This window comes from Camelus dromedarius, chromosome 1 (assembly GCF_036321535.1).
Source record: "Camelus dromedarius isolate mCamDro1 chromosome 1, mCamDro1.pat, whole genome shotgun sequence".
Classification (NCBI taxonomy): domain Eukaryota; kingdom Metazoa; phylum Chordata; class Mammalia; order Artiodactyla; family Camelidae; genus Camelus; species Camelus dromedarius.
This window is the reverse complement of record NC_087436.1, coordinates 68,407,255-68,536,101: the sequence shown is the minus strand read 5'-3', so window position 1 is coordinate 68,536,101 and position 128,847 is coordinate 68,407,255. Positions and strand designations below refer to the sequence as shown.

General features: G+C 36.4%; 1 protein-coding gene across 10 annotated transcripts; it reads left to right on the top strand.

The window, feature by feature from the left end:
- Positions 1 to 7,164: 7,164 nt before the first annotated feature.
- Positions 7,165 to 69,891, top strand: CENPC (centromere protein C). 10 transcript variants are annotated; one of them, XM_010994691.3, is made up of 19 exons: positions 7,165 to 7,416; positions 12,359 to 12,405; positions 13,552 to 13,622; positions 14,308 to 14,402; positions 20,089 to 20,194; positions 26,954 to 27,239; positions 28,057 to 28,272; positions 31,266 to 31,876; positions 40,447 to 40,638; positions 46,873 to 47,164; positions 52,492 to 52,635; positions 53,795 to 53,877; positions 55,004 to 55,063; positions 58,803 to 58,907; positions 59,691 to 59,819; positions 60,401 to 60,496; positions 62,134 to 62,288; positions 68,046 to 68,136; positions 69,662 to 69,891. In XM_010994691.3, the coding sequence occupies exons 1-19, from the start codon at positions 7,399 to 7,401 to the stop codon at positions 69,730 to 69,732; spliced, it is 2,868 nt and encodes a 955-aa protein (XP_010992993.3). In that variant the 5' UTR covers positions 7,165 to 7,398; the 3' UTR covers positions 69,733 to 69,891. The 10 variants fall into 10 exon arrangements, 9 of the variants coding, with proteins under 9 accessions (XP_010992993.3, XP_064341068.1, XP_064341071.1 ...); XR_010380645.1 differs by lacking the exons at positions 7,165 to 7,416; positions 69,662 to 69,891 and adding exons at positions 62,633 to 62,716; positions 67,821 to 67,950 and having other exon boundaries at positions 11,407 to 12,405; XM_064484998.1 differs by lacking the exons at positions 7,165 to 7,416; positions 68,046 to 68,136 and adding an exon at positions 62,633 to 62,716 and having other exon boundaries at positions 11,407 to 12,405.
- The last annotated feature ends 58,956 nt before the right edge of the window (positions 69,892 to 128,847 follow it).

Sequence of the window (128,847 nt, the reverse complement as noted above, 5' to 3'; positions counted from 1 at the left end):
GAAGACCTAGATTGAATATATTCTTATCCGTGAAGATTTCCTGAAGCCTTCCCCATCCCCAAGGGGAACGTTTATCTCTCTCACCCTGCATTCCAGTAGTATTTTGCACATTTTTATTGCAATATTTGTACCATTATATTTTAGTTACAGGTATAGCTTCTATATCAACAGAAAATTGAGTTTTTCAAATACAGGGATTATGTTGAAATCACAGTTGATAAGAAGTAGATTGCAGTAACTATTTATTAAATAGCTGAAAAATATGATTCTATTTTGAAGAGTTAGCCTCCACCGAGACAGGAGATTTTTTCTGACAAGTGTGAACATTGTTTAACATATGATTCTTCTGTTGCCATGTAGAACAATTATGCTACTATGAAACTTTTGAAAATACACCAAAGTCCAACTATTATAGTCATCATCAGTATCTGTGTCACAGGAATTTGCTATAAATCAAGATATATGGCAAATACAACTCAACAACTTTGAGTGGAGTATAATGGAGTAACTCAAATAAAACCAAAATTTTAATGCTCTGAGTCATCTATGTTATAATACTATTCAAGTGAATGAATGCACATCTTTACAATATCTAAGGCCTCTCTAAAATACTATCCAGTGATGGGAATTGATTCAATCAATAAATCTGGACCCAGTCTCCCTCCGGTACTTCTAATTTTTGATTTTTGTTTTACTTAATGTTTATTGATGATTTAGTACCATTGGCATCACAATTAATTGTAGTAAATTTTGAAGATAGGTGAGCTGAATACATTTACGTTTACAATCTGTAACTGAAAAACACAGCTTTAATTTTAATGATTATATGAAAACTTTGTGCCACAGTCATTATTACTCAGAAAATGTTTCTTCTAGGTCTTTTGGGAGAAAAAAAGACAAGGTAGCTCTGTCAGAGTGATTTAATTTGTTAACCATATTAATCGCAGGTTGGTGCCTTCCATCTGTTCCAACCCTTTCTAGTGTGCCATTCTTTACTGCAGAGGCTGAAAAGCTGAAAATTACATTTCCCAGACCTCTTTGCAGCTAGAGTGGTCATGCATTTAATGCTGGGAAGGCAGAACAGACAGAATTCATTCTATCACTGCCTTTGGTTTTTCTAGGGGCCAGCATGGTTAGGCATCTGACTTTTTGATAGCAATGTTATCAGAAGTCTCAGTGTCTGATCACTAGTTTCATGAGTGTTGATAGTCAAGGCATGGAACATTGGTTTTCTGATAACAATTAGATATGGTATGGTATGGTGTGTTTCTGAAGCCAGGAGTGGTAAGGATGCTTCCTGCTCGTAGAGGCTTCTTATTTGTGGTGGCTTCCTTGAAATGGCAGTTTTGTAATTATGGTCATTTTCTGCTTACGCAGTATCAGCATGGCTCTGGAGACTCCAGCATTGGCATCAGCTTCCCAGTTTCCAGATTGCTTCTTGACTGTACATGTAGCGGCTGGCTCTTGGTGGTTCAGTTCTGCTGTGTATCTTTGGAAATTATTTCTGAAAGCCCAAAATTTGTTATTTCCCCATCCCTCCCAACAATTCCGCAAGCTGATAAATGCTTAAATTAGCTATCATAAACTTATGTAACTGACCTCAGATCAATACAGTTCCTTAATGTCTATAGGAACAAGTGCAAAGTTATCCTAACATTGGAGGTACTCCACCATTTAGTTGCATTTTGCAAACATGAACAGTTTTTCAATATCTGACAAATTTTCTTTATGTCAACAGCACATCATTTCTACCTCATGTCTTTGCAGTTTACCTACCTATTTCATTTACCTCATAAATCTCTTACTGGTAGGGGTTGCCAATAAGCTCTAGTTTTGGCATTTTATTGTTTACAAATTTCTGTAGGCACTTGAATTTACAAACATCTTACATATCATGTCCTATACACAATTAACTTAAATAATGTCTTATTTTTTATTATAAGTAGAAAAATTATATAAGTTTAAGCAAAAGAAAAGCATAAAGAAGGGAATGAAAATCATATATTTAAAAAAAATCACATCTTATTCTACTATCCATACCATTAGCACTGTTTGGATATGTATCATCACTTTTTTGGCACTTTTCCGGCACTTTTTCTCTACTTGTATATATTTATGTAATCAGGTAAATAATGTACATGCTGTTTGATAAACTGCATTTTTCAAATAATGTATCCAGAGCACATTTCCATGTCAAAAATATGAATGTACATTATTTAAATTTTTGCTTAGTACCAGCAAAGTAATTTGTCTTTGCAAGGTTAAAATTATAACGCAGAACTACATTATTAAAGTGTTGAAAGTTGAAGTGTGTTTTAAACGACAAAAGCTCCTTTGTATGAGGTAAGAATTACACTGAAGAGAAGTAAACTATTGGCTACAGGATAGAGATTTGTTGTGTTCTTGTTAAGAGAAACAGTGTATATATAATAAAATATAATTGCAACTAAGACTCAAACAGTTGACACAAAAGTAATTTAGGAAACATAAAGCTCAGTCAGTTTGTAATACAGCACTTTAAACGTACGGACTCCACGCAGACCTCTAAGATCCAGTGCATAATATTGTTCTTTGTTTTGGGGGGTTTTGTTTTGCTTTGTTTTGCTTTTGGTGAACGCTGCTGCCACCTATTGTGTGCATATTACAAGCACACTTTATTAACTCGGCAATTACAGTCCTGTAGAGCCTTTGTATCTGAGGATAATTTTGTCAGAAAAGGCTACTAAAGTGAATGTATGTAGATGGGAAAAGAATATGAAAGAGTAAGGACATTCTCTTCCAGCAGCAAGATAGCATTATACTATCTTAAAAAAATGTACAATTCCCTGTCATTCAATAATCAATACTTTAGTTTTCTACTGTTGCTTAATGCTCTGTATAGCTTCTTTGTTCTCAACCAGACTTGGATCAAAATTCACACATTTGGTGAGTAGGGTATAGTTCAGTGATAGAGTGTGTGCTTAGCCTGCATGAGGTCCTGGGTTCAATCACCAGTACCTCCACTAAAAAAATTAGTAAAACTGAAATTCACACATTGCATTTGGTTGATATGCTTTTTTTTTTCTCTCTCTCATGTTCTTAATTTTTCAAGTAAAGTTTATTGAGATATAATTTACAGCAAAAGTCATCTTTTTTTTTTCTAGAAGCACAGTTACAGGAGTTTTGACAAATATGTATAGTCATGTAACTACCACCATAATCAAGACTTGAATTATTTTCACCACCATAAAAAGTTCCTTCCTGGCTCCTTCCCCCTGACCTCATCCCCTGACAATCACTGATCTCATTTCTGTTCCTATAGTTTTTTTTTTTTTTTTAACATTTTTTATTGATTTATAATCATTTTACAATGTTGTGTCAAATTCCAGTGTTCAGCACAATTTTTCAGTCATTCATGGACATATACACACTCATTGTCACATTTTTTTCTCTGTGAGTTATCATAACATTTTGTGTATATTTCCCTATGCTATACAGTGTAGTCTATTCTACAATTTTGAAATCCCAGTCTATCCCTTCCCACCCTCCACCCCCCTGGTAACCACAAGTCTGTATTCTCTGTCTGTGAGTCTATTTCTGTCCTTTATTTACGCTTTGTTTTTGTTTGTTTGTTTGTTTTTGTTTTTTAGATTCCACATATGAGCGATCTCATATGGTATTTTTCTTTCTCTTTCTGGCTTACTTCACTTAGAATGACATTCTCCAGGAGCATCCATGTTGCTGCAAATGGTGTTCCTCTAGTTTTATGTAGTCACCTACATGGACTCATACAGTGGATAGACTTTGATGTCTGGCTTTTTTCACTTAGTACAGCATTTTGAGATTCATCTATGTTATTGCCTGTCTCATTAGTTTATTTTTATTGCTGATTCCTCAGAATGGATGCACTACAATTTGCTTATTCATTCACCAGTTGATGGGAAGATTGCCAGTTGAGTCTATTATGAATAAAGTGAATTTCAAGTTGTAATTGAAACTATGTCATAATTTCTAGAAAAATTGATTTTTGGAGTGTCATTTTTAAGGTTAAAATATTCTCTAAAATAGTTTTAACAATTATAAATTTGAAATTATCTACAACATAAGATCATAAGTAACTAAAAGTTTCTACTTCTCTTTCAAGTTAAATTTCTGTACACCTTTTTCTCTATATACGTATTTAATACACATAGTTCCACAGACAGATACATAAATACACACACATATACCACTTACCCAGGTAAGTAGTTGTGGTGGAAAACCTCAAGATTTTAGTCAGTTGTCATAGAAGTTCATAAGGACTGATCTTAATTTTTTTTTTGGTAGGGGGACGTTTGTAATGACAGATCTGGGTTTTATAAACATTACTCCATCAACTAGCAGCCCTATTTTAGGATGCTCAAACTGTGCTGAGGCGATTAAATACTAGGACACATGCAGAGGGAACCGAAAAGTTTGGGAACTGTGGTGTCTCCATAACTTTTTGTTTTCATAAGGATACTGTTCCATTTACTTTCTAGAACAGACCGGTTCCTTGCCAACAACCCCTGCATTCTACACGAGTATGTCATTACATTTCAGGTTCCTCAAAATACCTCTGAGAGTTAGTTTCCAGTGGAAGCTAGAGGATATAATTTTACATGTGAAATGTATATCTATCATTGTGCTTGCTAAAATTTCTCACTGAAGGTAAAAAGAGTATAGTAACTAAGTGCCAAGTTCTGGAGTCAGAATACTAATGTTTATCCCCAGCTCTGCCTTTAATGGTAGTGTGATCTTGAGAAAGTTACTTAAAGTGTGTCTCAGTTCTGTTGTTTATAAAATATGCTTATTAATTATCTTTTCTCATAGAAATGTTCTAAGAATTAAATAAGTTACTGCATGGAAAGCATTTGGGATAGAACTTGCCATACAGTGTGCACTCAATAAATGGTAGTGTACATTGTTATCTATTCCAAATGTGAGGGTCAAGGGATAGCTCAGTGGTAGAGTGTATGCTTGGCATTCATGAGGTCCTGGGTTCAATCCCCGGTGCCTTTGTTAAGGGAAAAAAATTACCAAATGTGAGACAGAATTATATAATGTAGTCTTGTTGGCAAAATTTCTGCTAGACCAAGTTAAAAAAGCTCTATAATAATTTCAATAGCATGATCGATTGAAATCTTGGTATGTTCAAGGCATTTCAACTAGATCTAAAAAGGAATTAATCCATATCTCAACAGCTTTAACATTATTCCCATTTCACAGACAAGAGAATTGAGAAATATATAGTTTAATTAACTTGCGCATGATGGCAGAATTAGTGGATTAGAGTGGAACCCGGACTTATCTGATTTCAGAGTTAATTTTTAACCCCTCTTCCCTACCAAAAAAGGGTCTTAGCAGGTGATAACATTTATTAAAGCATTACAAGTTTTAAACATTTATTAGCTCAACTCTTGATTAATGAATGTATTCAATAAGTAATGTATTTTTTATTACATAGTTATTGACTATACTCCCCACACTGTGTATTTCATACCTGTGACTGATTTATTTTGCAACTGGAAGTTTGTAACTCTTAATCTCCCTCACCTATTTCTCTCCTCCTCTCATACCCCTACCCTCTGGCAACCACCTGTTTGTTCTCTGTATCTATAACCATCTCTGTTTTGTTAAGTTTGTTCATTTTTTTTTTAGATTTCACATATAAGTAAAATCATGTAGTATTTGTCTTTCTCTGTCTGACTTATTTCATGTAGTGAATACTCTCTAGGTTCCTCCATGTTGTCACAAACAGCAGGATTTCATTCTTTTTATGGTAGAATAATACTTTATTGTATATATATATATCCCACATCTTCATTCTTCTGTCAATAGGCACTTAAGTTGCTTCTATATCTTGGCCATTGTAAATATACTACTCTGAATATTGGGGAGCGTGAATCTTTTTGAATTAGTGTTTTTGTTTTCCTTGGATAAATACCCAGGCGTGGAATTGATGGATCATATGGTAGTTTTATTTTTAATTTTTTTGTGGAATCTCCATACTGTTTTCCATGGTGGCTGCACCAGTTTACATTCCCACCAACAGTACACAAGGGTTCCCTTTTCTCCACATCTTTGCCAACACTTGTTATTTGTTGGTGACATCTGCTTGTGGTTTTGATTTACATTTACCTGTTGATTAATGATGTTGAACATATTTTCATGTGCCTGTTAGCCATCTGTATATCTTCTTTGGAAAAATGTCTATTCAGATCCTCTACTCATTTTTTAACTGGGTTGTTTGCCTTTTGGAAGTTGCATTGTGTGAGTTCTTCGTACATTTTGGATATTTACCCCTTATCACATATATCACTTCTATTCAGCAGGTGGCCTTTTCATCTAGATGATAATTTCCTTCACTGTGCAAAAGCTTTTTAGCTTGACATAGTCCCATTTGTTTATTTTTGCTTTTGTTTCCTTTGTCTGAGATGGTAATGTATTTTCTGATGAAAATTCCCTTGCAATTTTTCATTAAATCATTAAAAAAATAGGACATAGTTTCACAGAATCATAAAATGGTGAGGTCAAGTCTTCAGAGCCTCTAACTTAACTTTCCCATTATGTCATTAAGGAAACAGCCAGAAGCGTGCCACAGCTTGTCCTAGATGACATAGCTAGTCCAGTGAGCAGGTTTCAAAACTCCCGATTTACGACTCCTTTCAGGACATCATACTTAATTGGTTACTTACATAGAATAATTTTGTTGCCAATACCTCAAGAAAATATTATCCACATATTTGAAAAAAGAATACATCATCCATCTTCATTATTATTATTATTATACCATTATTGCTTTCAGAGATGATACATAAAAGGGCTGGGTGTGACTGACAAGGCTTCACAGTGAAATATTTCTCTTCAAACGACTTCTGCAATTTGTACCTCTTAGCCTTCCAAGTTTGACTTTTCACTATATGATAGAATTGTCGAGAAGTTTTACACCTCCACATGAAGGGCAGAGTCCGAGTGGAAAAGGGGAAGGGGGAAGAGGAGGAGGTGACGAAGGCGCGACAGGAGGATGAGGGTAGGACTACGAGATGATGGGCGGGGCTACTGGAAGAATGAAGGGCGGAGTTACGTAAGGCCGTCCTGAGGGAGAGTACAAGTGAGGGGGAGGGCCCGTAACGGCTTTCTCCGTCTGGAGGCGTACGACCCGCTTTGCGCATGTGCAGCTGGTTTTAAATTGCGTAGGGCGCGGTGCGCGGGTCGGCGCGCTCGCCGCGTCGTAGCTCCCGAGTTCCCGGTACCTCCCGCCCGCTCTCGCCTCAGGGCGCTGCTGGGCTCCCACTTTGGCTGCTACCCGAGTGGCTGGGTCCTTACCGGGCTGCTTGGAGCTACGGACCGTGTGGACTTCCGCCCCAACCACCTCCGCGGGCACTGCCGGGCCCGAACATGGCTGCCTGGGGTCTGGTAAGTGCAGGCCCGGCGCCCGCGCTGAGGCGGGGAAGAATGAAGCGTTAACAGGTGTTGTGGCTTGTGGGGGGTTTCACTGGGACAGCCGCGCCAATTATTTGAAGTGGGAGTGATCGTGTGCGGATTGCCAGAGTTAATTTACTTGTATTGTTTCCTCAAGGCGTCTTGTAGTCCCGGGTGTGACGGCATCTTTCTCTTGTGGTTTCTACTTTTTTGCCTAACTCTATTTCCCAGTCCTCCATAGAAGTTTCTGGCCAGAGAAGTATTGAAACGCCTTGAAAATGTGCCTTTGCTTCAGACTTGTTGGTCTGGAGAGGCGGACATCTGCTATTGACAGATAAAGTTTTCTGAAAGGCAGCTGCAACTTAAAAGTGCCAGCTGTGAATGGCTGAAGGGGGCGGGAACTCATTTTTTGTTTGCATGTTTCTGGACTCCCTTGGTACTCACTATTCTGTATTTCAGACTTCGTTTGTAGTTACTGTATTTTATACAACTGATTAACTTGTATTTTCTACTTTATCATTCCTTTTAAGAAAATTCAGTATCGATTAACTCGCATTTGTAATAGAGATATGTATGTGTGCTTGTATGCATAGAGGCCTGTATTATGGACTAAGAATATTGCCTGCCATTTCGGTAAACATTTCGTAGTGCCCACCTTCAAACCACCCGCAACTGCAGCTGCCCGCCTCGGTGTCATGTGCCTGAGGGGAAGTCAGAACAGAGAAAAACAGGATAATGGACCTAGATAGATAAGATACTTATTTGAGGAATAATTTCAATGAGTCCAGACTCTTGCAGCTTCCCATATTAGGGAAACACTAAAATAATGAACTTGAGGTGTCCGTTTTTTATAATCAGCAGTAATCTTTTGATGTTTGACTATCTGTCCCCCCACCCCCGTCCCCCAAAAAACTCCTGTATGTCCTGACTCCTCCCTTACCTCTTTGGAACCATTCCTCAGTTATCTGAGAGACCTTAGATACGGCCTATAGTTCTCAGTAAGGTCCCCAAGTAAAACTTAACTTGCAGATATTAACTTGTGCATTTTTTTTTTCAGTTAACCATTATATATAATGTAAACAATGTACGTGCTTATGGTAAAAAGTATTCTCTATACCACCCTTTGATACTGTTGATTGAGGAAAAAAATGATGGATCATATGGTAAGAGTATGTTTACTTTTGTGATAAGCCATGAAAGTGTCTTCCAAAGTGGCTGTGCCATTTTGCATTGCAATATGAGTGAGAATTTCCATTGTTCCACATTTGGAGTTGTTCTTCTAGATTTTGGTCATTTTTATAGGTGTGTAATGGTATCTCATTTTAATTTGCATTTCCCTTTGACATGTGTGGAACATCTTTTCAAATGCTTATTTGCCATCTGTACATCTTCTTAGGTGAGGTGTCTGTTAAGGTCTTATTTTTTAATTGGGTTGTTTTCTTATTATTGAGTTTTAAGAGTTCTCTGTATATTTTGGATAACAGTCCTTATCAGATTTGCCTTTTGTAAATGTTTTCTCCCAGCCTGTGTTCTGTGGCTTGTCTTCTCATTCTTTCTCTCTTTCTTTAATACCATGATCAGTATTTTATTTGTATCAGTGTTGACATTCATTTAAAATCTGTGATCAATAATCATAATATCAATGATATTATTAACAGTTTATTTTCTCACTGTGGTCTCTGCCTTTCTGTTAACGAATTTCTCCTACTTCTAGGATGATGTCCTTCAGAATGTGGGAAGCTTAGACTGGTTGAAGCTTGTCGTAGTTCTCGCGCTAAACTGCTTTTCCTGCTTTCCATGCCTCCCGTCAGCCTTCTGTAATCATTGCCCTTGTCTCCCTCTTTCAAAGTTCTCTTTCCTTCTCTGTGTAATGGGCTTCCTAGGGGACTGCACTTAGATTCTGAGACTGAGGAAGAAAGAGATAGACAAAACGGAACTTGGAAGAGCAGCTGCTGGTCCATCCTGCTGTCTTCTCATTCTTTTGACCATAGGTTTGCTTTTAAAATGTCTATCATAAACTTAGAACTGCTTTGAGCCTTTTAGTTCTAATATCTGACTTTGTGTCATAATTCGTTTAAAAGATGAGGGGAGAGAGGAGTTGAGAGATTATCCTCACTCAGTCCTGGACTTCGGTGGTTTCTAACCTGGTGTGATTTTGTCCTGTAGGAGACATTTGGAGATGTCTGCAAAAATTTCTGGTTGTCTTGAGAGGGCATAGATGAGGGGGTGCTAAGAGCACCTAATGAGTGGAGGCCAGGGATGCCGCTAAACATTCTAAAATGCACAGGGCAGGCCCTCACAACAAAAGTTATCCAGCCCAAAATGTCAGTGGTGCTGGGATTAAGAAGCTCTGCTGTGTTGTGTATTACTTTCTTTGAGAAACATAATCTCACAGTGAATGGAAGAAACTAAAATTGAAATTGAATGAAAAATGAGTTGAAGTAGAAGTTTTTGAATGTGTATTTTGAAAATTAAAATTTTCTCTATTCTAACTTTTAATTTAGAATTAAGAGACCTCGTTTGTCTTGTTCTCCACTTGTTTTCTAGCAAGCCTAAATAACATTTAGCGGTGCTCGATTTGTATTTGCTGAATGAATGAGCTATCTTAGCCTTAAAATTTTTCTATTTAAAAGAGGAACAGAATACTTTACAGGGGTTATTTAATATTCAGAAACATTCATTGTACAAATTTGATTCTTTCAATTTATTGTGTGAAAATAGAAGGGAGACCTTAAATTAGCCCTTGGAAGGTAGTTAACCAACATTCTCAGGGGTTTACTTAAGTATTTCAGAACGCTGAGTACTGATGAGAGACCTTAGTGCTTCAGTTAAGTTTCCATCAAATGACTTGTGATGAAAAGCAATCTTGTTAGATGTTTTTGTTCCTTAGTTTGCTACCTATAAAATAGACGTAATCTTTTGCTCCTTAGATACCTCCTGAAGATAGAGGCTATGTGAAACACTCTCACCTTCTTTAAAGAAAGACATTTTTATCTCAAAAGTTTTTGGTCTTATGTATTTGGCATGTCAAAAAGATAACAAAAAATGGTGTTTATGTGATATACAATGCACTAGGCAAGGCTCTGGGAAGACTGTAAACTAGCTTAAGACACAATCTCTGCTCTCGAAATTTCTTAAAATGTAGTAGAGGTCTTCAGCTTCCAGGATAATTCAATCCAAAAACCGTTAGGTGGGGCCAAGCAAGGTAGCAGTCCCTATGGATGGGAAGCTACTGTGACCCAGAGGAGTGTGTAGGAGCCTTAGTTGAGTCAGAAGGGTGGACCAGCTCAGGATGTTAGAGCATGAGTAGGGTAAAGAGAATGTCTACATGAGATGGGGTCATTTATATTCCATTGGGCCAAGTAAAAGTGAAGCTTACTAAGCATTTTGTGATAATAATATACTTACTTTTAAAAGCATACTATTCATCTATTACTGTCCAATTTTCAAATAGAAAATTTAACTTTGTAGATTTTACAATTAGACTATAGGACCCAGAGTATCACAGTATTACTCTCCATCTGTAATTTCAGCATGTCTGTGTTTTTTATTTTTCCTGTTGTTTCCATTGATGGGGACTGCTTCTTTACTGGCGTTACCTATTTTCTCTTTTTTGAAACATTCTAGCATCTTTTTATACTCAATTTTTCTAATATTTCACTCATATTCCTAAGTATGGATCTTCTTGAATTTTCATTATACTGACCACTTATGTCCTACAGATTTGGGGAATTTGATTGTATATCTTTTAGATTTTTATCTCTTGCCTTTTTGTTCTGTCTGGAATAACTATTGGTCAGAAGTTGGACTCTCTGATTTCTTAGATCTTTGTTTTATTTTCCTCCCATTTTCCATCTCTTTGACTTTTGTTCTGTTTTTTTTTTCTCTCTAGAAGTATCCTTAGCTGTTTCATAATTACTGCATTATTTTAGGTAATCATGTTTTTAATTATTAAGAATTTTTCTCACTCTCTGTCTTGTGCTTATAGTATACCATTTCTGATTTGTGAGCCCATTATTACCTCAAATCTCTCTTGAAGGTGCTAATTAGCATTTTCTTTTTTGTGTGTGTTTTCTTTTTTTTTTTTTTGGAATTATCTTCCTCATCCTTGCTATTAGTTTCCTCTTGGGCCTTTTTCTTTTTCATTTTTTAAAATTTATATCTTGATCTTCCTCTTTTATTTTAGAAACTTAGTGTCTGGTTATCCATAGATGCTGGTAATGTTTAAAACTGCGACAATGGAATACTGTTTTTGAGCTCTGCATTTATGGGGATAGGGAAAGTGGGGGGAGGGCATCTACTGTTCTCAGAAAATATAAATTTTCTTTGAATTGCTCTGTTTTTATTTCCTGTCTCTTTAGCTCCTTCAGATCTCGAGTTTCCTAGTTCTGCATAGTTAGGGCTTTCTCCTGGCATAACAGCTTCACTCCTCATCCAGGACAGTATCTTGTGAGCTTACTTTAGGCCGCTTCTGCTTTTACTCTGTTTCATCAGTTACCACGTTTTCATTTGTTTTCCATCTTCCAGAAGTTAAATTTGTGTGTCCACAGATAGTCCTCTCTTCCATTCTCTTTCTCATTGTCATTTTATGTCAGTTTATTATTTTACTACTTCAGAGGGATCTCCCTGTAGGGAAAGGTGGTAAGTAGATATTATTAGTTAACCAACTTGAATTATTGGAAGCCCAGATAATATGATTTTAATGGAAAAGGTATGGGAGGAGGGGGAGGAAGTGGAAGAGAATGTAATAAATCCCAGGGTAAGGAAATAGTGTAAACAAAGTTTTGGAAACAGTAGATATGAGGCAAGTTCTTTTTCACTTGATCCAGAAGAATTCCTCTTTATAGTATTATAATACACAATCACTAAATACTTGCTGAATGAATAAATGAAGAACTTAAATTTTCACCAGATTGATGATTTACTTTTCTTTCAGGATCATCTTAAAAATGACTATAGGAGAAGATTCTGCCGATCTTCCAGGTGATTTATATACTTAAGCTTTTAAGATGATTTTTATTGCCATCTTCAGAAAGTAGAATTTTTAAATGAAGAAAGGAAAAACTGTTATCTCTAACTAAAATAATAATTTCTATGCCCACTGATTGTGTAGTCATCTTAGTTATTTTATATTAACAGAAGACTATTAATGCAAGCAGTGCAGTGACTTAATGGAAGTGAGAAAAGAAATTCACCTGTTAAATGGTGGACCAGGAAGAAGCAGTTTCAGTTCTGACTAAATGACAGCTATGGGGAAACACTCTAAAGTCGATTGAATGGTAATAATAGAAAGATGTAGTTTATTCCATGGAGCTAAAAGAAAAGGTGGATGTGGTTCTAAAAGGGCAATAGAAGGATCTTTGTGGTGATGGAACTGCTCAGTATCTTAACTGTGGTGGCCATATCTGAACCTTCAAATGTGATAAACTACACAGAACTAAATACACACACAAACATAAACACACAAATGAGTACATGTAGAACTGGAGAAATCTAAATAAAATTGGTAGATTCTATCAATATCAGTATCCTGATTGTGACAGTAAACTATAGTTTTGTAAAATGTTACCTTTGCAGGAAACTGGATAAAGTCAAAGAGGGATCTCTTCTATGTTATTTCTTACAATTGTACTTGAATCTACAATTGTGTCAATACAACTTCTAAGTAAAAATGTATACTGATTCATAAGCTCCTGTTAAGAGTAAAGATACTGAATCAAAAGTGCATTTGAAATCTTGTGGGGAAAACTGTGTTACTTGGAGCTGTTAGGACTTCTGACCATAGAGAATTAAAGAAGCATTTCAGGGTTGTTTGAATTTGCTCAAAAGAGTTTATGTTCTTGTTTAGGTATAGCAGTGGTCTAAAACAGCTTTAGTCATGGCTATTCAGTCAAGTAATTTTATTGTTAATGTAGACAATGATGTATTACTAAACATCCTTTTCTAGGAACTCTTGGACTCCCAAATACTTGTTTTGTCCTCAGATAGTAATGGTGATATTTTTCCTATTAAGTAAATTAACATTTTATAGTAAGCAGATAAGGGATTGTCAAAGTAGATGTTAATAGGTAGCAAATATCTTTTGGAAATGATACGTTGACATTTTCCCTTCTTTCCTGCTTTTTTTAGGGCACCTGACATTAATACGGAGCAAGGCCAGAATATACTGAAAACCTTACTAGACTGTTTTGAAGAAAAAAGTAAGGTTTCATTTCTACATGGACTTTGAGGGTTGGGTTGGATGAAAATATAAATTTTTCCTATTAATATCAAATTCAGCAACTATAGTATTTAAATATATGTAAAATATTTTCCTAGGAATTTTGAGTACACGTACAGTTCTTGTACCTTCTGGTCCACTGAAGACAATACTGGCAAAAATGAGAATAATTTATTATTCCCTTCAGTCGTACTAGATTCCTATAGTCTAGAAGTCATAAATTTAATTATCATACACAGGAGAAAGTATTTCATGTAATGGAAATAAATGTGCAGAATTCTTGGGCTCACTGGAGAGCTTGAGATACTGTTTGGTGATTTCCTAAAGAAAAGATGAATTATGGCAAAAACTTTTCCAAGTGTGGGTCAGCATTAGAAGGTATTGGAATAAAAGAATAGGCCAACCAGAGAAAAACAGATGCATCTTTTTATAAGCTCTGAAAGAAGAACTGGCACATGTTTTTCCAGGAACCTTGTTTGTCTTTTTTAGTTCCAGATGCCTTTTAGGAACTATCGAATTTTGACTTTTGACTATCGAATTGATGCCTGTACTTCAGTTAAACTAATTGCATTTAAAAGAATCAACAGAATTCTTCAGACTTCTTTTAATTGTAACCGAAAGATTTTATACATATTTTGTTTTTAAAAATTTTTAACTTTTTTTAGGTCTTGCCAATGATTTTAGCACAAATTCTACAAAATCAGTGCTTTATTCAACACCTAAAATAAAAGACATTTGTATTCAGTCACCAAGCAAAGAGGTAAGTGAAAAAAGAGAACTGGTATAGGTTTAATATTTTAATGAATGAAGCAGTACACAATATATATAGTTAGATACATTTTGGTTGTTTGTCTTATTCTTATTCTTATTCTTATTCTTAAAAGGAAATCCTATATTCCCATTGAGTTTATATAAAATGTAGAGGTATTTTTTGAAAATTTTGGCCTGACATTTCCTGTGTTTGAAATTGGAGGTCTGGGAGTTAGAATTATCAAATGTAATACAATCACTTTTCACTCTTCCTAAAATAATGCTTAAATTAGGTTTTTAGGAAAGTGGGCAACTATTAAAGTTCCTAATCCAGGTTGTCAAGTTTGGTTGTTTTCTGAAAACGGAAGGCAATTTATTGCTATACAGGGGACTCAATCTTTTATTGATTATATATATCTTAAGAGGATAGGTTGACGTAACTCTGTAAAATAGCACTTTGGAATAGAGTTTTTGAAGCTTATAATTGAAGACCAGTTATTCAAAAGAACAACACTAATTGGAGAGAAGAATTGGATATAGACAAACCTTGTTTTATTTGCTTTATTGCCCTTCACAGATAGTGCATTATTTACAAATTGGAGGTTAGTGGCAACCCTATGTCAAGCAAGTCTGTCAGTACCATTTTTCTGACAGTATTTGCTCACTTCGTGTCTCTTTGTCATATTTTGGTAATTCTCACAATATTTCAGATGTTGTCATTATAATCATATTTGTTAATGATGATTTGTGATCAGCGATCTTTGATGTTACTGTTGCAAAAAATTGATATTTAGAAGGCTTAGATGATCAGCATTTTTTAGCAATAAATATTTTAAAATTAAGGTATGTACTTTTTTTAGACAATGCTATTGCTTTTTTAGATAATATGGTATATTAATATTAATATACTACAGTATAGTGTAAACATAACTTTTGTATGCACTGGGAAATTAAAAAATTCATGTGACTTGCTTTATTGCAATACTCATTTTATTGAGGTGGTCTGGAACTGAACTCACAGTATCTCCCAGGTATGCCTCTAGTGCTGGAAATAACATTCATTAAAAACTTGTGTAAACAAATAATTAAACATATATAGCCTTTTGGTTACAAGGAATGAAGACAGATCCATCCTGTCAGAATTGAGAGACCTTTAATGTGATAAATTGATTTTTGAAAGTTAAATCAGCTAAATTTCCTGGGATAATCATGACTTGGTCATAAAGTAATAACCTTATTTGATTTGGTTTGCTAATATTTAAGATGCTTGCATCTATGTTCATGAACAATATTGTCTTTTTTCTCAAAATGTTCTTGTAGGGCTTTGGTATCAAGGTATCAAGGTTATGCTAGAGGTTCCACTTTTAGGTGGGATGTAATAGATTGCAAGATTGCAGTAGGTCAACACCCTTGGTGCAATTGCTAGTTAAAAAAGAGAATGAAATGCAAACATAATATTTTTAGAGACATTGGGAGTTGTGGAAGCAATAAGGGCTAGTTGAACTAAAATTCCAAAGAGAGAAGAATCCTTAGAAGATGAGTTGATGTTGTTAATCATTTTCTTCCCTGAGAGTATTTACTAATTTTGGGCAAAAGCTGAGGGTTTTGGATTGGCCCAGGCAGAGGGAGTCTACTGTGGGAAAGTAGGGCTTTTGTTACTAGTACAGGGATGGCATGACAAATTGAAATCCTGGAGGCACCCCAGGTGGATAGTCACTTTTCCTTAAAGAACATTTGTAAGTTCTGAGGTAGTCAGGAACCTTGGGCCGGAAAGGTAGAGTGAAACATGTAGTCTTGGTATGCTAACAAGGCAAAATCCTGTTGCAGGAAAGGAGCCCACTACAAATAGACATTTGCCACATTTTGAAGCAGTCTGGGACAGAGGCTAAAAACATGTTAAACAAAAACCTCCAAAGGACTGAACTGAATACATTGCAATCTTTAAGGGCTAAACAGGCTCACCAGGTTCTCAGTCACCCAGAAGAACTCATTCTGAAGGACACAGGGCAGGTTACAAGTGGCCTGGGTCTTACTAAAATTTTATGTCAGATCCAGCTCAATCCTTGAGAGTGAGGACCTAATCATTTCAATCCAGTCTGCTTAAAAGTAGAAAAGGAGAACCTACTATATAGAAAGATATTATTGGGCACTTCTACTTTTTTTAAATAAAACCTTTTGCTTTGAGATAATTGTAGATTTACAAGCAGCTATAAGAAATAGTAGACTGGAAGACCCTGTAGGCTTTACCTAGTTTCCTGTAAAGGTACCTTCTTGCAAAAACTATAGTACAACATCACAAGTAGCGTACTGACACTGATGCAGACAGGATATAGAACAATTCCACCACTACAGGATCCCTTTTATCCTTTTATAGCAGTACTTACTTCTCTCTCACCCTCACCCACTCAGCTCCTGAAACCCCTAATCTGTTCTCCATTTCTACAATTTTGTTATTTCAAGAATGTTATTTAAATGGAGTCATATAGTATATAACTTTTTGGACTTGTCTTTTTCACTTAGTATAATTCTTTGGTGATTCATCCAGGATTTTGTGTATATCAATAATTCATTTCTTTTTATTGCTAAGTGGTATCTCATGATATAGATACACCACAGTTTGCTTAGCCACTCCCTTATCTCTTAGTTTTCTCGATTTAATTATCATGGTTTTAAAATTTGTTGATTTTCTGTGCACCTCTGACTAATTTGTCACCAGTTTTTCTGACAGAATGGTGAATGTATTCTCAGTGTATGTAGACCCATCAAGTAATTTATCATTTTCAATTTTTTTCTGGAGATATCCTTTGTAGATTTCTCTACTCTGATTTTTGCTTCTGTCCACCCATAGGCTTGTCACATAGGTGTTGCTGTGTGACTTCCCTTTATCATCCAGGGAAGTTCCTTGTCTTTTCTCCTGTACTGCAGCTCATATTTCTTGGATCCCAAATCTTTTCTTTTTTTTGTTTGGTGGACTGATCCTTTAGTAGCTTCCTGAGAATTTAAGACCTTAAATGTTTGAAAATAGCATAACTTTACCCTCATGATGGATAATTACAGGTATAAAATTCTAGGTTGGAAATGATTTTCCGTCAGATTCCTTAAAGACGTGCTCTTTTTTTTTTAATAAAGCTTCTCGTGTTGTTGAGAATGCTGTTTTGACTCCTTGATCCTTTGTGAGTCACTATTTTTTCACATTTATAAGCTTTTAGAATCTTTTCATCTGTCTTTAGTGATCTGAAATTTCATGATATTTCTTGTTGTTAGGTTCTTCTAACTTTTTGTATTAGGATTTTTTGGTACAGTTCTATTTCCTGCAGGTAACTTTTTTGCTTACTTTGCTCATTGCCTTTTACACTAGAGCCTTTGGTCAGATGTACAGTGATCCTTAGTGGTCTCCTCACTTTTAAGAGTGTAAAACTAAAATGGTGATTGGAAACTCTACTTTCATAGTTAGAATTTTACATTGGTAGATTTTGCTGTGGTGTGATCTGTCTGGATCATGTCATTGTGGATGTCCAGATGCTAATATCTATAGGTTTTTTTTTCTTTTGGCTTGATAAGTTTCTCTGACAAAAAAATCTCTCCTGCTTGGGGGATCTGATTCTAACTACAGGTGTTCTCAGCCAGATGGGGCAAGAGGAAAGAGGTGCAATTTGAATACTTCCACTTAATATCTCTGTTTTCAGTGTGTTCTTATCTTCAACTGTGTCTCATGTCACTGAGCTCAGAGTCTCTCTGATTTGAAACTCAAGACAGTAAACATCTAATCTTCTGTTAGAGTTGGGAGAGGAGGGACTCCGTGACTGACTGCTTCGTATACATATTTTTAACAACTCTTCTCTTTGCAGGCCATACCTGGACCCCCTCTTTTAGAGGTGCCTTGTACCTTGATCTTACGGGTTTTTTCCATAAACATAAATCTGTGTGCTTCTGGGCTTTCTCCATTGCTAGCATATTTCTGCTCTTTCTGGGCTGGTTAGTTGCTGCTGATCTGCTTTCCAACCTCAAAAAGTTTATTGACATCTCTCATCTACACTTTTTTTTCTCTTCATCCTTCTGGGTTTACACATGTTAAAAAATCCTTAGTGATGTCTCAGGAAGGAGCAGAATATTGTGAAAACTTACTTTTGTTACTTTTGTCATTGAGTTCCATAGTGTATCCACTGCTAGCAGTGTAGTGGCTCCATTATTTATGTATTCCCCTGTTGGCAGATTTTTAAGTTGTTTTCCCTCTATATCACAGTGATATAGTGAACACTTTTGTTTATACCTCCTTGTATACATGTTGTAAACTGAATTTCTCTAGGATATGCACATTTGAACTGCACTTGTTAAATATTGTCAATTTTTTCTGCAAAATTGTTCACTTGTTTTTTTTTCCTGCCTGCTGTGTATTGAGATTTCTCTTTTCTATATTTTTAAAATTTATAACTATGTATTTCAGATTTTCAAAAGAAAAAATATATGTACATAAGGTATTAAAAATAACAAATGAAAACCCATGTGACCATTCCTCAGTGTAAAAAATAACCAAAACCTTTGAAGCATCTATGTGCCCCTTTTTGATCCTATTCTTTTGCCTCTCCTCCCTGTGTAGAGGTAACCACTGTCTTAAATTTCATGTTCATCATTCTCATCCTTTGTTTTATAGTTTTACCACATATGGATGTGTGCTGACATTTATGTCAGCATTTCTTCCACTACTTATGACAGAGGTCCTACTGCCATCCATCCACATGTTGTGTGCTTCACTAGATAGGACTCATGAGTCTCTGCATGTAGTTAGGTGTACTCATGACTAAGATGTATTATAGGCATACAGTCAGGATACAAAGCCACTTCAGTTAGAGAAAAAGATGCATCAGGCAGAGTCTGGAGGAATCCATACCAGGCTTCCTATGTTCTCTAGAGGGGCCACAAAGAATACACTCATTGCATCCACCAGTGAAATGCCATAAAACATGTACAGTCTTTCTACTCTGGGAAGCCTTTTGAGACTTGGCCCATTTTATTGGGGGCTGGTTAAATATAACCCTCTGCTCACCAAAGTTCTGTATTCCCTGAGGGGAAAAAAAAGCAGGTGTTTACCATAAATCACATTGTTTATACAGACAGGCTGGCATAGCAGGTACAACCTTACCAGTTGGTAATGGAGGAAATATTTTGAAAGCCAGGTCCCTAGGTGCCAGCCAAAGACTAGTCCTGTAAGCAGGTTTTTAAGTGATCAGGCCTGCTACATTGACACTTCTTCTGCATAGAATGAATCTCTAAATACTATATATGTGTGTATATATATAGTTTTTCATGTTTTTGTGTCTGTTCTGAGCTTTACATAAATGAGATTATATACTTCTGCAACTTGTTTGTTGTTTAGCTAAATCATTCATATTGCTGTAGTTTATTCATTTCACTGTTGTATTTGTAATTTTATGTTATATGACTATATCATAATTTATCCAATCTTCTGTCAGAATAGGTTTTTAAAAGCTATTAGAATAATGTTTTTATGATAGCTTATATGAAATTTCAGTGTTACTAAACAATGTGAAATTGTTTTCTAAGTAGTTATTTAAGCTTGCATCTTTAACAGCTGATCTGTTGTTTTTAAATACTGTTTTTTTTCAGTTTAAAAGCAAATGTGTTTTATCAGAATTGGTAATTTAATAGAGCAGATCTAATGTTGTATCTCTTTTTAGACTCAGTGCCAGAAATCACATTCAAAGTCAGACCCAGTTTCTTCAAGAAAGAATGAAGCTTCCCTACAGTTAATTATAGAACCAAGTGAAGTTGTCAACAAATCAGGTTTGTAGCACCTCCATGGGTGATATTTGCCTACATATATTTAGAAAGGTAGAAATGCTGAAGGTAACATGTATGCTCGCTTAAATGACAAGGTCAGGGTCAGCCTGGGCAGAATTGTGAATGGATGAAGTTATTTTTGATTCCCTTTCACATCCATGGTCAGTGTTTTTTTTGTTTTTTTTTGTTTTTTTAGACATGAGAAATAAGTTTTATCTATTATCTCTTTCTTTGTTTTAGTGGTAGGAATGTTGCTTATTAGGATGTAGTGAGAGACATTAACTAATAATTATTACAGAGATCATAACTTCAAGAGTTTTAAAATAGATTTCTTTTTTCTGTTTTTTTTTTTTTTTTTCCAGAACAACAATAAATATTTATTGTCTCACACAGTTTCTGTGGGTCAGGAATTTAGAAGCAGCTTTAGTTAGATGGTTCTGGCTTGTAATCTCTTAAGAGGTGGTAGTCAAGATGTTGGCCAGGGTTGCAGTCATCCGAAGGCTTGACTGGGCCTAAGGCTATATTTCCAGGATGTCTCACTCATGTGGGGCTGGTTGCTGGCAGGAAGCCTTTCTTCCCTCCCAGGTGGGCCTCTCCAGTGGCTTCTTGAGCAGTTTTTTGTTTTTTTTTAACTGAGGTATAATTGATATAACATTATATTAGTTTCAGTAATACAACATAAATGATTTGATAGTTGCATATATGTGGTCAGTATTCTTTTTCTCTCTTCTCCATTTTGTTCAGTTTCTTTTAGTCAGTTATATGTGCTGCTCCTTTTTAAAGTTTTATTTGCATTTTTTTCAAATTAGAAAAGTCCTTCATTTGAGGTAAGAGTCAAAGATTTAAAAGAAAAAGATACTTATCGTTACTGTCCTCATCCTGCTGAGATAGCTTTTGAATCCTTCCATATCTTCATTGGTTCTCCTGAGTGAAAACATATATATATATAAATAAATATAAATGTGTATGTACATGTGCACGCTTTCAGAAGAGGCTTTCCCAATTTTCTTTTATATCAGCAGTGTAAGAATCTTACCTACTAGGCTATTTATGATTCTACTTTTTTGCCAGTTTGATCAGTATTAAATGATCTCATTGTTACTTTAGTGTCTGTTTCTGTGATTATAACTGAGTTTGAACACCTTTTTATAAGTTTACTTTAATTGTCAAATATGTGGCTTTTTTCTTTTACAGCTTTTGAGTTTACTGTTTTGGTTAAAAGATCTTTTTTATCCTAAGTGTATATGTAATATCTTAGATTTTCATCTTAACATCTTTTTTTCTTTTTAATTTAAATTTTTAATCCATCTGGAATGTGTTTTGGTATATAATGTGACATAATATTATAATTTAATTTTTTTCCCAGGTGGTCAGTTGTGCCAGGTCTATTTATTAATTAAATAATTCATTCTCTTTGAATGTGCTACTTTCATCATGTATTAAATCTCACATATCATTCAATATACTTTCGAATTTTGTTTTATTTCTTTATTCTTGATGTCAACACAGTACTGCTTTACTAGTAGTTTTATAATATGTGCTGATATAAAGGTATTGATATTCACTATTCTTTCATTCTCAGACCTTTTTTCTTCTTATAAACTTTCAGTTTTATCTAATTTCTGATAAAATTTTATTGGGTTTTTAACTAAAAAATTACATTTAATTTGTATAGTAATTTTGTGAAAATTGATCTTTTTGTGTTATTTAAGTTTTCTACATAAGAACATATACATAGGTATTTATGTCCTTCAAAAGTGTATGAAGGGCACTATCAATAGCATGAAAGGATAACCCACAGAATGGGGGAAAATATTTGCATATAGTATACCTAATAAGAGCTTTATATCCAGAATATATAAAAAATTCCGGCAATTCAACAACAACAAAAGTAAACAACCCAGTTAAAAAGGGGACAAAGGACTTGAATAGACATTTCTCCAATTGGCCAATGAATGTGAAACAGTGGGTTAAATCCATTTTATTTGCATTGACTAATTGAGGTCATTTAAGTCCTCCAAGTGACATGTAGCCTGAATAACAAGATGTTTGCCTGAGTTGTTTTTTAGGAAGGTGAGATCAGCTGCATTTAGTTTGAGCTGAGCTGGTTAAGACTATATAGGACCACTGGCCCTTCAGCTGGATGGGCTTGAAGGTCCACTTGGTGACCATTTGACCGTTTATTAGAGTCCTGCGCAGAATGACGATTATTGCAACTTCTTTTTAATTACCTTTCCCCAAGCTCCCACACTTTAGTCTCCCAGCTTGGCTGTCTTGTTAGTAAATCTCTTTGCTGCAAAACTCGGTGTCTCAGCATTTTGACTTGCTATGTGACTGACAAGTGGTTAGCAACTGCATGAAGAGTTGTTTAGCATATTAGTCAACAGAGAGAGTGCAAGAGAAGTGCAAATCAAAACCCCGGTGAGATAATGCTTTGTACATATTAGGATGGCTGTTATTTTTTTTAAAAATGAAAATAACAAATGTTGACAAGGATGTGAATAAATTGTGCATTGCTGAATGTGCAGCCACAGTGGAAACAGTTTGGTGGTTCCTCAGGAAACTAAATATGAAGTAATATTTCTACTTCTAGGTGTATATTCAAAAAAATTGAAAATAGGGACTCAAACAGACACTTGTACCCTAGTGTTTGTAACAGTATTATTCACAATACTTGAAAGGTGGAAACAACCAAAGTGTACCATTTACCAGTGAATGGACAAGCAATGTGGTACATGTGTGGAGTGGAATATTATTCAGCCATGAAAGAATGAAATTCTGATGTATGCTGCAACATGGAAGAACCTTAGAATCATTGTGCTTGAGAAATATATTCATTTAGTGACATAAATTTCCCTACCTACTGCTGTAGCTGCATCCCACAGACTTTGATATGTTGTGTGTTCTGTTCATTTTTATTTCTGTGTATTTTTTAAAAATCCTTTGAGACTTTCTCTATAACCCATTGATTATTTAGGAGTGTGTTAATCAAAGTGTTTAAGGTTTTTCCCTTAGTGATTTCTTGATTTCTTTATGGCATAGCATATGCTATGTGATTTCAATTCTTTTAAATTTGTGAAGGTTTATTTTATCTTTATGAATATTTCATGGGCACTTAAAAATATGTATTTTGTTGTTGAGTGTAGTTGACCATAAATATCAATTATGGTGTATTACTAATTTTTACATTGTTAGATGTAATTTGCTAAACTTTTGTTGAGAATTTTTTTCATCTAAGTTAATGAGAGAGAGTGATTTGTAGTTTTCTTTCTTATGCTCTATTTGTGTGGTTTTAGTATTAAGGTAATGCTCATCAACCTTATAAAATGAGTTAGATTTTATTCCCCCTTCTAATTTCTGAAAGGGATTATATAAAATTGGTTTTAATTCTTTAAATTTTTGGTATAATGTTTCTCAGTGATATCATCTGGTCTGTGGGATTTCTTTTTCAAGAACTTTTAAGTTACAAATTCAATTCTTTAATAGTTATATAGGACTGTTTAGGTTATTTATTTAATCTTGGCACAATTTTGATAGTCTATGGTTTTTGAAGAATTGATCCATTTCTTCTAAGTTGTTGAGTTTATGAACTTAAAGTTGCAGCAGTATTACCCTGTTATTTTTTTAATGGCTGCAGGATCTGTCGTGATATACCATTTTATTCCGGATATTGGTGGTTTGTGTCTTGTCTTTTTATCTTTGCTAATTTTGTTAGAGGTTTATCATTTTTATTCACTTTTTAAAAAGAGCTAGCTTCTTGTTTCAGTAGTTTTCTGTATTGTGTTCCTGTTTTCATTGATTTCTGCTCTTATTTTTTCTATTCTTGTCATTGGTTTAGTTTTATTTTGTTCTTTTTTTAAAATTTTTGAGGTAGAATTTTTTATTTTTATACTTTGGTTTATAATCCAGTAGTATTTTATTAATTTTGTTATTCAGATTGTTCCAGCTTTGGCTATTAGAAGCTCTTTGGCTCCTATGCCCCTTTGACAGAACCCATTTTTGTTGTTTTATTGCTATTGTTCTTGAATACTTCCTTCCCATCTGGAACTACAGGATGGTCCAGGCTCATCTTACATATTTCCTGCCCCTATCATTGAATCAGCCATTTCTCCAAGGACCCAATGGTTCTTCTTACTGAAGAATGGTATTAGGAACCAAGATCTTGTTGCTAGGTGTGTTGTCACTCGTGGGGTGTTACTGCTTTAGGACAGTCTTAACTGAGAGAGCAAGAAATATTTGTGTTTATCCTAACTGGTATGTATATACATATTTATAAATATTTTTCCGTGTAACTGTATCTGTATTAAGTTAAACATGAATTTAATTTTTAAAAATTATAGTAAAATAGTATAACATAAAACTTATCACTTTAAACATTTTTAAGTGTACAGTTCTTTGGCACTAAGGACATTCACATTATTTTCTGTCACCACTAAGCATCCACAGAACTTTTTCATCTTGCAAAGTTGACCTCTTTAAACTTCCACCCCCACTCTCCCAGCTTCTCGTAACTGTCATTCTACTTTCTGTCTCTGAATTTGACTGCTCTAAATACCTCATGCCAGTAGAACTGTGTAAATTTTGTCTTTTTGCAACTGGCTTATTTCACTTAGCATAATGTCCTCAAGTTTCAGCCATGTTGTAGCATGTGTCAGTATTTCCTTCCTTTTTTGTGTTTTGCTTTTGTTTTTTAATGTCGTATGGTTTATTTTATCATCTTTTAAAATTTTTAGGTCAAAAATTTTTTAATTGAGGTATAGTTAGTTTACTACATTGTGTCAGTTTCCTTCTTTTTTTAAAGCTGAATAATATTTCACTCTATATCATATTTTGTTTTATCCATTTATCCATTGATGGACATTTAGGTAGTTTCCACCTCTTGTCTTTTGTGAATAATGCTGCTATGAACACGGGTGTACAAATACTTCTTTGCTTTTAGTTCTTTTGGATATATATGCAAAAAAAGATCATATAGTAATTGTAGTTTTAATTTTTTGAGGAACCACCAAATGTCGTCCATACTGGCTGCATCATTTTACATTCCTACTAGCAATGCACAAGGATTCCAATTTTTCTGCATCTTCACCAGTACTTGTTATTTTCTTTCTTCTTTCCTTCCATCCTTCCTTCCTCCTTCCCTTGTTCCCTCCTTCCTTCCTTCCTTCCCTCCTTCCTTCCTTTGTAATAGCCTTTGTAATAGCCAATCTAATGAGTGCAAAGTAGTATCTTCCTGTGGTTTTTATTTGCTCGTCCTTATTGTTATTAGGGAATTTTAAAATTAAAGCAGTTAGATACCACTACACAACTTTAAGAATGGCTAAAATCCAAAAAACTGGCTCTCTTTTGTAGCTCCTATTTCTTTGAGAGTGTCTGTGTTTTTATTTGTTTCAAGATAATTGAATGTTAAGATATTTTTATGGTGGTTACTTTAAATAAATTTTTGTTAAATAATTCCAGCAACTGATTCATCTTGTCTGTTTTGGCTTCCATTGATCATGTATTCTTGTTCAGGTTCTGTTTTTTTTTCGGTTTTTGGTATGTGAGTCATTTTGATTACAGCTTCAACATTTAGCTTATAATGTTAAGGGACTATTGTATTTCAGTCTTTTGTTATAGCACATAGTAGTCCTGTTTTGGTTTAATGTGTAGGTTCTTGCCTACTTTTGTCCTAACAGTGGTATTTTGGTTTGTTTCATTTTCTGATGCTACAGGGAATTCACCAATATTGTCTGTTGTTGCTTAAGGCTTCAGGTTAGCAAATGTACCTTCTTCCTTCCAGCTTTCAGAATTCTATTGCTGTTGTTTGTTTTAGTTGTATTTAAAGGGAAAAGCAGGAAGAAGTGAGTCTATATCATTTTGTTCCAGAACCAAAAGCCCTTTTTTGGCTGTATTTTAAATTTTTGATCTTTGCTTTTTAAGAGTATGAATCAGTATGAGAATGAGTTACTACTCAGCCATTCTACTTTTTCTTTCATATTTGAAGGTTGAGGGTTAAAAAATATATATATTCTCTTTATATAGCTATAAGGATATATCTATCTATATATTCTCTTTATATGTATATATAAAGATATATCTATATATGCATCTGTTCTGTGTATGTGTAAGTATAAAATTGTGCTCATCTAGCTGCCCTAGTTACCTGACTCTTAACCTAAAGATTGAATCTCATAATTTCTCTAGGATTACTTCATTATTTTAGCGTATATAGATTGATTCAAATCTTAAAAATTTTTTTTTTTACTTTATTGTGGTAAGAACATTTCACATGAGATTTACCCTCTCAACAAATTTTTAAGTGTACAATAGAGTTTCATCATCTATAGGCACAACATTGTACAGTAGATCACAAAAACTTAATCTTGTATAACTGAAACTTTATAGCTGTTAATTAGCAACTCCTTATTTCTCCCTCCTTCCAGCCTTTGGCAGCCACTATTCTAGTCTTTCCTTCCATGAGTTTGACTATATTAAAATCTTGAATAAATTTACTATGTTAATGAAATTGTGAATTTTCTATGTTTGAGGATTTTAGTCATTTCAAAACTATGGAACATGCACCAAATACACCTTCCAGTTAATTAATTCCATTAATTATAACTTCTAAAGTACTTATGGATTTTAATCATAGATCTTTGATTATAAATTTAATGACCTGTGGTCTTTGGGAAACTTTCTAATTGTTGCTGAATTTTAAAAAGCACATTCGGTTCTAGTATTATTATTTACAGAGTTTTTAATATCTTCATAATTTTCTTCTAGTTCAGGCCCATGAGGTTCATCAGAAAATTTTGGCAACTGATGTTCATCCTAAAACTACATCTGACTCAAGAAAAATGTCAAATAAAAAACTAAAAGATCATCACAATGAAGCTGATGAGGAATTTTACTTATCTATTGGTTCACCTTCTGGTCTTTTGGATGCAAAAGCACCTTTATTGCAAGAGGCTGTTCCGTCTGCTGCCCAAAAGAGAGAGACCTACACTTCTGAAAATTCAGTAAATATGCTGCCTTCAAGCACAGAGATTTCTCATAAAACCAAAAAAAGGTGAATTTTTATTTATTTAAAAAGTATCAATCTTACTGTAAAAATTTTACCTTTTATATTAAAAAGTGAGTAATTTAGGTTTATATATATGTGTGTGTGTGTGTGTGTGTATTTTTTTTTTTTTTCTTTTTAGTGGAGGTACTGGGTATTGAACCCAGGACCTTGTGCATGCTAAATATGCACTCTACCACTGAGCTGTACCCTCCCCTCTTAAGATTTTGCTACTCAAGGTGTGATCCGTGGCTTAGAATCAAGAGCAATGGCATTATCTAGATGCCAGTTAGACATCTTTAATTCTTTTTTCTTCTTTTTTATTTTAATCTATTTATTTAGTGAAAGTATTGGGAATTGAACCCAGGACCTTGTGCAGCTTTACCATTGAGCTATGCCTGTTTGAAATGTGGAATCTCAAATCCTATGCTAGACCTACTGAATCAGAATCTACATTTTAATAAGATTCTCCATATGATTCAAATTCATATTAAATGATTCAAATTCATATTAAATGATTCAAATTCATATTAAATGTTTGAGAACTAGTGCTCTAAGTTTTATATATATATATATATCTTTGTTACATGATTTAACCATTCTTTTTCTCTTATTTTTTTCTATTGACAAATACAAAATTTATTTTTTCTGAGCAATTTGCAGTGTGTATTTTGTATAAGAGAAACACATCAGCATTTACAAATTTTAAATAACGGCCTGTTGGAAAATTCTTTAAATGGTTGTAGTCACTGTAAGGGAATTCAGGAAAACTCTTAACTCAGCAAGTGGTGGGAACATTCAGCATGTCTTCTTTTTAACCTTTTAGGTTAAACTTTGAAGATAAGGATGTTTTGAAGAAAGTAGACATAGCAAATACAGTATCAGAGATAGAGGATAAAATACCAGAAGGATCACAAGAGAGTAAACAGTCAGGAACATCTCAAAAAAGAATACAAGATTCAAAATATGAAAATCAACCACAAGCTAGAAAGAGTTTTTCAACAATGTTTTTAGAAACTGTAAAAAAAAAAAGTGAATCCAGGTGAGTTATTAAGATACTGTGCACATTTTTCTTTCACATTGCATGAACAATATCTAATGTTTTTAATGCTGTTTAACTAGAAGTTAATCATAATTGACACAGTTTTTAACTGAAATTGTGCCTAACCCATAAGGAGAGTGTAGTTTCATACCAGTAAATTAATCCTAAAGCCATCATCTAATGGATACTAAATCAGATGTGAAAGATAATAAGTTTATTCAGCTTTCATTGCTTCTGCTCATCAGCAATTTCTAATATGTATGGTATCAAAGAATAAAGGCAGTATTTGGAAACAGAATTATGTCAGGGTGCCTGTATTTCACTATAAGGGTTTTAACTATTTTTTTCTATTTCTTTTGATTGTGTCAGTAAAAGGATAGTCCTAAAGTAAGTTTTAATCTGTTCCCTACTTAAAAACCTTCAGTGGTTCCACAGTGTCCATATGGTGATTATTAACTGTGGCTGCACATTAGAGTTAACTAGAATTCATGGCAGCTAAGGTTGAGAACCGCTGGTCTATAGTATAAACATCAGACTTGTCAGCTGGTATTTAAGGCCTTCACTGTCACTACTGAACTGTTTCTACCAACTTGGTTACGTACTTGGAGTTGTCCCGGCTTTGGCACACCTTTTTCCCTTGTATGCCAATCTGCATTTTCTTCCAAGGGCCATGGTAGGCTTCTGAATTTTTCCAAGTCCCACTCCAGTGTTTCTTAAAATAATTTCTTGCCTGTATTATAGTTTACCTCTTTTATGTATGTCTTTCTTAGTAGGTTAAGATACAAGCCCTTCTTTCCAGGAGTTTGGTTTCTTTTTTGTGATATCTGAAAGAATGCTAGTGAATATATTAGAAAGGTTTTATAAAAACATGATGAATGAAAATTCCTCTTTTGTTCAATCTCTTTTCCCATAGTTGACTCCTCCTCCCAACCCCCATTTCCCTCCCTCCTATCCTCCCTGTCCCTGTATGTGTGTGTGTATAAATTCTGTGTATATATATATACACACACATATATGTGTGTGTGTGTGTGTGTATATACATAAACATCTTTTACTCCTTTTATGGATGTTGTCCCCACCATCTGATACAAATAGATTACACTTATGGGCTAATTATATCTATGTCCAAAAAAGTAAGTATTTAAAAAAATTTTTTTTTTTTCAAATGAGCTAGTGCATAAGTGTTTAATTTCTATAACCAGATGTAACTACTCACTATTCCTGGTACTTTTTTGCTTCTTTGCTTTTACTTACGCTCTTTTACTGCCTTTCTTGCATTTCCTCATGACCAAATCATAGCCATCCTTTAACATCCAACTCAAATACCACAGTCTTTCTTGATTTTTCCATCTAGCCAGAAGTCATCTTTCTGTATTCTGAATTTTAATAGTGTTGTCTTGGTCCATTTGGGCTGCTATAACAGACCAACATAGTCTGGGTGTCTTACTAACAATAGAAACTTATTTCTCACAGTGCTGGAGGCTGGGAAGTCCAAGATCAAGGCTCAAGTAGATTCAGTGTCTGGTGAGGCCTGCTTCCTGGTTCAGAGATGGCTGTCTTCTTGCTGTAACCTCAGATGGCAGAAGGCAGCCAGGGGGCTCTCTGGGGTCTCTTTTAGAAAGGTAGTAATTCCATTAATGAATATTCCACCCTCATGACCTAATCACTTCCTAAAGGCCCCACCCTCAAATACCATCACTTTGGGGATTAGGTTTCAGTTTATGAATTTTGGAGGTATGTAAACATTTGATCTGTAGTGTCAAGATTGTTTCCTAAGAATATCTATGGTTTGAATAACTTTGAAATTATAGAAGTCTCTTGAAGTAGAATAGAGGAGTGGATTTGGACAGTTCTTGTTGGCTGGTTTGGGAAGGCTTTATTTTTAAATACTTAATATTACTTCTTTAATATATGGAATTTATAGATATTACAAATAATATACAATAAAACAAGTATATTTATAACATTTCTTTATATTGCTTTCTTTTAGATTTTCTAGTTTTCTAAGTATATAAACTTGTAAGACTCTACCTATTAGAAGACTATATTTCTTAGCATATATGTATATGCATACATACTTACATTATAAAATTTACCAGGGGTTTGAGATTAGAGAAGTAGAGAACATATTTTTATTTAATCTTTTTTTTGTATCTTAAAAAAGAGAAAAAAAAACTAGACATGGTAATCTAATTCTTCCTTTCTAGCATTTTTTCCGTTGTGTCTAAAAATAGTTATACATCCTTACTCAAGTGAAAAAGGCAGAAACAGGAGTACATATTCTAGCTTGTAATTGGGATGTGTTTATTTTTGCATATTCCACTCCAGTATGTGGTTTGCTCAAGGCTGTTGTCATAAAAAGGAAGGAAATACAAAATGAGTTCATCAGATTACCAACTTTTGAATAATTCCTTCCTTCTCTAGAAAGCTTTTCCAACTAATTGGAAGAGGTGCTATGTAATCCCAGTGTTTACCTTTCTAGATACACTCCGTTTATTGCTATACTCTGATTACAGTATTAAAACACATATGAAAATTTCTGTGATTTATCAAACTTAAAATGAATTTTTACATAAAATAATCTATAATTTAGCAGTGTTTTCTTGGAATATTAGACTTTATGATGTCTCAGAAATAATCTTATTTTGGATGTGAAGAAATTCAAGCCTCAAGAAATATCTATACAAACACAAATGGCATACATTTTTGTACTGTCAGTCAGTGTATCTGGGCTATCTCTGGGTTTCATCTGTTTAATATATGTAATGAGTGGAGGAACATCAAATTAGTTGATACCTAGGCTTCCTTCTAGCTCTAAATTCCTGTGATCACATTAGTGTTATAAATGAGTGTGCTCAGATATTATAGAAATGTAAAAGGATGGAGTGATTTTAAAAGATAACGAAAAATGAGGAAATATGAACTGCTCTTTAAAGCAAAGGTAAAAGCTTTACTTTTTTTGAGCTATTATTTATTATAACATTTTGTTTTAGTTCTGTTGTTAGGCATATAGCAACTGCTCCACCTCACTTATCTCCTACAAATAATACGAAGTTATTAGAAGATGAATTTATAATTGATGAATCAGATAAAAGTTTTGCCAATGAGTCTTGGATTACTATACCAAGAAAGGCTGGGCCTCTGAAACAACACACAGTATCCCCTGCTGAGAGCACTGCACCCCTTCAAAGGAAGAAGTCAAGAGAAAAACATGACAATGTATCATCTGCAACTTTCACAAGTAACAAACATTCTGGCAAAGCTCACTCAGTAGAGAAATCTCAGCCCTCTGAACAAAAAATACTGGGTAAGAGTTGTGCTTTGATGGATGAAATGGAAAATAATTGCAAATCTACAAAATATGAAATGTATCCTGAGAATGCAAAAAAATCATCTGGAAACAAAAGGACTGTAAAACAAAAACAGGGAAGAAAATTTAAGGCCAGTGTAGTTGAAGAACAAGTTGTTATGGAACAGTCTAAAGATAAAAATATAAATAAATCACGTGTTGCTCAAGACAAGTTACAAAGAAATTCAGACCGAAATACAGAAGAGTGTGGAGAGAGAAATGTTCAAATTTCCCCAAAACAGTTGCTACCTGTGGGTAAGTGTTTATATTAGATAAAGCTATGAATATTATTCCACCACTTTGTGTTTTTGTAATATTCCTATTTTGCTTTGGGAAGTAGGCAGAGTAAACTTAATTCTATAAAGAGCCTCAAATGCCTACAGACTCTTCTCTAGAATCTCTTTATTTTACATTGTAATTCCAATTTACAATTCCAGGTCACTTGATTTTTTTGCGTAGCTTTTAAGATAGCAGCATATATAAGGGGAGAAGTGAAAGGCAAAAGCTTAGTAAACCAGGTAGTTACCAGAACACATCATATATTCTTGAGGGTTATTAAAATATAAATTGGGAAAAAGTCTCAGTTGGTGGGGCTAGTTCTTGCAGATGAAAATTCATACTCTTCTATTCCATTATTACTCATTTATCTAATAGTCATTAAATGTCAGGCACTGTAGTAGCCTGTGAAATTACAAAGATTACTAATGCACATTTTCATCATTGAAAAAGATCAATCTGGTGGGGTCTGTAACAGGACCAGCATATAAATATACATCCACAGGATGATAACAGAAGCATGGAGAATAATCATATAATTAATATCTTAATAAATCTTTTTATCTTGGGTTATTATGTCATTTATCATCCCAACTGGGACACATGAGAATAGGGGAGGATGTCAGGACAGTAAGCATAAACTAGGATTGTCCCAGATGTACGTGAAGTATGGCCTCCCTCCTTATGTCATCACTGTATAAGTGATTGAGGTTTGTAATGATGACACTATCATGAAGAAAAGATCAATTTGTGCTGTTTGTATCACTTTCTAAGTAACAGAGAGAAAAGAGAGTTTTTACAAAAAGAATCTTCTCCAGAATAGTTAATGGAATATAAAACACTCATTTTGTTTACTTTATTATTACCTTATATGTGTGTAATATAATTTAATCCTTCTTAACAATACTATAAGGTAGGAGATAACACTCAAAAGAAATTAAATATTGGTCGAGGATCTGTCCCAACGTAGAGCTCATATTTTTTCAGTTCTATCAAGAAGTTTTGAAATAAGTGAAAATATTGTTGATTCTCAAATGGAAAAATGTTAGCTAATGGGAAAACTTTCTTGGCCAGAATTATATATTTGCCTGAAGGTTCTAAATGACTATACTCTATTGCTAATATAGAGGGGAGAGAGAGTATATTAAAGCACAATACCTAAGCTAGCTTTTATAAAATTAAATTCCTCTTTAATATAGGTTATCATTTACTCAATTATTTTAGCTTTCATTTTATATAGTAACATAGACTTTATATCACCTGAAATAATAATAGTTTTCGCACTCCACATTTTCAGACTTTGTATGTGTCTTTGTGTGTTTGATAAATTCTACTTAGAATAGAAGGAAAAATGATCTATTTTGTAGTCTTCTTTTGTAAATGTCAGATATGTCCCACATTTTTTTTTATTAGAATTGTTCTTTTTTCTTTTGCTTTCTTTTTCTTTTTGCTTCATTCTGTTTCTAATTAGCTGTTGGTTATTTTAAGAAGATACAGCATAAATAATCTAACTGAATGGAGAATGATAGTTAACATTACAAGAACGCTATTTTCTTACTAGTTCCTTAAGTAGAATATGAATTCACAAAGTTTGAAGGTACAAAATTTTGGTTTATCCGTAATTTCTTAGGAAAAACATTATATCAAGGAAGTATCTTAAGTTATGAAGTTATATATATTACGTATTAAAGTTATAAAGTGTCTTAAATTATAAATGTTAAACATTTATTAAGTACCTGCTATATTTTGCACACTAATTTTTGTGTATATTAAAATTTTCTTCATCTAGATTGGTTAGTGAATATAGCATTCTAATTAGTTAACATACCAATTGTATTAATTTTCTTTTGCTGTCTTAACAACTTACTACATACTCAGTGACTTAAAACAACACACATTTATTATCTTATATTTCCGTGAGTCAGGAGTCTTAAATGGATCTTACTGGGTTAAAATCAAGGTGTTGACAAGGTTTTTGTTCCTTTTAGGAGAGAATCTGTTTCCCTGCTTTTTCCAGCTTCTTGAAGTCACCTATGTTCCTTAAATCCTGGTTCCCCTCAAAACCAGCAGTGCCAGCCTTCTCTCATCTTTCAAATTTCTCCTGCCTCTTTTTCCGTCATCCTATCTCTCTCCCTCTGACCACAGCTTTTAGGGACACATGTAATTGTATTGGGCCATCCTGGATAATCCAGGATAATCTCCCTGTTTTAAGGGTTATAGCCTTAATCATATCTCTGAAGTCTCTTCCCATCTAAGATAGTATTTTCACATATTTTGTGATTAGGGTGAATACATCTTTGGGAGGCCATTACTGACAACGGTATCAGTTGTCAAAGACTAAAGATGGAGATAAGTTAATTTCAAAGAAATTTTTTTACTCTGAAGATAATTTTCCTTTAATTAACAGGGCACTTGACATACTTGTAATGCCTAAACTGATGACTTAGATTGAGCAAATAGACTTTTCCACTTTTGTTGTCTCACAGACTTCTCAAACTGATCATATTGGAAACTAAATTCCTCCAAACTTGTTCCTCCTCTAGTTTTCAGTATCTTCATAAATGGAGCCATAATGAATCTATTAGCTCAAGAAAGAAATCTAATTCATCCTTAACTCCTGTTTCCTTTACCTAGCAACCCATATAAAATCAATAAGTCTTTTGACTTCTCCCTAAGTAGCTTTCAAATATATTACTTTTCTCCATTCCTCCTGCTACTCCCCTTAGCCAACTATAGAGTAATTTATTTCTTGGATTATTGTAGCAGTTTATGCACATACCCTCTTACTTTTGTCTCCCTCTGCAGATGTATCTTCTGGGTTGCTTTGTAATGAATTTTTTCCAGTTCCATAAACAGACCACTTTCTCAACTGTGGGCCTTTTAATATGCACTTCCTTTTGCTTAGAAAATTTTTCCTAAATTCCCTGGGTTCCCTACCAAGCTTTATACTCAGTATAAATAGCACTTTTCTTGATTAATATCCCTCAACCCTGTATGTTCCTGTGTATGCTTCAATAGCACTTTTCATTTTACCATATAATTACTTGCTGAATATGTCTTGTATTCTAGAGTCTAGACTGAAATCTGTATGAGAATAGGGACTGTATCTATGCTATTCCTAAAGTAGTCCCCAGATCTTAGCCTTAGTAGTTTTGTGGGTCACTAAAATATATTATCAACAGTGACAGAAGTATTACTCTATTTTTGATAAATACTTTTTTGTGTTTATTAAAACATGCCTCATCTTCAGAATCCTACTCCTTTACATGTAAATACACAAAATTTTCTACAGTAATCACTTATTTTTTTTTCTAACTATTGCCGTGCTTATGACATATATCCCCTCAGTTTTAACTCTCTTCACATAACCAGCTGTTTCATGTATCAGTTTTGTCTTCTATATATGTTCCTGTTTATTAGTTTTCTAAGTTCATTGTCATTCAGTTTCTAACCTTTCCTGATCTAGAACTAGATTCTGAAATGGTGTTCTTAATTGTTCTGTTTTTCACTTTGTATGATTTTTTTTTTTCTGTAACATGGTCCAAATCTTTGATAATAGCATTTTTCCCTTGAATTCTTTTGCCCTAAATCATTGTTCAGATTGTTTTTTTTCTGTTTTTTTTTTTAAATCGATTCATGAACATGGATAGTAATCTCTGTCATCCTGAGTCCATTTCATTTGTTAGAGCAGTTTCTGAGGATATTTTTGACAAACATAAGGGAAGAAAAAAAGGGAACAAACAGAAGAAAAGGAGTTGGAGAAGAGAGATGAGGGTGGAGATGTAGGGGGCAGAAAAATGCTACTTGTCAGTGAAGATTCTTGCTGTTGTACAGGTACTTACTTAAACTACTGCTCAGTGGCAGACACGTTCAAAGTTCTTATCCTTGCTTTAGTGTTTTATAAATTTGACTCTTTATTATTTTCTATATCCATTCCCTAAAAGATCTTACTTACTGTCAGATTTATGCTTTGTGGTGACTATTTAAGTGTCTCCCATTCTCACCACTTCCAAAATATTGGTTGATACTGTTATTAAGCACAATATTGGTAAAGTAGATTATATTCTCTTTTTCTCAAGATTTTTGTACCTGGCTCAGTATAATTAAGGCTAATATTCTTCTTTTACTCTTTTTATCAGCATGAATCAGTTCTCTTTGTCCCAAATTTTAAGTATTGACAAATCCTATAACTTATTCTCAAAATAGAGTCAGAGAGTGATACTGCTTTATGGGATCTTGACAGAATTTGCTTCATTTCATTCTCTGTCCCTTTACTCCCCAATCAAATTTAACTGGGAGAATGACTAAGCACTTAGAACAGTGCTTTTCATACTTGCATGTGCTTTTGGATTCTCTCGAGAGTCTTGTTAAAATACTGATAAATAAGTTGATTAAGTATGTCTGGAGTGAGATCCAAAATCTGTATTTCTAAACATTCTATCCCAGGTGATGCTGATATAACTGGTTTGTGAACCACATTTTGGGTGTCACAATTTAGATGAGCATCTAAAATAGCTTATGCTAGGTAGCAATTTTGCTGTTATCATTGCCTAGTGAAATACAGGCTTCACCCTAAATTCATTATTTTGATGACTTTTTATTGTGCACCATACACAATATTATATGCTGTAGGTAATAAAGATGACTAAGGTGCAGTTTTCATTCTAGCCTAATTAAACACTGGTTAATACATGATGCTGTAATATTCTGGTTCTCTGCCATGTTTCTTTGTTTGATTTACTTTTGTGTCTTCTTGATTACTTTTCCTCATTTCATCTATAAATTTTGGTGACTATCTCCATATTCCCCAAGTTGATTTTCTGTCTGGATGATCTATCCATTGATTTAAATGGGATGCAAAGTTCCCTATATTGCTGTTACTGTCAGTTTCTCCCTTTATATCCATTAATATTTGCTTTACATATTTAGGTGCACCTGTGTTGGATGCATATATATTTACAGTTGGTATGTCTTCTTGGATTGACCTCTTGATCATTATATAATGTTCTTTGTTTCTTGTTATAGTTTTTGTTTTAGAGTCTATTTTGTCTGAAATAAGTATTGCTACCCCAGCTTTCTTTTGATTTCCATTTGCATGGAATACCTTTTTTCTGTCCCCTCACTTTCAGTCTGTGTCTGTCTTTAGATCTGAAGTGTGAGTCTCTTGTAGGTAGCATCTGCATGGGTCTTGTTTTTATATCTATTTAGTAACTCTGTTTCTTTTGATTGGAGCATTTAATTCATTTACATTTAGAGTAATTATTGATAGTATTTACTTACTGCATTTTGTTAATTTTTTTTTTTTTTGGCTTGTTTTAGTAGATATTTTATGTTCCTTCTTTTGTCTTCCCTTGTGATTTGATGCCTATCTTTAGTGTTATGTTTGGATTCTTTTCTCCTTTTTGTGTGTGTACCTGTTATGGATTTTTGGCTTGTGGTTAACATGAGGTTTATGTATAGCAATCTCCCTCTCTCCCTCTCTCTCTGTACACACATACACACACACAGTATTTTAAGTTACTGATCTCTTAAGTTTGAATGCATCTTAACAGCAGATCATTTTCACTCCCCCTTCACCATATTTAAAAATTTTTGACATCATGTGTACAGTATTTATACCTTAACTACTTGAGGATGTAGATAATTTACTACTTTTGTCTTTTAACCTTTCTACTACTATTATGAGTGGTTGATCTAGTATCTTTACTGTATATTTGCCTTTATCAATGAGATTTTTCCCTTCATAATTTTTATATTCCTAATTGTGGTCTTTTCTACTTAGAGAAGTCTCTTTAACACTTGTTGTGAAGTTGATTTCATGGTGCTGAACTCTTAGCTTTTGCTTGTCTATAAAACTCATTCAAATCTGAATGATAGCCTTGCTGGATAGAATCTTGGTTGTAGCTTTAAATGTATTCTGCTACTCCCTTTTTGCCTGCAGAATTTCTGCTGAAAAGTCAGCTGATAGCCTTATGGAAGTTCCCTTGTATGTAACTAGTTGCTTTTCCCTTACAGTTCACTGATCCATTCCTTTGTAGCATCTAATCTACTGTTGATTCCTTTTAACATATTTTTTATTTTAGTTATTGTATTCTTCAGTTCTGGTCCTTCTTTATATTTTTAAGTCTTTGTTAGAAACTTCTAATTTCTCAGTGTGTTCATTCATTCATCTTAGTTCTTTGAGCATCTTTATTAAGATCATTATCTTCAACTCTTTTTGGGTAGATTGCTTATTACCACTTCAGTTAATTTTTCTAAGGTTTTGTCTTGTTCCTTTGTTTAGAACATATTCCTCTGTCACCTCATTTTGTTAATTCTCTTTTTATTTCTGTGTGTTTGGTAGGTTGGTTACGTTTCCGATCTTGGATTAGTGGCTTTCTATAGGAGGTGTCCAATGCACTCCCCTCTGGTCACCAGATCTGTATGCTCTAACGATACCCTCTTTGGGTTGAGTTGGCCCTTGTGTTGTGGTGACTGACTACTGTGGGTGCACTGGTAGGCATGACTTGCCCCAAGTCTCATTGGTTGTCTGGTCCTGCCTAGTATGGAGGCTGCTGGCTGCTGATGGGCGGGGCCAGGTCCTGGTATGGCTGACTGTAGTGCTGGGGGTTTTGGAGCTAGTGTTGGCCTGCTGGTGGGCAAGGCTGTGACCTGGGGGGTCAGGGGTGGCCCTGGGGCTGGTGTTGATTTGCTGGTAGGCAGGGCTGGTTTCTGTTATTGGTGGCTGTGGGGTCCAGGGTATCCTGGAGCTTGTGTTGTTTCACTGTCTGGCAGAGCTGGCTCCTTGCGTTTCTGGCTGTGGGGTCCCAGGATTCCTGGAGCCGGTGTCAGCCTGATGGTGGGCAGGGCTGAGTCCCAGTGGCTGACTGTGGGGTCCAAGAGATCCAGGGGCTAGTGCTGGCCCACTGGTGAGTGGGGCTGTGTCCCCACTAGGCTAGCTTCTTGTCCTGGGGCATCCCAGGACTGGTGCCAACCAGCTAGTGAGAGGAGCCGAGACCTGGCACTAATAAGCTAGAGGGAGGATTCCGAAATCGTGCTTGCCACCACCAGTGTTCTTCTGGAAGAACAACTCCCCAGAATGGCTGCAACTGGCGTCTGTGTCCCCAGGGTAAGCTCCAGTTGCCTCCTGCCTCTGTGGGAGGCTCTCCAAGATCAGCACGTGGGTATGACCCAGGCTCCTTTCAAGTTACTGCGTCTGCTCTGGGTCTTGGAGCATTTGAGATTTTGCCGATTTAATTACAATGCCTTTGCCTGTTAAGAGTGGAGTCTCTATTTCCTATAGCCCTCTGATTCTCCTGAAAGTAAGCCTGCTGGCCTTCAAAGCCATACATTCTAGGGACTTGCCTTCCTGGTGGAGAAAACTCAGACTGGGGAGCCCAGTGTTGGGCTTGGACCCCTAGTTCTCTGGGGAGAATTATACAATTGTAATTATCCTTCTATTTGTGAGTTGCCCAGCGTGGGTCTTGACTATCCCTCACTTCTGCCCCTCCTACCTGTCTTGTGGTTCCTTCTTGATATCTTTAGTTGTAGAAGGTCTTTTCGGCTAGTCTTCACATCATTCTTATCAATAGTTGCTCTGTAAAGAGTTATAATTTTAGCGTGCCTGTGGGAGGAAGTGAGCTCAGGGTCTTCCTTCTCTGCCATCTTGGCCATTCCCCCTGGTCTGACATACTTTCATGCAGTTTATTTACTCTATGAAAGTTTCCTACTTGATATGATTTTAATTCCTTGTTTGGATATCATAGAAATCTTTGGTCAGGAACTTAAAAATTCTGGTCAAAAAAATTTTCATTATGCCTGCTAACATCTAATGTTTTCATTTTCTTTCTGAAAAAAAGAAATTTTCAATTTTTAAACTCATTTTGGTGGTTGTACCCTTTTTAGATGCAATAATTAAAGTAGTCTGTATTTCCCTGATATCCCCTTCTTCTGGTTTTCAGTCACAAAAACAAAACTAGAATTTATCTGTTCCTTTTTAGATCTTTTCTTACCTACCTGCCTTTGTAGTAAGAGGAAATCATTCTTGATGCTAAACTTTTTCATTAGCCGTTTATTGCTTGCTACATTCGTTGTTTTCCAAATTCCATTTCCTCTTTAAATTCTGTTCAAAGAAACAGTCTCTTTCCTTCATATGGGAAAGGTCTCTTCATTGAAAACTTACTTAAGGCTTCTCTTCTATAAATTAGATTGACAAAAATCATGAATTATTTCACAGCAGAAAAGTGGTAGTTACCTTTTTTTTTTTTTCAACACAGGTCATTGGTAAGTAGTGGAAGGGCCCATATATTTCATTTTACCTTTTCAGAGTATACTGCTTTTTTTTTGACTCAAGAGTATATGCTAGCTATGAAGCAATGTGAAAAGTTTGCATTTAACTGATAGAAAGTTGTAGATCTTACTGAGAAGATGTGACTTTAAAAAAAGATAGAGATGAAAACAGGATAAACTTAAGAAGTTCCTATAATCAAGTGTTTTTTAACTGTTGTGGTTTTCTGAGTATTCTTTGGTTCAGTAGACTTCGAATTATTTTATGATTTTCTTTGTTTTAGGAAGCAAGAAAGGTAACACCAGTGTTCCTCATACAGAGAATCAGAAAAAAGATAAGGAATGCAAAAAGAAGTGTTTTTCAGGTGGGTCCAAGAAGAACAAAATTGCACCTGAAGAAGTTACTTCAACTGTCACAAGAAGTCGAAGAATTTCCAGGCGTCCATCTAATTGGTGGGTGGTAAAATCAGAGCAGAGTAAGTATTTTTATTTAAATTATGTTTATTTATAACAGGCTGTTTGATTTATACCCTTATTCTCTTAAGAAAAATCTAGTGAGGAAAAAATTAAATTGGGTCATCAATAGAAATAACTAATTAATTATAAAGATATTCATGAGGTTGGATCATATACAGTATTTTAGATAGAGGGATACAGCTGTAGAAAAACAAAACCAAAAGTGAAAAACCCCTGCTCTCATAGGCTTATATTCTACTGGAGGAAGACCAACAATATAGATATATAATTCACCTGGTGATGGGTCATTAAAAAAATAAAGCAGCTAAGAATTAGAAATGGGAAGTAAATGGCAAGGGTAGGAGTAGATAGGAGAATGGAGCAGAAGACTGTTTTTATAAGAGGTAGCAATGAGAGTTGATTAGGATCTTTCAGAGCACGTATATGCTCTGAAAAGCAGAGGGAGCTCTGAAAAAGAAGGGAGCCATATAAATAATTTGGTGTGGAGCATTCCATACCAAGGGAACAGTATTTGTAAAAGTACTGATGGACCATGCTTGGCGTATTTGAGGAATGTCAAGATCAATATGGCTGAAGAAGAGAGCAAGCCTGGGAGATGAAGTCAGAGAAGCAGGCTGTGATAAACAGTTTAGATGAAGTATATTGGAAAGCTACTAGAGGATTTTAAGCAATAAAAGTGACCTAATTGACTCATCTTTTAGAAGGATTATTTTTACTGCAATGTAGGGAGAGAAGTAGGGCTGGACAAAAATGGGAACATGGAGAATAGTTGGGAGATGGTTGGAGGGAAGAGAATGGAAATGGTTGGATTCAGGATTTTTTTGAAGGTAACTCACAGGAAGTACTGATGAATTAGAGTGAGAGCTGGAGTCTAGGATGATTCAGATTTTTTTTGCTAAACTAGAAGAATGGATATACTGTTTGCTGAGATGAGTAAAGGTATGAGAGAAGCAGATTTGGGAAGGATATCAAGATTTCTGGTTGTGATATGTTAATTAGATATCAAAATAGATATATTGAGGAGATAGCTTGATAAATGAGTCTATAAAGTTGCGGTGACATATCTGTGAGGACATAATTAGGGATTTATCAATATGTAGATGATATTTAAAACTTTGGGACTGCTTAAAATCACCTAGTAGTAGACTGTACCTAGAGAAGAAGGAAAGCCAAGAATTGAGTCCTGGAAGACTCCAGTGTTAAGAGTAGGGAGGAGAAAGGGAGGTCCATCAGAAGAGACTGAAAAGGAGAGTTAGTGAAACAAAAGGAAAATGAGGAGAACTAAGCATTACAGAAGTGAAGTAATAAAAGCATTTTAAGGAGTGGAAGATAAACTATTTTAAATACTGCTCATGGCCTCAATTAGATGAGAGCTAAGAATTGACAGTATGGTTTTTGGCGACATGCAGGTTGTTGGTCCCCTTGATAAAAATGCTTTCTGTGGAATGATGAGATCAAAAGCCTGACTGGAATGGGTTCAAGAGGGTGTAGTAAGTGAGATAAGAGAGAGAGTAAGATAAAGGGGCATGGCAGATACGGGGTTGAGGGAAGGTCTCCCTCTCCTTTTTAATATACAAGATGCTACATCAGTTTATCTGCTCGTTAAAATGACCTTATAGAAAGGTAGAGGATAAATACAGGATCAGTCCTTGTGTAGGCAAGGAGAGGGATGTGATCTAGTGCATAGTAAACGGGTTAGCCCTAGATAGGAGCAAGGACATCATGTCATGTAAAAGAGGAAAGACAGAGTGCACGGTGACACTTGGAAGTAGATAGATAGAGTTGATGGTGGGACGATGAATGTTGAGGGGCGGAAATATTGGATAGTATCTTCCAAATTGAGAAGGAACTTTGAGACTGAAAAATGAACCAGGCAACTCCCTAAAGTGCAATTATGAAGTTTATTTTGGGTAACTTATATACAGGCAGTATCAGATGGACGATGATCCAGAGGCACTCATAGCTCACTGTGTGCAGCCAGAAGGGGTACTAGGGAATTTATAGGGACCAAAGCTGAAAATAACATCTGACTACTAGGGAGAAGAAGCATGTCGGCACTGGCAGGAACCAGGGTTTTTTTTCTCCCCTCCACGAGTCTCATAACCATTAACCATCTGTGTCAACAGAAGTTGTTCTTCCAATTTTCATGTAAGGTGAAGGCAGGGATAAAAGTTGATAGGGAACTTATCTGGCTTGGGCTCATTCCTTGTGAGTAGGCTAAATCTCAGTCACATAGAAAGGGGACGGGTAGGGCTGCAGGGACCAAGATAGAGCTGACAAAATGAAGTCAGTGTGGCTCAGCCACACAACGAAAATGTTCCCTTCTGACCATTATTGTTTTCTCAGTGAAATAGTAAGAAGGGTCATCAGGTCAAAGTGAAGTGAGAAAGGTGATGACAGAAGTTTGAAGTTACGTTATAGCAAAAAGATATAAACCAAAATCAGCAGAGAAAGACTGCATGGGCAAAGTGTGAAGAAAATCATGTGTAAGCTTCCAAGAGCCCTCTCCCAGCAGATTCATACGGGAGGCACTTAGTTCCTCTAGCAGTGAGTTTTGACAAATGTGTAAAATGTTGTCTATCAGGGAAGCTCATTAGAAGTTTAGTGCCCAAGATTTTTATTGGGGATGATCATCTAGGCACCCTCTGCCTAGCAAGTACTGAAATTCCAGACTCCCTGAAGAAAAGCAAGTATTTGTCATAAACTGTATTTTTTGTACAAGCAGTTAGGCACACTAAACCACACTTAGCAGTTAGGAAACGATAGGAACCCTCCTAAAATTCAAGTTCCTACATGCTAGCCAAGGGCTAACTTTACAAGCAGGCCTTTCAGTGGATAGCATTCTTAGGCCTGCTGTGCCAAGTCTTTTCTGTATAATATGAAATATTTATTATTTAGGAAGTATTTTTAAAGGAGATGATAATGGAAAGATTGGTATATAGTAAGATAGTATTTAGATCAGCAAGTGAGAGACTAGTGTATATATGGCACTGCATCTGTGAGGCATTGTTGCTATAAATTATCAAATCGTAGTCAAGTAAGAAATATTTATTCTGTTGCAGCTCTTGGATTTTATTATTTATTTATTTATTCATTCACTTATTTAAACTTTTTTTATTGAGTTAATGTCATTTTACAATGTTGTGTCAAATCCCAGTGTAGAGCACGATTATTCAGTTATACATGAACATACATACCTTCATTGTCACATTCTCTTTTGCTGTGAGCCACCACAAGATCCTGTATATATTTCCCTGTGCTACACAGTACAATCTTGTTTATCTATTCTACATTTTGAAATCCCAGTCTGTCCCTTCCCACCCCCACAGCTCTTGGATTTTAGAGTTAAATCTGAGTTCAAATTATGATTCCTCCACTTTGAGTAGATTATTTTGTTCAGGTGCTTACTCTGTAAAATGTGATTACCAATACTTATACCTCATTAAGTTGTTGTAAGGATTAAATGGCGTATTTTTAGTATTAAAATATTAACTACTACTGTTACTGCTACTTATCTTTTTGCCTCAGGTTGCTGGAAACTGTACTGTGGTAAATGAGTGTGTAAATATATGGATAAATAAAAATCTTACAGAGCTTCTATATGCATGCTAGAACTCCAAAACTTACCAGAGAAGATCTGAAAAATATATCAGTCCTGAAACATGTTGGGTTTCTGATCAAATAGGGAGTCACACAAGTGGAGGAATGCTTATAGATCACCTAGTCCAAACTCCTTCATCTGATGGAAGAAGTCTGAAGCCCAGAAAAGAAACCTGAGTTCCCCCTAAGGTCATAGACCTTTGTGCTAGAATTAGAAAACAATAGAACCTAGATTTCTTGATTATTGATCTATGTGATCCTGCTGCTTTTTTATTTATGTCGAGAACTGAATGCTCACTGTGAGGCAGGAATGGTTTTAGGCTGGGCCAGGACTAGATGAGGCAAGTGAATAACCTAGAATGGGAAGTTTAAGAAGGCACTTGGTCTTAGGGTTGTGTGAGTGACTCAGAGTAAATACCTTAAATTTTCCACCCTAGTTAGAATTTATATTTTTTCATTATGAGAACTTTTAATATGTACCCTCTGATGTAGAGGAAAGGAAACTCTCCTACGTTGTTAGTGGGGATGTAATTTGGTGTAGCCACTGGGGAAAGCAGTATGGAGATTCCTTAAAAAACTAAAAATAGAGTTACCATATGATCCAGCAGTCCCACTCCTGGGCATATAAAGAAGTTGTGGTATAAAGAGGTTGTAGTATAGTACATATAATGGAGTACTATTCAGCAATAAAAAGAATGAAATAATACCATTTGCAGCAATATGGGTGGACCTAGAGATTATAATACTAAGTGAAGTAGGACAGACAGGGAAAGACAAATATATGTTATCACTTATATGTGGAATCTAAAAAATAATATAAATGAATCTATTTACAAAACAGAAATGTTCTCACAGATGTAGAAAATAAACATGGCTACCAAAAGGGAAAGAGAGGTGGGGAAGTATAAATTAGGAGTATGGGATTTGTAAATACTAACTACTACACATAAAGTAGATAAACAGCAAGGTCCTGTGTATAGCACAGGGAACTACAGTCAATAGCTTGTAATAACCTATTATGAAAAGAATATGAAAAAGAGTATATCTGTAAACTCAATCATTATGCTGTACGCCAGAAACTAATACAACATTGTAAATCAATTATGCGTCAATAAAAAGGGATATACTTTCTGATAATAATTTTGCACTGTACAGCATATTACTGTGTTTTACCCCTTATACTTGTACAGTGTTACATGTGAGTTATATATCAGTAAAACTGAGAAAAAAAAATTTTTCCAAGCTAGGCTACTCTTGCTTCACCACGGTCCTGCCCCTGGTGTTAGGCACTGGGAATATAAAGATAGGTAAAAACACCAATCTTGGTCTTAAGAAATTGTCAGTCTGCTGGAAGAGAGCGATGAGTAAAACAATCAGATGTATAATAAACATTATAAAGGAATTGAGAGAGAGCTACTCAATTTAGCCTTGGGAATTAGAGAAAGCTTCCTGAACGATGAATTAAGAGTAACCTAAGTGATTGGATGTGGTGAGGGAAAGGATGGAATATTTCAAGCAGAAGTAGCATGTGCAGAGATCTGTAGCTGAGGGCTTGACCTTTTAAAAATTGTTTCATCAGAATTATCTGGGGGAATTGTTAAAACACAAATTACAGGACCCTACTCTGAGAATTCTGATTTAGTAAGTCTGAGGTAAGGCCTGAGAAGTTTCATTTCAAACAAATTCACAGGTGTTGCTGATTTGCTGCTCTAGGGACTACTGGACTACCTTTTAAGACCAGTGCTTAAGAGAAATGCAGATAATTCAGTACTCCTGCCTTTTTTTGGTTTGTTTGTTTGGAGGAGAGTGTTGAGCGTTGTGGTTAACATAATAAGCACTCCAGATGTAGTAATAAATTAGTATCGAAAATATTTAGACTTAATCCTTAAGCTATAGGTAATCACTAAAAGATTCTAACCAGGGTTGTAATGATCCAACTTCTGTTTTCCAAGGATGATTCTTGAAACACTGTGAAGGGATGGATTGAAAAATGGCAAGGCTGGAGAAAGGAGATTAGTTAAGAGGCTGTTTTAATGATCCAGATAAGAAATGATTTGAAAGACCCTGCTAAAGACAGATAGCAGAGCTTAAAAGAAGAGGATTTGAGAGACATTAAAAGAAAGTAGAATTTAGGAATTGCTTATGAATAGGGTCAGGATTTTTGGATGACTCAGATTTCTAGTTTAGGCATCTGGGTAAATAGTTGTTTCACTGATAAAAACAAAATCGGAGGGGTAGATTTGGGGGAGAGTAGTCGGTGAATATTATAGTTATCAGCATGTACATAGTAATTAAAGTTATGGGTAGATAGGTCTCTCAGAGAGAGTACATGGAGTGAGAAGATGAAGCTAGGACATTGGCGGAAATACCAGGATCTTAAGGATGGCTAGAAGAGTAGTGGGGAGAACTGGAGAGGGTGGTTCTAGAAGCTTGTGTTTAATCTAAAAGGTTTGGTACATGTATCTATAAATGGAAGCGATGCGTAGTTTATGAATTAAATTTGAAAACAAATGTTGCCTATGATATTGGGGTATGTGTTTATATGTTAAAATATAAATAATGTTGGTATTTTAGTGAGCCAGATAATCTGGCCAAACACTATACTAACTTCAGGTTATCATTTGATCCTTTAGATCCTTTTTATAGCAATTCTTCAATAAGAAATGAATTGTCAGTGTATCACAACAGTAGACGAAAACCTGCTGAAGAAGTAAACCAATCATCTAAGAATATTGGGAAAAAAACTGTCCCATTGAAAATGCAGAAGAGAGCTGCTAAAGGCAGCTCAAGAGCACAGAAAGTTTTAAATGCTAAAGATTCTGGAGGAATTATTGACCATGATGGAATTTCCAGTTGTCCCCAGAATGAGTCTTTGGAAGGTGATGAGGCAGACTTGGCTAAGAAGAAAAACCTTGATCCTTCTGGGTAATGTCTGTTATGTGTGCAATATAGTTGTTTTTGTTTGGCATTTTAATAATAGTTTGTCTATGTTTTATTTACTCATTTATAGAGCAGCAAAATTAGCATAAAGGAGTCTGCATTCTGACAGACCTCGTGGTAAATCCACACTCTGCCATTAGCTAGCTAGATGATACCTCAGGCAAAATACTTCTCTGAATATATTTCCTCATCTTCAAATGGGGAATAATATATGGCACATGGGATGTGAGTGATTAATAAGGTAAGTATCATTGTCACCTAACAATTGCTTCCTTATTTTAAATTGTGGTAAAAACACATTACATAAAATTTATTTTCTGAATCATTTTTAAATGTATAGTTTGAGTTGCTTTCTTTTAGGTGAAGTTAATATTACTTCAGTAATCAGGAATACATCTTATTTCTTTTCTTCATAAGATGATAATAGTTAACATCTTTTAGTGGTTATTATATATCAAGTATTTGCTAGGTGTTTTCAGTGAATTCTCATGAGTCCTAACAACCTAGTGAGGTATTATTCTTAATGTGTTTTTACTCTTTGATATAAACGTTCACTCATTCATTCACTCAAAAAATACTTAATACATATTATGTGTGAGAAACTACAAGGTGCTAGGGATGTATTGATATAAATGTTAGTGTTCTAAAATATATTAGTGTATGTCATTATGGTGCAGACTATCTAAACAGTATTGAATAGAGCATTTCCCTGCACTGATATATAATGCCCTCTCTGTCTTATATCACGTTTCCATATTTACATCAGCCTGTTCCTTATATCATTTAATTTTCATGAAAAATCTTGAAAGGTGAATAGGACAGGTATTAGTTCCAGTTTCATGAAGAAGAAGGTACATATAGGTTAAATAAAGTGTGTCATTGGATACCTAGGTCTTCTGACTACTAATCCAGTTGTTTTTACTGGAATGTATTAACAAAATAGATCTCCCTTTTATTAAACAAAGCAGATAAGCCTTAGCTATGAGTTGAAAGAAATACTAAGGTGAGGGGAAGGGTATAGCTCAGTGGTAGAATGCATGCCTAGCATGCATGAGGTCCTGGATTCAATCCCTAGTACCTCCATTAAAAAAATAAATAAGTGAATAAACCTAATTACCCCCCCCCCTGCCAAAAACCCCAACCAAACCAAAAAAAGAAAGAAAGAAAGAAAGAAAAATATTAAGGCAAAAAAAAAAAAAGTTGAGTTTTTAATGTTGAGTTTGAGTTTGAGCTTGTATCCCTAAAACGAACCTTGTTTTATGCACAGTGAGAAGGAGTTAGTCTAGTTAGAAATACCTGAAGTTGACAGTTGATTCAGTATCTGCTTAAGAAAACCTGTTTGGTATCTGGATTCATAGAAAGAAGGATCTTTCAGACATTTGTTTAGTTAAGCTGTATAGTCATTAAATACTTACTATGTGTAGAAAATCAAGTATATAATTATTTTGGTATTCTATCTGTCATAAAGTGGAAAGATAAACTTACTTAGTGACTCTTGTGGAAACCTCAAAGATAATTTAGATATAAAAGGCATGTTAGCAGTTTTATTGTTCTGTATTTAGGAAAGGAAAAAAAAGAGAAAACATTATTACATTATAATATGAGTATGCGTCTGCTTTGTCTAAGGAATCTTCCTGATTAGGAATATTATGTGAACTTCTCCTTTATATGAGTAACAGATATTAAAACTTTTAACTTGTTTTAAAGTGCTATTTTTTGCTTCTGATAACCTAGTAACCATGGTCATTAATTAAACTACAAGCTAACATCCTTCTTCCCCTCTTAAAGCCTTTAGAAAAAGAAAAATCTTAAAGAGCTAGTGCATTTAAAGTATAAGAAGCAATTTCTTTGAGTTTCTCTCATTTAAAATTTTTATAAGCATCTAATTTTTATATTATTTCTCTAAGCCATTTGGAATAGAAGCTCACTACATTAGATTTTTTAACAACTTAATTGAGGTATAATTCACATGCAGTTCACTCATGAAATGTGTTCAGTTGTATTCATAGAGAAGTGCAAACCATCAAAACAGTTAATTTTAGAACATTTTCATCACCAGTATCCTTCAGTGATCATCTCCCTGTCCCTCTCCCCAACAACCCTAAGCGACTGCTAACCTACTTTATGTCTCTATAGATTTCTCTTTTCTGAACTTTCATGTGAATGAAATCACATAGGATCAAGTTTTTTTGTTTGGTTTCTTTCATTTTGTGTATTTTCAAGTTTTATATGTGTTGTACCATGTATCAGTACTTCATTCCTTTTTATGACTGAGTACTATTTTGTTTTGTTACACCACACTTTGTTTATTCATTTATCCATTGGTGGACATTTGAGTTGCTTCTACCTTTTGGCTATTACAGAGTAATACTGATAAAAACATTTGTGTACAAGTGGAATTGCCAAGTCATGTAATAACTCTACCTTTAATCTTTTGAGGAACTGCAAGACTGTTTTCCAAAACATTTGCACCATTTTACATTCCTACCAGCAGTGTATGAGGCTTCCAGTGTCTTCACATCCTTGTCAACATTTGTTATTACCTGCCTTTGATTCTAGCCATTCTAGTTGGTAGGAAATGGTGTTTCATTGAGGTTTTCATTTTCATTTCCATGAGGACTAATGATGTCAAGCATCTTTTGTGTGCTTATTGGCCATTTACATATCTTTACAGATTATTTCAGGTCCTTTGCCTAATTTTAAATTGGGTTGTCTTTTTTATTGAATTCTAAGAGGTATTTATGTATTCTAGATACAACTCTCTTTTCAGATAAATGATTTGCAAATATTCTGTCTCATTCTTTGGGTTGTCTCACTTTCTTGATTGTGTCCTTTGAAGCACAAAAGTTTTTAATTTTCATAAAGTCTCATTTATCTATTTTGTCTGTTGTTGCTTGTACTTTTGGTGTCATATCTAAGAACCCTTTTCTCAATTCAAATTTAAGAATATTTACCCCTGCTTTTTTCCTAAGTTTTAGCTTTTTTATAGTTTTAGCTCTTAAATTTAAGTCTTTGATCCATTTTGAGTTATTTTTTGTATATCCTGTGAAGGGTCTGACTTCATTCTTTTGCATTGTGACTATCCAGTTGTCCCATAACTATAGAAAAGACATTTATTGCCCCCATTAAATGGGCTTAGCGCCATTTTTTAAAATCAGCTGACCATAGATGTATAGGTTTATTTCTGGATTCTCAATTTTATTCTGTTGTCTATATCCAGTTGTTTTTTCTAGTACCACACTGTCATGATTACCATTGCTTTGAGGTAAGTTTGAAATCAGAAAGTGTGACTTTTCTTTTTCAGGGATATTTTGGCTATTCTGGGTCCCATGCAATTCCATATAAATTCTAGATTCAGTATATCAATTTCTACAAAGATGTCATTTGGGATTCTGATAGGGATTATGTTGAATCTATCAATTTGAGGAATATTGTCATCTTAACAATGTCCATTGAGCCATGAAAATGGGATGTTTTTCCTGTTATTTAGATCTTCTTTAATTTTTTTCCAACAGTGTTTTGAGAGTTTAAATTTTACCACTTCTTTTTGTTTGTTTGTTTTTAAATGGAGGTACTGGGAATTGAACCCAGGACCTCGTCCTAATTAAGCATGTGCTCTGCCCCTGAACTGTTACTCTCCACTACACTTCTTCTGTTAAATTTATTCCTAAGTATTCCTTTTGATGCTATTGTGAATGAATTCTTTTTAAGTTTCATTTTGAATTGTCCATTGCAAGTGTATAGAAATACAATTGATTTTTTTGTATGTCAGTCTTTATCCTGCAGCCTTGTTGAACTCATGAGTTAGTTCTGATAGCTTTTTAGTAGATTTTGTAGGACTTTGTAAGTACAAGATCATGTCATTTGTGATAGTTTTACTTCTTCCTTTCCAATCTGGATGCTTTCACTTTCTTTTTCTTGCATTATTGCCCTGGCTAAAATCTTCAGTACTATATTCAGTAGACTTCCTTGTCTTGTTTTTAATCTTTGAGGGAAAACATCCAGTCTTTCACCGTTCAATATGTTGTTAGCTGTGGGTTTTCATAGATGCCCTTTTATCAAGTTGAGGAAGTTCTTTTTTATTCCTAGTTTGTTGAGTGTTTTTATCATAAAAATACTGCATTTTGTCAAATTTGTTTTTAATCTATTGATATGACAATGTGATTTTTTTCTAATTGAGATAATGTATTACATTAATTGATTGTTGGATATTAGACCAAACTTGCATCTCTGGTGTAAATCTCATTCTGTCATCATGTGTAATTCTGTTTATATGTTGCTAGTAATTTGTGGAGGTGGTGTTTGTTTTTTGGGTTTTTTTGTCTGTAGTTTTCTTGTGATGTGTTTGTCTGGTTTTGATATCAGGGTGATACTGACTTCACAAAATGAGTTGGGAAGTGCTCTTCTGTTTTTGGAAAAGTTTATGAAGAATTCGTATTAAGTCTTTAAATAATGGTAGAATTCAGTGGTGAACCTATCTGGGCCTGGGCTTTTCTGGTTAGTTTTTTGATTACTGATTTATCCTATTGTTATAAATTTTTGAGATTGTTTATTTTTTCTTGAATCACTTGGTAATTTGTGTGTTTCTAGGAATTTGTTCCGTTCCATCTAGGTTATCTGATTTGTTGGTGTTTAATTGTTCATAGTATTCTCTAATGACCTTTTTTATTTCTTTTGACTCTAGTGGTAGGACCTAGACAGAGACTAGAACCTCCAGAAATAAACTATCAAAGAATACTCAGAAGTTTGCATGTTCTTTTGTTCTCTTGCATGCAGATTTTTTTCATGTATAATAAGAATAGGCTGGTAGACTGAATCAAGAAGCATATTAAAACAGGACTTGTAAGAGAAATGTGAGGGAGGAGAGAGAATTATGCGGTCTAGGAATAATGTGTTTACGTATATTTAGGGTAAACCAGTTGGCTGTCAGCTACCAAAGAGATGGGTCTAGGTCCCTCTGAAAACAATTTCAGTTGTTTGTGGATTTTCATAAACCCATGTTGGATTAACTGTGTAGTATACATCATAAGCTGCTCATAGGTAATGTCTCCCAGTGCCCTCCTGTTATCCTTTCTATCTTTGTTAGGCCGGATCTGTACCATTTCTTTTATCAGAATTTTTCAAATTAGAACTCTTGGTAGGTTCTAGAAACATAATTTCCTTCCTGGACTAGTTGTAAATTTTAGGACCTGAACAAGGTTATCTGATACTTGTTATAGCCAATATTATATTGTCTACTTACCTCTTTAATGTTTCTGGGAGAAATATTTTTTGAAGAAATATGAACAGTTATAAACTTTTCATTTTCATAGAGATACAGGAAGCTCAAAGGATCAAGATAGTATGGCTGCACAAAGTGTGCATCTAAAGTCTCAGATCAATGGATATACATGCAAGACACCAGCAGAGTCTAACTTGGATTCTGGAGAGCCTGGGACCTCAGTTTTGGAAGGGAGGTATGCATGTGTTCTAAGGATAATAGGATTTACTCATTGTATTTGTTACCTATTGCCATGTAACAAATTACCCCCAAAGTTTAATTTTAATTTTGTTAATGGCTTGCAGACATTATTTCACTTTCTGTGGGTAGAAATCTGGGAGAGACTTAGCTGGCTAGTTCAGGCTCAGGGAGTCTCATGAGGTATAGTGGTCAAGATCTGTTTGGTTTGCAATCCTTTGAAAGCTTGACTGGAACTTGGAGGATCCACTTATATGGTGGCTTGCTCACATAGCTGTTAGCTGCAGGTCACAGTTCCTTGTCTTGTGGCTCTCTCCATAGGGCTGTTTAATATGGCAACTGGCTTCCACCAGCAGGTGATCCAAGAGAAAGTGTGACTATGACAGAGGTCATAGTACCTTTTAATGACCTGGTCTCTAAAGTCTTCCACTTTATTCTGTTCATTAGAAACAAGTCACTAAGTCTACACCACACTCAGGAAGAGGGGAGTTAGAATTAGTATGTACCTTTTGAAAGGAACATTATCTAAGAATTTGTGGATATATGTTTAAAGTGAGCATACTCAGTGAGCAAACCAAATAAACCTACTTTCATAATATCTGAAGTCATATAACCCTTTTTCAAAATGAAGGGATGGTAAATTATAGCAGACTCTCAGACTTCAAAGGGATAGCTAAGATTTCTTTACTATTTAGGAACTATGAGACCTGTCCTGGGGTCATAATAGGAGGAAGAGGATCTAGGACTTGAATAAGCTGAATTATCTCTGAACAGTTTCTGGACTGTATTTTAAATTACTTGTTTTTGGCCGTAGTTTAAAAAAATTAAGATAAGCTGATCATTTCTAATTTTATTTCTTATGGTTTGATTTTTATCAAAGAATGTTATTTGCATTGACTTAAATTTGTAATTCTGATCCATGAGTTAGTTTGAAAGGTTATAAAATTCAGTATTATTGTGTTTGACAAATCAATTGTGGAACTAAATGGTAGATTTTGTTTTATGCAGTGAGTATATTCTTAATGTTCTATAACACCATTCTTGGTTTTATAAGAAAGAAATCTTTGGCAGTTTTAGGAGAAAATTGACCATTAAGGTAGATTTATTAGATGTATTTATTCTAAAAACACAAATCTTGTGGTTTGTTTTTTCTTAAGTGGACCTTCCAGGCTCAAGAATTATTTAATGTCTGGGAAGAATAATTTGGATGTGGATGATAATGAAGTTCAGGAAAGTTCAGGTAAGTTATGATTTATTTTCTACTGTCTTGATTTTTGTAGCATTATGCATATGGAGTAAGGTATGCTATGTTTTGTTTAAATTACCACTGGTGGCAAGTGTGTGTTGAGTACCTACTTTTAAGAGCCTTACTTTATGGTTAGAGATTTGTAAGACCTTGTACCTAGGTGAGAGAGGGAGGGAACTTAGCTTAGCTAGGCGATTCTCATTTTGGCTCTCTCATGCATTTGTAGATGGATGCAGGCCCCTGGGGTTGAGGTCATTTGAAAGAACAGCTGGGCTGGAAGTCCAAGGTGACTTCTTCACCAATATATTTGGTACCCAGCCAGGGTGGCTGAAATAGTTGGGTGGGAGAGGGGTGGCCAAGCATCTTTTTTTTTCTTTCACATAGCCTTTCCATGTGGTTATCTGGGGTTTCCTCACAGCAATGTAGTCTTGGGGTAATTAATCTTCATACATGGTGGCTGTCTTTCCCCAGAGTGAAGTTCCAAGAGACCCAGGTGGAACTTGCATATCTTAGAACTTAGCCTTCAAAATCCCAGAATGTCATCTCTTCTTAATTTTGTTAGTTGAACTACTCACTAAGGCCAGCGGAGTTCCAAGGAAAAGGGAATTAAACTTTGCCTCTTGATGAAGAACAACATTTGTGCATAGGAGGAGAAAGAATTGATGGCCGCTATGTTTAGATGCTGTTTACCACACTGAAGTTGAGAACCCTTGACCTAATTGTCACACTGCTAAATTCAGTATAGTTCAACTGTTTTAGAACTTTAAGGATCATAGATTACATTATTAACATATCAATTATTATCACACCTTGCATTTTAATCCACTGAGTGACTTATTTTGCTTCAAGTCCATAAGCAATAGAAAGCCTATTTGTTTTTTGTGACTTATAATTGTTATCCGCTTAAGATGTATTAATTGTAGCAAAATCTAGAGACATACTATACTGTTTTTCATGAGTCTTCATTCAGCAATGAAAAGCAAAGGAGGTAAAAAAATGTACTGTCAAGTCAAATTTTATTTTAAAGTATTTATACTGATGTTGACTGAGTAACATACTTTAACTCAACATGGAATTAATTAGCAGCCATCACTCATGATATTTCTTGTAAAATTTGCAGATGATTCGAGAGTAAAAAGATCTAACTCGACACCAGAGAACAAAATGCATCACAAATTAGGTAAATTATTTTTTTCTTAATATTTTCATATTATAAAACCTCTTATTTCTAACTATAGTTTAATTTTTTTCTCAAGCAGCGGGAAAATATTATTTGGATTAATTGTCAGATAAATTAAACTTTTATATTTAGTTTTCATGGATTTCATGGTAAATCATCACAGGTCACTGTGATGATGAGTTTCTTTATTGTTCATTTATAAATCCTACAGTCCTCTCATTCATTGCCCTAGGGAGCTGATCTCACCTAGGGAGCTGATCTCACCTAGGCTAAGAAGCTAGGGTGGAAAATTCTATAAAATATAACTGCTGGATAGCTGGTATCCCTGACAACTTCTTCCATTTTTATCCAACTCACTTCTAAACAAAGCAATAACTAGGATAAGTAAATAGGGAAAGTTAGGAGCTAGGGAACCCATGGAGAGGCCCATGTGAGGATGAACTCTGTGGTTCTCAAAGAGATATTTGCCAGTCAGGGTTCATAGGGCCTCCCAAGTTTGTGGGATTGGAGTGGCTTTTTAATATTTCTCCCTATACTTGAGTCTGTGAGTGTTTCTGTGCTTATACCTGAAGAGAAGCAGTAGCAGTGAAGCTTTCTCTGATTGCTCCAACCAAAACCTCACATCTTGTCAGTTAGTATTTTGTGGGCCCATGTGAAGATAGACTGATATACTTCTCAGTGCTTAATGCTTATCTTGGAATAGAATATGACTAGAGTGAGGAGCAGGCAAAGAGAAATAAGAATGTCTGTGAGCAGAGGTTTTCAGCAACCTGAGAGGAAAATCAAGCATTATGCTTAAGAATAGTGGCAGTCTCTGGTGAGCTAGAACTTCTGTGGTAGATGGATAACACTTTTAACAATGAAAGAAATATGAGTACTTCCAGAGATTTAGTTATATCATAGAAGGCTTTTTAGTCCTAAAGCATAATTTTTCAGTTTAAAAAGTCAGTAGTTGAACAGAAAGTAAGGATAGTCACTCTTGAGAGCTAAATTAGTAACTGGTGTTGACATGAAAGAAATTTCTCATAACAGAAATACAAAAAACATGGAAACCGTGAAGAAAAAAATATGCAATGGAAATAACATGGAAACATCAGCTAAAACATGCAAATTAAAGGAATTCCAGAAAGAAGAAATAAATGGAGGAGTGAAAACAGTTAAAGAAAGTACTTGTTAAAACTTCCCTGGAGTAAAGATAGGCTTCATCTACAATTTGAACGAGTTTACCAACTGCCAGTCAGAGTTAATGAAAAAGATACACCTCTAGATATAAGCTAATAAAATTTCTAAATTTCAAGGATAGAGGAAAGCTTCCAGATGGAAAAGTTACATATAAAGAAGAGAAAATGACTAGCACTGCTTATCTGTGTAACACTGGAAGAATAAAATAATATATATAGCCTACTTTTAGAAATGTATTATACCATCCTATGTTATAACTAGCCAAGATATCTTTCTTTCTGATAAGTGAATTTACTTTGCAGATAATGAAATATTAAGTTTAGTATCCTCAATATAAAATATCTGTGTATGGTAATCTAACCAAGTATCATATAAATCAGAACTAAGTCCAAAGAAAGGAAACAGTGGCGAGGAATAATTCTGAATATATGTGGTTAAATTTAAATAAAGTGTATTTGTTTTCTGTGTACCAAATTACTACAAATTTAGTGGTTTAGATAACACACATTTATTATCCCATGGTTTCCATGGGTTAGGAGCCTAGGCACAAATTAGCTGGGTTCTCTGTTCGAGGTTCTCATAGGCTGCAGTCAGAAGTGTTAGCCTGGGCCATGGTCTTACCTGAGGCTCAAGGTCCTCTTCCAAGCTCATGTGGTTGTTAGCAGAATTCAGTTCCTTGGAACTATAGGATTGAGGTACCTGTTTTCTTGGTGTGTGTTAGCCATGGGCCACTGCTCTCAACTTCTGGAGGTCACCTGCAGTTCCTTGTCACATGATTCTTTCCCTAGGCCCCTTCACAATGTGGCACCTTGCTTCTTCAGAGTCAGCAGAGAATAATTTCTCTCTGCTTCTGCTAGGTAGCATCTTATATGTATAGCCGTGATGTAGTCACAGGAGTGATTTCCTATCACTTTTACCATATTCTGTTGAATATGTCATAGGTATCTTAGAGAAGGTGATTATACAAAGGCATGTCTCATTGCTCACACTTTAGGGTGTCTGCTACTTAATGCTAATGTGATTGGGGATTTATAAGTGCTAAGTAATGATTTTTGCAATAATAGCTTGAAATCCAGACCATCTTAACAAAACTTGATATGGTGGAGAGGAGAATAGAAGTGGAAGAGGTGTAATAAAAGTGTAAAAGTTTTATTTTACTAAGTGAGAAAAAGGAGAAGATAACATATCTTGGTAATGGGTATAGTTTTTAATATAATCATGGAGAAATGAGAGTTTGATTTTTGAGTGTCAGGTGTGGGAAGGTAACCAATGTTAGAGTCCAGAAGCACAGCTAAACTTTGAAAGGACCAAGGTTTGGGGGGTGGGGAAAGAAATGGTATTCTGATCAAACCAATAAAAATGAGGGGAAAAAAGAATCACTAATGTAAAATAACCAGTAAATATAAAGTAAGATGTGAGGAATAAAAGGAAGCATATTACTTGTTACACTAAGTATGAATGGATTGAATTCCTCTAATAGGATAGAGACTATCAGAGTTGGTTAAGCAATACAAACTGACCTATATGTTTATAGGAAACACTTCAAGTTTTAAAATAAAAGATTATTAAAGAGTTAGGTAGGCTAATGTAAACAAAAAGAAAATAGTAATGTAATTTTAACATTAGATGAAATGAAATTTAAGGTTAAAAGTGCTGAACAGGATAAAGGACTTGCAATAATAATAAAATTAGCAATTTATTGAGGAAGATAGAAAAATCGTAAACTATTCAGTACCATACAACCTAGCAACCAAAATGTATTAAGAAAAAAAAAACTAAGAAAAGGCAAGGAGATTTTAATTTAAATAATACAGTTAGACTGGGAGATTTTTTTTTAAAGGAAGTACAGGGGATTGATCCTAGGACCTTGTGTGTGCTAAGCATGTGCTCTACCACTGAGCTGTACCCTCCCCACCTAGATTGGGAAACTTTGATAAACCACTTTCAGAATTGGACGACCCTAGCTAATCAAAAGTAAAATCATAGGAAGCTGATTATATAGCCAGCAAACTTAGTCTATAGTTCTTTGCATTGTTCAGATACTTGTGTGTACACACAAACACATGCATACATAATAACTAACCCTGATTTCTAAATTTTCTGTTGTGGACCATTTATATGGTTTTCAATTTGATTTTTGTTTCCTGATTCTGTTATAAACAGTACTACCATGAATGTTCTTGTACTTGTATCTTTGCTCATTTTTCTGAATATTTTTGCAAACTCATTTTCTAAAAATGAAGTTTCTGAGTCAAACAGTATTACAGTTGTAGGTATTGTCAATTTGTCTTCAATCAGCTTACATTTCTACCTACAGTATATGAGAATTCAGGTGTACCTTTAAAATCATTAGCCATTGGTGTTATTAAATCTTTTCCAATCTAGTAGCTTATTTTTTCATTGACATTTCTTTAATAGCACAAACATGTCTTAAATTAATTTTTCTAGCATTTTGTCTAGAAGCATTAGTGTTCTAGAAAGTAGTATCAGTCTTTTCACTGCAAAGTATCATCTAACATTTATATGTGTACATTTTTTGTCTGATGTCTTTTTACAGTATTGCCCTCCAACACACCAAATGTTCGCAGGACTGTGAGAACACGATCAAAACCTTTGGAATACTGGCGAGGAGAGCGTCTAGATTATCAAGGAAGGCCATCAGGTAAACTTTATGCTTTAATGTCTCAAAAAAAAATAATGGTATTTACTGCAGTTTATTGAGGTATATTATTTGCCAAGCACTGTCTTACATATATTACCTTATTTAATCATCATCCTCCAAAAATGTGACAATAGATTCAAGTCCAGATTTCTCTGATTACTAGAGATGCTGATTTTTTTTTTCTCTTTGGTAGCAATATGAGGTGAGTGTGTGGCTTTACAGAGTGTTATCATTTCTATACTATCTAACAAGTTTCCTAATTGCATAAAATGAAGCACTAGATCAGAGTGTGAGAAGATTATAACTGGCAAAGATTATGTATTCTCCATTATTATTCTTACTCCGTTTTCTTATATTGTTCTACAGAAATGGTAGAGGGTGGGAAAGAAAGTATAGTGAGTGTCATTTTAAAGTTATTTTCTTTTTTGATGGATATTTCTAAGTCAAAGTACTAAACTCACATGTAGATTACTATAAATAGTTCATTGCTGACCTTTGTTTTCTTTGTATTTTAAACCTCCACTGATGACTGCTGATTTCAAGCAACAGAGACCATTCCATCAGTTTTCATCAGTGCTTCTAAGAAGATTTAGGATAGTAGAGACCTAAGTAAAATTGGTTGCTATTTGTTATATTTGAATTTTTAGCTATGGAATGTAGTTAGTAGTAATGTATCCTTTGGTATTTTGAAAGGAAATGTGCTATACTAATTTAAAGAGTTTTGTTTCAAGGTTTTTACTTTGCCAGGTGTGATAATTTACCCTTTTTTTGGTTAAATTTCAGGAGGATTCGTAATTGGTGGAATACTTTCCCCAGACACAGTATCATCTAAAAGGAAAGCAAAAGAAAACTTGGGAAAAGTCAACGCAGTAGATAATAGGAAAAGGATCTGTCTTGATAATGATGAAAGAAGTATGAACTTAATCCTTATTTTAAATAACAGTGCTTTGAGAAGTAGCTCTTTGCAAATTTTGAAATGTACTTCTAAAAGCTTCAGGGTAATACTACTTTAGGGTAAATTCACTTTTTAATGTCTACTTTTTTCCCCCAGATTTTGAAAGTAAACTAATCTAATCTTTAAAAAAAATTGGTAATAGCGTAAATTACCCTGTCAGTGAAGCTTATCTTTTCCATGTTCAAACTATGGTTAAAATAGACATTTTAATGAATTCTTTCTAAAGTGAATCTCATACTTCAGCTCTCTTAGAGAATGTGCAAAACACCATTTAACTTCTTGATGATGCAAGAGTTCAAGAGTTCTGTTACAATAGGCTTACAGAAAATAAGTTTGGGATGTTTGCTTCTATATTAAATCATTGTGGCTTTTGAATTTTTGTTTATCAAAGTGGTCGTTGATAAGTAAGAAGAGATCATTATGCTGCTGGCAATTTCCTTTACAACTTGTCCATAGCTGTATTTCATACTAGATTTTTTTTTAATTGAAAAGAATTTTAAGTAAATAGTTTGTATTTTAGTGCTATTTCTTTTTGCAGAGAATAAACTTGTGGTAAACCTGAATATACCTCTTGGAGATCCTTTGCAGCCAACGAGGGTAAAGGACCCTGAAACAAGAGAGATTATTCTTATGGGTAAGATCAGGGATGAAATTGAGAATGCTTAATTTAACAACTAGGAAGGACAAACTGTTTGCTTGAAGACTGGCCTATCTACTTTGCCTTTTTCTCCCTGGATGTCAGAGCCAAAGTCCTGTAAAGGGTCTAATTCCAGTAAGCAGCCTGTGTGAGGACTACTCTAGGGGAATTGATGGCAGACAACCTCCAGGGGACATACAGTATCATGCATTTGTCCTCTGCCTCCCCCAGTAGGTTCTAGGCTTTCTTTGACAGGCCTGGGGGACAGTGGCTGTTTATGGAGAAGTATATAGCAAGTTAACTGGCAGACACTCAGATACACCCTTACTGTGAGACCAGGCAGGGATTGTGGGAAGGATTTAGACAGCCTTTTGAACTTTGAGATGCTAGTAATGGTATCTGGGGTACAAAACCTTTGGGAGGATGACTAGCAAGGGCATGAGTCAGCCTAACAAATGACAGGCTTAGTCTTAAGGTTCTCGAAGCCTTCTGCTATACTTAATAGGCATTAAACATTTTGTGTCTGGGAGACCATGGGAGGTTCCAAGGGACAGACTATAGTAGGGTGTTGGGGTTAAGTAGGGAACACTCAGCTATTTATCAACCAGGAGATATTTACACACAGGATATATTAACATGTTTTAATGACTATTATGACTGTACCAATGAGTACTGAGGACTATTTTTCCAAAGTTGGAGGACAAATTGGTCAAACCAGAAAGGCAGTAATGGTATTTATACTTAAAATTTTGGCTGTGGAATAGATTCCATGTAATCTCTTATGTATCAAAGTTATTTGTTTATTCAGATTATTTATTTCGCAACAGAGTTAGAAGTTCAGGGAATTTTGTTTAGTGTAGTGTTTTAACTAAAAACATTACTATACTGTATCATATTTTTAAAGTTGTGAATGTTGTCCAGAATTCGTCACTTTTTATTTGTTGATTGAGTCCATTTTATGTATTTTCTATATCCTGCAGTCTGTGGCATTACTAACATTTCCAGATATCCAAGGAAATAGTCAGAAGCTGATAACAGAAAAATCTATTAATTATAGATCTGGAAAGGTTTGTAAATGAAAGGGAAATTTTAAAAGTGAGTTAGTTATTTGTGAACTATAGTTAGAACTTAGGTTACTTAGTGCTTTTTACCTGATGATACATTTGTACTTTGGCTATGTTAAACTTTTTTAAGATAAGGAATTCTTTCTTGTCTCTTAGCTGATTTTGTTTTCTATCTGAGCTGTTATATGAATAATAATAATACTACATTGTTATTATTAATAGTTAAGAATTACCTAATGCTTACTTTGTGCCAGTGTTTTAAATACTTTACACACATTAACTCATTTCATATTCACAACTCTAATGTAGATGAACTATTACTATCGCATTTTATAGAAAAGAAAATGGAGGCACTGAGAGGATAAGCAACTTGGCTAAACTAAGGTCACATAGCTTGTAAGACAGAGAGAGGATCTGACTGCTGGTATTCTAGCTCCAAAATCAATGCTCTTAATCATACCTATCTTTCTAAGGCAGGTTTATATCTAGAAATAACTATATGCGTGTGTATATATATTGTATCATGGAGCAATATCATTGCTGTTACTTTTGTTAATTTTTTTCCCTTAGATCTTGTGAGGCCACGAGATACATATCAATTTTGTGTTGAACATGGTGAGTTAAAAGTATATAAAACATTGGATACACCCTTTTTTTCTACTGGAAAATTGATACTAGGACCTCATCAAGAAAAGGGAAAGCAACATGTTGGCCTTGATACATTGGTGAGTGTATTTCTCCATATATTTATGTTTTGCTGTTGGTACAACTCTGATTTATTGGAATTGATGAGGCATTAAAGTTGCTATTTCCTCAGAAATGATATTTTATTACTATAGTGAACAGATAATTTTCTTATTTGTTAAATCTATTTAGAGTCAGTCACCCAAAGGCTTTTTAAAAGTACTTGTTTTGTGCATAGCAGTGTAACCTTGAGATTCAGAAGTTTAAGGAATGGTCTTTACTTAATAGAATCTTAGAAATTAGGTTCGCAAACAAATCATTATAATTTTAAAGCTGGAGGGGATTATTGAGATTAAGTCGAAATCTCATTTCTCTAATCATGCAGTTCAGTAATAAAGAAGTTAAAAGACTACTTCAAAGTCATATAACTAGTTTGCAGCAGATTGAGGACTGGGAGCGAGTTGCTTCAGTAAGTACTAAATAATACATTACTGTAAATAGCAGTATTACTGGATGAAGTTATAGTAAGACTCAAGGTGAGTCACTCTCTCTCTCTCTGTCTCTCACTGGAGACACACATCCCTGAAACATTGTATATATATCAGACAATTTCTGCATCTTGAAATTGAAAATTAAAGATTTTAAGAATCACCAGATTTTAAGAATATTTAATATTATACCAGCATTTAAAAAATATATCTAAGGTACATTTTTCAGTAAGTAACATTTTCAGTAAATAAGTAACATTTCAGGATCATGGGTTACTGGAGGACAACATTCAAAACACTTTTTTTTTTACTGACAGTTACAGTAAGCTCAAAAAGGAGAAACAAAAAGAGCATCAGGACTCTTCAGTTTATATTAAGGCAAATCAAGGCAAGGAAAGGAAAATGTACATATGAGAGTAAAAGTGTAATTTATTACTACATCAGTATAGTATATAGAATCCAGATTTAAAATACTTTAAAATATTTTTTAATCCAATCTTAAAATGTTATAGATCTCCAGGTGTTATTAAGAGAGTAAGAATAACACATTTAACTAACTGAAGTAATAGATAATCCCTGTGTAATTATTAAGGAACAATTAATAGGGGAGGAGGGCATAGTTTAGAGGTAGAGTGCATGCCTAGCATGCATGAGATCCTGGGTTCTATCCCCAGTACCTCCATTATAAATAAATAAATAAATCTAATTACCTCCCCCTCCGAAATGAAAAAAAGAAAGAAAATTAAGGAACAATTAATAATGAAGATAAGCATTATGAAATGTCATCATTGAACTAATAATAGTTACCCATTAAACTGTAATGCCTTTGTTATAAAAAAAAAGAATATTGAATAGTAAATGTTTGAAAGTGTTTAACCTGTCTAATATTCAAAGAAATCCATGTTAAAAATAAAGGACCCTTTATAATTACTCAGTAGAAATTATTGGAAAATTGTTTATACACTTTCACTTATGAATATAATTTCATAATTTTTTCCTAGGAAAATAAATGAAAAGTTAGGGAAGCTGGGGGTGGGAGGGTGGCAAGTATAGCTGAGTGGTAGAGCGCATACTTAGAATGAATGAGGTTCTGGATTCAATCCCCAGTTTCTCCATTAAAAAAAGAAGTTAGGGAAGCTGAACATACATAGTTATTCATTGTAACATTGACAGTAATTGCAAGCATTAGAAATGACTGAAAATGTGCTACAGGAAGAAAATGGCTATATTTATATTTTGACTTAGTAATAAATAAACCATTATATGATAATCAGTTATATAGCACTTAGATGTTCCAGGCACTGTACTAAACATTTTTATATTAATGTAAGCATATTATTTTGAAGAATAGCCATCTGGAACACCTTTAGGATAAACATTTAAGCAAACTGCAAGACAGAAAATTCTTTTATTTTTTTCTGACTAGAATTTAAAAATGAAAATGACAGAGATGTGAAGGAACTACAGAAAATAACATGTTACTAGATGATTATATTTGATTTTTATTTCTTCTAAATATTGCCTTTAACTTTTCATAATGAAAATCAGAGTTAAAGTTTAAAAAAAAATAATGGAGTATTTTTACATTTTAAAAAATGAAGCACACTTTTAAATATATGCTCTTGAGAAACAAAAAGAGCAAGATGGAGAACCAGCATAGGCTATTAACTCTTTCACACTCAGTTCTAGATAATCAGTAAGAGAGAAAGTAGCACAGAAGAATTAACAAATTAACCATGGGAGTTGGTTGTGGAGCTCTACTAGAAGACAAAAGGATATCAAGAAATGGAAAATATGAAAGTTTAGTGATACGAAGAACAGAAAAAAAAAAACCAAAAACCAAAACAGAAGGAGTTAAAATCCAAATGACCAAAAGGTAGAAATACTTGAAAAAATATTTCCAGACAATAATTGCTCCAGAACTAAAAAACAAAGTGACAGCAACACATTAAAGGAACCAGAGTTCCTTAGAGAGATGTCTGATTTCAGGCCCGGGCTGAGCTTGAAATTTTATTATACCTGACAGCAAACTGTCAAAGACCATTAAGATTGGCTCGTAAGATCTCAGAATCGAACTTGAAGACACACTACCTGGACAAAGATGCGAAAACTTGAGTATCAATAAGAATAACTTCAGTGGATTGATATACATCAATTATATCTAAATCTGTGAATTTCTAAGACTACTACAAAAAGAAAAACTTAATTCAACACTGTTGAAGAATTCTAGGAAGCCAACCCTTAACAACAAATATGGTAAATAAAGGGAAATAATTAAACACTTATTCTGCTGTTCTCAAATAAACTGTACTATTAGGTAACCAAATGATAAATGAGGGGAATTTTATCCTTCTTGGTAATATTCCATTTTAACATTCCTTCTTCATTTATTAATTAGAATATTTCTATTCCAATTAATATTTCTGTTTACAACACCTGATAAATTATTGGATCTATGATCAGTGTCTGCTAACATCTAAAAAGTGTATGACCAGAAATTATGTGCCTTCAAATGGAAGTATACAACACTGTCTATGAAGTAATCTTGCCTCCCCTACCTCTTAAAAAACAACAACAATAAAAAAAACACCTCACACACACCACCACCTGAATTTGATATAGTCCTTAGAACTACCAATTCATAGGAAATAAAGAATACCGGAATCTTAAAAAAAAGGACACAAATGAACTACTTATGATTTATAACTTAAATGACTGATTTCTTGAAAATGTGTAAGCACATTTGACTGTCCTTTGTGATTGGATTACTGCATTCTGTTGATTCTTATTTTGTGATTGGCTTTATTCCTTTGATAACTATGCAAGTTTAAAAAGCTAAGGCTCTAAACTGTTCTTAGAAGTAATGAACAGTACATGTATGTAAATTTAAAAATATGTGCAATATATTGTATATATGTATTTACATGCAATACATTGTATATGTGCAGTCAAATTGTATCATTTTAGCTAATAAAACTGAAAAATGATTAAAAAAAAATAGCAGACTTTTCAAATGACACCCTGGGGTTATAATCAGCAAAATCCAGCTGTGTAAAGATTTTTAAAACAAATTTTGTTTCTTGATTTCTTTAATAAATAAACTGCAAGGAATTAAAAAGAGAGAATCAGGTGGAATGTATAGATCAGGGTTCTCAACCATGGCACTACTGATATTTTGGACTGGACAATTCTTTGTTGTAGGGAGACTGTCCTGTGCATTCTGAGATGTTTAGAAGCATCCCTGACCTCTACCCACTAACTTCCAGTAGTATCCCTTTAGTTACGAGAATTAAAAATGTCCCCAGCCATTGCCAATTGTCCCCTGAGGAGCAAAATCGCCCCCAAAGTGAGAACCATTATAGATTGAGTGATTTAAAAGGTAGATCAAGTAGTGACCATGTGTGCCTCTTATTTGGATCTTGATTCAAATCCTTAAAAATATGATATTTAAAAGATAATTGGAAATTAGAATACTGAGTCGGCATTTGATAGTATACATCCATTTATTTTTAGGTGTGATAACAGTGTTGTGGTCATGTTTTTAAAAAGGACTTTGCTCTTTTAGCACACATTGAAATATTTATAGGTGATTTATGATGCTAGGCATTCACTTCCAACTAATATGGCATGGGGAAAACAGACTCTGAATAAAGCAGGTTATTGGGGTTTGATATTTATTCATGGGAGTTAATCATTCTATTTTTGTGTATTTCAAAAGCATTCTTAGTAAAATGTTTGCAGAAACAGGTATGCCTAGAAGCGCCAAACTGAATAGATAATGAAAAAACGCCTAGAAATATATATGCTTGACTTTCTGGGTAGTGTGTGTATTACCTTTTTCTATTTTTTCAGGCAAAACTTTTTGGCTATAATAAAAAAATACTTATTTTATTAAGTTATAAGAGGACCTTTAGAAACACTTTATGAACTTTTTCCATTTACGGGGTATATTGTAGGGGCTAAGAACATGGATTCTGGAATCAAATGCCTGAGTTCAAATCCTAGCTCTTCCATTTACACTGTCACCTTGGAAAGTTACACCCCTCTGTACGTCATTCTCTTCATCTGTGAAAAGCTTTTAAAATAGTATCTATCTCATTGGTAGATGCATACATTGAATGAGTAAAAGGAAGTGCTTAGAACAGTGGCTGGCATGGAATAAGTGCTAGATCCTAAGTGCTTGTTGCTCTTGTTTTTCTGGTATTTTAGGTTCATATTTTTTTAATAGTAGTAAGAAAAGAGAAAGGAGGAGGAGGCATAATCCTCTGAGGCAAAATATTCTTCATGGCTGAATCTCAAAATTTGAATCTCAAAGTTTGAAAGGCCCTACATTTTGTATTTAGTTGTCTAAAAAACAGGTCATTGCCAGATGCTATCTATGTATAAAATGTAAAAATTTGCCATGTTTGAATACGGAAGCCTGTATGACTGAGTGCTACATTATCCTTTTTTATTTTCTTAATGTTGATTCTTGTTTAAATGTATAATTTTTTTTTCTTTTTATTCTTTGATTTGTCCGATTAAGTTGCGTGTCCCAAGCATGTAACCTTTAAAGAGGTGCACATAAAACTTAGCTATTTTTCTAGTATATCTAAGTGATATTACAGTGGTTGTTCTGAATTTTCATAAACTAGTAAATAAAAAGGAAGAGCAAAAGAAATTTCTTCCTGTATTTGTTTTCTGTTACTTCTGTAACAAATTACCACAAACTTAAACAACACTCACTTATTATCTCACAGTTTTGTAGGTTAAAAATTGAGTGGGCTTGGCTGAGTGCTCTGTTTAGTGTCACAAGACTGGAATCAAGATGTTGGGAGATCTGCATTCCTCTCTGAAGGCTCTTAGAATAAATCTGCTTTCAAATTCATTCAGGTTGTTGGCAGAATTCAGTTTCATGTGGCTGTAGGACTGAGGTTCCTATTTGTTCACTGGCTGTTGGCCAGGGTGTCCTTCTCAGCTTCTAGAAATAGCCTACACTCCTTGGCTCATGCCTCTCTTATCTATAGCACTAGCAACAGTGAAAGTCCTTCTCATGCTTCATATTTCTCTGACTTCTCCTCTGCTTCATCTCTCCTCTACTTCCAGCAGGAGAAATTTCTTACTTTCAAGTAAGGCTCATGTGATTAGATAATCCAGGATAATTGCACCATCTCAAGGTCTCCTTTGCCATGTAACATAACAGATCCTAGAGATGAGAGCGTGGCCATCTTTGGAGGTCTGTTAGTCTGCCTACCACATTTACTTTAAGTTTCTTTGGAGTGTACTTGTGGTGTTACAATTTGAAATGAGACTTAATTTTTAATTTTACAGGTTTTTTATGTTAATTTTGGTGACCTTTTATGTACCTTACATGAAACACCTTATATAATAACAACTGGGGATTCATTCTATGTTCCTTCAGGTAAGAATAATTGAAAACATTTTCTTTTGCATAGTTAAATATTTATATAGTAGCTCATGAGCATCATGAAAATGGAAGCCACAGTAGTCAAAAAGAAGCATGATATGACTTTTGCCAAAGAAGTTTGGTGCGTGTTTTCTTTTAATTTTAGCAATAGATAAGTATATCAGGGTTTTGATACATGAAAATTGACTGAGTATACTAATTGCTATGTATAAAAATATTTAGTTAGGAGGTACGTTGTTTTCAGGGTAGAAGGAAAATTATTTCCCCTGTGTTCTCTCAAAGACATTAAGTGGTCAGACAATTTTTAGTAGGTAATTTTAAACATACGGAATAGTGTGCTTCATCAGCTATTGACGAGCATAAGTCTTTGGAAATAGCAATTTTAATTTGTTCATTTGTTCACTCATTCATTCAACAAATGTGATTGAGTGTCTTCAAGCATTGTTTAAGGGTGTGGGATACCTAAGTGGACAAACAGGCAAAACTCCCTACCCTCATGGAGCTTACATTCTTAAAGGAGACAATAATAATACCTATGTTTATATAGTCCTTTGTATGTGCCAACACTGTTGTGAACACTTTACATTTATTAACTCAGTTAATTCTAATATGTATTAATTTCTAATATATAGAAAATCAGTACTGTAAACTTGCCTTTAAGTGAGGCTGTCCATCTGTATTTCACTTTTGCTGTTATTTATTACTCAATTTATTTAAGAGTAGCATTTGCCTCTGTTTAACTTTCAGGTTTTATTTTACTTAACATTTTATCTTTTATACTTATCTATATATTATCTGTGTCTGGTGTAGGGGAATCCATAGCCATTCCAAAGACATAATAACAGGTTCAGAAAGTCAGACAGAGAAAGTCAGATACTGTATGTTTTCACTTATATGTGGAATCTGAAAAATGAAATAAACAAGTGAAAATAACAAAACAGAAACAGACTCACAGATACGAAGAGCAAACTAGTGGTTACCAGTGGAGAGAGGGGAAGGGAGAAGGGGCAAGACAGAGATAGAGGATTAAGAGGTACAGACTACTAGGTATAAAATAAATAAGATACAAGTTTGTAATGTACAGCACAGGAAGTATAGGCAATATTTTATAATAACTTTAAATGGGGTATAATCTATAAAAATATCAAATCGCTGTTGTATATCTGAAACTAATACTAAACATTGTAAATCAACTATATTTAAATTAAAAAACCAAAAAAACACAATTGGGTTCAGAGAAGATTTTCTTCCTTCCTGTACCCTTATCTAATTTGTTTTTGCATTCATTTTAAGAATGATGTGAAATTTACATTCTTTCAAGCCTTATCTGGATCACAGGTGGTGGTTAACTCTTGTATTTTTCAGTTCATAGAATTAAATAGATTTATTTTAGATTAGATGATTTTTTAAAAATTTGACACTATATACTATAACTGCCTTAGTGCTGACTACATATTTATTCAAAAGGAAATGATTCCTATGGAAATAAGTTCTAACTTTCTTATCACTTTTTTTCTAGGTAATTATTACAACATCAGAAATCTCCTGAATGAGGAAAGTGTTCTTCTTTTCACTCAGATAAAAAGTTGAAAGATGAAGCAGAGTTTAAATACATGTGTATATAAATATATACATACATACATGTATATAAAACACATTGTGCAGTTGAGATGTTTATATATGTAATTATTTGTAATGTTTTAAAATATTCAGTTTTGTGTACTTGTTTCAATAAACATTTCAAACTCCCATATGTATCTTCTAATTTTTTCATGAATATGCACATAACCTGAGGTAATGTCCACATTCATAGTGTTTTAATAACATGACAGGAATACCAAAATCACTGCTCCCAGTGATATGCAGGTGCACCTTGGAGATACTGTGGGTTTGATTCCAGACCATCACAATAAAGAGAAAATTGCAATAAAGCAAGTCACATGAAGTTTTTGGTTTTCCAGTGTGTATAAAAGTTATGTTTATACTATACTGTCATCTCTTAGGTGGGCAGTAGCTTTATGTTAAAATTTAATGCACATACTTTAATTTAAAAAATACTTTATTGCTGAAAAATGTTAACCATAGTCAATACCTTCGGTGAGTCATAATCTTTTTGGTGGTGGAGGGTCTTGCCTTTATATTGATGGCTGCTGACCAATCAGGATGGTGATTGCTGAAGGTTGGGGTGCCTGTGGCAGTTTTTAAAAATAAGACAATAATGATTGATTGCTGCATCTGTTGCTTCTTCCTTTTACAAATGATTTCTCTGTAGCATGCAGTGCTCTGTGATAGCATTTTACCTACACTGTAGAACTCTTCCAAATTGGAGTCAGTCCTCTCAAACCCTGCTGCTGCTTTATCAACTAAGTTTTTGTAATATTCTAAATCCTTTGTTGCCATTCAGCAGTCTTTACAGCATCTTCATCTCAAGAAGCCATTTTCTTTGCTCATCCTTAAGAAGCAATTCCTAATCTATTGAAATTTTACTAGGAGATTTCAGTAATTCAGTAATATTTTCAGACTCTACTGATTCTAATTCTCTTGCTATTTCCACCACATCTGCAATTCCTTCTTCTGCTGAGGTCTTGAACCCCCCAAAGTCATCCATGAGGGTTGTAATCAACTTCTTTCAAACTCCTGTGTTCATGTTGATATTTTGACCTCTTCCCATGAATCCTGAATGTTCTTCATGGCATCTAGAATGTTGAATCCTTTCCATTGAAAATCAGATTTCCTTTCCTTGTGTTTACATTGAAAATCTGTTTAGTGTAGACACCTTCATGAATTATCTTAGCCAGATCTGGGTAACTTGCTGCAGCTTCTACATCAGCACTTGCTGCTTCACCTTGGACTTTTATGTTATGGAACTGATTTCTAATCTTAAACCTCACGAGTCAACCTCTGCTGGCTTCAGACTTCTCTTCTGCAGCTTCCTTACCTCTCTCAGCCTTCATAGAATTGAAGAGAGTTAGAGCCTTGCTCTGGATTAGGCTTTGTCATAAGGGAATGCTGTGGCTGATTTGATCTTTTATCCAGAACACTAAGCCTGTTTTGCTTTCTTATCTATGTGTTCACTAGAGTAGCACTTTTAATTTCCTTCAAGAATTTTTCCTTATCTTGGCTATTGTGAATAATGGTATAATTAACATGTGAGTGCAGGTATCTCTCCTAGGTTCCGATTTCATTTACTTTGGGTATATATCCAGAAGAGGGATTACTGAATTTTAGGGTAGTTCTGTTTTTATTTTGGGGGAGAATCTCCATACTGTTTTCCATAAAGGGTGTAACACTCTACACTTCCACCAACAGTGTAAAAGTGTTCCCATTTCTTCACATCGTCACTAACACTTGTTACCTTTCACCACTTTGATACTAGCCTTCTTGACAGATTTGAGGTGATAATTGTCATTGTGGTTTTGATTTGCATTTCCCTGATGATTAGTGATATTGAGCATCTTTTCATAAACCTGTTGGCACTTTGTATGTCTTCTTTGGAAAGTGATCTCATGTATATGTGAAATGTAAAAATGTCAAATTCATAGTAGCAGTGAATAGAGCAGCGGTTATCAGGGCAGAGGAAGTGGGGAGATGGGTGTTCAAAGTGTAGAAAGTTGTAGTTATGTAGGATGAATATGTTCTAGAGATCTAATGCACTACATGATGACTATAGTTAATACTCTGTTGTATACTGGAAATTTGCTAAGAGCAGATTGCAGGTGCTCTCCCCACATACAACAGACACACACACATGGGAAACTGAGGAGATGGATATGCTAATTAACTTGACTGCAGCAATCATTTCACTAAGTATATCGAAACATCATGTTGTACACCTTAAATATATACATTTATACACACACACATGCACACACACGTGAATTTATTTGTGTGCATGTCTGTATTTTTTCTCTTTTATAAGAGTTATATATTTATTTAGGTTTTATATTTTAATGCTTTGGCCAGAATTATCAGAACAAAGGTTTTTAAAGTTTTAAAAGTAATGTTTCTAGTTTTTCATTGTTAAGGAAGATACTGATTTAAGATAAATATTCATATATACAGCATTAAGGAAATACTACTCTGTTTTCCTTTTTAAAGGATTTATTAGGACAGTGGGTCTCAACATAATATGTCAGAGTTCTTGGTTTATATTAAAAAGTTTAATAAGTAAAAAATCACTATATAACAATATTAGTAGTTGGCATATGAAGTCAGCAAACTCATTTCTACCAAATCTTTTTATGTTTCTTTGCCAAGTTAATGATAGGTGAAGATGCACACTCTTACTACTTCAGTCTTTCCAGACTTCATATTATTTTGATATTCCTTCTGGAACTCATAGGTAGTTATCTTGGAGGCATCCTGATTAATCTATAATCAAGCCATAACATGTAGAACATACACGAAAAGAAAATAATGCCAGTTTCCTTAAATGACTGTTGCCATAGTTTTCCTCCAGTGGACTCTTGTAAATAGGACACAACATAACAATAGTTTTTTTTTTTTTCCCCTCAGCATTCAAGAAGCAGGAACTCTCTCCAGATTGGTGCATAAAATACATCAGAGTTAGAGTTAGGGACTCAGGGCAAATAATAGGACAATGTTAGGATACAAAACTGAGCTTTCATTCGTATTGGATTGCTACCAAATGGAAGATCAGTTTTCAGGTAAAATCCTGATGTAAGACTTTTATTTGCCTCAAGAAATTCTGTCATGGAAGCAGTAAATGCAGGTTACAAATCACTGGTGCTATTTGTATGGAGGATTTATGTAGTATAAGATACCTTACTAGGCTTTTAATTGAGCATTTTATTTTCTTCCTCTGGCAAGTTCCTAAAATCGTAGCACAGAAATTTGATAGAATAAACTTTCATCTTAGCACAGGGTAGGTCTTCAAAGCAATGTTTCACATGATTCAAATGTGGGTAAAATAAAGAACTAATTTTTAGTAAAACCAACTTTCGTAAGTGTCAGAAGTTTACTACAATTAGTGGGGTTTGTAAAAACAATACTTTGATAAGTATAATTTTAGGTGTTTGTTCTATTATAATTATTTGCATAGTTTGGGTATTGTACCCTGAAAAAGAAGTAAAACAGAGCTCAGGTCCTCAAAAATAGATGCAGAGGAAAGTTAAAAGGATAGGCATGGTTATAAAATACTTTATGTCCTTATTTTGTCAAATGGCAGCCCTGTCTGGCTGTTGGCTGGTTCCCAGGATATAAACCCTACGGAGAAGCCTGCCTATTGACAAGTGCCATGCCCTTCCGTGAAGCCCATCCTCCTCTTCAAATGAAAGGATTTTTAGGAAAACAGTACAACCAAACTGCAAACCCATACAAGTAGGAAAAAAATACAGCCTGAAAAAAGACAGATGAAAATAAACTGACACAACCACCCTGGAAGAGACAGAAGCAATTCAGATAAGAAAAGAAAATGTAAAAAAAGTAAAAAAAAAAAAAAAAAAAAAAGAAAAGAAAAATTCTAGTTAATGTCTAAAGAAGTATGGAAGAAGAAATTAGATCCATAAAACAAGCATGGCTATTGGTGGAAAAAAAAAAGAAGCAATGAGGGGATTAGACAGTTAATAGAAGTTTAAACATGCAGTAGATGTGATAAATACTAGAAAGGACATGGTTGGAAAGAAGTTGGCAATCTGAAAGAAATAATAAAAAGAATGAGAACGATGATAGATAAGAGATATAGTAGATCGATTCAGTAGGTACAGCATTAATAGAAATTTCATAAGAAAGGAACAGAGTGGAAAGGAGAGAAGAAACAACAAAAGACAATTTTCTTGAGCTGAAGAGTCTTCAGAAGAAAAAATTTTTAAAGATATATCTAGAAATATTTTGATAGCACATTCTGAACTCTTAAGGATAAAAAGGAAATCCTAAAAGGCTTCAGAGAGAAATAGAAAAAGATCCTTACAAAGGAACAAGAGTCAGCTTCAGACAGCTCAGCAGCAATACTAGGCAGAGTAAGACAAAGGAAATTCTTTCCAAGTCTGAAATAAAAGGAATTTTGAACTTAGATTCTATACCCAGCCACACAATCAAGTGAAGGTAAGACAGGTTGTCAAAATGAAAACGTTCAAAAAGTTTATGACAGTGGACATCTTGTGAAGAAGACTGAGAATGTACTCCAGAGAAATAATTTGCAAAGATGAACCCAGGAAATACTGGAAATAGTAAGGATCAGTATGTCTCAAGTCACACATTTCTTTGCCTGTTACTCTACTTGATTCTATGCTGAAAATTATGATATTCACTACAATTACATTGTAAGGGGTGTTTGTTTTTAGTTTTAAAATAAATCCGTGTAAAGGGCCCAGAGATGTAATTTTAGTTACAGATCATAATGTAAACTATCATAAACTTAACAATACAGGAAATTATATCATTAGTAATACTATTTCAATTTCTAACTTTTAAATTCTCATTAAAATCATAGGTTCTGTGTGACTTAGAGCCTCTGGGGCCTGTGTTGGCTAGACTATAGCCAAGAGGTATCCACCTACAGGCTTCAACCATCATGTCTATCTAGAAAAATACTGAATCTGTGTTTTGAGCTCTTCACTCTTGGACTCCAGTGTATATTTTGGTTTTGTTGTTGTTGTTGTTGTTGTTGTTGTTTTTAATGGAGTTATTGAGGATTGAACCCAAGACTTCGAGTATGCTAAGCTTGTTCTATGTTGAGCATGCACTCTACCACAGAGCTATATCCACCGCCCTCCAGTGTATATTCCAAGCTGCCAGTTGAATGTCTTGCTTGGGGTGTCCGACCAGAATCTCAAACTCAACATGTCTCAGTCTGAATCCATCATGTATTCTGGTTAGATGCCCAGAAAGCTTTCCCTTATGACTACCCTACTTTTAATTAACACTACCTAACCTACTTAGGCTTGCAACCTTAGTCTTCCTAGATGCTTTCTTCCTTTCATCCTCTTATATAGTATAGTTATAAAATCCTAGATTCCTACTTTTGGCATGTGTTTTACATGACAAAGTAGAGCCCTTTATATCCACCCTTATTCCAGCCATCATTGTTTCTTGACTTGATTGTTGCATTAGCCTCCCAGACCTATCTACTGCTTTGTCTGTAATGTTTCCTTTATTATATGCTTGCCACCTTTTGTTATTAGCCATCGTCCAAAAGGATGGACTAATTTGGTCATTCCCTTGCTCAGAAATTTTCAGGACCATTTAATAGTTTCCAACCACCTCCTGCAGTGGTTCTCAGATTTTAGTATGATAAACAATACATGGGGAGCTAGCTACAAGTGTGCACTCTGGAGCCTCAGTTGGCAGAGATTCTGATTTATTAATTTGTGAATAGGGCTCAGGAAACTTTATTTTTAACAAATGACCTAAGTGAATTGTTGAGTGTACTTGTTCTTTGGGCTAATATCCGAATTCTTTAGCTCTATAATTATCTTCAATAATTGGTTTCTATAGTACTTTAAAAAAGTCTTTACTCACCACCTCCCTACACATATACATGCTTTAATAAATGAGAGCATCCCATGTTCTCTAAACACCAAAATTTTCAGACTCATTCATTTTCTGAATCTTTTATTTCCAACTACAATACAATGCTTGTTAATTCCTGCCCGCCCTTCTCACCTTTAAGGGGCTGGTTTGAACGCCACCCCCTTAATGTAACATTCTCCATTCCCTGACCAGATGTGAACTCTCCTTTTTTTTTTTTTTTAACATTTTTTTATTGATTTATAATCATTTTACAATGTTGTGTCAAATTCCAGTGTTCAGCACAATTTTTCAGTTATTCATGGACATATACACTCTCATTGTCACATTTTTTTCTCTGTGAGTTATCATAAAATTTAGTGTATATTTCCCTGTGCTATACAGTGTAGTCTATTCTACAATTTTGAAATCCCAGTCTATCCCTTCCCACCCTCCACCCCCCTGGTAACCACAAGTCTGTACTCTCTGTCTGTGAGTCTATTTCTGTCCTTTATTTACGCTTTGTTTTTGTTTGTTTGTTTGTTTGTTTGTTTTTGTTTTTGTTTTTTAGATTCCACATATGAGCGATCTCATATGGTATTTTTCTTTCTCTTTCTGGCTTACTTCACTTAGAATGACATTCTCCAGGAGCATCCATGTTGCTGCAAATGGCATTATGTTGTCGGTTTTTATGGCTGAGTAGTATTCCATTGTATAAATATACCACTTCTTCTTTATCCAGTCACCTGTTGATGGACATTTAGGCTGTTTCCATGTTTTGGCTATTGTAAATAGTGCTGCTATGAACGTTGGGGTGCAGGTGTCATCCTGAAGTAGATTTCCTTCTGGATACAAGCCCAGGAGTGGGATTCCTGGGTCATATGGGTAAGTCTATTCCTAGTCTTTTGAGGAATCTCCACACTGTTTTCCATAGTGGCTGCACCAAACTGCATTCCCACCAGCAGTGTAGGAGGGTTCCCCTTTCTCCACAGCCTCTCCAGCATTTGTCATTTGTGGATTTTTGAATGACGGCCATTCTGACTGGTGTGAGGTGATACCTCATTGTAGTTTTGATTTGCATTTCTCTGATAATTAGTGATATGGAGCATTTTTTCATGTGCCTTTTGATCATTTGTATGTCTTCCTTGGAGAATTGCTTGTTTAGGTCTTCTGCCCATTTTTGGATTGGGTTGTTTATTTTTTTCTTATTGAGTCGTATGAGCTGCTTATATATTCTGGAGATCAAGCCTTTGTCGGTTTCACTTGCAAAAATTTTCTCCCATTCCGTAGGTTTTCTTCTTGTTTTACTTCTGGTTTCCTTTGCTGTGCAGAAGCTTGTAAGTTTCATTAGGTCCCATTTGTTTATTCTTGCTTTTATTTCTTCTAGGAGAAAATTTTTTAAATGTATGTCAGATAATGTTTTGCCTATGTTTTCCTCTAGGAGGTTTATTGTATCTTGTCTTATGTTTAAGTCTTTAATCCATTTTGAGTTGATTTTTGTATATGGTGTAAGGGAGTGTTCTAGCTTCATTGTTTTACATGCTGCTGTCCAGTTTTCCCAACACCATTTGCTGAAGAGACTGTCTTTATTCCAATGTATATTCTTGCCTCCTTTGTCGAAGATGAGTTGACCAAAAGTTTGTGGGTTCATTTCTGGGCTCTCTATTCTGTTTCATTGGTCTATATGTCTGTTTTGGTACCAATACCATGCTGTCTTGATGACTGTAGCTCTATAGTATTGTCTGAAGTCTGGGAGAGTTATTCCTCCAGCCTCTTTCTTTCTCTTCAGTAATGCTTTGGCAATTCTAGGTCTTTGATGGTTCCATATGAATTTTATTATGATTTGTTCTAGTTCTGTGAAATATGTCCTGGGTAATTGGATAGGGATTGCATTAAATCTGTAGATTGCCTTGGGCAGTGTGACCATTTTAACAATATTGATTCTTCCAATCCAAGAGCATGGAATATCTTTCCATTTTTTAAAGTCTTCTTTAATTTCCTTCATCAATGGTTTATAGTTTTCTGTGTATAATTCTTTCACCTCCTTGGTTAGATTTATTCCCAGATATTTTATTACTTTGGGTGCTATTTTAAAGGGGATTGTTTCTTTACTTTCTTCTTCTGTTGATTTATCGTTAGTGTAGAGAAATGCAACTGATTTTTGAACATTAATTTTGTAACCTGCTACCTTGCTGAATTCTTCAATCAGCTCTAGTAGCTTTTCTGTGGACCTTTTAGGGTTTTCTATATATAGTAACATGTCATCGGCATATAATGACACTTTTACTTCTTCTTTTCCAATTTGGATCCCTTTTATTTCTTTCTCTTGCCAGACTGCTGTGGCTAGGACTTCCAGGACTATGTTGAATAGGAGTGGTGATAGTGGGCATCCTTGTCTTGTCCCAGATTTTAGTGGGAAGCTTTTGAGTTTTTCACCGTTGAGTACTATGCTGGCTGTAGGTTTGTCATATATAGCTTTTATTATGTTGAGATATGTTCCCTCTATACCCACTTTGGCGAGAGTTTTTATCATAAATGGGTGTTGAATTTTATCAAATGCTTTTTCTGCATCGATTGAGATGATCGTGTGGTTTTTGTCCTTTCTCTTGTTGATGTGATGTATTACACTGATTGATTTGCGTATGTTGAACCAGCCTTGTGTCCCTGGGATGAACCCCACTTGGTCGACTAATACAAATATTGTGCAAGAAATAGTAGATGGGAAGAAAGCAACACTTGGATTAAAGTTATTTTATTCTTTTCAGGCTGCTGTAATAAAATAACCGTTGTCTGGGTGACCTAAGCAATAGAGATGTATTCCTCACAGCTTTGAAGGCAGGGAAGTCCAGGATCAGTGCACCAGTAGATTGTGTCTGGTGAGGTCCCACTTCCTGAATTGCAAGTAGATGTCTGCTTACCATGCCCTCACTTTGGAAGAGGAGTGAGAGAAAAGAAACAAGCTCTCTCCTGTCTCTTATAAGGGCACTAATTCCATCGCCTTCATTTCCTTCATGTCACTGTCATTCTTCACCCCTATCCCCATCACACTGTTACTGTTGGCAGCTTGTCCTGTCTTGTCTGTCACATAATCTGACTGTCAAACAAGTTATACTCACTACCGACGTGAGGACACTGAATCCTCCCATTTATAGTCCAGCTGCTCTTAGCCCAACTGGATTGAGGCCATTCTCATACATACATATTTTTGGAAATTTTTTCCCAGGATGGGTGGGAAGTGGAGGGAGAGGAAGGTTGGGGGAAAGATGGGAATTAAGCATAGTTATGATATGATGAACTCAGGACCCTCCCCAGTCAGTACAGTTTTGTTTTTTTTTTTTTTTTTATAAAGAGCTGGCAGGGAGTTTTGAAATCCATTGACTTAATTTCTGGAAATGAGCAAACATACCCTATACTTAATACACAGTACACAGTACTTAATACACTTAATATACACAGATATTAAGTTCTTCCCCAAGGTCACCAACAAATAAGTGGTAGGGCTGAGAATAGAGCCCAGCTTCTGTTTCTCAAGCCAGTGCTCTTTCCGTTCAATCAGGCTACCTCCCAATAAGAATATTTCAGGAAAAGCATTAGCCTTCTTTCTCTCCATCATCACCTCTCTCTCTCCTCTCTTCATTAGGTTCTTTTATTTTGATTTAGTAGAATTCATGAATTCAGATAATTACATGGTCCTTACATTTTTTTCATGAAGACACAATCTTAGGGAGTCATAAGTGGGACCAAAATGCAACTATTTTATTTGATTCCTAGTTCACTACTTTTCCCACTGATACACATTAGTATTTTCTCTGTGGCATTGAAGTTAATTATCAATTCCCAGTGATAACCTATGGAGTTAGTGTACAATATGGTCAAGTTAAAATAGGTATTGTGTGGAAAATTTATAAAAATGCTTGAATAAGTTTCCATGGAAATATTATTAGTGTCTTGGTAACACTGAGAGTCTGCTGTATTACATCACTGTCTAAACTGAATGGGAATAAATATGAAAATATTCAAATAAGGATGATGTAGTTACATATGCTGGGTATAAAATCGTCAGATTGGAAAAAAAAGATCACAATCTTCTGCCTCCCTGTTTATATGCCCTTTGCAATGTGGCTCTGCTGGCTTTGTGACTCTGCTGGCCTTGTGACTCCACTGGCCTTGTGACTCCCTTTGGCCATCAGAATGCAGCGGAAGTGAAATTGCACCAAATCTGAGCCTAGGTCTCAAGAGTCCTTAAATACTTCTCAGATGAGTCCCAAGTTTCAGCCTTAACAGGCCTTGGAAACCTACCCAGACGCATAAAAATAAGCCTGGGCTAGCCTGCTGGAGGGTGAGAAATCATGGATAAGAGATAAGTTGTCCCAGCTGAGGTCATCCTGGATCAGCCACTGTCTAGCCAACCCAGTAAATGACCACAGACACATAGGTGAACACTGTGAAGACTGGAAGAATCACCTGGCTGAGCCTGGCCCAGATTATTAACCTGCCGAATTCTTATTTTGAGTCACTAAGTTTTGGTGTGGTTTATTATGCAGCTAACTTACACAGATTACTCGACTAACCTTTTGCTTTAATAGTTAACTAATCCAGGTTAAGAAGTCTTTTCTAGTGAATTTATTTATAATGTTATCTCTGAGATAATGCAGGGCATTATTTAAGGATGGATGTGCATGTAGTCCAGTGTTCATAGAGTCTTACTTGGAAATTATAGACTTGCTTATTTTAGCTGTGGGTTCTATTTTAGCTTCAAAGCTTGTCTCTAGTACTCCTTTTATGGAGTCATCGAAACAGGAGAATTTTTGTTTTACATGTACTATGTAAATAAGATCATGTTTTCAGCCTGTGGTGGAAATAAAAGTGAACCAGGAGTTGGAGAACATTTTCTTGACCAGCTACTGATAACCTGAGGCTGTGTCTTCCTAGTTAATGCAGAGGTCTCTGTAGAGGAGGTTAACTTCCAGACTCCTTGTCAGCAGTCATTCTAATGAAGTAAGAGAAGTAAGGAGATGTGCATCCTGACATGAGAATGGAAAGTTAACAAAAGCAACAACAGCAATAACACAACAATACTTTGTCTGCAAGATAAGTAGTCTAAATTGTTGATCGCATCTTCCAAAGGTATCCTTAGTTGTCCTGATAAAAACTAGGATGCGGAGAATGTAGCTTCTCAGTAAGACACCCACAGAACTGTGCAGGTTTTGGCCTTCCTTTGAGAACAACTGTTTCTCACAGCCTCTTGTCTCATTTCTTGCCCACAGTATATGAGAACATTCTCCCCTTTAGAAGGATGTCAAGGCTGATTTGAGTATCTGGCATAAAAAAAAAAAAAGACCAAATGCAATCATCTAGTAGTTTTAAATGGCAGCTTTAAATACTATGAGGAGATACAATAATGATATCGATGAACAATGTATCTATCTAGCTTTTATAGAGATCAGTTTAACACATTGCAGTGTGAGAATAAAACCACAAGATGGCAAGAGAATGATTCAAATCTCCAATTCCTTTTACTTTCTCCAAACTAAGTGATGTATCCGTTTGCGCTAATTAACCCTGTCATTAATTCAGTGGAAGGGTTAATTAATTAAAGCTAGGCATAATAGTTATGGTTTCCAGAAATATTTTAACCTTTAGAAAATCTCCATTTCATCTGTGTCAAGGAACACCAAGGAATGAGGATTTGGCTTGCCAAAAATAAGTCCACATTTCTTTTTGGTTTGAAAAGAATCTGATGTTCGTATATTAGAATCTAGCATTTAAAGTTGATTGCAGTGAGTAGACACAGAGCTCAAGTATGCTAAGATCTCCCGGAAATTCAAATGAAGCTAATTGTCTTACATTTTGGCCCCAAATTCTTATATAGAGAGAGGAGATCACGGGAAAAAGAAACATATTTTTCTGGAGTGAATTTGGAAAAAGAAGATTCAGGGGCAAGTTAGGTTTAACTTCCCACTTCAAATTATTGCTGAGGGAAGTCAGATTATTAGGCTTAATGGAGAAGGAGCATGGAAGTGGGGAGGTGATGGGAAGACTGAGCCAACTGCACAATAAAAGACAACCTTCTTGTGTATCTGTATGGCTTTCTGTATGTTATCTCTTTAAATCCTCCCCATGAACCTATGAGAGGAGGAGTATTATTACCATCCCCATTTTATATAGAAGAAACTGAGGCTCAAAGTGGTTAACTAGCCAACAATTACTTCACTAATAATAAGTGAAAGAATCACATTTTGAATGCAGGTCATTTGAGTGCAGAGTCCTTGCTTTTAGTGTTCTACTCTCCCACCCCTGGACACATGCTGGAAATAGCATAGCCTCAGTTTTTTTTACTTATAAGAAAATACATTTCATACATAGTATTATATATAATAGACAATATACTGACACAATCTAGTATATACCATATATATGTAGTAAAATTGACTGCAGTTTTATTAAAATACGTTTTTAATGTAGTTGACTTCTTTTTACAAGAGATAAAGGACAAATTAAAAGTCAGGGAATCTAAGGTATTACCTGAGACATTTAGCAAAATTTTCCCAGGAGTAGAACTTTATGTTTTGAAATTGAAATAGTGTTGTGTCTTAATAGTTGACCAGCTGTTTTGTGCACCTCCAGGAACAAACTTGGAAGCTTTCTCATGTTCAAGGCTTTTGAATTGGTCTCTGTGTATACCTGTGTATGTGTGAATGTGAGAATATGTGTGTCTGAATGAAGTGGGTCATACTGAGGAGAGAAGACAATCTTCCCGTATCAAATAGTTATTTCAATGAACTAGGAATCAAAGTCCCCCCATCTCCTGCTGGGGGCACTTGTGAATCTTAGTAGGCTGGATGGTCTTAATCAATCTTGGCTGAATAAATATATTCAGTCCCTCTGACTGAAGATGGCAAACGTTGACTGAAACTGCAAATTAAAATGAAAAATTTATACTTAAAAACCAACAAAGCTTAATAAGAGTGAATAAAATTTAAATAGTTAAACCCTCAATGAAGTGTTTTGGAATTTTGGAGCATTTATAATTTTGGAGTTATTAAAACTTAAAACTACAGTAAGACTTTTGGACACTCTAATTATGGAGAATGAGAGAGAGATTGAGAGGGAGGAAGGGAGATATGGAGTGAGAGATTGATGATGGAAACTCCCATCCTCAAGCTAAAATTCCACCTGCATTGGCACTGATGCCATCGCCTGTGCCATCCTCTATCCATCCTTGTATTGGTCTCTCCCTTGTATTTTATAAGGACCTTGACTCCTGCTGATGGTCTTCTCTTTCTGCTGCCATCAGCCATTCAACATCCATTGGATAATTTAGCCAACACCCAGCCTGTGGTACCTGTACCCCCTGACATAGACCTTTATTCACACTTGTGGCACTGTCATCTTCTGGAATGCTTTGGGATTTACTCTCTGAGACCCTCTCTTCCCTATTTACAGTTTACCCTTTCATCTTATTATGATCTCTAGCCTCTTGGCTTTTCATTTTATTCCCCCAAGTCTAGGTTTCAGTCCCTACCCACCCCCCAGGTTATATCCCTTGTATGATGTCTTTTAATCAACGACCAGTATCTTCTCTTATTTTTCCCAAACTGCAAATCTCATCTGGCAGGACTTGGGATCAATGGAAGCAAATTCCTCATTCTGCATTCACTCCCCAACCTTCAGCACATTTTCATCCTTCCTCAGCGTGCTATGGTATCTTATTCCATTCAGAACAGTTTTTGTAATCCAAATTTTATGGATTACAAACCTGAGGTTCAGTGATGTTAAAAACTCGTTCATGGTCCCCTGTCTAGAAAATGGTAGAGCCAAGTCAGGTTTTCTAACTCTTGAGTTCTCTGTTTGTTTTTTTTTTCCTCAGAAGGTTTTGAATACTCTTAGGAAGAGGACGCACACATTTTGATATACGTTAATTACTTTGGTTCTGAGATAAATTTTCATTGTTTTGATTTTTGGTAATGGAAATCTGACCAGAGGACAAGTGTCCCTGCTATTGGAAAGGGTTCCTGTGAAACCCTTCTAAGCCGAAATGGCATAAAGTGAAGCAGCAGTTACCTTAGGACACATTGTGCTAAGGTTGCACGAAGTAAATCCAGATAAAGCACAGATGTTCACATACACAATTCAAATCTATGGCGGCTGGATGCTGAGATGCTGGGAGTGGTTCCCAGGGAAGGAGCTTGGTGGTGCCACTCTCCCTGTGAGGGGCGCGAGCTGCCTCTGTAACTGCTGCTGCAAAACAGTGAATGCTACTTTTGCTTTTCACTGTCTTTGTGAAAGTGAAAATCCTCTTCTGATTTCTTTCCGTCAGCAACAGGTACTAATGTAGGTCTTTCATAAAAGCGGAGTGGTGTAATGCGAACTCTCAAAAAACGGGGACACCTGTATTAACTATCAAGGAAAGGTGCATGAGTTTACGTATTATACCAGCAGGTGGCGCTCTGAACCTGTAATCTAAACAGCTCAATTTCTGACGAACGGTCAGACTTTATCGAAGAGAAAGACGTAACGCATCATCCAAAATACAGTACCTCTAGCAATTATACTCAGTTGTCACATGTAGCTCCTGTGAAAGCGGATCAGAATAATTTAAGGTTTAGAACCAAGGCTCTGGAGGGAGAATTTGGGTATTTGGTCTCATTTTGGAGGTAACTCAATGCATAAGCTTTCCACAAACTATCAGATCATTTACTGCAGGGAATTTCAATCCCTGGTTTTATGGCACATCAGGAGGCCTCCAATTATCTCAAAATGTGTCACAAAAATCTTATAAAATTATGATAATTCTCCTTAACTTTGCAAATATAGATTGCAATGCTTTTAGGAAGGAAAGGAGGCAGCAGCTTAGATAAATGATAGATTTAAGAGCTGAAAGAATCATTCCCTTTCTCATCTAAAATATCTCCCTCACTGATTTGCAGTAGTGCTCAAGATGATCATTTCCCTCTCTTCCTTACAGGTAAGGCTTTGAAGAATCCAGTAACTGCAAATGCGTTGCTGGGTTCTTCAAAGGCTAAACCATCACAGCATTCATACTTATCAATACCGCCATCACCACAGGAATTAGATGAGCTTTAGGCATCTAATCACCTGGTAGTGATTTGAAAGCAAAGGACAAAGGCCAGAAAGTCAGATGGAGATGAAGATTAGGAACAATCGATAGCTTGGAGTGAGGATGCCTAGTGCCCCATAATGGTTGTTTTTGATAGTTTTATCCAGTTTTAGACATTCTCTTCTCCACTTTGCCTTGCCTTGCCTCACCTCTCCCGTTCTTCAGCATTTGGGCAGCTGCCACCAGAGGGCGTCCATGTCTTAGAGAGCCCACAGCAGCAGCCACAAATAAAAAGACACCGTTTTTCTCAAATTCCTTTCCCATGTTTAAAAATCCCAAGAGCTAGAAATAGAAGATGAGGAGAGGGGGACTTAACACACAAAGAGAAAAAAACAAGACCATTTGATGTTTATAAGCCTTGAAGAACAGACTATTCAAAAAATACCACAAAGATTAAAAATGTTTTACAGCTATATAACAGTATCACTAGAGAAGCTAGCCGAGGTGTAGCTGAGTGCCAGCAACTCAGTGACTGAATCTGGGGCACTCATCTCACCCATGCATGTGTTCATTCATCCAGGATCTGCTGAGCTCCTACTAAGTGCCAGTGACTGGAGGAATAATGGAAACACACATCAGATGTGATCTTTGTTATCAAAAACTTACTATTTAGTGGAAGCTGCAGATACTAATTAGATAACGCTAATGTCCATAAACTGGAAAGCATTCTGAGGAGCTTCTTCAAGAGCATATAAAAAAGCAGTCTCACCTGTAATCTCTAATTAGCATGTTCTGGGGGAAAATTCATGTAATTATTTTACATATTGAGTCTAAAACATAGAAACAAGAAGGGATGCGATGTTGGAACCAAAGATAAATATGCATCTCAAAGTCTCTCTCCTTCCTTCCTTCCTCCCTGACCCCTCCTTCCCTTCCTTTCCACTTTTCCTTCAGTTGGTACCTCACCCTCACCAGGTATTCCCTCCAAGCTTCGACTTGAACACACACCATCCCCTAGGAGTGGTAACTGGTTTCCTAAGTGAACAGAAGGGACTAGATTGCATACTCTAGATTTCCATGGGGGTGAACCTTGATCAGTAAAAAAATGGGAGCCTGGCACATAAATCCCCGTCCTTTCTCTCTTTCAGGGACCTCTGTGAGGAGTAGCTCCTTCTTACAGTCTTTCCAGAGAAGTTGCCATATAGAGTCAACATGCTTGTGTTAAATTAATTGAACAAGGAGGCCGTTAGACTGAGGAGGTTCTAATACCTTAGTAGCACATGTAAGTGACCCAAAGCCCAAGCCTACCCAGTGAATCAACACCTAAGGACAGCCAAGCACAAACAGCCAACTGGGCTTTCCCAGTTAGAACAACTGCTTGAGATCTAGCCAAGGAAATAATTTCCTTGCCTTGCTTCCACTTCTCTGTAAATGTCTTTCCACTAGCTCCTGTCAAGTTTGCACTCCTAACAACTTCCAGTTTGGTGTTGCCCGATTTGAGTCCATTTTTGCTCAGATAAATTCTTAAAATCATTCATGGGCTTCAGCTTATCTTTTAACATCTGCTGGACAACTTGCTGGCTCACTGTGCAGTGAGAGCTGCACAGTGATGCCCAACTTTGCCACAACGCATCCTCCTTGGCTTCCCTACCCATCCCCTCTTACTCTCTGCCTTGGCCTTTCAACCCCCAACCACAGAATTAGCATCTCTATCCTCGCCAAGGCTCTACTTTCTAGAGGCCTCCGGGCCTGGATAAGGTGCTGTCTTTGGTAATAATGCAGCCCACTTCTGGTAATGACACAAATGTTTTTAGAAATCACTGGGGATTTGCAAACCATCAACTGGGGAACATTTTCCTAGTTAGTTTCTTTTCCACCTAGGGTTGTGGGCAATCTGGGCACAAGGGTTTGTATTTTTGTCTTTGAATTTCCCCTCTCTAGCAGAGTCCTGGCAGCCAGTAGGCACTCAACAAACGCTACAGCTGGCTTAAACTAAACAGCTGAAATATCTAGGTGTCATAGGTGTGCATTCTGCTTGAAGAAAACCTTATTCTTACAATGCAAATTGATCAGTGAAGTTAGTCAAGTAGAGATTATTTGCATCATAGAATAACATCTTTGGGGAATTGTATAAAATAAGAAAAACTCCTCATGAAATTTAGTTCATCATAAAATTAGTTTATACATATATTTTCAGGATAATGTTCATTTCTAAAAGAAGCATATATACCTCCTAGAGTCATTTGCAACCAAAGATCATTTATGATGACATTGAAATGTCCTATAAAATGTGGACTTTTCTTGACACTATCTAAACAGACTGTGAAAATAGTCACCTAAATACACATAGTTAAAGCAGCTGTGCAAAAACTTAAACACTTTAAAAATGGCCTGTCCTCTATGATGTATGGATTAATAACAAATATGCATGTTGCCCACTAATGTGAAGTGCTTTAGATTTGCCTCGTTTCTGTCCTCTCAAAGACTAATCATTTAAGTTAGGACAAGACAGGGGCGGGGGTGGGGAGGGCAGAACTTCTGCCCAGAGGTGGCGGGGATGAACTGGAAGGCTGTCTGTGGTGCCCAGCAAACGTGGGACATGCTCTGCTCTAATCCCGGGCTCACCTGCTTTCAAATCCTGGCTTTGAAGGTTTAAATCTCTAACTTGACCCCAATTCAGTCCCTGCCTTTGTAAATTGATGACTAGAACACCGGCCAGATCTGCTCCAGCATTGTTGCCTGGATCAGAGGGGATAACGTATGGGCTAGTGCTTTGCAAAGAGGAAACTGCTAGTTAAATGTGGTATCATTATTATTACTCAGGAAGAACACTTAGCTCATTGCTTAGTAATCGTGAGGCACATAGTGTCACTAAAGAAGACAATATAATGGTCTTAAGAGGCTCTAATTCCGTTTCTTCTTTTTATTCAAGCACACAATTGCATTCAAACACTTCACAGACAGCCCAAAATGGGCCCTGTGGAGGCTGATAAGGAAAATTAGAACAAGGAGCTATTTGCTCCCTCATTTTAATAACTGAATCAAGGAGCAGGCACTTTAATATAGGAAAGAAGGAACACTTTCTCTTAGTCCTCAGTAAGATAATGACTCCATTACAAAGCGGGCCTTCCACCATAGAGGATGCAGGCTGCTCTCACTCTTGGGGAGTTTCCCCCTCATTTGAAGACAGAGAAAGATACCATCACCGTCAAAACAAAGTGCCCTCAGTGTGTAAAATCAGACTTAGATTTAGCCACCATTCACAGAGGATGAAACACACCTGAGCATTTTCCTCAGGTTCTGATGAAGAGTGGGCAGTTGTGTGGACACATGAGAGGTCAGAGTATGAGGCAAGTGCAGTGAACTGGGGGAAACTCAGCAAACCCCGTGTGTTTGGTTCTTCTTGGCATCCCTTTGTCTTTGGAGCTAAGGATGTGCCTTTCCTCCTGGTCTAGGGAGGGCACCTCCCACGTGAGGGGTTAATGACCTGTTTCAGGGGAGGAGACTGTAGGGGGAGGTCACAGTGATCTTTTTGCTTCTCTGCTATTTTCTGAAACTCCTTCCACTTAAAATATTCAATATGCGAATGTGCCATGGTTTGGGGGTAATGTTTCCAGACCCCTATCCATATATGCTCATTTGCTTTCATCATAATTCCTAGAGATAGATACAAAATTTTAACTGGAGGCTGATAAGGGAGAATACATATTCCCATGAGAGAACCGTGCCTCTGTGAACACCTGCAGGAGCGCGCCCTGCGTGGAGGCCGCTGTACCTTTCTTTCTGTTAATGCTGAATCTCAGTGGGTGATGGTCTGAGGAGTTTGAAATAAAAAATAAAGCACTTCTGAGTGAACCATTGAGACTACTGTCAGTGCCTACCACACAGTGTCTAGACTGTAACAGGCATTCTGGAAATATTTGTGGAATAAATGAGCAAATGAATGATGGCATCTACATTCTGTAACGACACTGTTAAAAAAACAGAATTCAACCAAGTACATTTTAAAGATCTTACTGGCTTTATGCAAGGATTCATGAATAGAGCAGCGTCCCATCTAGCAGGTGAAAGGAGTTCCCAGGAGCTGTACAAAACAAAGGACTTTTACAGTCAGAAGTGAGCAGGAACAGGGAGGTTCTACTAGACAAAAAAGCAAGTTGTTTCAGGCAAAGTTGCTTTTCTCTGGGGAGTGGCAGGAGTCTGTCCAGCAGATCACCTAACTAGTGCTGATTAGGTGATTCCTGACTGGTGTAAGATTCCATTTCTGGGAAAGTGAAAATGGAAATTAAGTCTCAGTTAATTTGATGTGGGGCATAGCATAAGGGAGTCCATTTTGGGCCTGTTGTCTTGTTTTTAAGAACAAGAAAAATAGATCTGCAGTAATACTTCATTCCTAAACTTACAATACATGGTTTTAGATGTTTTGCATGGGGAGGTGACTGCTGTTCTTATGCTGCAATGTTTTTATTGATAGTATTTCCTCCTCTTCCCTTTAGCTTCAAAAGTGTAAGCTAATTAATATAGAATTCTGAAGCCTGCAGGTCAAGGCTGGAAAAACCTTGGGAACAATGGGTTATAATGTATGCAGAGGATCCTTTCAAAGTCCTGTGTAGAGCGTATGTGCACGTACTTCCTGCAGTAGAAAGTTGGAGAGCAGCTGCGGTGCCTTGTTTCGTGTGCCTGCTTTGATCGCTTCCTGTTGCTGTGATTTGGGCAAATTATTTAACCTTCCAAGCCCCTCTGAAGATTTTGGCAATAGCAGTACCCTCCTTATAAGATTTTTGTGAAAATTTAGGCAGTTAATATATACAGAATTTTGTTCAAGTTTTAGTTCAATACTAAGTGGTCAGTGTTATCCTGTGTTTCAAGGTGAGGTTAACATATGGCTGTTTTGTGCTACCAAGCACCTTTAAAGACCTGTCCATTTTCTAACTATTCACTGAGAGTGATTCCAGCATAGTGTCCTTTGCTGACACGGATGGAATCGTTTTAAAATGGATAGCTGGATAACAGCAGGCGCTGTACCTTTTAAACATCACATGGGTAAACAAGCCAATCAAGACTCCTCCTCTGGGAATTCTTAGGGCATTTTAATCTTAAAGTTAATTTCTTGGGGCATATTGAAAAATCTGATTTTTATCAATCAACTTTCCAGAGTTTTCTTACTGCTCTTTCAATATATATTAAAATAGATTTTCATTTTTTTAATTACAAAAGTTCATTATAGCTAATTTCAGAGGTAGAGATGTGAAAAGGAAAAAATTAAAAGGGCCCATAATCTCCCAATTGAGAGATATTAGAGTATATTTTTCCATGATTTCTCTTAGTATATCTATATATATTGACAAATGTGATTAAAATATACATATTATTTTGTGACTTTTTCATTAAATACATCATGAATATATTTCCATCAATAAATGCTCTGGTGAGCCCTCATAGGTCTTTGTCAACAATAATCTTTCATTTGCTCAACACTGTTCTAAGAGTTTTATATGTGTTACCTCATGTGCTCCTCAGAACGATCCATTTATAGTAGTATTACTATTATACCCATTTTACAGATGAGGAAACTCAGGAATAGAGGCTTAACTACTTGCCATAAGCCATTCAGCTTGTATGTGGCAGAGCCAGGATTTAAACACAACTGTGCTCCCTGACTAAATTCTCATTTCTGTTCTCCCTGTGAATGATCTCACACTTTATTCTTTCCCTTCAGACTGCCTGCACTCTGGGAATTCAGTGCTTTTCCACACACATGTGGAACAGGCTGCTCAGCGTCCCCTCCAGCCACCTGTGTGCAGCAGGTCACTGCCTCTGTCATCAGTTGCTCTTCTTCTGGGCGCGACTTTCTTCTGTTAGTTTCTGCTGTTGTTTCCTCAACTCTGGCCCCTCAGAGGCAGATGCTACTCTTTCTTTTGTTTCTCACTCCCAGACCTTTCCCTTTGTTTCTCGCAGTGTAAAACCTGGCTGCCTCCAGGACCAAGATTTTGCTGAATATCATGGAATAGTAAAAATATCACAGAATAATTAGTCCAACAGAGGGTCTGACTCACAAGTGGTTGCTAACGAAGGCTCCTCTGGAAGCCTGTGCGCCCTCAGGGTCCTGCAGGAGGCGCCCTCCCCGCCTACTCCACTGCGTGCTCCGTTGGATAGGCGTCAACTCTGAGAATGTCCATTCTTTGAGTTCAGGTGCTTGTCTCAGTCTGAGCCAACTTCCTAATTCTCATTTTCCATACTAAGTAGCCTTTCCCCAGCATGACTGAAGAGGAGTATCTATTTCTTTTAGAGGAGAGTCTATTCCCATCCACAGGGGTGTGAAAACTACTGTAGGAACATTACATTAAAACAGAATATCAAACATCTTAATTAACACTACATAAAGGACATCAAAAGTCCAGTATAGTTTTGTTTTCTGCGTTTCTTGCATCAAATCTTATTCAGGGTTGCCTTTTCTGCAGTCCTGTGGTTCTTATCCTGCATCACTTATAGGAAACTGTTCAACACACTTCCTTACAAAAGCAGCTAGCAATTTGCAGCACCTGAGTTATACATAGAGATAAGACATAAGCTATACAGAGATAAATATTTTTCCTTTCCTCCTTGTATAAACACAATCAAGTGATAGAGACAGCTGGTTCAATCATAGACACCAAAAAAAAAAAAAAATTAAAAAAAAATAAAACTTACTTCTAGGTAAAAAACAGTTGAATTCAGGTAATGTCACAGTGTCACAGTTTTCTCCAAGGCTATTCAGTGAATACTTTCTTTACATTTTTGTAATGAAAGGTTATATTCAACTTTAAAAAATTTAGTCCAAAGGTAAATTAAAGGTAAAGATTAATATACAAAAATCAATTGTATTCCCATATACTGGTAACAAACATTTGAAACTGAAACTAAGTGAGGAATACTGTTTATAATAGCATCAAAAATAAGCTACCTTAGAATAAATCTATTAAGAATTGATTTCTTTAATGCATTAAAGAATGCATTATCTGTACACTGAAACCTACAAATTAAAGAAATTAAAGAAAACTTAAGTAAATATACTATGTTTAGGAGTTAGAAGACTCAATATTGTTAAGATGTAAATTTTACCAAAATTGATCTACAGATTTAATGAAATCCCAATAAAAGTCCAGCCAGGTTTTTTTGGATAGAAATTGATGATCTGATTTTAAAATTCATATGGAAATACAAAGGACCCAGCATAGCCAAAATTATAAATCAAACTTTAAAAAGGAAAACAAAATTGAAGGACTAACATTACCTAATTTGGGGGCTTATTATCAAGCTAAGTAATCAAGAGAGTGTAGTACTGGTGACAGGCACACAAAAAGATCAAATAGAATAGAACAGCAAATCCAGAAATAATCCACATACATATGGCACACATATGTGAACAATTGATTTTTGACAAAGGTGTAAAGACAATTCAGTGGAGAAAGGATAGCCTTTTCAACAAATGGTGCTGACATAACAGAATAGGCATGTGCCAAAACCCCCAAAAAACAAATTAAAAAAGAACTTCAAACCATCCCTTGTATATATACACAAATTAACTCAAAATGGATCATAAAACCAAATGCAAAATCTACAACTATAAAAATCCTAGGAAAAAAACTTAGGAGAAAACTTTGGTGATCTTGAGTTGGGCAAAACTTTTAAAAATATGACACCAAATCATGGTATAAAAGACTTAGGAGAAAACTTTGGTGATCTTGAGTTGGGCAAAACTTTTAAAAATATGACACCAAAAGCATGGTATAAAAGACAAAATTGATCAATTTGACTTTATCAAAGTTAAAAACTTCTCTTTGAAAGACACTCTTAAAATAATGAAAGGCAAGCCACAGACTGGAAGAAAATATTTGCAAATCATTTATCTGATAAAGGACTTGTATCAAGAATATATAAAGAGCTCTCTAAACTCAATTAGAAAACAAAAATATCAGATGAAAAACAGGCGGAGGGGTTGAACAAATACATCAGTAAAGAAGATATATGGTGGTAAATGAAGCAAATGAAAAGATGCTTAATATTATTAGTCATTTGAGAGATGCATAAAACCATTTAACATAGGAGGTACCACTACACACCTATTAAAATGGCTAAACTTAAAACCACTGACAAAACCAAATGCTAGTGAGAATGTGGAGGAAATTAACCTTCATACATTGCTTATGGGAATGAAAAATGACATTTATAATTTGTAAAACAGTTTAGTAGTTTCTTAAATAGTTAAACATACACATACAGTGTAATCCATGTATTTCACTACTAGGAATTCACCTAAGAGAAGTGAAGATGCATATGTTCAAAAACACTTTTACATGAATGTTCACAGCTGCTTTATTTGTAATAGCCCTATACTGGAAACAATCTAAATAGCCAAATAACAGGCAATTAGATAAACCAATTGCGGTTTATCTATATCCATAAATGCAACTCATGCTCACCATAAAGAGGAATGAACTGTTGATACAAACTGCAATTGTGGATAATTCTCAAAATAATTACACCAAGTGAAAGAAACCAGACATAAAGGAGTATATTGTGATTCCATTTACACAAAATTACAGAAAATGGAGAGTAATCTATAGTGACAGAAAGCAGATCACAGATTTCCTGGGGAGGAGGCACAAGGTAGCCTAGGAGGGAGGAATTATAGAGGGGCACAAGAAACTGGGAGGGAGATAGAGATATTCATTATCTTCATTGTGGTAATGGCTTCACAGCCACATACATATGTCAAAACTCAGTAAATTGTACAATTTAGACATGTGCAGTTTATTATATATCAATTATACATCAAAAAAGTTGTTAAAATAACACTCCCTGTTATTACAAAATTAATAAATCCTTTTGAAACTTTAATTTCCAGCTTTGGTTTTCTTCTTTCAACAGTAAATATTTCACTCCACTCTCCTCCTGCTTGCATGATTTCTGATGAGAAGTCTGCTGTAACACTTATCCTTGATCTCCTAGAGGTAATTGTTTTTTTCTTTTGGCTTTTTTCAAGATTTTGTCTTTGTCTTTTGTTTTCTATAGTTTGAATATGATATTCCTCAGTGTAAATTTTGGGGTATTTATCCTGCTTGATGTGCTCTGAGCCTCCTGGATGTGTGGTAGTGTGTCTGTTACTAATTTTGGAAAATTCTTAGCCATTGTTCCTTCAGATATTTCTTTTGATCTGTTCTCTTTTTCTTCTCCTTCTGGGATTCTAATTATACATATGTTATACCTTTTGAAATTATCCCATAGTTCTTAGGTGTTCTGTCTTTTCTTTCTTAATTCATTTTTCTCTTTGCATTTAAGTTTGGGGAGTTTTTATTTATGTACCTTTAAGCTCATTGATTCTTTCTTGGCTGTGAGCAGTCTACTTGTGAGCTCATCAAAGACATTTTTCATTTTTATAGTGGTTTTGATTTTTTAGCTTATTCTTTTGGTACTTTCCTAGAGTTTCCATCTCTCTGCTTATGTTACCTGTCTGATCAGGTATATTGTCTACTTTTTACATTAGAGCCCTTCACTTATTCATCATTGTTACTTTACATTCCCTGTCTGATAATTCCAATATCTGTGTCTTATCTGAGTCCAGTTTTCATGTTTGCTTAGCCTCTTCAGATTGTGTTTTTTTCTGCCTTTTGACATGCCTTGTAATTTTTTGTTGCAATTTGTACATACTGCAAGAGTTTTGGGAACTGAGAAAAATAGGCCTTTAGTGTGAAGTGGTTTTTGTTTTTGTTTTTTAATATGAGTAGACGAGGGACTGTGTTTAAAGTTTGCTGTAGCTGTAGGTGTCAGAGTCTTCAAATTCCTTGAGTGTCTTTGTTTTACAATCCCCTGTGCCTTTGGTCTTCCCTAAGAACTCCTTGCATAGAGTATTCATCCCATAGCCCTTTCAGCTGTAGTCCATTGCTGTTTTACTGGAGCTCTGTTGGTGTGGTAGTAAGGTGTGGGCAAGGAGAGTGTTTTATATCATGATTAAAATTCAGTCTTTTAGTGGGTCTGGGCTATGATCGTCACAAGTGCTTTTTAGTTTTGCTTTTCTCCCCAGTGATACAGCAAGGCTGGAGGGGTTTGGAGTATGGAAAAAGCCCATTCCCTGGTGGGATAGGCTCTGGTAAAGTCTTTTTCCCTAGAAATTAGGTCTTTGTTATGGAGAATGCCCTGTGTATTTTACAACGGTTAAGGTGACTTTCCTCTTGTCTCTGCCAGGGCCACAAGACCATCTTTCTTGGCTCTTCACCATGAGATCCTGGTAGGTTTCTCAAGAAGAAACCCACAAAAGTGTGGGGCCCCCCTAAGACAGCAGCTCCCAGGATTTTATCATGCTCACATTGGTCCACACACAGCCTCCAGCAATTCATGATTTAAGTGTTCCTACCAGTTTATGGCTCTGGCAGCTTCTACTCCGGGTAAGCAGATCTCAGCTGTACCTCTGCATTCACCTATCTCTCCATATTTTGGGATTGCAGCTTTTCCTGCAACCTCAGTTCTCTGATGGGTCCAAGAAAAGCCACTGATTTTCAGTTTGTTCAGCTTTCTCCTTGTTGTTAGGATAATAAGAATGACAGCTTCTAAGCTCTTTATACATGCTGGAGCTGAAAGAGGAAAGTCCCTTTTTCCAATTTTGGACAATTTTCCTAAACTTCTCAAGCTAGATCACAGGAAGTGAGAAATCATCAGTGGCTCCTCTCCCACCTTTACAAATGGAAACGATTTTCCCGCTTCCTTGGAGCTCAGTCTAACGCACAAGAGAGGCCATTTAAGCACCGGAAGACAGGGGTTTGATAGAGAGAGGCCAAGAGGGTCATAGGAGCAGAGAGGAGGGGTCTGTTTTAGTCTGGATTCTGAGGCAGAGTCTGGGGAGGACAGGCAGGCACTCAGGAAAGAGGTGATACGTAAGTTGGGTGTTCCGGGAGTTAACATGATGGAGAGACAAGAGAGGAAAGGTGGTCAGGCTTTAGGGAATAGCAAATGCAGCAGCACAGAGATGAAAGGAATAACATCTTAGACATGATCACTTAGCATTTTTGAGTGCTCTGTCCGTTGTAAGCAATTTCCTCCTATTCTATTTGTGCTACTTAATTCAGAACATTCTCTGCATCATGAAGGGATTGTTTGGGGATGGCCTTTGCACCTCCAGCCTCGTAGCAGTCACTCTAACTCAAGACAGTTGGTAGCTTTATTTTCTATGGAGTTGTAAGTAAAGGTGTGATACATTCATTTCAATTATAATTTGTTTTTAGCGTCTTAATTTATGAGATTATAAAACAAGAGGGGGAGAAAATCCTTAATTTTCTTGTGTTTTGAGAATTTGTTTTGTGAGAGATGTTTTAAACTAATTAATGAGCCGAATAACAGAACCTTGCAAGTTGCAAGATGTTCAATTAACCACAGCTGCCTGTGGGGAGCATTCCCTGGACTTAGTGATCTATCAGAGGTTTTTGAGAACCTAAGGCAGAACTTTAAGCCCAGCACAGGAGAGGATTGTCTAATTAGAACAACAGACTGGGAGTTGGTTACCTTGAGCTGTATTTTTGCTTTAGTAAGTTCTTCTGTCTGACCTTGGGCAAATTGCATAATCTTTGGGGGTTTTCTTATCTTTCAAATGCTGATAATACTTGCTTGATTTTAGGCCTTTTTGAGGTCTTGGATGAAAGCTGTTTTATAAGTTTGTTGCATTATCAGGAAATGCCAGATTTATAAGTTATTATTAACTATGGGAGGCGTGTGAACACCCATCCACTCCCCTTTCAAGACTGGAAACAAAACAAAACAAAACAAACCCACCATCTGAGTTCAACTGCTGTGTTGCCATGGGCACAGTGCTCTTTTCGTGGCATTTGTAGAGCAGTCAACAGTCAGTAGTGACTCGTGGGGAGAAGTTATGCTTTCACTATTCTTTTCAGGTCAACATTATTTATTTATTGACTGCAGGCCTCATTATATTCCACTGGGTGGTTTTACAAGTGTCACCACAATGAACATCTGACATTGGTTCTTATAACATAAAGGAAATGACCTGACAAAAATGTGGAATCCCACAAGGTAAATAAATGAACATGCTTTAAAAAACAACACTAAAATTACAGAAGAGGGAAAATAATCAGTTTCCAGTGGGTAGCTTACAAATACACCATGCTCGCCTGACTGTAAGCAGGAGCCCATTCATCATGACTTCTACAAAGTTTAACCAGTCTGGTAAATATTGATGCTAGTAGAAATAACATCCTCTTTATTTCACCTCATTTACATTCTGTAAAAGTATTGTGCTTCTTTTTATGATATTATTTGTTGATGCATCAAAAAAAAAAAAAGAAAAGACAAAATTGTTATGAATCACACTGCCAGACGCTTTAAGGCAAATGTTTCCAAAACATAGCTAGCGATTTGTTCCTGAACTCTTTCCTCGCCCCTTCTTTCTTACGCTGTTTGCTTATTTATGTGGAGCTAGAAAACAGGTTAAGTGCAAGGCAAGACGACTTGCTGGCAAGCAATCAGGAAGCCATGCTCTGTAAGCTGCTCTCACTGGGAAGAGACTGATGTATGGGCTCCTTCCGTGATCAGGGACTTGGAGGAAGGCTCACCATACCACCAAATGTCAGTTGCACAAATGTAAGGAGTTTTGCCAAGTTACATGTGACACTGGTTTATTCTTTAAATAGTAAATAGCATTAAGTATATCCAATATGCTGGGTACCATGGTAGGCACTGGGATATTAGAGATCAACAAAACACAATCCATAATTTCTAGAGATTTATAATATAGTAGAAGAAACAGACATCCAAATAGTGTTATTTGAGTATTTCTAGGTCTTAACCAGTCTGTTGGTAAAATTAAGTAACAAATTCCTCTGGTTCATAATTCTACCTGATAACATGGAACCTAGTCTCTTTAAAATCCCTCTTGGTTATTTGTGGGGACTTCTGGCCGTGGTTCACATGTCTTCAAGAATAGCCTACCCGTCTTCTCTAGACATTCATTTTTGCCCTGGCCACTGCTGATAGTATCCCATGAGAAAGGTGACAGCATTGTCCCAGGCATCTAAAGACAGGAAATTGTCTAGGTTAACCACAGATTCATGATTTAGGAAACTAGGTAACTAGTGGTAGCATTAATCAAAGAAGGCGAAGGAAGAGCAGATTTGGGGGGCAAGTTAGAGATGAATATTTTATGTTTTGAATTAAATGCGTCTTTCAGACACCAAATTGAGATGATAAATGAGCCGAGTTACCATTCCTTTGCTTAGGAAAGAACCATGTAAATTTGGGATTTATCAGCATCCAGGGCTGTTAAAGCCATTTTTGTTGCGACTGCCCTGGGAAAGTGTTGAGAGAGCAGAGAAGAGAGGAATACATTACAGAGAAAAGAGTTCAGGCTTGTTGTTAAAGCCATGTTTTTTGCAGATGAGTGGCTGGAAAGAAGATGAAGATAAGGGGGCATTTTAAAGTGAGGGGCTGGGTGATCAGTATAAGGGAAAAGGGCACAAATTTAGGAGATTGGTCAGCCAAAGGCTGACTCCAGCAGCTTCCCAATGTTGCCAATGGCTGTCCCTTCTATACAGAGGAATAAAGTGTGAAAACTGAAAGTTGGAGGAATTAGTTCCCTTGGTAAGATTCTGCAGCTTTGAGTCTCATTCTTCAGATATCATCTTCATCCTCCTAAAACTGAACCAAACCAATATAAAATTTTTGGGGAACACAAATATTCAGTCCACTGCAATTACCAATAACTATATTTGCCCATATGTTCCTACTTCTCCCATCTGCTGTCTCACCAACCCAAGTAACCAGTATCCTGATTTTTGTGATCATTTTCTTGCTTAAAAACATAATTATCTATATGCCTAGATAATCTATCTTTCTCTGTGTATTTTTAAACTCTAAAAAAAAAAAAAAAAAAAGGGCTCCAAACCAAATTGTAGTCTCCTAGGACTTGCTTTCTTCACTTGACATTATGTGGGTAAAATTCATGCATAATGTTGCTTGTAGCAATATATTGTACTGCTGTGTGATATTTAATGTGTAAATATACTGTGATCTTTTAAAATCGATCACTTATGTCAATGGGCATTTGAGTTGCATACACATTTTTACTATTATGAACAGTGCTGCTGTGATCAACCCGTACATGTGCAAATGTTTCTTTTGAGGATTTTATCAGACAGGATAAGCAGATTATGCTGCAATAACAAATTAACCCCTAGACGCAGATGACTTAATACAACAAAGATTGATTTCTTGGTCAGGGAGCCTCAGGGACCCAGGCTGACTGAGGCTACACCATCATTATCTGTGTCTTCAAGAATGTGAGGCCTCCATTGCCTCCTAGGAGGGTAAGAGGGACACAGTGTCTTATCTCAGAATCGATAGATGACCTCTATCCACATTTCTTTTACCTGAATTAGCAGTATGGCCAAAGCGAATGCAACAGAGGAAGGGTGAGAACTGCAGGGCAGCAGATGGAATGTTTGCGATCACCTCTGTCTCTGACACTTAGAAGTGAAATTCCTGGGTTGCCAGGTTTATGAATATTCAGTTTTATAAGACAGTGCAAAATTGTTTTCCAAAGTGTCTATGACAATTAATACTATCCATAGAAGTGTTTAGAGATATAATTTATTTTTTAAGCATCTAACAAATATTTTCTCCCCAAAGTTCTTTTCTCAGAAAAAGAACTTTTTTGTGCTTTATACTTCCATGTAAAGTGAATAGAGACATTCTTATGCCTATTTTTCAGATAGAATAGGGTATTGATTTAAATAAGTGATGGTGCAAATTAACAATGTTTTTGTCTGTCTGTCCTACCCTTCTTTGCATCAGATCATAGTATCTGATCTTTCATTTCTTGGATCATGTTTCCCTATTGAGTGTGGTTATAAAAATTCTACCACTATGTTTTGATCCCCTCCCTCTGTAGGAAGGGGTATAAGACACAGTCTGCAGGACTCAGATTATTTTATAACTTTCCTGCAGTGATTTGTTCTGAGATGGGTCCGTGACCCAAATAAGATAGTCAGAGACTAATGTACAGATTTGCTTTTGGATGTTCAGAAAGAGAAGCACTGTATTCTATTGGGACCGAGCGTTGCAAGGCTCGGTATATCTGGAGCTGCAATTGGCTGTCTGCCCTAGCTACTTCCAACACATTGCTGAATAAAGCCAATACAGAAAGTAAAGTGAGGCTAAGCACAGGGGAGACACAGAACCTTGGCAACATGATTCAACTTCCTTGGTTCAGCTGGGTCTGAAGCCCACTCCCTGGACTTTTCAGTTATCTGAGCTGAAACATTCCCTATTTTACTTAAGCTCATTTCTGTTGGATATCTGAGAGTCCTAATCAGCCAGTTAGTAGCAGGAAGATCTGAATTCAGGTTTTCAATTTTTTTGGTTGGACTCTCTTCCTGCACATCTTCTTGTGACTCTTGGCTCTACTCTGCTAGGCTAAGTATTATCAGCTTCAGTTTTCACATCAGTTCCTAGAGGTGGAGACCAAGGAGAACTTCACGGCAGGGTGGGTTTAAGATTTTGAGAAACCATTTGGAAGGTTTCATCATGAGTAATGTGTCACAGCACAAATTAATATATTAGACAATTTTGTCATTATTCTCGAATCTAGAAATTGATTCTTTGGTTCCCAAGTCTATGGCACTATAAAAAGATACACATCCATCACCTTACACAGGATGGTGAGATTTTATCTTTGTACTTACCTCAAAGTGACAAATAGTTAATTAGACACATAAAGCATTTTTTAGCGTAGACAGTTTTGAACTTGAAGTTTTGCTGCTGATAGAAAGAGGAATCCCAGAGAGTGCAAGAATCTGAACACTAAATCCAGAACCCTCTCCAATGTCTCAATAACTGCCAAGTCAGCTCTGAGGCTAATTAATCACAACAAATTTACATTTAAGCCCACAAAGAAGCACTAATGACTGTGCTTGGCAGGGAGGAAATGTGCTGAGAAGGGAAACCTGAAAGGGAGAAGGGAGAGAGATTTTTGTCATGGTCTTGTCAAGGGCAGGGCTGCAGGGCAATTGTGTAGGAAGCACTAGACTCATTTTTGTTTAGACAAAGGGGCCTCATCCAGGTGATGACTGGAGATGAAGGCCCCAACCTCCTGGATAAATGCAGGGCATCTGGTACCCATCCTCTAGGATAAGGCCTGCTGTGTCCCCCTCAAAATTCATATGTTGAAGCCCAGTCCCCAGTGTAATGGTATTTGGAGGTGGGTGGTAATCAAGTTATGAGGGTGGAGCCCTCATGATGGAATTAGTGCCCTTATAGGAAGAGATGTGAGAGAGATTGCTTCTCTCTCTGCTCTCCCCCATGTGAGGACACAGCAAGAAAATGGCCTCTGTAACCAAGAAGAGGGTTTGCACCAGAACCCAACCAGGCTGGTACCCTGATCTCACACTTCCAGCCTCCAGAACAGTGAGAAAGAAATGTCTGTTGTTTAAGACACATAGTCTATGGTATCTTGTTATAGCAGCTCAAACTGCTTACAGTAAGGCCTTTTTCTTCCAGAGAAGCATGGCCTTTCTAGAATCTGCCAGTTGGCCTGCAGGGAATAAGGAATCCAGAGGTGGATTTTGGTTTCTTCTACCTTGTTTGTTTCCTTTCCTCCCCAGCCTACTTGCCTCTTAGACTCTTGTTCCCAAACCTGGGCTCTTATTGCTTGATGACAACTGTCTGTCCAATTCCTAATGCTTGTCATTTAGTCCCTCAACAGATATGGATGGACCTGTTAAGTGAGAGATACTGGCTAGAGTGCCTCTTCTCCTTATGGGGACACAGTGGTATTACAGTTTCTAATTTCCTCTACAGGTAGATGGGCCCATATGCCTGAGTTCTGGCCAATGGAATGTGAGGGGAAGTGATGGATGTCACTTTGGGACCTGGCCCCTGTAATCTCCCTGGAAATTCTTCTTATTGGATTTCTTTTTTTAAATTGCTGGTTGGATATGGAAGATTCAGTGGAGGATTTGGAGGGGCCTGGAGGAAGTGGAAATGCTAGATGTAAAGATCTCAGTGTCAGAATGATTCTGCAGAGCACAGTCCCATGCTGATGCACATTCTACTGTGAATATATGAAAAATACGCATTTATTGGCCTAAGACACTGGGAATTGAGGTTATTTGAACTGCAATTAGCTTGTCTTGTTGAATATATCTTACATTTATCCATGCAGGTAACAGATATCTACTGAGTACCTACAAAGTGTTAGATTCTGTATTGGATACTGAGGTACAGTAGTGAAAAAATATAGACCTTGACTTCACAGCCTTACAATCTACTGGTGACAAATGACAGTGTGAATGCAGGGTTGGTAGAAGAAGATGAAATCCAAAGATACATGATCAGTACTTTTAAGGAACTGATGTCTATGCAATCTGATATGATAAAATGGGCTAAAAATGATGTCCTAGGGTCATAGACCTTGAATTGTTATTAAAATAGAGTAGTGTGTGAGTTAGTAGGCAGTTTGTGTGGAGTAAAGAGGCTCTTTTGGATGAAGATTAAATCAAGTAGAAAAATATAGCACATCATGGGAAAAGAATTAAGAACTTCTCAAGTGAGTCCTTACTAGATCCTAGTCAGTATGCATGTGCTCCTGTTTAATTCTCCTCACATTAGGAAGTAGGTATTTATCCCCATTTTCTGTGCAAAGACTGAGACTCAAGGACATTAAATTACTTGCCTGAGGTCACACAACTAATGAGCGATAGAACTGGCATTCTGACCCAAGTCTGCTGGGCTCTTTCCTGGGCACCGGCACCCTGCTGTTCGGTTGGGTCAGTGTTATTGCTCTCAGGGCATCCATGCTGGGACACCAGGGCCTTGCCCGTTAGCCCACATGGCAGGCTTCCATTTCAGGGGTAAAAGCAAGCGCTGTGTCCCTCCCTCCCTGGAGAGATATACACCCCATTAATTTTTCATTTTCCAAAAGCATCAGTTTTTTAATATTTTCTCTTTCCTTTTATCTCAGGGGAATATCAATCTGTACAGATTTATTATTAATTCCCTGGTAACATGCTTAGCTGCTCAAAATTTTTTACTGTTGCTTGTAAAAGAAGGCCTGCCTGTTCTTGAAATTTCAGGGACTTCGATCACTCTGGGATGAAATATCACCTTGAGAGGCATTATAACGAGAAGAGGAAAGTATAGGAAAAAGTTACTCCCTCCACCTCCCACCCCATCTGCCTTTTCTCTGGAACAAGTAACAGCTACTTGTTGGAGGCTTCTTTCCCCTCAGACTGATTCTGTGTTGTTTTTCCAGTCCTCTCCTTCCAAGGAACATCAAACTTATACTTAAAATAACATTCCCAGAGGAGAGGAATCCTTAGACAGAAGATTCTCTCTCCTTTCTCTCTCTCTTTCTCTTTTTGATTCAAAAATTTTTTCATGCCTCGAAGTCTAATTTTTTAATTGGTTAATCTGATAGTTATGGTATTTTTCATATGTGAATGCAACAAAGCACATTTTTTTTTGGGTTATTCTGAGCTATTGAGAATTTTAAATGAAAATTCAAGAGAGTTCATTTCTGTAGATCCTTTTATTTATTTAACAAATACTGATGTGAGTGCACTGAGTGTCCGTGCTGAGCTGCTCCTGGGTAAGTAGCCCTAAGCCTCCACGGAGCTGGTAGTCTAGTGGGAGATATGAACATCAAGCAAAGAAACACCCTGATCATTTAGGAAAATTATATCATTATCCCATCAGTTAATTAAATGGCCTGAATTTGGTGGAGTTCCAGCATGAAACAGTTTTGCTTTTGTCCAGCTAGTGCCTTCCCCTCTATGGGTGATTCTCTCTTTTTCTCTCCTTAATGACTTTTTCGTGGGATTCCATAACTTTCCAGCCATTCTAGGGTATAAAAGTATCCAATTCAGACTAATTTAGAAGTCTGCTCTCTTGTCTGACTCCATTTCCCTTTTCCAGCCCTGGCCTGACCTCTGGTGGGACATGCCTTGGGGTGGGGAGCATGGTCTGTTTTCAGTCCCCAACTCCAAGTCTGTCACTTTGCCCCAGCACTGGTGTGTGGGGTTGGGAGAGTGCCGGGGGCGTGGGGCTGGGGGCTGGGGGACGGGGCAGAGGGAGGTAAGAATTACAGAAAAGGAACAAAAGTTTTTTCAGTTGGCTAGTACTCTGTGTCCTCTCTTGACTCCTGATTGTCACTGGGCAGCCCCACTTCAGCTCCCGCTCTACCCACATTGGTACCCCTGCTAACTGCCTCCTGCTAGAGCCCCCTCTCCTGCAAGGCCACCCACTCTCTAGGGCAGGATGCAGCCAGGCACCTCAAGCTGGGTTACTGTTTGCAGCGTCTACTCTACCCATAGAAAACACAGGTCCTTGTCACTTCCCTTCTTCTCTTACAGACATGGATTTTTTTGGGAGGGGAGGGGAGCAGGTGCGGGAAAAAAATCTGAAAATAATCTTGAGTCCTTTGAAGAAGAATAATAGACTTTCAGGATTCTTATAAATCATTTCATATAACCTCATCAGTTGTTCAGTAAACAAATGCCTTAGAGTTTAGAGATCAACAGCATGGCATTTTGAATGAAACAGACATGGGTCCTATTCCTGTTCCTGTAACTTGCAGGTTTTGTGATCTCATGAATGCTATTTAACTTTTCTAATAATATCAAACATCTCTCAAGTACATATTATATGCCAGATGTTCTACTAATTATTTCACCATTTTATCTTTTAATCTAATTGTATCTTGAATGACAAAGTTCTGAGATGGTTACAGATATTATCTCATTTTACCAAAGAGAAACTTGGAGTACAAAGAGGATAATAATTTGCTTAACAACAGTTATAGCAGTTATAAGTGGTGGAGACATAATTTAAACTGAAATAGTCTGAATCAAGCACTTGAAACATCATCTTTTCGCAATACTGCCTCAGTTTTCTGACCAGGAAAAATACAGAAAATGGCATTTCTATCATAGAACTGTGAGAATTAAATAAAAGGCAATATACATAAAATGCATGGCACATAGAAAGCACCAGGAAATTTTTAGCTAAAGTTATTTAAAATTATTTTTCATGTGGGCTACATTTAAATAATGGAGCTACACTTAACTCATCACTGCACTTAAATAATTGCTTAAATGCCTTGGCTTCTCCTACAGTGGTTTTATTTTTATTTAGTGTTCTAATTGCAATTTGCTACTTATAAAGCCATCTATGGCTTTTTATAATTATTAACACACCATTTATGATAGCTGTAATGTTTTTTCCTTTTGAAAGTTAGTTGTTGCAACTTTACATAAATTCAGTATTAATCACTTGGGAGCCTCAATGTCAAATGCAACAAAATATTCTTCTCGATGTATATTAGAGCAATTAAAGTTAGCAGGTTTTTGTTCTATGTGTATACATGTGGTGAATGTGTCATCTGCAGATATACACGTATACTGTATGCATGTGTTACCTATTTGACAGTAGAGGGGTCGTGTAAGGAGTTACTTCTCTCTCTCATTCCTCAGCTGGAACTTGGAAAATAATATTTCCCTTCTCATGTTAATCTATAAAGTCAACACAGATATAATAGATTATAGTAGAAACAGGCAAAGTCAACGTAAGTCAAAGAGTCCCAGGCCTCCTAGAATTAATTGTAGCGTGATGGAGTGAACACATATATATAACAAAGGATATGCCACACGTAAGGGGAGGCAGGTCAGCCGTGGAAGCATAGACAAGGGGAATATCCATCAGCAGGGGCTGGAGGTCTTCACCTGAGCATTGACCAGGGAAAAGGAGGCTTAGGTCTTGCAGAATAACCTCTCTGTGGAGACAAATACAACAGGCTGTCCAGTCTGATGCCGCGAATCTATTAAACCAGCTAATATCATGCTCATCATTTGTTCTCCCAGTAGGTCTTCTGTACAGGGAGACCATAATAGGATTATGGTGGGACTAACTGTTGTATTTTATGAAATAAATTAAGGAACAGGCATCCCAGCCTCCTGGATCCCATTCCCGAGAGATGGTTCTCTCTGTTCCCCTTTAGGACGAACCAAGTTTGAACCTTAACCGTTATGAAGTCACTGAGCCCTTATATATATGTATGGCTAAAACGTTATATAGAAAACATTTTCTTTATCCGTTCATCTGTCTGTCATATTATTTTGACACATATACCTTCAGTGTGACCTATGAGGCCAGATTCTAATTTAGAATTCTTGTACCCTGGAGTTCCACTCCAGAATCCTGCAGCCAGAGAGGATATAGACGAAGCCCTGGTCTGCAGTGGGCCCTGCCTTCTTGCCCCACTCCCAGCTCCATCCTGCATCATGAGGAGATTCACGTACCCTCCTATCAACACCTCAGCCCACAAGTCCAAGCTCTGGCCATATGCATGCCCACACTCCCTGTGGTCACCCCTTGGGTCTAGAGCTGACCACACTAGTAGCAGTACCTGGGGAAGAGGCTGGTACAGTCCTGCAAGCAGCTTAGGGGCAATGAGGAATATGGTATAAAAGGGGGGAGAGGTCCAGGCTCCATGTGTGCATAGCCTGTCGGGTTCACAGGTTCCTTCCCTGCTGCTGGTGGTGGTGGGGCACAGCTGAAAGAGGGTCAGGGAAGGGGTCCTCTAAAGTGTGGGGTCCAGGACAGAGGCCTCATGGGATAATGAAGGGGTAGTCCATGCTGGAGAACAGCCTGTCTTCAGCAGCCATTTCTCTTTGCTTTTTGTTCATCTGTGATGAACGTTCTTGGTCTCCCTCCTACTTTGGACTTCTCATCCCTCTGGCCCCTCCTTTATATCCTGTTTGAAACACTCCTTCTTCTTTCCCCTGCTACTCAGTCTTAGCTAGTCTTTTGGAAATACTTTAAATCCATATAGAATCCTCCTCTGGTACTTGTACTAAGTGCTTATTTGGATCTCTTTAGTGTATTTCATGACAAAAATTTTTGGCTGCAAGTAAGAGAAAGGGGGAGGGAAGTACTCAGAATACAATTAGATTAGTACTTCAAGGTATGACCATGCTATATATATTATGTTTCCAAAAGATTACTTATTCGTTGCTTTACAGAGTAGATATGAATGAATGGTTGCTGATTTAGAAACACTGGTAAACTAGGAGAGAATATACCAATTGAAGCAAAAAGTGAAGAAACAAAACATTTATACATTTAACAATAGAAAACCTTAGAGCTTTGAATTTGTCAGACACCAGTGTAATCACTAACATATGTTAACTTATTTAATCTATTTTAACTCACTCTATGAGATAGATAATATATTTCTATTGATTTTACAAATAAATAAACTGAGGCAGAGGGAAGGTAAGTAATTCTCCTAAGGTCACACAGCTAGAGAGTGGCATAGCCAGGGTTCAAACTCAGGCAGTTTGGTTCTGGCTTTACTTTGGTGTTAAAAGCTAATGGTAGGTATTCAGATGGAGAGAGGCCAAAAGTTGTCACATCAGTTTGACTGCTCCTCTTTAGAGATTAGCCATAACTGCAGCAACAGAATTCAGTCAATTTTCTTAATGGTCCTTCTCAGTTTTCTTAGAAACTCTCCTTATAATAAGGCAGCGATATTTCCCTTGTTTTCCCTGTGGCTGGCATTTATTTAGTTAGACTATGCTTACCCTATTTCTAGCACTTTCCATTTATAACTAGTATCCTTTCCCTGAGGAACTCACCCATGTTTCCTTACCACCTGTTCATAAGCCTGATGCATTATAAAGAAGTTTACATTCAAAGTCAAGGGAGCTGAGAGCTGCAAAGGCTTAGTTGTCTTGTTCAGTCAATTTTTTTAGGGACAATTCTTCCAATCTTTTAAACATAGTTTTAGCACACAAGATAAATAGAAACAACCTTTAAGAAACAATACAAGGTTTGTTGACCTATAGACATATTTAGAATAGAACAACTGTTTGGAAGTTTTTTACTTTTGAAAATATGTGGGTGTGATTACTTGATGAAGTATCATACTTCTTTAAGGTTTTACTCCAAAGTAAGTATAAATCCTGAGTTTTGTCAGCCTAGCTGATTACCCATGTACTTTGTTTTTTAAGTTACTGATTTACCCAGGTTCCTCACCAGTTATCAAATAAGTCAAAAATAAACAGTAATGGCTTATAAATTTTTTTCAAAATGTATTAAAGGAAGAAGAATCCTACCTTGTTACTTGCTATTGACATGGAGATGGTGGACACTAGATTTCATTTAAACATGAACGTCTGCTTATACTCCACATAAACATTTTTCCACAAATGGGTTATACAATAATACATGTATTGAAATTGATGTGTATCTGTAGGCTAATATCCAACATCAAGTCAATTTCTTGAAGTGTGAAATTTTTGGTTTAAAACATCAGTCAGCACACAGGGAGTTGTGATATTGATGACACAATCATACCTCAAGCTTTATATTTGTCAGTGATATATAGCAAAACTCTTTTGGGCTCCCTGGTCAACAGCACTAATAGCATGTTCTGTAATAGTCACATTTTGGGCATTTTTTACATTAAAATGTTTTTAATGCTCACTTTTAAGATGCTACTATAAGATGCATCATCAATTTAAAACGAGCATTTTAGGAAAAAAAAACATTTAAGTATATCAAATATATACACTGTATTTATGATTATACCTAGGTTTTTGAAACATTATAGTGTAAAGAAATCTGTCTTGAGGAGTGATGTCAGCATCATGTTAGTGTTTTTTTTCTCTATCATCTTTGATTTACAACTAATTGGACATCCATAACGGAAAAAAAAAGTGCCTCTGCACAGCATACCAGGAAACCCTAGAAATTCACCCGTCTGTGCACCTGAAAGCGGGTGGATCGGATGGCAGAGGTGGTGGCAGAGCAAGGGAAGTGGCAGGGGAATTAGTGGTGGCAGAGGCAGTGATGGCAGAGAAAGCAGTGGCTGGTGTGGCAGTGAGGCAGCAGGACTTTTCTGGCAGACGAGGTGGAGGGTGAAGGTGGTGAGTGGGGAGGTCTGCCTTGCCATGTGTGCTATAGCTGTAGGCACCAGTTGCTCTCCCTGAGGAGGGACCACATTGACTTTGGGGGAGAGGAAAAAAGGGAAGTAGGCAGACAAAGGGAACTGAAGGGAATTGTCTCCTGCTGTCTGCCCCGGGAGGTAAGAGGACCACCCACATACCTTTGAGATCCCCCAACTTGAGGACCAACCTACCAGTCCATGGGCATAACCAAAACCCCAAGTGCTAAGTACACCCACCCCCCTGCTCTGTGGCCACACTATTTTTTTTTAATGCACACACTTCCAACCTTAGTATTAAGTCATTGTCCCTAAAAGAAACCAAAAACTTGAGCTATAGCAGCACCTTCTGAAAAACAAAAGGAGAGCTCCTAATATGCTCTAACTGATAAAAAATTTAAAATAGTTGTTCTGAAAAAGTTCAGTGAGCTACAAGGAAACTCACAAAGGCAATATGATGATCTTAGGAATAAAATTAACAAACAGGAGGCGTCCTCCAAAGAGATTAACATTCTAAAAAAGAAACAAAAATTCTAGAGCTGAAGAACTCAGTGAGATGAAGCATGCATTAGAATGCTTTGGAAATAGAGCAGATCATATAAAGAGTGAGCTTAAACACAGTGAGCTTAAACAAAAAATTAGTGAGCTTAAACACAGATAGAAATACAGATATTATTCAGATGGGAGAGGAGAGAGAACTAAGATTTTAAAAATATAAAGAAACTCTATGAGAACTATCTGACTCCAGTAGAAAAGTGAACATAGGAATAATGGGTATCCCAGAAGAAGAGAGGGAGAGGGGAGTAAAGAGTGTATTTAGAGAAAGAATAACTGAGAGCTTTCCAAACCTGGGGAAGGAACTGAATATACAAGTCCACAAAGCTAATAGAACACCTTATTATCTCAATGCAAAAAGACCAAGACACATTATATTAAAGCTATTGAAAGCCAATAATAAAGAAAGAACTTTAAATATGTCAGGGAAAAAAGACAGTAACCTAGAAAGGTACCCCCCCATTAGGCAATTATCTATTCCTTAGCAAAAATTCTACAAACCAGGAAAGAGTGGAATGACATATTAAAAATATTGAAAGATAAAAAACTTTCAGCCAAGAATACTATATCCAGCAAAGTTATCCTTCAGATATGAGGGGAAATAAAGCTTTCTCAGACAAACAAAAACTGAGGGAGTTTACCACCGCTATACTTGCCTTACAAGAAATGTTGAAAGGAGCTTTTCAAGTTGAAATAAAAAGATAAAAGTGCACAAAACTCTGATTAAGGTAATAAGTCATCAGTCAGAACTAGAATACTGTAACTTTTTAAGAATAGTATATTAAATTCAACTATAGCATAAAAATTAAAGGAAAAAAGCAATAAAAATACCTATATCTACTACAACTTGGTAACAAAATCACAGCATGAAAAGAGATAACTTGTGATATCAAAAATATAAAAGGGGAACAGTAAAAGGATGGAATCTTTATAGGTGAATGAAGAGAAATTTCTATCAGAAATTGATAAGAGAAATTGCTAGCAGAAAAAAGATTATTTTATCTATGAGCTGATTTTATGTAAATCTCATGGAAACCGCAAAGAAAAAAATCTAGAGCAGAGATACAAAACATGAAAAAAGGGAACACTGGCAAATCACTATGGAAAACCACCAACTTACAAAGGAAGACAGAAATAGAAGAGAAACAAAACAATGGGAGGCAAAAGAAGGCAAAAGATAGAATGGCTGTAGTAAATTCTTACATATCAATAATCACCTTAAATGTTAGTAAATTGATCTCACCAATCAAAAGGCACAGAGTGGCTGAATAGGTTAAAAAACAAGACCCAACTATATGCTGCCCATAGGAGACTCATTTCAGTTCTAAAGACACATGTAGGCTCAAAGTGAAGGTATGGATATTCCAGCCAAACAGAAACAAAAAGAAAGAGGGCATAGCCATACTTATATTAGACAAAATAGACCTCAAGCCAAGAAGGGTAACTGGAGACAAAAAAAGTTATTATATAATGATAAAGGGGTCAATACATCAAAAAGATATAACAATTGTAAATATATAAGCTAACACCCAAGCTCCGAAATGTAATAAGCAATTAATAAAAGACCTTAAAGGAGTAATGGACAATGATACAGTAATATTATGGGACTTCAGTGCTCCACTGTGAGCAATGGATAGATTGTCTAGGCAGAAAATCAACAAGGAAACATTGGAATTGAACCACACTTTAGAACAATAGACTTAATAGACATATTCAGGACATTCCACTCAACATCTACAGAATACACATTCTTTTCAAGTGCAAATGGAATACTCTCCAGAACAGATCATATGATAGGCCACAAAACAAATCTTAGCAAATTTAAGAAGACTGAACTCATACCAACTGTCTTTTCTAACCACAATGCTATGAGACTAGAAATCAACAAAAGGGAAGTGATAATATCTACAGATACCTGAAAACTTAAAAGGTGCTTCTAAACAACCATTGGGTCAAAGAAGTAATCAAAAGGGAAATAAAACATTATTTCAAAACAAATGAAAATGAAAACACAACATATCAAATACTGTGGGATGCAGCGAAAGCAGTTCTGAGAGGAAATTTTATAAGAATAAACACATATATTAAGAAATTAGAAAGATCTCAAATAAACAATGCAAGTTTACATCCCAAGGAACTAGAAAAAGAACAAACTAAGCCCAAAGTTAGCAGAAGGAAGGAAATAATAAAAAATAAGAGCAGAAATAAATGAAATAGAGACCAGAAAACCAATAGAGAGGATCAACAAAGAGCTAGTTCTTTGAAAAGATAGACAAAATTGACAGACCTTTAGCTAGACTGAGAAAAAAAAGAGAGGAGAATTAAATAAAATTAGAAATGGAAGAGGAGACATTACAACTGATACTACAGAAATACATAGAATCAGCAGTGTGGCAATTCTTATGAAAAATGTAAGAACAATAACTGAAATGTTTAAACAATCCCCTCAAACCTCATTTCTCCATTCTAATAATATTAACGACATAGCATCATTTGAGAACCTTCAATTTGCCAGACATTCCCAATACCAATCATGGATGATCATATTTAATCCTCACATCAATTCTTTCAGGTAGGTACTGTCATTACTCAAACATTGTTTTAGGTTTAGAGAGATGAGACATTAGGATCGATGCTTACCTTTAAAATACATATGTAACGGCCAAATATCAATTTCTGTCTTACCCCAATTCACATCCATTATTATGCTATTGATGAGACGTAGAAAGAGAAAGGATAGAACTTTTTGATAACAATTTGTGGGTGCCTAATTTTTGAAGAGGAGGCAATAAAAGCAAAGTTTAAGCCAACATTTGGTTAGGTGCTATTCAGACTCCTTACGAGGATACCTTTGAACTAGAGGTATGGTTTTGTGTCTTAGTCACACAGATGAGAGTGAATGTAAAGTTCACCCTTTGAGAACTATAGAATCTTGGGATTGACCATGAGCCTTTCACAGCAAACGTGCTGTGGAGGAGAAGGAAAATATGGGAGTTCCCGAAGCTGGGAGACTTACGTGCTTCAGTTGTATCTTAGTTTGATTTCCTCAAAAGCAGACCCCAAGACAAAGATCTGAGTGGATGTATTTTATTTGGGGAGCGATCTTAGGAAATATGGTGAAAGACCAAGGAAGTGAGACAGGGAAGGGAGGAAAGCCACTCAAGATTATGTTGATGAGCAGATTACTATTTGGGGCACAACTGGGTTTTGGTCCTGCAGGGAACTTCCTAAGAGACTGTTTAGAACACACCTAGAATTGTCTCACTGAAGGGAAAGCAGGTGGCATAGTTACCTGTGATAGTCTGTCCTTCATTAGTTGAGAATTGCTCCTGGGCATGTTACCTCTCTGGCATGTTCTGGCTAAGAATGCTCTGATGGCCAGAGAAAACCACAGGCAGAGGCACAGGAGCATGAGGTGGGGAGACTTAGTCATTGCTGTTTGGAAACTAGCCCCTGAAGTTGCAGGTGGCACTGGGGAAGGGCTGAGGGGATACGGGGGAAGCACCAACAATGCCTGCCACAAGATCCTTGAAACTGGAATCTGGGGTTCAGTGAATCAGGGTCAGGGGCTCTTAAAATGATGTCTCTTATCAAATAGGCTACACTTGAGGTACTACGACAGCCCTCTTGATAAAAAAAAATGACGGAGCCGGGAACAAACCCAGGAGATCTGGCTCCAGAGGCTGTGTATGGGACCCGTCACTGTTCTAACTTGGATAAATCACCTCCGTTCCCGCTCAAGCTTTCACTCAAATAGTTTCAGGCTTTGTTTTTTTGGATTTGAAATAAAGTCTAGGGTGAGTGCGTTCATGTCAGTTGTCAACCAAATTCAGACTTTTCTCAGATTAAGCGTAATCCATCAAAATTGCAAATCACTGGCAAATGTTACATCTTTCGCAACACTCTATTGTTACCTTTATCGTTTGGTTTTCTCTTCAGGGTCAGTTCTAATATAAGCCACACTCACCTATTTCCCAACAAGTCAATGTTTTTTGAAAAAAAATATTTTGTGAGAGTTACTATAAATGGGAGAAGAGAGAAAGAACTTCAGGGCTGAACAAATGTCAAGTGGCCAGGTAAACGCACCAGTTCTGTGATTCACTTCGTTCTATTAGACTGGTGAGCAGGGGTGTGAGGAGAGATGTGATCCAAATTCAGGCTCAGCAGAATTAAAAAGTACTGTAAATCATAGAATCCTGGGATTGCTGAGGAGTGTTTGAATTGCAAACATTGAATGTTCAATTGGCCAAAGGTTTACTGCAGTATTTTTCTCTGTGTTGGTTGAATGCTGGCCCCCATGGTAGGATTATGATAGTTTTGCTAATTTTTAACAGTAGGTATTTTAACTTTTCTATTTTATGATGTATAGTCTATGTTTGACTTTATCTGTGAGATAAGAAATAGAAATAGAATGCCTAAAGTAGTTTTGACCTGTCTTGTATGACTTGAATTATTCCTTTGATTTTTAGCTTTAAAGAATAAACTTATAAGGCTCTTTTATCTTTATGGGCTTGATGATTTGTTCCTGGAATTAGGATCTGACTTTGCTTAATATCTTATCAATGTAGGGCAACATCCTTTATTTATACCATAAAAAGTGACAAACAGAAATGTGTTTTGATTAGCACCTGCCCTCCAAGTACCCCCAACACAAAAACTTTTCTAGATGGAGCACATCGCTCTTTCTTGTTAAATCAAACTGGATTCCGTGTTCCTACTTCAAACTGAAAGAACTTAATGCTGAAATCTCGGCCTGAGTTTTGTTTATGAACCAGTTGCCCGTGAAATATGCATAGGCATTCAAAATTAGTAATAATGAGTGGAATATATACATATTTTAAAAAATATATGGATCATTTCCTGTCTTTTCTTGTGGTTAAGGCAGACAAGGAGAGCAGCAGCCTCCTACAGCTGCCATTATCATTCCACATTACTCTTTTATTGCCCATCAAATATGTATAGATTTAATGACCTGGAGAGGGATCAGTGAAATTCTTCACAGCACTGCATGTTTATTAATGGACCTCCTGTTCATTGTGATGTGTTAGTGTCAGGATTATGCCAATGGTATTGCAAGAGGCAACTAAGGGTTTCTTTACTCCTGATAAAAAGGAAATTAGCCGCTGATCATCAACAGAGAGCAACTCAACATCCTGGCAAATGCATGGGGGAGGGAGAGAGGCAACGGCTACAAAGAGATTAGAAGATGGGGAGATGTTTGATAAGTTAGTCCTGTTGTAGGACATGACAAGGAGTATCAGCAGCAGAAGCTGTGAAAAGGGAGAGAATGGAAAATAAATGCAATGGAAGCAAAGAAGTATGGAATATGGATAGGAATGGAGGTCCAGGTAATGGCTCTTAGTTTCCCTTGGCAAAGAGAACATTCATTTGAGGCCATTACATTTATTTCAATTCTATTTAAGAGGAACTTCTTGATCAACTATTTGTATGAGTCTATGGAGTTTCTTTGTGGGGAGGGGATTTAAGAATAATTAGGGTTTAATTCCTACTCTCAAACACCACCACCACCACCCAGAAACAAACAAACAAAACTTAGGGAAGAGTTAGTCAAGGATTGGGGAAGGAGGTGCATCATCTGATCAGGCATTTGACAAGCATTGATGGAAGAGTCACCCCATGTGACTCCAGCAGTATTTCCTTTCATTACACAATCACCTTTGTTTTGGTTTTGTTTTATTTGGGCTGAATTGTATCCCCGCAAATTCATATGTTGACATTCTAATGCCCAGATTCTTAGAATGTGACTGTATTTGGTGAAAGGGTCTTTAAAGAAGTAATTAAGGTTAAATAAGGTCATTAGAGCAGGCTCTAATCCAGTACGACTGGTGTCCCTATGAGAAGAGATTAGGACACAGACATACTCAGAGGGATGACCTTATGAAGACACAGGGAGAAGATGATCACCTGCAAGCCCCGAGAGAGGCCTCAGAAGAAACCAGAACTGCCAACACCTGGATCTTGGACTTCCATCCTCCAAAACTGTGAGAAAATAGCTTTCTGTAGTTTAAGCCACCCAGTCTGTGATACTTTGTTATGCCAACCCTAACAAATTAATACAGCTCTGAAAGGGAGAAACTTTAATCCCACTTTAAGATGAAACTGAGGATCAGAATGTCATGCAAGTAATCTGGTTTTACAAAACTAGTAACTGGTTTTTAGAACATGGGCTTTCAGAACTTGGATCAAACAAGATCCTCATAGTTACTGAAAACATCAGCATTAATGACGTGAGCATCAGAATTTCTAAAAGAATCTTGGAATTTTAATCAATGGTTAAACTTTCTATGTAAGTGGTTAAACAATGTCAGTTCAAGCAAAGTCGGGTTTTTAGAAATCCATGACCTACAATGAGAGTAGAGCGTCTTCCTCAACTTATTCCTGGAGTATCACTTTCAGATCTCAGGATCATACTTTTAGAAAAACACGAACACATTAGAACTTGTTCCAAAGAGAGCGAGTCAGAGATGCCTGAAGGACTCAACAGCAAGGCTTGTCAGACACGGCCAAAAGGCCTGGGGTGTCTTTCTAAGGATAGGTGACATTCGTTTGAAGAGGAAAGAGGGCGTAGATGGGAGTAGACTCAAATGGGGCAGCTGGGGCCCAGGAAAAGGGGCTTTAAGGGCTTTTGGGGGGTATTGTTGGGCAGAACACTTGCTCTGCTCACCATTATTACAAAGCACAAGTGAATTTCTAGCCTTAAATTATTGCTGCCAAGCCTTGGAAGACAGTGCTGGCCTTGATACCCCAAATTCCATTTGTTTTCAACCCCAACAAGGGAACTGTGGAGAGGCTCACTTTGAATTTCATCTGGTCTCTCCACATCTGATGGTCTTTGTGTTGGTTAATTACCCAAGAAAAAGTAGTTCCCCAGGGGCCAGGTTTCTTTCTCCTTAATAATTCCAGAGCAAGAAGCAGTGGAAACAGCCCCTCCAGCACAAAATTGGAGAAGTCTGTTCATGAGAGAGTGTGAACGCACCGTCATTAGCTGGAGTCTATGATTTGTTCAGTGTTAAGTGCCAGAAACACAGTTTTTGCTACAGATTCCAGCAGATACCCAGAAATAAGGTCCAGTGTGAAGCTGTTGTTTTCATACTCTAAATGTCAATTATTGTGCTATTAAAGTGTATGACTTTTCCTTTGGATCAAGATAGGCACATTTAGATCTGAAAGATCTTTCTGATTTTAAGAATTTCTCCTTTTATTTCCACAGGTTTCAAGAAAATTCTTACTATGTATAGAGGCAGAATCTGCCATTATCTGGGCAAGGCAGGGTATGACTTGAGAAGCTCTGAGCAAAGCAAGGTTTTGAGGCTGTGTTCCCTCCTCACCCTTTTGTACTAAAATTATACAATAATATTTAAACTGTAGAATAATAATAATAGCAAATTTACGCAGCATTTATTGCATGTCAAATGCTAAGTGCTCTTCATACATTAATTCATTCACTTCTCATAGTAAACCTATGACGTAGGTACTATTGTTATGCCCATTTTATGGTTCATGATAGAGCTAGGATGCATTCCTAGGTAGACTGACTGTGGAGTTCATGCTCTTAACTATTAATGCTGTGCTGCTGCTGCTGCTGCTGCTGCTGCTGCTGCTGCTAATAATAATAATAATAATAATAATAATAATAATAATAATAATATAAAAAACAAGTGTGAGGATGTTTAACAAAGCTGTTTTTTTCACAGGATAACTCTATTGGTCCTTATTATGAAATATCACACATTAAATTCTATGTGAATTCATAAAAATCTCTTTCTCTCTCCCTTTCTCACTCTTGTGTTTCTTGGATTTTAAACAAATTCTTAGTTGAGCTATTGGGTAATCCAACAGTGGCCCCGAGAGAAGACCTGAATTATCTGCATTGAGCATAAATATAATAAATAGGAAGATCTATTGGGGTGGAAGAGAATAGGCTACATCCTTTGCCTCCAAAGCTGAAAGAGAAGCAAGTGACTTGTGAACCTCTTGACTTCTTTTGCAGGACTTTGAATTCACATAAATTTTTAAAAAATCAGTCAGAGAGGTCTCTTACCTTTTAAACCATTCACCAAACTGCCTTCCTTTCAACATAATGAGCCATAATTACTCAATGATCTTTCAAAGGGTGAGTATCTCTGGGACCTAAGATCTTTACAAAGGCTTTCTCAGGTTTAATTTGCTAATACCCTTAGTTAAAATGCAGTTCTTCCTTCCAGAGATCAAAATTGCTGCAACTACAGTGGGTTTTTAAGTGTTTTAAATGTTATACCTATATAAAAGTTATCTGCTCTCTGTTTGGAAACATTTATTTATACTTTATATCTATCTACACAATCTATTGTTACATCTGCCAAGGTGGGAGCAAAACTATGCTTGACCTCAGATGGATAAAGTTTGCTGTCGGCATTTTTGTTGAATGACAAAATCCCTGGGGCAAAACTCTCCAAAGTTTTTATTTAATTTTGATGTACCCACAGCACAGCCCTTCTTTGCTGTGTCATGGATTTATTGAGTTGTAATTAGACTGTCTGAGGGGAAACTACATTCTAGGCTGGGACCGCTTCAGGATTTCCCAATAGCTAGACCAAACTATGTTTAAAGTACCAGCCAAATGGGAAGGAAGAGGATACATACATATATATATATATATATGAATGAGACAGAGAGGGAGAAAATTTACAGAATTTGATATGTGCTATTTCAACATTAGAGCCTTCTTCTGTATGGCAGACATGAACTAGGGGCTTAATGTTACCTGGAACCCATTGGTCATGCAAGAAGTGGTCCAAGTCTTATCACTGTAGATTTATTTTTCTATCCTTTGGTTGACCTGAGTCCTGTAATTCCTATGTATGTTCCTTTTTTCTTTCCTTCAGTTTAAAAATATTATTGTATTAATTACCATTATTTTAAGGGTCATATCTATTTTTAGGTTCTGAATCTTATCGTGCACATTTGTGACGCTGAGGTCTTTATCATAGTCTTGTCTCAGCTTCCAATCTGTTGAGTGGTGAGCAGCCCCGGCATTAACATTTAGAATACCCTCGCTGACACAATGACCCAGCCGTTTGCCATACAAATCTAATCAAATCTATTAATGCCTTACTAGATCAAGTTTATTTCTTCTTTATGGAAAGCAGTTCAGGAGAAATGGTACAGAGGAACGAAGAGATTGGTGTCTGGTGGGTATAGATGAGGGAATTTTCCCCTTTCAATTGCCTCACAAATCACAGGGAGAATTTTTTTTTTCTTTTTTTTTGTTTTTTGTTTTGTGTAGCAATAAACTCTTGAGCTGGAACTTGGGCTGAATGTAATTTCCTTTTGAGCAAGATAAGGATGGGTAGGGAAATTAGTTGTTTGGGAAGGAAGATGTATAAAAAGAAAGATTTTTTTTTTTTTACAATTTCTGGTTGAAACCCCATGGGACTCCGTGCTTTAATAATTGCCATTAAGGTCCACTGTCTTGTCTAATATAAATTCTGAAATCAGCACTATCGGGAAAATGTTTTTTATTTGCCTGTCCATGTATGGAGGGGTATTTTGTCCATCATGACCTTGCGTTGAATCCAAGTTTATGCTGACTTTTCCATAAAAATGGGGGGGGGGGGGAGTAAGTATCCAGGCAGAAGAAGGGAAGATGGTTGATGAAATTCGTTGAACACGATTCAGAGGATTACAATTCTAGGTATACATTTGTTGGCTCTCACTGTCATAGCAACATATGCCCACTAGAGGTCAGTAAAAGGCAACCATATGAGAGACTTTTCCAGCGGGAAGCTTCTCCCACTCCCAGGTGGGCTTCTCAGATGTAACACTGGTATTTCGAAAGGCTTTCTTTTAAAGATGACGAAAAAGTGGTATTCGAGGCTTTCTGGGAGAGGAGAGCAAAATAAAGAATTTCACCTTCAAAAAAATAAAGTGAAGAAAAACGTTTCTGGAGGTTTCACAACAAAAAACCATTCTTTAGCTATTGCGATCTAAGAGGGAACAGGAATATTTACCTTCACAGATCTTTTAGGTGTGGGTTTCAACAGGTGGTAATGAAGCTGCTGCACACCTGTCTTCCTGTAGTGTCGGAAGGCGACTCCTTTCTCTAGCTCTAACCATACACTTTTTTTTTTAACCTCCATGATATTTATCGCATTGTTTATTACGTTTTTGGGTACATGCATTTCTCTTACACTAGTTTGTAAGCTCCTAAATGACAGGAACTTGACCTCAGATATTTAAAAATCCTCAGTACCTGAACATTGCTTAACCAAAAGACTTGCGTCATCGAAAACGTGTGTGGAACATACATGAATCAGTGCATGTTTTCATTATTATTACTTACAAAGTACAATAGTATTTGTGTGTTTCATTCTTTGGAGAATTTAAAGTGGATCAACACCTATATACAATCTTTCCTCATAAAATTGATTGAAATGATTATGTCTTAATTGTAACTGCTTGCTTTTGAATTTCTGGTCAAATTCAGAACTAAAAATGAATGTCTTTAGATGTAAAATGCAGGAGAAAAAGTATCACTGTCACTTTAACCATAACCAATTTTCTTGCATAAAGTCAAGAAGGATTTCAGAGCTTTTCAAATTGATGGGTGTTAGTCTGGCAAGCAGTGAATTCTGGCCCTCAATTCTCAAGTTGTCAGACTATTTCACAGATATGCTGCCTGATGGAAGCCTACTGAATATTACTCAGACATTGACCATGACGTTATTTGCTTCTGGCAAGCATGAAGCACTTTCCCTTTAAGGTTTCCCTGGCCTCTGTGTGTTTAGAAGTCCCGTAGAGGAAGTAGGGACCCAGTCTGCAATCCAGAGCACTCTCAGCTTTGGCATCCTCATCTTTCAGGGTAGGTGGCTCAACATGGTGCCTTTGAACACACGGCCCCAGTGGGAGCTCTATTATCTGCTAAATATTCCTGGAAACGTTTATACAGAACACGGAGCACAGCAGGCCCTGTCCCCCTCCCCCCACAGCTAAGCCTTTGAAATGGCAAATGTGTGGACCTCCTGAGTGCCTCTGCTCAGCCCCCGCTGTTGACATTTTCAAAGTTAACATATAAAATGATTCCATTGAAATAATAGTTTTGAAGATATTACTGCCAAACTTTGTGTTCACAAATTAGCTCTCAGATGGCATTTGACTTAGGTAGAGAGTGCGAGTTTAAACTGAAAATCTCATAGATTATATTCAAATGGACCCCATTACAAATCTGGAACATGGTGTTAAGCCTCCCACTACTCAGTTGAAGCTGGTTTCTGACTTTCTGGTGTCATTTCCAGACAGGCAGCCCTCATATATTAGGGCCAGATGGCCCCTCAAAGAACTTCTGGTAGAACAGCACCTTCATCTTGGAGGTGAAGAAATCAAGGCTCTTGGAGGACATCTGAACTAATGTCAGCGATGGGCCATCCAAACTTTTGGGGGGCAGTTTTTCCCTCAACAGTTTAACTGATTCATTCTAGTATGATAATTGAGAATGCAATGGATGGTGTGTGATTCTGCCACAAAATCACACTATCTCGGTACCATGGAGGTGAACAGGGCAGGAATGGTGGGTAGAGTCAAGTAGCACCATCTCTGATTTGGGCCACCCTCCTTCCTCTACTTTTTCTTTTCCTCTCTAGTCTTGAAAGGAGGTGAATGTGGGGAAAAAAATAAAATATATATAAAAATTAAAAAAGTCTGATTCCAGGGTACAGGTAAGCTGGGAGTAGTGGCCTGATGAGTGAAGATGGGCTTCTAGACAAAGTCTCCTTCTTCAAAGCTTCTTCCGACAAGTCTATGAAAGGTAGTGGTGGGCAGGCTCAGCCAAGTCAAAGTTCTTTGGTGATAATGGAAAAGGGGGTGCTTTATTTTTGATAGAAAGAGAGCTCTTACCCAAGAATACAATGCACTGTCTCAGTGCCATAGGTAATGCACTTTCTGTTCATTTCAACTAAAAATACTTAACAAAGTATCTGCTACGTTTCGGGCATTGGCTATACTGTAGTGGACAAAACAGGATCTCTGTACTTGTTGAGTTCACATTCTTATGGATGGAGGTAGACAATGAAGAAATGAGACATGAGATGTGCTCACCAGGAAATGTTCAGCAGGACCAGGGAGATTAAGAGTAATGGCAGGGGTGGGGTGGTATTTTATTATGGGTGGATGTCTTGGGTACCAGTCTGGGAACTTCAAAAGGTGCCCAAACAGGTGCAAAATTGCTTAGACTTTCTTCCGGAGAGGAGTCTGTCCTTGCAGATAGGAAACTGGAGTCTCTGTCACGACTGTGGCCCATCCTATCAGCTTGTCCCAGCCAAGATTCAGGCCAAGATCCTGGCCCTTGGCCTCCACGGTCAGCCCCCTTTCTCCTGTCGCACCTGAAATGAACTCGTGTGGTTCCTGCTACAGCTTTTGTTCCTCATGCAACATTAGCTGCACTGGCCTTGTTTTGCTCTTGTTAATGAGTGGAACCGAAGAGAGTGCTATTAAAACCATTTCTGGCAAATGAGACTCAAATGGTATTTGAATTGGGTTGAAAAGCTGGAGCAACAAAGAATATAGGAAGTAAGTCCATGGCCATTCTGGCTGTGCTGTTGAAGAGCTATTCTTGAGCAGGAGAGCCAGGGAAGTGAAGCCTTCCTTTATGTTTATGTTTTATAAGTGCAGTTTCACAACTAGAGAATTTGTGAAGGAAAGTGGCCTCACTTTTTTTTTTTTTCATTTTGGCATTTCTTCACAGAGTCTGTGAGAAGAGATTTTGTTAAAATTGACTTTTGATGTAGATTGAATAGGCAGCTCTTAAGTGTATAATTTTAAGACATTGGAAAGACCTGCTTTTTCCCCAAAAGAGTCTTGTATAGGGTGTTGATTTATTGTTCTTTCAGTAGATCTCTTCATTCAATAAACATTTATGCAATAAATAGCTTACTATAGCTATTGTTTGGGGAGGGCTTTGTCCTTTTCTAAAAAGCAGGACACCCTGGAAATTGTGAGACATTGTTACCAGTTGTTTATCTTTATCTGACTAAGCTTCGGAATTTTGTCTGTGGCAGAGTTTGGTGCTGGTTGAGGAGGGACAGAGGGGAGAGAGACTTGGATTTTACAGAGCAGGAGAAGGAACAGTGAAGGGGCTCTTTGGGAGTGGAGAACAGGAGACAAACTCCCAGTTTTGGTGAAGGCCAGAATGTTCTTTGATTCTGCTTTTTTGATGTTTACTGTCTTAGTATTTTAACTCATGTCTCTAGACAAATGTGATCTTCAAAATATTTAATCGCTGATATGGCCCTGAAACCAACCAGTCAGAACACACTGTGGACACCTGCTGAACCAGAGGGGAGCTGCTGATGTCAGTGAGACTCCATTCAGCTTTGATTTCTTGGTGTAAAATAAATTGAGAGTGGGACACAAGGAGTGGCTCATTAATAAACAGACGAGACTGAAGCAAGTGTAATGACTACATAATTGGGCGCATCCTCCCTGGCCTTAGTTCCAAGGTGAGCTGTGCTGGCCACCTATGGCCCCGGTGGCAATTTTCTTTCTCTTACTTCATGCTTACTATTTTTAGATTTGTGACTGTCTTGTAAATAATATAGTGATTGTTTAACAGTTATTTTCCTGGTGTTCTTAGCGTAGGTAGTGACTTTTATTTGTAATAAAATTTTCAATCTCAAGGATCTTGAAGAACTCATTATATACATGACGAAATGTGGTATTTGATTTGCATTGAAAAGTTAAGATGTATTGCCAGTATCAAAGTGGATGCTCAGTCAACATTTGTTGGATGAACATTTATGAATGAGTGAAAGGAAGCAGGGCTCCGATCAATCCTGTCCTCCATTAAGTATTCCCTGACAGCCTGAGCTGTGATTTCTCCCTCCTTTGATTTCCTGTTGCCCTTTTTGTTTGTATTTATTGCCTCACAGAGTTTGTTTTTTCATCAATGCACAATGTCAGTTTCTTGAATGAATTACAGGATTGTTAGGTGTCTTATACTTTTTCATCTCCCCGACTCTCTTGGCAGTGAGAAGTTGAATTGGAAAGAAGAGATGGGAGAGAGAGAGTCACTTGGTGGTGTTGTGAATTGGTCATGGTCTGAACTAATGTGGTGGCCGTATGGATGAGAGAGAGAGGAGATAATGGAAGCATAGTAATAGGAAAGCCACTCAGACTCAGTAATGGGTATGGGAAGGTGGGGAGAGAGAAGCGTCAGAGCTAACTTCTGATTTTGAGGCTTTCAGGTGTTAGGACTCTTGGACCTAATCTCTTCCACAAGCCAAAGCTGTCTTATATGTGGGGTATGAACTGAAATCAAGGGTTTAGCTGCTGCTTTCTACCTGGTGTGGGTCCAGCCAAGGTCACACAGCCAGTAAATGGCTTAGCAAGGATTACGTACTGGGGCGTCTGGCTCTGGTGCATGCTCTCTGGCCGCTGTGCCATGCAGCCTCATGAAATGAGATAAGGCATAGGAAAGCACCCTGAAAACTTTAAAGCTGAGTACAGATCTTACTGCAAATGAACATTATGGAAACCTTGTATCTTTGGAAGTGAAATTCAAAGCATTAGGCACAGTAGTCAGTGGCAGAAGAAGAGAGTTACCAGGGAACATAGAGAGATACCAAAGGGCAGGTGAATCCTCAAAGGCATGACAGCTAGCCTACAGTGTGGAAGAGGGAAGGAGAATGTGGCTCTTAAACAGCCTGACCAAACCCCTTCCCAGTCATCTCGGTGCTGATGGAAAGTAGAGGAGGGCATTTACTCTTAGAAATTTGATCCCAGAATTTTCTATACACATTGGAATTGAGAGAGGGGGATAATCACTTAGGGTTTGTAGCTCAGATATCCCTCTGACCTGCCACACATACATGCAGTATCCTCACACCAGTCAGGTTAGGAGCGTAGTCATCCCGGAGACTGCTAAAGCAAAGGGCACTCTATCCTTGGAATTGTTTCCAGTATAAAATCGGAAGTGATCTTTTATTTGAAATGCAGAATTTGAGAGCTAAGAGCCAAGATCCAGCTCTCCAAATGCAAGTGATATCCTTTGAGAATATCACAGCATAAGAAACATTCCTAAATGCAAGGGGCTAGGATTCTGCTTGGCACACAGACACACAAGGACCAATAAGGAAGCAGTTGGGAAACAATTCTGTTAAATACAAAATAAAATAGGGAGCAAGCACCGCATTGTTGTGGAGGCATTTCTTAATGAAACAATTCAGATATGCATTCAATTCCTGGTTAAATGAAATGAGGAGCAGAAAGGAGACAAGTGAACAACACTTAGCATTAAATGTCATGCCTTGAAAAGTACCAGGTGTTATAGGAGCCTTAATGTGGTCAAAATGGTGAAAGCAGAGAGTAGGGGTAGGACGGCATAGGGGAGGCTAGACAGGGGAGTAGGGTTAGATCATGAGGGACCTTTTAAATCATGTTAAGGACTTAGGATCTTATTCCAAGGCAGTGGGAGGTCATTCAAAGATTATGAAGAAATTTGAGTCTTAAGGCTAGTGTTGGAGTAGGAGAAAAAAAATTGTTGGGAGAGATGAAATTAAGAGGTTATTAAAATAATGTCTGTAAGAGATAATGATAAACAACACTTAGGTAGCACTTACATGTGGTAGACACTGTTCTAAGTATTTTATATTTATAGTAAGTCATTTAATCCTAGGATTGTATGGTAGATGCTGTTTTTGTTCTGATATTACAGAAGAGGAAACTGATGTATAGAGAGGTTAAGAAATATTCCTCCACTGGAATTTGACACAACATTGTAAAATGATTATAAATCAATAAAAAAAGTTAAAAAAAAAAAGAAATATTCCTAGTGTCACACAGTTAGTTTAGTTAGTTAGTTAGTTAGTTAGTGGGGTAATTGCTATTTGAACACAGACAGTCATTTAAATCACTATAATGTACTGTCTGAACAAAAATAGTCTTATTGGAGATGGAGAGGAGTGAAGACTCAACAAATAATTAGGAGATTCAGCGTTTGTTGATTCACTGGGACAGGGAGATAATGAGTTTGCATTTGGACACACTTAGATTGAAGGGATCATTGGGACATTCAGAGGACAGTTGACAACTGCATAAATGGCCAGAAAGTTCAAGAGACTGGTCTGGACTGGAACTACCCATTTGAGAGCTACCAGAGGGGAAGAAATCAAGCAAGAGGGGTGTGCAATGAAGAATGGCCAGAGAGGAGGGCCTAGGACATAATGCTGAGTGAGCTACCCCAACAATGAAGGAGAGGTGGAGGGGTAGTAATCTACCAGGAGCCTGGGAAGGAGTAGCCAGGGAAGCAGAGGAAATGAGGATAGTGGGTCACAGAAGGTGGGTGAGTGAATTGAAGAGATCGAGATGGCCAAATAAGTGAGATGATAAAGATTTAGCCTTAAGATGGTGGTGGAGTCAGAGCAGGATAATATGCTTCAATAAAAATTCAAGAAGCAGAGACAGTTTAAACATTATTTTGAGGAGGTCTGGCAAATACAGAAAGAAGAAAGAGTGGGAGATGGTGGAGGATATGGAGTGGAGAGATCGTTATTTTTCAATATTAAGTATTTTTAGTATCTATAAATGCTGAGAGGAGGAAGGAGTCAAGGTGAAGTTGAAGTTACAGGAGAGGGAGGAATAAACAATGTGGCTGCTTCTAAGATGTATTAGTTAGAATAAAGATAAACTGCTCCCCAAAAGACCTTTAAATTCAATAGCTCAACTCAAATAGTCATTTGTTTCATTCCCATAGCACACTCGAGAGCAGCTGGTTTGCTGGGCAGCTCTGCTCCACAAGGACACTCAGGAACCCAGGTTTCTTGTGTTCCTTCCTCTCCCAGGGCATCGTCTTGTGTGTGCTGGGTCTCTGCTATGTCCAGTTTCCTTTCAGAAGGAAGGGGAAAGAGAGTGAGGAGAGTGTCCTCCTATTGTCTGGAGACATTGCCAAAGAAAAGCATATCACCCTGCTCACTGTTGTCATGTGGCCACATCTACCTGCAGAGGAGGTCAGGAATTGTAGTCTTTCAAGCCAGTCATATAGTTTGTTACACTTTTATTTCTGTGTAAGAAGGGGAGAAGGATTTGGGGGGACAGTTTACAGTCTTCCCACATAGGAGGAAGGGCTCATGAATAAATTGAAAAATACATATTCTTCAGAATCAAATATCTCTTTAATTCAAGTGCCTTCCAGGAGTTAGGAGGAAAGCAATCTGACTGAGCTAATTCAAAATGAGTATGTTCATGACTGAAAGCCCATCACCTTTGAGGAAGCATTTGCATTGCTAAGGAGACTGCTATAGAGAATATTGTAGTTTTTAATTTGGAAAACAAAAGTATTCCACGAACATTTGCCTTATCATAAGAAGTAAGAAGCTTTAAGCAAGACAGAGCTTTAACAAAGAATCAGCTATTAGATAAGAAACATATTTGGGGAAGAAAAACCTCTGTACACCTCAAATATAGTACGAGGTATGTATTAGCCTTTTTCACCTATGATTTCACCTATGACTGGCTTTTGTCCCTGGACTTCACTGAGGTTGTCTGTCCTATAGGTCAGTTGTCACTCGTTAATGTGAGAATGAGAATACAGCAAATGCAGTTGAAGGTAAGAGGTTTTTTTTTTAAGAACACAAAATATATCTTGATCATTGCATGAATGAATCAGTTCCTCCACTGTGAACGTCCATTCCAATTTCATTATGGTAAATTGCAACATTATACTTTATAACTGGAGGTCATTTATAACTGAGGTCTGACATCCTCAGTTACCCAGAACAGAGCAGAGAAATGATGTAGGAAAATATTTGAACATTAAATTAAATGTCGCAAAGTTCATTCATCAAAACTCATGTACTTTTCTTATGGGGGAATTTCTCAGACAGGAGTGATCCTGTTTCCCATACAACTAGCAGAAGAGGCTGGACTGTCTGTGGTAGAGCAGCAAATGGGATGGGAAGCAAGGTAGAAGTGTTACCAGGAGGAGGGAAATAAGAATTACCTCAGTTCTTAGTCACTCCCCAAAAATGAATCTTTAACAAGAGACAGAAAGCTTAACGTTAAAAAAGCAAGATTTCATTAGTGAAGCAAAAAGGTAGTAAAATATAGCACACTTCCGAGAATTGGGAGCAGGCCAATCCAGGAGAGGAAAAATGGCACCGCTCCTTTGTTTTTCCCATCTTGTATCCTGGCTTAGGGGTGTTTTCTTGGCTGATTGATTGACAGCTCATGTTCTTTGAGTGCTCAGACTGATTGACTGACAGCTCAGGTTCCTTGTGCTCAGGCATGCCCATCCCTTTTGTGCATGTTCTTACCCATGATGCACACAGAGAAACCTACAGGAGGGGCTCAAACTGCAATGTTAATTACATTATAATGAGCATTGGGTCAGGTTAAGCTGGGTCCTCTCTCTATTGTGCAGCTGCAGCATTCAATTTTAGCCATTTAGAGAAAGTAAAAGTTTTTAGAGTCCCTTATCCAGAGTGCAGAGGTACTGTTATTTTCTGGGTTGCTCCATTCCCTTTCCTCTCCCCCTGCCCAGTGCTCATTTCTATCTAACTGCCTAACAGAGGCAGGCATACTGAGGGCACGAGTGACACGTGAGAATGAGTCAATAAGAAAAACAACTTGACAGTAAGTGTAATGCAACACGGAGGGAACCCTCATGCGTTTTACATTCAAGATTCAGTCTCATTCTTTAGTAATTTCTGAGGTGTCATCAATACAAATATCCAGAACAGGAATTCCTGATCATCATGGTTCTTGGGGTAGTATAACTGTAGGTTTGTTTTAAATGGAAGTAAGTCAAGTCTTAAAACACCTTAAAAGAGTATAAAATCAATAGTAAGCCTCTCATCCCACTCAGAATGAATTTTTATCATAAGACCAGGAGATGGCTAAATTATATTATTTCTATTATGTTTTGTGTGCTGGAAACAGTGGGTGATTCAGGGAAGAAAGGAAAAAATATTTTTCTTTCTTTGATGAGATAAATTTTTCAAATACATAAAATTTGCCTGTCACTCTTCCATTTCTTTCCCTTGCCTTGATAATTTAATATTTTTTTAACCTCTCAGGAATTCATATTATAAAATCTGTTGCTTTCATTCTGCCCTAAGCCCTCCATTGTGGCACGTGAACACCTGCCCCTCCCATGGCCACCCTTAGCCACTAAGTGCTCCAGTGCCTGGAACAGGGCCTGGCTCCTAGAAGCATTCAGTGTGTCTGAATGAATGAATGAATGAATGAACAGGTGAATAAATGAAAAAATGTTCTCAATGCTCCTAAATTACCTTCATATTTTCTTCAGAATTAAAACTCTTTTTTTAAAATAAAGATAAATTTTTACTGAAGTATAGTTGATTTACAATATTACATGAGTTTCAGGTATATGATATAGTGATTCAATATTTTTGTAGATTATACTCCATTTAAAGTTATTCTGAATTATTGGCCCTATTCCCTTTGTAGCTTATCCATTTTATATATAGTAGTTTGTACCTTCTAATTCTCTACCCCTATCCTGCCCCTCGCCCTTCCCTCCTCCACACTGGTAACCACTAGTTTGTTCTCTATATCTGGGAGTCTGTTTCTGTTTTGTTTATTTTGTTTTTTTGTTATGTTTTTTTTTTTTTTTTTAGATTCCATGTAT

Coding starts and splice junctions, on each gene's coding strand:
- CENPC (XM_064484994.1), top strand. CDS start 12,311: ATGAAGAACTTAAATTTTCACCAGATTGATGATTTACTTTTCTTTCAG. Junction 28,273..31,265: donor AAAAAAAAAAGTGAATCCAG/GTGAGTTATTAA, acceptor ATTTTGTTTTAG/TTCTGTTGTTAGGCATATAG. Junction 62,289..68,045: donor ATGTTGGCCTTGATACATTG/GTGAGTGTATTT, acceptor TTAATTTTACAG/GTTTTTTATGTTAATTTTGG.